Source organism: Euprymna scolopes, chromosome 23 (genome assembly GCF_053919585.1).
Source record: "Euprymna scolopes isolate OS-2025 chromosome 23, ASM5391958v1, whole genome shotgun sequence".
Taxonomy (NCBI): domain Eukaryota; kingdom Metazoa; phylum Mollusca; class Cephalopoda; order Sepiida; family Sepiolidae; genus Euprymna; species Euprymna scolopes.
Genome location: NC_136504.1, coordinates 57552843 through 57697021, shown reverse-complemented (window position 1 = coordinate 57697021; position 144179 = coordinate 57552843). Strand labels below are relative to the sequence as shown.

Genomic DNA, 144179 nt, shown 5'->3' with positions numbered 1-144179 from the left:
GCTGTTCACTACCCTGTGGAGTTTTTAAACTCTTTGGAGATATCTGGAATGCCTCCACACATTTTAAATCTCAAAATTGGATCGCCAATCATGATTCTTCGATCCTTGGAACCGCCAAAAATAACAAACGGAACCAGATGTGTTATCACCAGATTGCACACCAATGTACTTGAGGCCACCATTTCCTGTGGTCCCTACAAAGGCGAAACCGTTCTACTGCCAAGGATCCCCTTAGTTCCATCGGACTCAGTACTTCCATTTAAATTCCGGAGACTCCAATTTCCTGTGAAGGTGTGTTTTGCAATGAGCATAAACAAAAGTCAAGGTCAGACATTTAACACCATTGGCGTAGACTTGACATCAGACTGCTTCAGTCACGGTATGTTCTACGTCTCCATCAGCCGGACAGGAAGTTCAGAAAAACTCTACATTCTGGCTCCAAATCAAAGCAGCAGAAATGTAGTTTACCCTGAGGCTCTTTAGTGAAAAGTTCGAGAAATGGATATGAGGAAAAACTGACATGATCTGATTGTGGTAAGTTTTTAGTATTGAATGTGCAAGATAAAATTTAAGCAAGAGTTGAAAATGACTTCAATGAAAAATTTACTATGTAACATCAAGTAACCTTCCTTTTTGATGAAAATGTTTTGTGAAGTTCCTGATTGAATTTCAGTCACTACAAGAGGTAGTTAAAATGTTAATCACCCTATGCAATCGTTGCTCTTACAACATCAACTTACTGGAAAGGTACCCACAGATTTTGGTACCCGAGTGCGCAACAAAGCTCCGTGCGAAGCACGGGTATCTTTGCTAGTATATATATATATATATATATATATATATATATACACACATTTAATTATAAACAAATATATACTTTTAATGTATATTTTCAGTAAATTTTTTTCCAAACTGACACAATTAATTAAGCTCAATAAAAATGAATTTACATTTCCAGAGCATATATATATCAGAAGTAATCATACCAAACCAATAATGCTTTTAAATCACACCTATGTTATTTTATTAGTAATATAATTCATCTTACATGTGTTTCATTGAATGGTACACACACACACACACACACACACACACACACACACACACACACATGTATATATACAGAGAGAGAGAGAGAGAGAGAGAGAGAGAGAGAGAGAGAGAGAGAGAGAGAGAAAGACGTTGTTCCAGGGAATCATTAAAAAAGGATGGTGTTGCAAGTTTGTTTTTACTTGGTTGTTGATATTTTGTTTGGAAAATTTGCAAACTTATATTGAATTGGTGGTGTGGTCTTTGGCTTTAGTAAAGCCAGTATCAATGACAATAACGCCTTTTTGCATAGCCAGCAACAGTTGATATGAATTAGGTATTAGAGAAGGGAGAAATGAAAGGTATATATACGGCCATGATAATAAAATGAAAATAAACGAAATATTGATAGAATAGTAGGGTCATCAGTTAACAAGTGCTAACTAAGACACACTCACACGCGCAGACACGCACACACATACACAGTTTTGTAAATAAAAAGTTGAGAAAAACGAAACTGATTTTTATATCTAAAATTTTATAAGAATATAAAAATTATTTTCTTATTCACTTATACTCGCTAACTCGTCATTGGATAAAGAAAATCGAGTAAATAGTCACAAGTCAAAACGTTCATAGTGTTAATAATATGTGCATGCAAGTGATATACATATGTGAGTATTTGGCAGCGTGGCACTGTGTATGCGTGTTGGTTTACCTTGTCCTGTTAGTGTGTGCGAGTTTCTATTCACCTGACTCTCACTAGTGTGTAAGAATGTGTGTTTGAGATGACGACGGCTTGTATGTGACTCATTGAAGATTTCTTTATAAATTGTCTCTCCAGGCAAACAGCATGGAGGACTGGGTCTTTAGCAGACGTTCCATGCTGCTGGCTGGTGAAGTCTCTCTAGTTTGCTGCTTGTTTTATAGGAGTTTTTCAGTTAGCATCAGTTTATTGCATAGACCTTCACATAGACTTGTTAAATTGGGGGTTTGAAAATAATTTGAGTTAACACATTCCTGTGAAAACTTACTTGCTTTTGGGAATGACAAAGAGATTAAACCCAAACAAAGAGGAGAAATAAAGAGGGTAAGCTATTTGAGCCATTTGCTTTTTGGTGTCCATTTGAATCACTTCACAATTCAGTCACTTCAAAAATACAAGGCGATGTGCGCTGTGTATTCTTTTTGTAGCAAAATAATTATTAAGGTTCCAGTGCATGGATGTTGTGACGAGATTTGAGGTCCGAGTTTTATTGATTTGTGTTTCAGTGCGAACTTATGGCGTATATTTTTTATCCTTGTTTTCAATGTGTTCCCAGAGTTGCCTAGCCGTGAATCAATTTTTGTCAATCTTGGCTATAAGTTGAATAGAAAACATGGCCGACCAATGCTGACGTCACTTGGAAACATAAAATTGCAAAATCCGGATTTTTTAAACCGAATAAAAGATATCAGAGTAAAGATGTTTTGTAGCTTCGCAACACAAATAGCATCCTTTTTTTCTTTTTTTTTTTTTTCTTTTTGAAAGCTGATTTGAAAAGATTCAATCTGTGTGCGTCAAAGAAAAATGTTGTCTTATTTAGTTGTTGTTGTCGTTGGTGGTCAGTGTTTCACAGATTATTTTGTTGTTCTCAAACATCTCTTAACGCCTATAATTACGTATCCAATATATTACAAATGTTGAATTTGGAATACGAGGGCCCTCAGTAAGTTTCCAGACATTTTTCACATGCGCACTTATATTGCTAGTACACATATGAAACTCTAGTTCCTTTCAAAGTAATCACCTCCAGCTGCAATGCACTTGTTTTACCATTCTAACAACTTCTAAAAGTTCTCTTGTGCGAGCATGTCAATGACTCTCGTCACAGCCTCTTTCATCTCCTCATAATGACAGCCTCTAAGGTTTTCTTTGAGCTTAGAGCATAACCAAAAGCCACATGGAGCAAGTATCTGGACTGTAGGGAGGATGAGGAACTGTCTTGATGCCTATTTTAGTTAAATAGTCTGTCATAAGGATGGAGTTGTGGACTGCATCCTTGGAACAAACTTTGCGCACATCTTTCACATCTTTAGTTCCTTGCAAATAATTGTGTACACAGTTCCCACACTGACATCAAACTGTGCACTTATCATCTCTATAGACACACGACCGTCCTTATCCATGATATTCTTTATTTGGACAATCTACTTTTGTGTTCTTACTTACTTACTCCTCCAACACTTCTCATCATTCCTCACAGACTCCTTGCCTTCCTTAAATCTCTTATGCCACCCAAAAACTGACGCTCAATTCATGCAAGATGGTCCAAAAGCAGTCTGAAGCATTCCATACATATACTGTAGCATTTATTCCAAGTTTAAAACAGAAATTTATTGCATATCTTTCTTCTAAAGTGTCCTCACGTCCAGATTGTATTTTTGAAATTCACCAGCTGTGACAATCAGGCTTTAGTAGGGTGCATTCCAATTCCTGCTGTAGCTGTTCATTTGAACCTGAAATCATAAAAAATTAGTCAGTCATCCAATAAGATGTATAACAATAACATATTAAATTTTCAAGTGTCTATGACAATTTTGAATGCCTGTACAAAAAAGTCTGGAAACTTATTGAAGGCACGTTGCATATTGGTTTTATATTGTCAGTTTGAAGTGGGAGATTTCTTTTTTTTTTTCAATGGGTTGTTTGGTGGCAATCCGTACCTCTCTCTCCCCTCAAGAGTAAAAAAAAAAAAAATAAAAATAAATCTTTATAGTGTCCATACCCATGATGGAAAGAATATATTCTATGCCGAAAATCACATAAATTGATCAGGTAGTTTTATTTAACAACAACCAAAATAAATAAATAAATAAATAAATAAATAAATAAATAAAATTTTATGGATAATCAACGATCTTTTGATGCCATTTAAGAAATAGCTTGAAGGACAAGGAAGATCATCCATCCATCCAGCGTAGCCACAGCCGGGATTGAATTCACTACACGAGTTTGTAGTGTAATTCAAATCTTGCCCGTAGCTGAATACTTGATGCTTCGCGAGGGTTATCAAGTGTATTTTTTATTGTAACGCCCTCACTAGATAGGGTGCCTACCATAGCTTAAGAGAGTCCCACCTACCCTCGAGAGAAGGATAGACCGCACCAGTTTCTCAACCTAGTATTTTACCTTGCGGTATATACAGCGCCTCGCCTTCCCAAATGGTCACCCATCTGGTACTGGCCAGACTCAACATTGCTTAACTTCGGTTATCTGGCGAGAACTGATGTGCCAATATGATTGTGCCATATATAAGGGAGTTGTTCAATATAATTTAAACTTTTGTGAGATTTTAGAAAGCCATTCTTAACATGGGGAGGTTATAATGTAGACCCAACACGTTGTAGCAGAATATGTCACAAAGAATAAAAGACAAGTAATAACGTGACTCCTTTATTTATAACATTTATTTCCTCATTCTCCCAACATACATGACTTCTCAAATGTCATCGATGTCTCTATTATGATCGTCTTCTTTAACATGCTCTCTCTCCTTTTTATAGTCGTTATTTTCCTTACTGTGGCATCATTTTGCACACATCTCAGTCTCTGTATCTGCACATTTGCGCTCTGTGACATGACTTCCTATGCTTAAAAAAAATTCTTTACGTGAATTTAATAAAACCTGCTCTGAGGTAAATAAAAAACAAGAAAAGAAAAAAACTAAAAAATCTACATAAAAACATCAGTACATATAAAATGTCCCAGCGCATAGTCCGTTCAACCCTTTCACCTTACAGTTTTTTCCTTTGCTCTGTCAGAAACTTTTTCCTTTATTCCTTATTTTTCATTTGTAAATGAAAGGAGATTCCAACATATTTCTCCAAGCATTCAAAGACCACGTTTTGCATTGAAGGGGGGGGGGGGGCTCAGTTACATGTTTCAATAGTGAGAATGAATTTTTAAAAAAATTACCTGAATCAGTGCTGAAAAATTTCAACATTGTTGTCCAAAATTAAAGTTGTAAATGTTAACATTATGTTACAAAGTCAGGCAAATCAAGGCAAGACTAAATTCACTGCCATTGAATAGTATTTGATGTTTGCTGGTATTACGTCTTTAAATGAAACCAGATATTTTTATTTTAGCAATAAAGTCAGTTTATTTATTCAGACAGTTTTAATGACAGACATGTTACACTGTTCATTGTACACCCAGATTCGCTAGTTACTTTTTAATTTTCCGTCGTATGAGGTTTTTTTTTCATTTTCTTCTACAATTTTCCTCTATCTATCATACGAGTCATATTAATATTTCTCTCCTTGGGCTCGATAAAAATTACCATGCTGACTGCCGAAATGAGTTTTTGTTTTTTATTTTTTTAACTTCCTCTCCAAATTTTTTTAACTAAACTAGTTAGCATAACCTCTTGCCTAGTTCTACAAAATTGCTCAGCTCAATATAGCAAGATTATTCGAGACAATATCTAACTTTTTGTTTTAGTCTATGGTCCCTTCTCGTCTCTTTATTGTTCAGCCACTTTTGACGAGATTATATGAGACAATTTAGGTTGATATCTGATCCAACGTGCCAAAAGCATTATCCGTGCCTTCGACTTAATCGGATTTCAATGCAACAATTATTTCAGTTTCTCCTTTTTGTTACAATATGATTTGACCTTATCATTTTTATCTTCAGCAGCCCTTCTATCTAACATGAGTACTGTTTATTTATTCATTTATTACATCCAATTTATGCTATTTTCAAAGTTACTTTTGTTCGTAAACCAAGCCATCAAAGAAAGGTCCAGTCACTAACTTCTGATAGCTAAGTTAAATTTGATTTCTAATCCGAATTTTGTCAGCAACTTTTGGACTGTCTACAGACAAATTCTTTATAATCTATATCCTCCATTTCTTAATCAGGAGATTGTAAGTACTTTAAATACTTAGTGGACACTTATCTTTCCTCCACAGCAATAATGCAACTTTAGCTTAAAATGAAAACAATGAAAGAAGTCTTATTCTAACATTTAAAAGCAACTTTATTGGTTATCTTCGTTAGAGAAACGGGTTAGTAGCTGAAAGTGTTCTTGCGTGGAAACAGAGTTTGAATATTATACAGGCTTGTTGAAGGAGAACAGTGTTCATGCGCGCTTGTATCTATAGTAGTCATGGAAAAAGTTTCTGATGTGGAGACGTTGATTAGACAGGCCTGTTTAATAAGAAAGAAAGAAAAAATGTTCAGTGGTTACGTGTTGAAGTTGTTAATAAAAGCGTGCATCTGTGTATTGACGGGGCAAAAGATTAGAGAGTCCCATGGTAAAAAGAGAATACGTTTGTGTACCGCACATGGAAGTAAGTCGGTGTTTGAAGATAGCCATGTTGGCTTCTTGTTTTTACGTCATAGTCAAAATCAGGGCCCATAAGATGGGTAAGTTCTTGTGTGTGTCCCAATAGCGAAGTTTGGGTGGGGGTGACATGTTCTTTCCAGTTGGAGTTGTTGTCAGCCAAGATTTGGGAAGAGAGAGAGAGAGAGAGAGAGAGAGAGAGAGAGAGAGAGAGAGAGAGAGAGAGAGAGAGAGAGAGAGAGAGAGAGAGAGAGAGTCTGTTACTGGTTAAACTTTTATACACTCGGTCACATTTCTGAGAACTGGCTTCTGATTGGATAAGCCAGGAAAAAGGTGGATTCAAAATCTCCAACTGTGCGAATTCATTTCTGCTATTGTACTTGTTGCAATTTTCGTCTTCTACACGACTGTTGTCTTATTTTTCTCATAAAGAACTTTAGTTTTAAGATCGATGGATAATATTCCGTTTATGTCAATGTTTTACTTGACTGCCAAGCAATTTCGCTTGCCATTAATTTAAAAATGACTTTAAATATACCAAGTGTATGTTCGGTATTAGATTTATAAGAATCCAAGTAACAAAATACCGAAAAATTAAAGTACCAGATAGAGTTTAGAAACTTACAATTTAAAAAAGAAAAACAATTATTTAAGTTACTCAGCATAGCTCTTGGCTAAGAATCGGGAGTATTTTTGTTCATTTTAAAACTTTAGTAACTGTAAAATAAAATTGGAGACATTTAATATTCTCAGCCGACAATCGATCCTTGAACAGCTCGAATCCCAATTTACAAAAATAAAATGTGTTCATTGGGGACTGCCAAAATTCACCACAAAATTACCCCACCCTATATGTAACACGATGTAACTTTATTATAAATTAATATTATCAGTATAACTTTTGTACAATTTAAAAGAGCGGCAAAATAAACCAGTAAAGAATTAAAAAAATTTTTTCATCGAACGAAAATAATGAAATTGCGAGACGAAAATCGTGTTTACATAATTGGCGCATTAAAATAACCTTCCCATGTAGTAGACATTCCGAACGTGAAAACATACCCGTATTTAATAAATCTAGCAAAAATAAACTAATGGTCAGATTTTCGTGAAATTTTCGATACTTATCCATTTTAGAATGAAATTACATATAAAATGCAGTTTCCGTAAAATATACGAGGAGAAATATTTTTTAGTGCGTGTTCCCCCTCCATATTTAATTTTTCGAAATTCGAACAAAATATATTTAAATCTATCGAAATTTCTATTTATTATGAAACATAAGAGTTCAAATAAGTAAAAAATATTTATTTTTTAAAAATTTAAATACACATATTAAACAAAAATTTACCTTGAAGTTGCAATTAAAAAATTGATATAAACTTAATATTATTATGTTTTGTTTTTTTCAAATAGCGTTTTTTTCGAATTAATATATACTATAATCAGTTGAATTGCCAAGAAAAAGAAACATCGTAAGCATTAATTAATTTTTAAAAGATTAAACCGATTAAAATTCGATTATTTCAAAATGTTCCGTCACTACATAGATTTTTAATTAATTGTGTTTAATTTTTTTTTTAAATATTAAGTTTTAATATAAATATGACTCTTGTCAGATATTTTATCGCCAGATTAAAACCAATTTGAAAATATTATTGCACAAATATTAAACATGTTGTAGCCCCCCCCTCATATTTTGTTTGTCTCTTTTTACCGAACAAAATATGGAACCTCGTAGGTAACCAAATGAACATTCAGCAAAACCGTATTTCATATTTAATATGCAAATTTTTATAATATTATTAATCGTTAAACTGTGTAATTCTTAAAACCTAACAAAATTATAACGAAGATTAATTATTAATTGCAGTTTGAAGAAGATAAACAAAGGTTTTAAAAAATCATTAAGTCGCTTCTGCTTTTCATAGTTCGTATAGTTAACACAAATCTGACATCACGGGAGCATGCGGTCCATTTTACACAATCGTTTGGCAGACCCTAGTGTTCATTTCTCATGTTTAATTCTAATTTCTTACTTAAAAGCTATTAAGCCACTTGCTTCGTTAACTGGGCATGAAACTTTGTCTTCTATGATATTAGATATAATCAAGTCATAATGCTAGAACTATTTTAGCATTTTAGAAGTATTTTAATGGTGAATGCTCTGACGAACTGCAGACACTTGTGCCCCCACGACGTAGACACCCTCGCCAAACACGACAAGCAGCGAAATCCCACCCCCACGCAGTAGAGATTCCTAGATGTAAAAGATCTTTCTATTCCAGTAGTTTCTTCCCCAGAACCGCTAGACTCTGGAATTCCATTCCAGGTCCCTGCTTTCCCAACTGTACTGAGATGCAGAAGTTCAAGTGTAACGTGAACCGACATCTTGCTGCCCCAATCCCTACATAGTGCCCCAGTAGTTGCTGCCTCTGATAGTAGCTCCCTACACCAAAGTGGCAATGTGCCTTGTTTGGGGTGAAAATGTAATAAAACAAATGTAATAAACTATTGTCTAACATTAAAGATAATATTAACGTTGACCTAAGTTCCTCACAAAACACACCTTAATAGTATTTAAAGAGGCGGCCAGAATCTTAAAAATGATATCCCGGTTGGAATGTCCAGCTTTCAGTAGGATGCCTCATCCCCAGATAAAAACAAAATGATAATAAAAGTGAAAATAAAAAAAAGAAATTTTAAATCGGCAAAAAATTTCGCACCGACTTGCTAATAGATTTGCAGGAATGACGTTGTTAATTTATTTAAGTGTGTTAATTTGTCAACAAGTAGTTGAAGAGCGTTTCTATGTAGATGTTTATATAAGTATTAAGCTATTAAATAACTGTTTACATTCAAATAAGTTTTGCTACAGACGATAATAACCATAAATTGGTGGACGGAGTGTTCTACATGGGTACATGGTTGTATCTGAAACAGCAAAGTGGTCACTGCTACATATATCGTTTCGAGGTTATTTCGTTATTGAAAACGGACTTTCTGATAAGAACGCTTTATGGACTTTTACTTTGCCCTTCTTTATTTCTTTTTTCTTTTTTTTCTGTCAACAATTAATAACATTTTAGAAATGTGTTTGTAGTTTACTGTTTTGGAGGTTTGCCCTTGGAAATGACATTTTTGTAAACATTAAGATTATTGAAAAGTGATAAGTGCAAACAACACCAACAAATATGCAGTCATGTGTTATATATATATATATATATATATATATATATATATATATATATATATATATATATATATATCAAATATATATATATATGTGTGTGTGTGTGTGTGTGTGTGTGTGTGTGTTTTGGTGTCTTTTAAATTTAATAGAAATCCTCCTAAATTTGCTGATGAGGAGAACGTGCTTACCAAAAAAAACTATGTATAATTGTTCTACGTGACTTCATGTATACCACAAATAAAAAGCACGGATTTCCGAAACGATCGTACAGATAATTGACTTTGCTGTTGTTCCTTCTTATGAAACTGATTTTTAATTTAATTAAACTTTGATTTTTAAATTTTAAATATTTTTTTTAAATTTTTAAATTATAAATCACATTACTTAATATATATATATATATATATATATATATATCAGTATATATATATATATATATCAGTATATATATATATATCAGTATATATATATCAGTATATATATATATATATCAGTATATATATATATATATCAGTATATATATATATATATCAGTATATATATATATATATCAGTATATATATATATATATCAGTGTATATATATATATCAGTATATATATATATATATCAGTATATATATATATATATATCAGTATATATATATATCAGTATATATATATATCAGTATATATATATATATCAGTATATATATATATCAGTATATATATATATATATCAGTATATATCTATATATATCAGTATATATATATATATCAGTATATATATATATATCAGTATATATATATATCAGTATATATATATATATATATCAATATATATAAATATAAATATATATATATACATAAATCAATATATAAAGATATCAATATATATATATATAAATAATTATATAAAGATATCAATATATATATATATCAGTATATATATATCTATATATATATATACATAAATCAATATATAAAGATATCAATATATATATATATATATCAGTATATCTATCTATATATCTATCTATATATATATCAGTATATATATATATGTCAGTATATATATATCAGTATATATATCAATATATATATCTATATATATAAGTATATATATAGATATATATATATATATTGATATATATATATATAGATAGATATACATATTGATATATATATACTATATATAAGTATATATATATATATATATCAATATATATATAAGAGTATATATATATCAATATATATATGTATATACATATCAGTATATATATATATCAATATATACATATATATGTATATATATATCAGTATATATATATATCAGTATATATATCAATATATATATATATCTATATATATATATATATATCAATATATATATATATCAATATATATATGTCTATATATATATCAATATATATATATATCAATATATATATATATATATCAATATATATATATATCAATATATATATATATATCAATATATATATATATATCAATATATATATATATATTTCAATATATATATATATATTTCAATATATATATATATATATATATATATATATATATATATATATATATATATATATACATAAATCAATATATAAAGCCATTTAAATAAGGTCGGGAAGACTTTAGGGCCCCTTTAATCAACAAGCTCATTAGGAGTTAATCGTTGAATTTCTATCAAGTGTAAAAAAATGTCATGCAAGAGCGAAGACTTAAGTGGGGATTACTTATAAAATTATGACGAATGGATGAAATGAAGAAAAAAAATTTATGTATATATATATATATATATATATATATATATATATATATAAGTAAATTATACGTTGTAAAATATATACAATTGTATAAAATATATGTACAAAATTGGATATCTGGGGAGGTTAAAATTTAAAATATCCCCAAATAAGTATAAAGATTTTACGAATTCCTTCTGTCGACAGAGAGAGGGCCTGCGTGCAAGGATAGAGACTTACTCCAGAATCCTCAGGTGATTCGAAGAGTCAGCCTGGTGTAAAATCCTAAACCAGTCCATTTTATATGTATTGGCACATGCTGAATTTTCAGGGAGGCGCTGACCAATAGCAGATTCCAAGGTGAACGAGGGGTGACGAGGATTACCTAGTCTGATGCTTGCTGGAACATGTTGGTTTATTCTTGTCTGCAAACTTAAACAGTTTCGACCTACATAGACAGCAGCACACTGACAGTTGAATTGATAAATCACATTACTATAATGTACTATAAACCATCATTCGCAACTAAAGGAAATGCAGACTTAACACGATATACCAAGCGAAGAGCAACAGATGGGAAACAATTTGATACAGATTTGATAACAAGTCTACCCAAACACTGACCAGGGTCACCAATCCAAGGGATTTTTAAATAAACAGGACACTTGGAGGGACCAAAAACTGTAGGAGAATTGTGAGCTTTAACTTTATTATAAATAATATTATCAACCAATTTCTCCGGATAAGCATTGTGAAGAAAAATGTCTTTAATCTTCTTTAATTCACAATCCAGTTTACTAGAAGAACAGATTCTAAGAGCTCTATACACTAATGTCTGAATGAGCCCTATTTTTCTTGAAGTAGGGACGAATGAACGCCAATTTGTGTAGAGGCCGGTAAATGTTAGCTTACAATAAACAGTCGTAAGAAAAGAGTTCTTACCATGTTCAATTAAAACGTCAAGAAAGGGCAAGCAACCGTCATTCTTATCCTCCATAGTAAATGTTAATAATTTATGGAGGGAATTAAGTTTATCGAAGAAAGCTAATGCCTCGTTTTCTGATGCAAAAGCTGCAATGGTTTTGATATACTGTTAAATAGTGTAGACTTATAATATCCCACAAAAATGGCAGCTAATGCCGAGCCCAGGGGACTTTCCATCTGAACCCAATCAATCTGACTATACATAATGTTATCGAAGCCGAATTCTACAGCTTTAGTAGAGATTAATAGGAGTTCAACAAATATTTCTCTAGGGAAGGGTGGGGGGGATTAAATCACTGCTGTAAAGGGAGTCAGCACAAATATCTATAGTCTCTTGTAGCGAGACATTGGTAAATAAACTGAATACGTCGAAAGAACACATAAAGCTCTTTTCAACACCGGGTTGCAATTCGTGTAAGTAATCAACTAATTTAAATGAGTCACTAATACAATATTTAGTGTATAGAGCCTGAGCCGGTTCTATAATGGTTAGAAGCCATTGGGCTAAAGAGTGCTGGGCAGACCCCGCCATAGACAAAATAGATCTAAGCGGAATACTTTCTTTGTGGATTTTAGGAAGGCCATACAGTCAAGGTCTCAGAGAGCCAGAAGGCCTTATTTTTTCATATATATATCTCCTTTTTTTTTTTTACTCGTAATCCCATTCGCCCTTCATTTAATTTTATATATATATACATATATATATACTTTTTTTTTTTACATTTCATCCATTCATTATAATTTTATAAGTAATCCCCACTTAAGTCTTCGCTCTTGCGTGACATTTATTTTAAACTTGATAGAAATTAAACGATTGACTCCTGATGAGCTTGTTGATGAAAGGGGCCCCTAGAGTCTTCCCGACCTTATTTAAAGTGCTTTATAAGTTTTGTACCGTAAAACACTTATTTAAAATCAATATATATACATTAATATATATATATATATATATATATATGCATAAATCAATGTATATACATCAATATATATATATACATATATAAATCAATTTATATACATCATTATATATACATATATAAATCAATTTATATATATCAGTATATATATACATATATAAATCAATATATATATATACATCAATATATATACATATATAAATCAATATATATACATCAATATATATATATTTATTTCAGCTGTTTTGAAAGCTTTCCAATCAGATTATATGCAACGTCACGCTGGACTTAATTTTTGGACTCCATTCTCTCTAACAAACTATTTTCGCATTTCGGGTCAACTTGAGAGAATTTTCATGCAAGCTGAATTATTATGCGTGGTTTGTTTTTATATCTTTTGACATATCCAATATTTTCACCCCTTTTCTTGGCAATTTATAACCATAATAGATTGCGCTTTCACTCAATGCCATAACTAACAAATTCTAGCATTGCTACAAATATAATTTACTGATTTCTTTATGTCCTTTGACGAGAAGAATAATAAGAATAGCATTCTTTGAAACTCTGCGGAATAAGGACATTGTAAATTGTTCTTTGGAGTATTCAGTCGAACAATAAATTTTGATTGTAAAGTTCAACTTACAGTTTTAATTTTCTTTCTTTATTAAGATAGAAAATGCAGTTTAAATTCCTAGGGATATGATTTCACTATACTGCAGACTTAGCATGTGCATAAGCTGACTTACTGCTAGAAAATCTATGATTACAAAAAGTGAATGCAACTTTACAACTGAAAGAAAAATCTTAAATTGCTAAATAGAAAATGCTGATTATCAGGTGTTTACCATGTAGCTGTTTCAGAGATTTAAAAACAAAGCGGTCGCTAAATACATTGCTCTCCAGTGGAAAATTCCACTTCCCCAAGAACAAACTGTAGACATAATCTAGCCTGACGAATCCTTACAAGGATGAAATGCGGCAAATTCTGTGTTGCCTAATTGTCATATGCATTTTCAAAACTTACTACTATATAAATACAGGGATCCAAGAAGTATATTAGAATTCTCTTAATGGAAACTTTTCGATATAATAAAAAGCTCGACATGCAGTTGGAGCTTAGATACTGATGAGAAGCATTAAACTTCGAAATGCCTGGCATAAAGAGCTCTCATAACCCCTACACACTGTATTGTATTCCCTTATTTCAATGGATCAATAAATTTATATATATATATATATATATATATATATATATATATATATATATATATATATTTTGATTGCAGAAATTTCCCTTTGGACCAAATTATCGTAGACTTGCACTGACAGATGCCATATACAATTTTCTAATGTCTAAACTGTTACTCAACATCTTCTGTAACTTTCGCATGCCAGTACAGACACATTTATTTGTTATAATAGAATATTACATTATATCCTATGAGCGCCATCATCATGACCGACAACATATTTAGATGAAGTGGTTCATATTTTCCCCTCTACTCCACAAGTAATCCCACTAACCCCAGTAAAGACCGGCTAAAAATATACACAATATAAATATATTGCCATGACACCCTGATTAACTGCATCATACACTGTAGACATACAACTACCTTTACACTTCCCTATTCGGAAATAATGATTTTTCCCCACTTATATTCCGGATATTTTGATTGGCTGGAAATGTAAAAATTTGTTATTCTGGTTTACACATTCATACTAAAAACGAACACTTTACATCTTCACCAACATGGCCTCTACCTCTACACGAATCAACATTTTCCTGAATATTAAACCAAATAAAAATATTCTAGACCTCTCATGATCATAACTTTTTGCAGTTACACTCTCAATTTTAGCTACACATACAATATCATCACGCATTTTTTGAAAAAATATACTTTCCTATCGTTGCATTTCCGAGAGGTTAACAACGACGACTGTTTACATTACCTTACCATAAAATTTACTTTTTCCTTAACAAAAAGTATTTGTAATAAAGCTTTATAAATAAGTTGACGAATATTCTTTCTTAAATATTTTCATCAATTGAAAATACTGTTCATTCATTAGTTTTAGTGTCTTGAGCATCCGAGATTATAAAATCGAATCTTAGTAAACGCGAAATGCATGCATATTCGTAATGCCATCATTCGGTCTCCACCTGGCAAATTTCATTTTTTTTTTAATTTTTGCACTTTTGTACCTATTTTCCCTGGCTAAAATACAAATATGCATGGGTTCGAATATCCTATATATGAAGTTTCATGTCTATAGACCAAAAACTGAAAGAGGAGTTTTGTAAGTAAAATTTTTTAAACAAATATATATATGTATATATAAATATATATATATATATATATATATATATATATATGTATATATATATATATATGTATATATATATATGCATATATATATATGCATATATATATATGCATATATATATACATATATATATATATATACATATATATATATATACATATATATATATATATATACATATATATATATATACATATATATATATATATATGCATATATATATATATATGCATATATATATACATATATATATGCATATATATATACATATATATATATATACATATATATATATGCATATATATATGCATATATATACATATATATATATATGCATATATATATACATATATACATATATATATGCATATATATATACATACATATATACATATATATATGCATATATATACATATATATATGCATATATATATATATATATATATATGCATATATATACATATATATATATGCATATATATATACATATATATATGCATATATATACATATATATATATATATGCATATATATACATATATATATATATGCATATATATACATATATATATATATGCATATATATATATGCATATATATATATATATGCATATATATATATATATATGCATATATATATATATGCATATATATATATATATGCATATAGTCATCCACATACAGTACTGTTTCGCTGTTTCACAGCTCATCAGTGCGGCTAGACAGGCAACTACCTCAAGCCAGGATTGAAACCCGACCGTTTATACGGCAGTCAAGACTTCTAACCATTACGCTATTGGCGGCTGCTTGAACGAGTAGTGAGTTTAACGATGTTTTGATATCGTCCGAAATACCTCCGCTCGATTAGTTTACACAAAGAGCGTCGCTTATATGCTAATGGTAATTCGTTTTTCACTTCTCAATATGCTCAACTCAAGGTGAGGAGCACTATAGTCATCCACATACAGTACTGTTTCGCTATGCATATATATATATATATATGCATATATATACATATATATATATATATACATATATATATATATATACATATATATATACATATATATATATATACATATATATATATACATATATATATATATACATATATATATATATATATATGCATATATATATATATATATATATGCATATATATATACATATATATATGCATATATATATATATATATATATATATATATATATATATGCATATATATATACATATATATATATATATATATATATATATATATATATATATATATGCCCTGCATATCTTTTGCCGTGTGTGCGACAAAGTCTACATCGTCAGCATACAGCAGCTCCCTTACAAGTGAGTGAAATGTTTTCGATCTGGCCCTGAAACGAGTAAGGTTGAATAACTTGCCCGTTGTCCGAAATCGAAAGAGCACTCCCGTTTCACAGTTTCTAAATGCGAACGCGAGTGTTGTTGCGAAATAGATTGAGAACAAGGTTGGAGCTAGAATATCTCCCTGTTTAACCCCGTTGTCGATGGCAATGCCCTCTGAAACTGTGCCGTTTAGCTCGAGTCGCGCTTTCATGTTTTCATGCAGTTGTCTGATCATATTTACGAAACCAGGTGGACATCCATGTTTCCCCAATATTATTCACAGGGCAGTTCGGTTTACAGATATGCAGGGCATCATGGACCGCTTCTCCAGGGCGTGCACTGCCTTTGGCCTCACAATTAGCCTGGAGAAAACCAAAGTAATGTTCACCCCAGCTCCAAACAGCCGCTACGAGGAACCGGTCATCTGTGTAAATGGAATGAAACTGGGCACCGTTGATGACTTTGTATATCTTGGCAGTATTATATTGAGCGACGGAACCCTCGATAAGGAAATCTTAGGAAGGATCAATAAGGCAAGTAAGGCCTTTGGTAATCTCGAAATACGAGTGTGGGCAGATAGAGCCCTGACCTTCAAAACAAAGATAAAGGTATACGAGACTTGTGTACTACCTGTCCTCCTATATGCCTCGGAAACATGGACGACATATCGCTGTCATATCAAGGCTCTGGAAAGATTCCACCAGACATGCCTATGCAGGATATTTAATGTCACCAAACAAGCTCTCTTGTCCGATGAAGAGGTGCTCAAGAAGGCGAGCACATTCAGCATAGAGGCTCGAGTCTTTCGAAACCAGACTCGATGGGCGGGTCACGTAGTGAGAATGGAGGATTATAGGATACCTAAGCAATTGTTCTATGGGGAGCTTGAATGTGGCAAACGACCCAATCACAAACCTCGGAAAAGGTACAAAGATGTAGTTAAGGGAAACCTGCGGGCACTTGGCATAGAAATAACAAGGTGGGAAGAGATAGCTGAAGACCGGGAAAGTTGGAGGCGCTACGTCTACGCGGGATGTGAGAATTTTGAGGTTTTGAGAGTTGAGCACGCCACTATAAAGCGAGCCTTACGAAAGCGAGAGGATACAGAGGACTTTGATCTCAACCCCGCGTACTCGTGCGGGATATGCGGCAGGGTGTGCCTGTCAAAGGCAGGCCTCAAGAGTCATGGAACTACGCACGCGGGACATGAACTGGGAGCACGGGAGGGAGAGGGGCGGTCACCAACAAGGTTATCCTGCAGAATATGCGGCAAACTGTGCAGGCCGGGTGGGGCTATGTGGAATCATATGCGGACTCACTCACACGCCATCGTATCGTGAGGGTTGGCCGTCTTCTGTAAAGAAGTGGCAGTCACCATATGTATATATATATATATATATATAGAGAGAGAGAGAGAGAGAGAGAGTTTTAAAGTTTTTTAGGCTAATATTATGCAAATATAAATGATGGAGAATATCTGCCTGAATATAATTGCATGTAATAGTTAAAGATGATTATCCCATAAAAAACCGGAAAACTAACACAGAATTAATTAAATTGAATGTTTAAAAGAATATGCAAATTAGCTAGATCTTTTGCAGATAAATGCAATTCCACAAATCATATATAACAAAGTTGCATTTCTTTTTTCAAATAAATAGAAAAAAGCTTTTTTAAATATGAATATCAATACAAAAAAAAAAAATTATATATATATATATATATATATAACTTACCGTGTGTGTTCCTCATAGAAAAAAGGTTATAAAATGTACATAAACTCTAAAAGTATATTTTTATGTAAAACTAGCCTGAGTGCCCAGCGTTCCCTGGGTGTTTGGAGTAGTGTGTTGAGAAAAAATAAAGTTGTAGTAGGTAGGTAGACTCAAACCCATACTGTGAAGGAGGAAAAAACGTGAAAAAAAAACAAAAAACGTGACGTCTTTGCTGTTACGCCCATCACCAAATCGGAAGTGACATAAGTTTAAATTAAGGCTAGACAATCGAAAAAAGGCGATGACTTTCGAAAATATTGGCAAAAAAGCGATCCCTCCCTGTAGAAAAGTGACCAGTTGAGGGTGAAGGAATTGTTTTTGACTAATTTTTCGATATTTTTCATCCGAAGGGTCGAACTTCAAAACGATATTGATCTCATGAAAATCCATCGCCTGTCGAAAGTTTTAGGCATACATACATACATACATACATACATACATACATACATACATACATACATTTAAACAGACAAGTGAGATTTATATTATAGATTAACCAAGGAAGACAAATTCTCGAATCTCTAATTGCAACGCTAACACTAAGGAGGCTATGAGCAGATTTTGTGAGAAGGATTGAGTTTTGCAGCCATAATTTGGAAAGAAAACATTACAGTTTCAATGTATTCCTTCCGTTCGATATTTTCTTTCAAAATTATTTCACGTTTCTGAAGTTTCTCTTTGAACTAGGGAGGGAGGTGGCAAGAAACTCGGAAAGGATGATCACAGTAATGCTCTGGAGGTATCCTTAATTTTATTTCGCCGGTTTCAGTAGAGCTATAAATATAATATTATAGTTTTACAGTAAAACGTATATATGCAATCACAAAGTACTCCTAGATAGAGCAGGTGTGCTGTTCGATAGAAAAAAAAAACTTCTCTTCTGTTAACTCGATGTTGCCCGGTAGCAATAATAGTAATTATGCAGTATTATATTTGGTAAGTGGTAATCAAAGTGCTCAATATCATAGATAGAGCAGGTCTGTTTATTGAACATCCACGAGTTCTCAATAACCTAGATAGTGTAATTCTACACAGAGCTGGTGTTTTTAAATGCTGCCTTGCTTGTGAGAAAGAGTTCCATTGTATTTTATTATACTATTTTATCAAAGAAAGATACTTTGTGTTGTCCAGAAGTCAGTGCTCAATATCCAAAATAGAGCAGATATGTGTAATCATACAATAGTACATTTCCTATGTGGTATACACTTGATGGAAAGAGGAAAACAAGAAACTCACTCTGGAATACACTAAGATAAATATAGGTTTCATTATATTATTGAGGTGAAGGGGGGGGGGAAGAAACTCAGTGTTACCCAGAAATAAATTAAAACCAATAATATTTTTGAGGAAGTCGGTTGAAAAAAAACAAACTTGGTGTTGCCCAGGAGCAATAACTTTAAAGCTGGAAGCTCAGATAAATGATTTTTTTTTTTTACATAGGCATCACCACTTATCAAGGCCCAGAGACCACTCGAGAATAAGGGTTAAGAATGTACATTAGTCAATTGAACAATATAGTAATCGTTAGTAATGGAAATTCGGTAAATTTGTTAACTTACGTGGAACAGCTCATCAAGAACTTGTTTACTTTGGACTTGAAGACAATCAGATTGTAGTTAGCTGGAAAGCAGGAAAACAGAAGACAGTTCCACAGGCGTGCAGTTCTAAGAAAGAAGCTTTGTTCATGGAATCTACGTTTAGGTTTAGGCACAGATAAAGAGTGGGGGGAATTATTGATAGTGTTTTCTGCTAGACGAGTGTTTCTTGTGAACGTTTGGCAAGGGGGGACCATAGATTGAAGCTCAGTCGAGCACTTGCCATGAAAATAACGATAAAGCAGAGACAAACTCGCAACATCTCTTCTGTGAGATAGAGGTTGCAGGGAAGAGAAAAGGACATCTCCTACGAGGCTACGAAGTCTATTTTGAACTCTATCAAGGCAGGATAAGTCCTTTATAGCAGCTCCTGCCCAGATGTAGCAACAGTACTCCATCCTTGGACGTATCTGGCTCTTATATAGATAGAGAATTGCATCAGCAGTGAGATACCTACTGGATCGATAGAAGGATCCCACCATTTTTCCAACAACCTTGGCAACAGATTTGATGTACGTGTTCCATTTCAGATCAGGAGTAAAGGTCAGACCCAGAAGCTTGCCAAAACATGAGACCTCCCCAAGATGAGAACCATTCATTTCAATTGATTTCAGATGGAGATCAGAGCGTTGATGATGTAAAGATAAAAGCTTGGTTTTAGATGCATTAAAAGTAACCAGCCACTCCGTTCCCCATTGTACCACGTGCTCAAGATCAGAGGAGAGAGAATCGGAGAGAACTTGGTCATTTACTGACTTAGATGTGTTACCATAGATGAGAGTGTCATCAGCATAAATATCTACGAATGATGTAAGGATGTGATTTGGGAGATTATTAATGTAGATCAGGAAAAGAGTTGGGTCCAGGATGGACCCCTGAGGGACTCCAGCATTAATACTGTGAGCTTCTGATTTTTGCCTATCAACTACTACTCTTATGAACCTATCAGAGAGAAATGATTTTATAATTGAGAAGGCATTTCCAGCTATACCATAACTGAAGATCTTGTGAAGTAGACCTTTATGCTATACCTTATCAAAGGCCTTTGATATGTCAAGAGCAATTGCCCTAGAAAGGTTGCCTCAGTCAAGAGATTCGCTAATCCTATGAGATACAATTGTAAGCACATCTGCTGTAGATCTAGCAGAACAAAAATCATATAGCGTGTCACTAAGAAGGTTATTTTTGCTGACATTGTTGAGTACTTCTCTATTTAACACAGATTCCAGCAACTTACTCATGACGCACAGGAGACTTATTGGCCTGTACTGAGAGGAAGATGAGCGATCACCTGAACTCTTAAATACAGGGCATACTGATGAGATTTTCCAGGGTGATGGGAAGCAATTCTCCTTAAGACAACGTTTAAACAGTTTTGTAAGTATGGGCGCTAGTTCTGGTTGAAGTTTTTGGAGTATTATAATTGGAATCCTATCAGGGCCGGTTGCTTTACTGGAATCAAGGTTTTTGATTAGCTTGGCAACATCACATACAGATATTTGTATATCACATAGCGTGTTTTCTGATACAGGAGGAAATATTGGGGGTTGGCGGCCTTGGTCGCAAAGGGTAGAATTAGCTGCAAAGTTCTTGGAAAAGATAAATGATTTACGTTGTTATTTTCAATACATGAAAACAAGAGAATAGGTTGGATGAAGATAAAAGAAGAATGAGGAAGAAGGATGTGGAAAACGAGGAAGGAGGAAAATAAAGATACGGATTGAAAGCCTCTTCTCATTTGTTTTTCTATGACCCCAGGCTAGTATATTTTATGGGACTTATGTATTTTTGGTATCATGCTGAAATAATAACGGTATTATTTCGAAAAGCCATTCTCAACATGGAGATGGGGGGGGGGTGTTTTCTAACTATTATGTGCTTCCATCTCACAATTTGATAAAAAAGATATAGCGAAACTTGAATTTAACCTGAAAAAAAAAAAAAAAACTATTTAAAAATAGCGCGGTCCCAAAAATGCATATATGATTATAATTATTGAAATGTGGAAGAGTGTATGAGATATAAAGAAGTGAAATTGATAAGATCCAGCAGTTAGAAGTACTGATTGTTGTCTAGGTGGTCGAGTTTCAGTCCTGGCTTGAGGTAGTTGCTAGCCTAGCTGCACTGAGGAGCTGTGACACAGTGAAACACTGTCTATGGATGACTAATATATATATATATATATATATATATATAACTTGCTGAAAACCTGTTTCGCTGTATAACAGCTCTTTAGTGAGGCTAGATAAACAAGTGCCTCACACATATAAATGAAATGCATGAAATGCAAAAAGTCAAAATGTCTTTATATAGACGAAAGATGGTTCAAAATAATTCCGATCCAGACAAAGTATTATCTGGAAAGAATAAAATCAGATTAGATTTTCTTCTTAATAACATTCTTAAACAATATACAAAAAAAATCTGACAAACCAGAATCATATATATATATATATATATATATATATATATATATATATATATATATGATTCTGGTTTGTCAGTTTATATATATATATATATATATATATATATATATATATATATATATATATATATATATATATATATTTGAAATACTTGGAAAGGATGATCACAGTAATGCTCTGAAGTGCTATATATATGATTCTGGTTTGTCAGTTTATATATATATATCTTGTGGTCTGTGACGTTGTTTGGCTGTGGAATTTATTATATACAATCTCTCACATTCTGAAAATCCTATTATAAGTTGCTCGCTTGGTTAGCATTGCTGGATGGCATCGTCCTTTCGAGTTAAAACTCCTACTTGTGAGACATCGGCTTGGGGTTATTAGCTGGTTGGATGACCGCGTCCCTTGTTGAGACGAAGTAGGTTCATTTCGCAGTCGGATTTCAGTGCAGTTTACTTGATCTGTGTTGGTTATGGAAATTCTTGTGTGCAGGGCGTTTGCTCAGTTGGTAGAGTGCTTGCCTTGCATGCAAGAGGCTCGGGTTTCGAATCCTGAGTTCGGATGTGTCTAACTGATGAGCCCAAATGAGAGCAAAACTCGAGTCTTGGACTTCTGGTTCTTTGACTGTCATGGCTCTTGTGGGCTGTGACGTTGTTTGGCTGTGAAATTTATTATATACAATCTCTCACATTCTGAAAATCATATATATATATATATATATATATATATATATGTGATTCTGGTTTGTCAGTTTATATATATATATGTATGCATATGTTTATGGGGAAAATATGCCTTTTTCACCCTTTATTTATATCAATCTATTATTTATGAAGCTCAATGTATGTTAAATTTAATTACAGAGTACAAATAGATGACAAAACAGCTATATTCCAAATTCCAAGATTTATTCATCTCCAAATTTATTTATTTCAACACGTCAAAACGTCCGCTTTTTGACAGCACCTGTTTCATAGTGCAGAAGCAATCATATTATTATTATGCCAATGTTTAATATTTACCGCATTAACTCATCAGAAAAAATAGAAACTTTTAACTTAAAAAATTTTCTTTTTTCAATGGACATGATCACATAAATCCAAATGTAAAAAAAAAAATAGTGTCTCGGTGGGGCACAGGCCGATCATACATTTCTCTGGTAAGGGCACTTTTAAAGCAGCTGTAAAAGAGGCAGGTGCTTGGGCACCCCTAGCACTCCCCTCTGCACATCTCTGTATATAGAATGCTCTCGAATCTTCTTCATATGTATCATTCATTAACTGTAATGTTTTTCTCACATTTAGATGCGGGTTATTTGTTGATCTTCCTATATACTTGGATCCTATGAATTACTTATTTTGAGGTTACATTTCCAATTTAAAAATACTCACAAGTCGTTTATTCTTACCAATCGCTTTCTAATACATTCATGCAATTGATTATTGTATACCTTGCAAGATATGACTACCAACACCAAGATGAAGGAGTACAGAAAGTGGAATTGAAGAAAAAGCACTTTGGACTGCAAATAATGCTTGGTCACTCTTGTTGGCATTCCCTGGTAGGGGCACTTTAGGCGATTAGCAATAAACTAACCGCTTCTCAAAGAGAGAAGGTAAAGCTTGGGAGGATGGACCTCCGAGAACTTGGGCTAAACCTGGGAACTACCTGGCAGGGCCACGTCTCAGACAAAAGCATCAGGCAGACATCTCAAGTATGTTCGTTCTACTAACCCAAACTTGATTCTGGCGTCTTAACCATATCAGACGAATAGCCAATCGTAGAATCTCAATTCTATTCAGCAAGCTTTCTACTGGTTCAGACTAAGAAGAAGACCTGTCCTATGCTACAAGGATGTCTGCAAGTGAAACATGAGGGCAGGTGACATCGATCCGTTAGGCTGAAGATGACGGTTGTTGGAGAAGTGCTGTAAAGGCATGCTCCAAGAGGAGTTAGAAGAGGAGAGGAGAGTGGAGGAATAGAAGAGAGCAGACAGCAGAGGGCTGCAATAGAGCTTTCAGAACCAGACTTCACTTACATGTGTGGCATCTGCAACAGAGACTATTGATTCAGAATAGGCCTGCACAGTGGCAGTAGATGCTGCAATTCGGCATGGAACTAATCTTAGGCACAGAATTCCATTGTCTCCTGAGAGAAATGGATGTCAACAGCAACAGCAACAATCTTGTGCGTAAAACCACAATACTGTAAATTGTTAAAACATTTTCGGAATATCATCGCTTATCATAAAAGGTCGAGCATGTAATCTTTTGAGGACATGATTGATAAACCGCACAAATTTTTTTGTAAAGTGCACAATGTTTCAACCTTGTTGTCTTTATAAACACGACTTCTAAATCCTCCAACTCCATCTCTGATCAAGCAACGTTGATTAGAACTCCGATAAGTTTTCTATATCTTCACCGTAAGATTATTTTGTCGCATAAATATTATTGGCATAATAATCATGTTGAATACCAGGTGCTGTATGTAGGAAGAAAGTGATATCTTCCTCCAAAAATCTACTACACTGAAGATGCCCCTAGCAAGTGCTTCAGTAAAATTCTAAAATCACAGTTTCTGAAAAATCTATTATAGCCGGATGAACAATGGAAAATCAACAATTCTTTCTCTATCCAATCACCATGGAGTCATAATGGATAAGGTTGAACTACTTGCCTAAAACTCCACCTCAGGCGCCACAATACGGTTCATCAACAATTTTTCACTGCAGACGAAACCACATTAGATGATCTTATCATCACCTTTTCTCATGTCCTATCTACACCCACAAAACATGCAGATCAGATCTTATTCTTGCTATAATTATAAATGCTCAGCTGAGCTGGCCCCTATCCTCTTTCTATAATAAACTAGCCTAGAGGTGTGTATTGAGTAAAAAAAAAAAAGAGGTGTGTATTGAGTAAAAAAAAAAAAAAAAAAAAAACTGGTAGTAGGCAGGCAGGCAGGCTCAAACCCATACCATGAAAGGGTAAAAAAACGCAAAATAAAAAAAAAACAAAAAAACGTGGCGTCTTTGCCATTGCGCCCAACACCAAAGCGGAAGTGGTGAAGGTTACAGTTAAGGCTAGTCAATCGAAAAGAGGGGATGACTTTCGAAAATATTGGTGAAAAAAGGCGACCCTCCTTGTAGAAAAGTGCCCAGTTGAGAGTGATGGAATTAATGTTTTTAGCCAATTTTTCGATATTTGTCGTCCAAAGGGTTGAGCTTTAAAACCATACAGATCTCGTATAAATCCGTTGCCTTTGTCAAAAGTTTTAGGCATACATACATACATACATTTAAATAGACAGGTGAAATTTATAATATAGATGTCTTGATGAATCTTGCTTCTCTGAAAGCCAAAAAATTGCTTCTGTGGTACCAATCTTCAAGAATTCTGGAGATTAAACTAGTTTGCAAAATTATCACTCCATAAGTTTCCTCTCATCATAATCACATTAATACACCGGTTCCCATCAGATCACCAAAGTTAAGCAACGTTGAGCCTGGTCAATACTAAAATGGATGATTATTTGGGAATTCCAGGTGCTGTATGTGCTCTCCGCTTGTCTTAGCATTGTTTCCAGTTTTCTAGCACTTCTTTCTCCTTGCAGTGTTGATTTAGGAGAGGTGGAGTTGGAGATTGCGCAACTCTTGCCTCACAATTTCACATGCAGCTGCCCTTACAGAGGGTATCCACTGTCTCTTGAGATTGAACAGAGACATTGAAATCTCCTCCCATTCTTTGCTAAAGTTTCTGAATCCTTAATGAATCTAGTATCACTTAGGAAATACTAAATTTCTATCTAAACAACTGCATGAAGATAGGCCATCCCATTCTACTGCTAATATTTGAACAGTCATATCTGAATATATATACCACGCATTGGATAAGCCAGGTGAAGCTCGAGCAGTAATATCAGATAGTTCCAAGGCATTTGACAAAGTCTGTCATGGAGGTCCTTTCAAGAAAATTAACTTGTACGATATTACTGTGAGAATATTTATTATAATCAGATTTTTCTTAGCTAAAAGGACAATACAGGTTATTCTCGATCTAAAACAATTTCTATCTCTAATCTCTACAATTATATAAATGCAACGTTGTGTGTGTGTATGTGTGTATGTGTGTGTGTGAGTGAGAGAGAGAGAGAGTTCCTTATAGACTCCGAAATGACTGAACAGATTTTTAAAAAAATTTACAGAACTTTAGTGCATAAGTCTGGGAGTGATCTTAGTTAAGTTTTGTCCCAGAATACCCTCAATAATTACCGATAATCGATAACTGAAACCGTCATTTTAATTTATCTATCAATCTGTAAAGCCATTTTTTCCATGTGATCGCTTAGCAACAAATGATAGAACAACAGGCCATGAAAATTCTACTGTGGGGAAGTTGATAAATTTTTTTGCATGACGTGATCTGAAGGTTCAAACTTCGCACGTAAACTTCTTAATTTTTTTTTTCATTGACTGCAAAGAATTTTATAAGACTTGAAAATTTACGTTTTTTTTTTTGTTTTTTTTTTTTGAAGGACGTGGTCTGTAGGTTCAAACCTTGCATGTAAATTAACTGGAAAAAAAAATAACACTGGGCTGCATTTGGAAAAAAAAAATTTGCAACAGAAATGTTATTAACATTTTTCATTGCAGTTTCGCATAGTAAACGCATAAAGCATACCCATTTTTTTAAGGAGGTTCTCATTTTTTTGTAACAGTTGACACAATATTTATCAGATTCATTGTAAAGAATGCATCCAATTTGAAGTTAGAAAGCAGCTATTCCCCTTGAAATGCACGCTTTCGCGACATTCTCTTGTGTGCTGGCCTTGCAGGAGATGTTGTCCAGCTTCTTTGAAGAGACCAGCAGAAATCAGCCATCATGGTCACACTCCAATTGCCTTGATAGCGGCGCTCCATATCGGATATATCCTGATGGAACCTCTCTCCCTGTTCCTCACTGTATTCACCCAAATTAGCAGGAAAGTAGTCAAGGTGACTGTGCAGGAAATGTATTTTGATGCTCATGCGTGTGCCAACAGTCTTGTATGCTTGAAGCATATTCTCAACCCGTTCCTTGTAGTCATCAGATTTTCTGTTTCCTAAAAACCCTGTCACAACTAACTTAAAACATTCCCAAGCTCTTCTTTCACGAGGTGTCGGTGCTTCATTAAATTCGGTATCAGACATAAGTTCACGAATCTGTGGTCCAACAAATATGCCAGCTTGTACTTTAGCATCACTGACAAGAGGGAATTTATTGGAAAGGTATTTAAACCCTTCTCCATCTTTCGCAAGTGATTTCACAAAATTTTTCATCAACCCCAGCTTTATGTGAAGAGGAGGCAGAAGCACCTTCTCTGGTGGTACAAGTGGTAGTGTTTTGACGTTATGGTGGCCAGGAACAAATTCCGTCCGTTGTGGCCATTCCCTTTGTCGGTAATGTACGGAATCTGCACGGCTGTCCCACAAGCACAAAAAGCATGGGTATTTTGTGTAGCCTCCCTGCATTCCTAACAAAATGGTCAGAACTTTTAGGTCACCACAGAGAAACCAGTTGCGATCTTGATATTGTATGTTGTTAAGAAGAAGTGACATGGTATCATAGGTTTCTTTCAGGGTAACAGAATGAGCAATGGGCAATGATGCTACGTTTTTACCATTAAAACGTAGCACAGCTTTTAGACTTCTGGTGGAGGAATCTATAAAGAGCCTCCATTCTTCACGATGGTATTCTTTACCCATGTGTTCTACAAGACCTGAAACATCGTGGCAATATACCATGCCATCGGACTTGGTAAAGTACTGCACAAATTCCTGCTCTCGATGCCGATACTGTGCAAAGTGTGTATTACGTGCCAAAAGATTTTTCTCTTTTAACCTTGAACCTAACAACTGTGCAGATTCTTTTGACAGACCAAGATCTCGTACAAGGTCATCTAGCTCACTCTGTTCAAATAACTGAGGGCTTTTCTCAGAGGCCCCACTGATATCTTCATAAACATCCTGATTTTCACTGTCATCACATGTAGAGTCACTTGCACTGGTACGTTCTAGAATCTCAGGAGGTCTTGGCACAGGAACAACATCACTATGTGGTACTGGTTGCATAACTGACGGAATGTTTGGGTATTTAATGTATTTCAAACTTATACCATTCCTTCCCAGTGATTTCACCATACAAAAATAGCAGTCATCATGGTGGTTCGTAGGTTCCCGTCAAACCACTGGTATTTCGAATGACATTGATTTTTGGTTTCCTTTATTCCAGTGGCATAAACCAGCGAAACACTTCACACAAGCAATGTATGGCGCCCATGGTTTATCCTGATGTCCAAGTTCGATGCCAAAGTAGGCACGATAGAGTTGTTTCACTGTAGAAGTGATTTTGCGCTTCTGTCTTGAAAGTGTGTAATTTCCGCAGATGTAGCAAAATGAGTTGGGGTGGTTTTTGCAAGTCCGTGCCATTCTTTAATTGATCTGCAACAAAAAGGTATATTAATATACGACGCAGTATATGACGCTGTAACACATAAACTAGAACCTTACGAGCAAAATGACTACTACCATCGTGATCAGCACGAAAAATTGGTCTAGAAGAGGATATTGTCATGGATGTTGCATTTTTGATGCAGCCCAGTGTAATTTAATAAAAGAAACAGTAGGTTCTCTAGAATGCAATGTAGAATAACATATACTTTGGACTAAGTTACTGCATGGGAGCATGTGAAGTTTCCTCCCAGGCGATTTCACAGATTTCGATGACAATAAAAATATAAGAGTGTGAAATATTTGTTGGTTATCATTCAATCCCGGGCAATGTCGGGTCACCCTGCTAGTATTATATAAAACGAACTTTGTGTGTGTGTGTGTGTGTGTGTGTGTGTATGTGTGTGTCTGTGTGTTTTTTCCGTATGGACTTGAAAACGGTTGGGCCGATTTTTATGAAATTTCACAGATACTTTATGTGGTTGGCAGTGTTCTTACATAGGTTTTGTTATATCGGAAGATCTTTGATAGTATCAATAATAGATAATCGAAATAGTACAACGAAAGAAGGAACAAGTGATTTTGATCAATGTTAACACCTTACACAGCCTAACATTACAAGTGCATTTGAGAAGTTTTACTACCACACAAGCAAAAAGGTCTGACATATAAAATCAACAGTAGGTTCTTGGATATGACCGGGGTGTGTTCAAAATGAATGTTTCTGCCTAGAGAACAAGTGAAGCATGATACTTGACGTTTGCATTTTAAACTTTAATCCAAGCTTAATATAAACAATAATTTTTATAAAATCAACAGTAGGTTCTCTACAGTGCAATGTAGACTACAACATATTGTGGACTGTCACTGTGAGAGACATATGAAGCTTCTTCCTGGTGCACCATAATGGGTCCTCAACTAGAGCAAGCAATCGATTGATTTGATTTAAAAATGGTAAATTTCACTGATTTCGATGACAATAAAATATGAGGGTGTGAAACATTTGTTGATCATCATTCAATCCCGGGTGACGTCGGGTATCCCTGCTAGTATCTCATAAACGTTAGTGTGCCCCAGGGGTCGATACTTGGCTCTATATTGTTTCTGATTTTTATAAACAACCTATCCAACACAATTGTGCCTGAGATGGATTTATTTGCTGATGACACCACATTCTAATCCCAGCATCAGTAACTTATCCACTTTTGTAAAACATTTTGTCTGGTGTTATACATGTGGGAATAAAAGTCATATGCATGTAGCAGTTCTAATTATAATGTTGTTGGTGATTTGTTGCTCCCTTGTAATTGTTGGCGATGCTGATGATTGGGTCTTACTTAGCATGGCACAGTATTGCCATAGTATTTTTATTGCTGTCGTTATTAAAAAGGAAAAAGTGAGTGAAATTGGTTATTTTCATAGTTGGCAAATATTTTTGTAAGATGAAAGAAAAGGTTGATGTAGGTGAAGTGTGTTGCGTATTCGTATGGCACTATAAATATCTTTTCTTTCAAGGCTGGTGCTTTTATGGACAACTTTGTAAATTGTTTCAGATGTTTCTGGTGTCAACTACTAGTCTCTCCCTCTTGGACAGGGTGCAGAAAAGTCTCTAACCTAATAAGTCCTGCACTGTTTACCAAGCTCCTGTCTCTGTTCCATCACTGCAATGTTGTATTCCATGCTTGCTTTACAAGTACTTCAATGGAATGTGCTCTGAGGAACTTACTGCACTTGTGCTTCTCTCCACTGATGTAAACACCCTTAATCAATTTGTCAAGTGGCAAAATTCCACCCCTTCATTGTAGAGATCTCCAGATACAGAAAGATCTCTACCCTAAGAGCTGGTTTCCTGGGATCATGTCTTTGGAATTCCTCCTCCCTGTTTCCCCAACATGCAGAAATGTAACGCAAACAAAGATCTTGCTGCATGACTCCTTTCTTAGAATGCTCCCTAAAAAGCTGTGCACTGTTGTTTTGCAAAGAAACAAAGGAAAGAAATTTTACTTAAGTTTTTTAAGTCGAAAGAAAAGGCATTTATTACTTGTCCAGACAAACCTGACATGTATTTCCCAAGCCCATGACCACAATATTGTAGCATCCTTGCTTTCCCTTTCGGAATCAATTAACAATTCCCCAGTCCGCAGTTACAATCAGCTGCTATGTCTGCAGTTCGCCCCACGGCACACAGTTGATAACCCATTTCATTCACTGTTTTCTTTTTAATAATAACAACAGCAATGAAAATACTATGGCAATACTTAGCCATACAAGGCAAGATCCAATCATCAGCATCACCAACAACTACAAGAGAGAAACAAATTATTTTATTTTTTTGTTTTTTTAACTTTTACAATTGATTTTTTTCCAAGCACTCTAAACCACTGTCCACAAAACTTCGAAAAATCAATTGTAAAAGTGATATTCTCCTGAAGATTGAAGGTTCGATCCTCAGTGTGGGTGACCAAAAAAATACACTTGTGAATTACTTAAACCCTCTATTCAGTCATGGCTGATGGAACAAGAGCATGCTACCCCCATGAAGTAAATAAAGGATTCTGTTCAAAATTCTGTCCAAATTCTCGAGTTCGACAGAAACATTCCCAAGTTCGACAAGACACACCTGAAGATGGTTGGAGGTTACATCGATTGAAATGTTGTGAAAATGGAACTCAAGATGAAAACAGTAGTCCGAAGAATCTAAATAATATAAATAACCAATTCTCACCTCAAAAATTCAGAAACGTAATACCAGCATATATTTTATTTTACTTGCATTTAAAGAGAGGTTGTTAGCTTGGAATGTCATAGTTTCAAACTTCATATTTACTTGTTTCCCTACAGAGACAATGTTAGATATGGAAGACTTTCATAATCATAGCTCTTCTAAAAGAAGACTATGTTCTTCTTTTCTTAATTCAAGCAGAACACTGAAGTAATAGAGCATACTCTGGTAGGGATAGGTTTATCATGGGGTATCCTGGTTGGGGAGTTGGTAGCAAAATGTTTGTTTACATTGCGTTTAAATTTCTTCATGTGGGTATTGTTGAGGAAACTGGGAGCAGGAAGGGAACTCCAAGGGTGAGCAGGCTGAGGAAATCGAGTAGAAAATCTTCTGGCATCTTTTTTTTTTTTTTTTTAAACTTGGAAGGTCACCATTTATCAAGGCATGGAAGCGACTCTAGGATAAGGGTTAAGTGCTAGGCAGATGGTGAAACAACAAGATCAGTAACGGAGGAACTTGGTAGGGCTTGATTATCTAAGAGGACGGCTCAATAGAAATTTATTTACATTAGGCTTGAAGACTGCCATGTTATAATCAGCCAGGAAACAAACATGCAGTATTGTGTTGTGTTCCACGGACGAACGGTTCTAGGAAAGAAACTCTGGTCATGGAATTTTTGTTTAGTTTTTGTGTACAGATAGAGAGTGAGGGAAGTAGTTAGTACTTGTTACAGCTAGGCAAGTATTTGTTGTGAACGTTTTACAGTTTCAAATTGTAGTGAGCATGTAATGCCATACAGAGCATAATCATGGTGACACATCAAATTTCATTAGATCACTGAAGTTAAGCAATTTCTAGCTTGGTGAATACTAGATGGGTGACCAGTTGAGAATACCAGACACTATGTGGAAGGACAGTGACATTTCTTGAACAAAATTGCAATAACTAACATCATCAAACTTTACCAGAATATTAGAGTGACTAAACACTGTTTGTGAATTAAATATTCTTTTCGAATGAAGCCAGTGTAGTCCACTCAAACTAAAAAAAACAAAAAAACATCAGGAGAAGTAGAATGTACAAAGAACCAGATGTTCAGCCTGTGACAGCTAAATAAAAAGGGTTTTAAAATGGTTTGTATTCAGGTAGCAGCATTTTCGATTAAATCAATGAATACAAAATGTTTATTTTTAACCCAATCAAAATTATGTCTGCTTAAATACAAAGCTGTGCATTTTGGGCGAGCCTATGAGATTTTGCTAAGAATATAAAAGTGACAAAATCTCAAAATCAAATTGGAAGAAATTGTTCTTTACATTTACATCAAAGCACTCGCACCTTTGCCTAGTCACCCAACAACCCAGGTGTCACTCTTCAGAGAACATTTACGAGGTGCCTTAAATAGATTTCCAGACTTTTTTCATACACGCATTTAAAATTGTCGTAGACTCGTGAAAATTCAGTATGTTATTGCTACACATCTTATGAAATGACTGACCAATTTTTATGATTTCAGGTTTAAATGAAAAGCTACAGCAGGAATTGGAATACACCCTACTAAAGCCTGATTGTCACAGCTGGCAAATTTTAAAAAATGCAATCTGGACGTGAGGATACTTTAGAAAAACGATATACAATGAAATTCTGTTTTAAACTTGAAAATAAATGCCTCAGAAACGTATGGAATACTTCAGACTGCTTTTGGACCATTTTGCATGAATCGAACATCAGTTATTGAGTGGTATAAGAGATTCAAGGAATGCAGGAAGTCTGAGGAATGAGGAGATGTGTAAGAGGAGTAAGGAAGTCAGAATACCAGAGTTGATTGACCAAATAAAGGATTTCATGGATAAAGATCATCATGTGTCTATAGAGACAATAAGTGAACAATTTAATGTCAATGTGGGAACTGTACACACAATTATTCACAAAGAACTGAAGATGCAGAAGATTTGTGCAAAGTTTGTCCCAAGAGTGCTCAGCTAGCTACAGACTATTTGACTAAGATGGGCATCAAGACAATTTCTCACTCTCCCTGTAGTCCAGACTTTGCTCTTGTGGTTATTTTTGGTTATTCCCTAAGCTCAAGGGAAACCTTTGAGGTTATCGTTATGAGACAATTGAGGAGATGAAAGAAGCTATGACAAGGGTCATTGACACAAGAGGACTTCTATGGGGCCTTCCAGAAGTTGTAGGAGTTATATAACAAGTGCATTCAGCCGGAGGAGATTACTTTGAAGGAGACTAGAGTTTCATGTCCATATTATCAATAAAAGTGCCCATACAGAAAAAGTCTGGAAACTTACTGAAGACACCTTGTAGATATACTTTTCTTCATCCTCTCTTTTGATCAAACTTTATGTTGGACTATTCTCACTGTGAACCATTAAGCTTTCCATAAAAAGAACTTTTCTGAAAGAAACTGGAAAATGAGAGAGAGAGAGAGAGAGAGAGAGAGAGAGAGAGAGAGAGAGAGAGAGAGAGGAAAAAAACAGCCAGAAAGATAGACTAAATAGCCACATTGTGTGGACTGCTTCCATTGGGGATAACAGTCAGATGTATTTTCTTTTTATATTAGGTACAAAATTTTTTTTTTTTTTTTGAATAAGAAAAATGTGAGGTGTATATTTTCTGCCTTTCTGATTGTCAGAAAGAAGACGTTATTAAGATCGTATTCAAATTGAGTATCAACATGTTAAAACATTTGTTGTTTACTTTTTCTATGAATCTTCTGTTTTCTTATTGTACAATAATATAATAATAACTATTTTTTTGTGAGCATTAATAGCCTGCAAAAGAAATCGCCATGATCGTGTTAAAATCTGCACTGGAATGAATTGATAAAGGATCGCTATCTTTAAATGTTAATTATAAAGTAATATTTTAAAACTGTGACGAAATTCCACTGTTACAAGAACTAGGACAACATGAACTTTAACCTTCTTGAACTATTTTTACAAGTTTTTGTAACCAGCTCTTTATCTCTACAACAGAAATATAGACAACATTCATTAGCAATTCAATGCTTAAGTAGTCAGTGAGGATCATGACCTTATTTGTAAGTCATTAATTCATCAATTAAAATTCAAATGACTCAAAAGTTATGCAAACAATGTTCTTGCAATCTTAGCATGAAACGAAACGTTTTCAATATGCAAAGATTTGTTTTGATTTGAATTAGAGTTCAAAGGTTAATAGATAATGTTGTTTTAAAAAATAAGATGACACTTGGCATTTGGTTCACTAGCAGTGTCAGAAACCGATCTTAAGAATGCGTGAAAAAAAAAATTAGATAATTCGACCTCCTATCTTTACAAGCTTATAACTACTTGAAAAATGTAATTCAAACCCTAATTATTTTTTCAATTAAAGGAACAAAGACCAAATTTAAAAAAAATAAATAACAGGTTTAATAGCAAATTACGCAATATTTGTTTTTTTAAAATCGGTTTTCTTTAAAAAAGATTTGAAGAAAATCAACAAAATTCTACTTACTTCGGTTATAAAAAATCGATATAAATTAAAAAAAATCACTTACCTATAAAAAATACTATTGAATGATTAATTCCATTTCTTCATTGTTCAGAATTTATCCATATTTATATTTTAAATTCCATTTATTTTTAAGTAAAAGAATTTTTTAAATGACTGTTTGAAAAAGCGCGATTACACAAGCATTTTTACGTCTTTATCGAAAAAAAGGAAGTAGCGGCTTGTCCTTGTTTAGAACTACGGATGGACAGAAGGCAGTAAAAACCACACGTTCACATAAGCCATCTAGCCTTGTGCCTGAAGAAATATGTGATCCCATAGTTTAAAAATAGTCAAATTTTACTCATAAGGTTTTGCCTTTAAAAAAAAAAAGAAACACTCGGGGAATTTTTTTTCTTTTCTCAAAGAAATACATCAATATTTGATTTATTATATTTTCATTCTTCTTAACGAGTGAAATTTTTTTTTTAATATCTAAAAAAAGAAAACATTGAATGAAATAGAAAAACTGTCGTCAGCGTCCATTACTTACTAGACAACATAGGCTAAAAATAAAAAAATCATAAAAAAATCATAAAAATATCCACCAAATAGACTTAACACTTCCCATCCACCAAATGGACTTAAAACTGACCCCACCATATTAACCTTTAACCAATCTCATTGGAGACACACAGTCTCACATCCATATATCTTTCAAAAGCATGCTCATGCTAGCCAAACTAAAATGATCTCCAAAAGGGTATTCCATAAACCTTTCACCCAAAAAACAGACTTAACTAAAAAATATCTGAAGAGAGCTAAATAAGGCTCGAAACACATTATGAAAATATTAAAAAATATAAAAAATAATAAGACTTATAAATCAACAAATGCTGTTGGCTATATTCTTTTAAATATACATTTTTTTCTATTATTGGAATCACGCAAACATTACTTATATATGATTTTGATCTCACTACTATATATTAGGTTCAATATAATAATCGATAGAGAATTGTTTTTATTTATATGTAATCTGCATAAATTAAAATATCATATTTAAGCATATCTTACCACCGGGCAACCTGCTAATTATATATATATATATATATATATATATATATATACTAGCAAAAGTACCCATCGTTGACGGAGTTCAAAAACAGCCAACAGAAAATGGACTCTGATTTATGAAAGTATGATAGGTTATGAAAAAGAAAGGTTGTAAAGAGATAGCTTCGAATTTGGGGTATCAAAACCAAAGCAAAATATGATGAAAGTAAAAATAAAATAAATAAACCCCATAATTTATTATACCAAACCTGTTCACACTGAAACATTTATCACAATATTCTGTGGATCTATATTAAAAAACCTTGTTAAACTTTGTGACATATTTCCATTCTATGGAAGTCAGGCGCGAACGAACATCCCATAATTTTATTATACCATATTTCTTCAAACTGAAACATAATTATCAAAACATACTTATGCAGATAGATATGAAAAGTCTTTATTAAAGTTTGTGCCTATTTCCATTCTATGGAGGCCAGGCGTGAACGCAGACCCCACAATTTTATTATACCATCCCTATTTAAGTTAAAACATACTTATCAAAGTATTCTTATGTACATCTATATCAAAAACACTTGTAAACGTTTTTTTTTTTAATTTTTAAATTTTTTATTTCCATACTGTGTGGACCAGGCGCGAACGCAGACCCTACAATTTTAATGAACCACCGTTCTGCCAGATCAAATATACCCATTCCTATGTCTCGATACATCTTCTACCATTATATGTAATCAGTTTTTTAAAATAGTCAACCATATAGGAGTCTATTTGTGACCAGACACACACACACACACACACACAGCTTATATATATATATATATATTCAATCCCCAAAACAGTGTTTCATGGTAAACAACTGATGAACCCTGAATACTTAGGGCTATTGTGAGTTCGAAAGAGCAAGTTTTTTTTAGCAATTGCAAGAGATTAAATAACTTACTGAGAAAATAATTTTCCAATGAAGGACTAAAAATTTAATTTTTATAAATTTTTTTAAAAAGGTTTTCACGGTTATAAAGGGTTCAAAAACTATATATATATATATATATATATATATATATATATATATAGTATGTTTATTTATATAAATATAATTGGCTTGTTTGTATAGATAAATATGCTGTAGAAACATGTATGCACATATGTAGCCAATAATGTATGTATAAATAAGCATACTATATATAAAAATAATTTATAATGGTAAAAACATGTTTACTCAATATTAGTGTTGGGACGATTAGTCGGCATCAGAATCGGAATCAGAAAAATCAGCATCATAATCGGAAAAAATTTACTCTAATTTCCGATTCCAAAAATGATTCTTTAAAACCATGTTGAACTTAATTTTACATTTTTGGTTCTAAAGATAAAATGATTAATATTTATTGTTATTAAGCTACCAGTGATATTAAAATATATACACCATAATAACATGAAAATAAAACAATGTAAATTTATTTTACTTGTGATAAAGAAGAAAAAAAAAGAAAAATGTCAGCTTTTGCCGGTGTATTAGCTTTGACAAATCTGAAAAAACTTCAATGAATTAGTGGACTGAGATTTTTCACACTCTTATGCAAGACACATTTTGACGTCAGCATTTGAATCACCTGTTAAGTAGTGTTTACTTATCATAAAAGCAAGTTCTCAAAGATGAAAGCTCAAATCAAGTAAAAAAAAAAAAGAGAGAAAAGAAAATGGTTATAATTGAAGCAATTTTGTCAGTTAGGTTTATATCCTCCCTCCACTTGATAGACCAAATACACAGATGAAGACTGAAAATATGTCTGCCAACAAAAATGTTAAAATATTTTCAAGAAATTTAAAATATATTTTACTGTTTTTCTTGTATTTCGTTTTATATTTAAACAGATTTTCATATTAATATATAAGTTAGGGGGATTATTTTACTATATAAAAAAAGATTATTGGTGTAATAATAGTATGTGAAAGTTTTCAATAAATCCCTCTAATCAAAAGTGAGATTCTAGTTTTTTTCAGTAATTTTTTTTTTGTTTTTGGGGCATACACGCCAGCACGTCAGATTCTAATCTGCCAGTTTGGTTCGCCCAAAAGTATGCCAGTGCATCAAATTTCATTCTATCATAAAAACAAATTTCTACAAAAAAAAAAAAAAACGCTCATTTGTACATTTCTATCTAGTGAATAAACATAAAATTACATAAAAAAAAAAAACGTTTATTATTTTTTAAAATCCAACATCGGAGCTGAAGTCAATGTTTTGCTTCTAAAACAAAATTGATAAATTTTTGTGTGCCGTACCAAGAAAATATTTTTTATAAAGAATGAAAATGAATAAAGTTTATTTTTACAAGAATCTTTAGTTAATAAATGTAAAATTACATATGAAAAACTATGTTTATTATTTTTAAAAATCCAACTTATGCAACGAAGCTGAAGTTGATGTTGTCACACATGGACAATTTAGTTCATGCGAGCAAAAGGAATAAACAATTCTCTTCTGAAACTTTTACTTTCCCTTAGATATATTTATTCACAGTTTTCTTCATCAAATATGCGTGGAATAACAATTGCCACAGTCATGAAAGATTTCCAGCCATTACTTTTGTAGTCATTTTGTCTTCAACTTGACACATTTTGACTCATTCCGATAAGCATTTTCCTTCAATTCTTTCACAATTTGTCCATCATTTTCACTTCAGAAATCACCACAATACCACATTTACTCTATGAACTATCCCGCTTAAAATATCCAAAATGCTGTTAATTGAATTAAATTTCATGGCCACAGGAGATCACAAGTAATAAAAAACATAATCAAAATCCCACTTATATATATATATATATATATATATATATATATATATATAAAGCTATTTTGGTTAAATAAAAATTATTATTTTAATATACAAACATTGTGTCTGAGTTGATTGCTATTTACTATTGTCGTTATATTGCTATATTTTTTATTATAGGAAGGTTTCTACCTATAGTCTGGTCACTTGCCTCGCCTATTAATTGGCGACCCTATGATAGCTCATGGGTGACCTTTTCTCCTATAAATGTAATTAGGAAAAAACACAACTTTTTGCTGGACTTCTACTTTGCTAATGCTCTTGCAAAAAACAAGTTAAAAATAATCCAAGTAGATTTTCATGTGTAATTTTATGTTTATTTGCTAGATGAATGTACAAAGATTCTTGTAAAAATAAATTTTATTCATTTTTATTCTTTAGAAAAAATATTTTCCCGGTATGCTACACAGAGATTTATCAAAAAAATTAGTTTTGTTTTAGAATGTTTAGAAAACATTGACTTCAGCTTCGTTGTTGGATTTTTAAAAATAATAAACATGGTTTTCCATATGTAATTTAATGTTTACACACTAGATAAAAATGTACAAATATGTTTTTTTATCTGTAGAAATTTGTTTTTATGATGGAATGAAATTTGGGGTAGTTTTTGGCGAACCAAAAAAAAAATGGAAGATTTAAATCTGGCGTGCCAAAAAAGAATTACCTGTTCTTTAGAGGTGATATTTATGGAAGGGATTTATTATTTTTAATAATGTTTGCTCAAATGAAAAAATGCTGCCTAAATACACACTAATATATATATTTTTTATTTATATTTAAATAAATATGTTTCAATATCGCTACACAATCATGACCATGTTTCGACCAGTTATGAATAACTAAAGACTTTATCAGGCAATACTAGACTCTTCTTTTAAAAACATTAAATCTTCAAACCTTTAAAAGAAGGGTCTAGTATCGTCTGCCAAGGTCTTTAGATCTGCATAACTAATTGACTGAAACATTGTAATGATTAGGGCTATGACAACAGCATATTCTTTTCATTGTTTTGACTCTTGAGTATATATCCGACACAGTTGGACAACCAAGAACCACATCACTCTATATAAAAGCATATAAGATATCAACGGATACCAAGACTCGAGAGTCAAAACAATGAAAAGAATATGCTGTTGTCCTAGCCCTAGTAATGATTGTGAAGTGATATTAAAAAAATGTTTAAATATAAATAAAAAGTATATTTTGTTCTATTTATTATTGAGCACTATTATATAAACCTTGTTAAATCCATTAGTTTTTATCTTTGAATATTCTTAATCTGCAATTTATTATATATATATATATATATATATATATATACATATATATATACACACACACACACACACACACACACACACAAGGAGCCTTCAATAAGTTTCCAGACGTTTTTCGTATAGGCACTTTTATTGATAGAACACACATGAAACTCTAGTCCCTTTCGAAGTAATCTCCTCTGGCTGCAATGCACTTGTACCGTTCCAACAACTTCTGGAAGGCCCATGGAAGTTCTCTTGTGTGAGTATGTCAATGACCCTCTTTCACCTCCTTAATTGTTTTATAACGACAGCCTCTAATGTCTTCCTTTAACTTAGGGAATAACCAAGTCACACAGAGCAATGTCTGGACTACAGGGAGGGTAAGGAACTGTCTTGATGTCCATCTTGGTCATGATGTCTTTCTGCTCTTTTCTAAGCACCTTTGGAATAAACTTTGCATAAGTCTTCCGCATCTTCAGTTTCTCACAAATAATTGTGTGTACAGTTCCCACACTGACATCAAACTGTGCACTTATGGTCCCCAGCTAAAAATTTACTTATTTAGCCAATTAACTCTGGTATTCTGACTTACTTATTCCTCCCATACCCTTCATCCCTCACAGACTCCCTGCCATCCTTGAATCTCTTATGCCACTCAAAAACTAATGCTCGATCCATGCAGAATGATCCAAAAGCAGTCTGAAGCATTCCATACGTTTCTGTGTCATTTTTTTCAAGTTTAAAACAGAATTTTATTGTATATCGTTCTTCTAAAGTGTCCTCACATCCAGATTACATTTTTGAAATTCACTACCTGTAACAATCAGGCTTTTGTAGGATGTATTCCAATTGCTGTTGTAGCTGTTCATTTAAACCTGAAATTATTCAAAATGGTCAGTCATCTCATAAGATGTATAGCAATAACACTAAAATTTCAGGAGTTTACAACAATTTTATATGCCTGTACAGAAAAAGTCTGGAAACTTATTGAAGGCATCTTGTATATATATATGTATATGTATGTGAAAGTGTGTGTGTGTGTCTGTGTACATTTCCCTATGCAATAACTGTCAATCTTCAGTCTATAGACTCAAAATTTGATATATAGTGTAGTATGATTTGGGAAAATCTTTGTAATTCGTTTTTGACCAAAAATTTTGCTGTTAAGGGGTCAAAGTTCAAAGATTTAACCTTTGACAACTCTACCAAACTCCTTCGCCAATTTGGGATCTAAACAATTGAAATTTTAGATAAAGGTTCCTTGCACATAGATCTAACTTAATAACTTGATTTAAGCCCAAAGCAATAAATGTTAAGGGGTCATAATAGGGATCAAAGTTAAAAAAATTGACCCCCTTTTTTTTTTTTTTTTGCTCAACATACACCTCCAAACACCCGGGCGACGTTGGGCCGAAATGCTAGTATATATATATATATATATATATATATATATATATATATATATAAGGTAAATTGTTTACTTTAAATGTGCTCTGTTTGTATACACCAATCATAGTGGATTAAAATCTCTTTCTCATAAACAAAGTTTTTTTTATAGTGAAAAAAATTTTTTTTTCATATATAAATTTTGTAAATTTAGAAAAAAGATCAAAGTTCAATGAATGCCTTTTTATTGGGTTCCAGAACAAATATAGTGTAATAAAATAATTCTCCAAGTTCAAAATATCCAGTTTTCTCAGCCATGATTGCCATAAATTTTACAAATTTAAAAGCCAAGCCAAAAACATCTAAAATTGCTTTAATTCTTTTTTTCCTTCCATAAATCAAGCGTTCAGTGATTAGTTATCATATTCTTACAGCCGTTTCATCAGCACAGCAAAGTCGCGTCAATAGACACAACTGGTTCTTTATGTTTTAGGCGTGAACATCTGTTGGTATAGAGTGGTCCAAAATCATCTTGATCATAGATCGTACAGTTCAAATACCAGATGATCGGTCAAAATCATTTGTCACCTTACGGCATCAACTAATGAAATCAGTTCCTGCCACCTATTTGAAGGAGTAAAACAATTTCTGTATCTCTGTTGCCATCCAACACATGCCAGCATATAAAACAGATTTTAAGATGATGATGATGATCATCATCATGGTAATGGTGATAATGAGGATATAAAAAAAAAAACCCAAAACTTTTTGGCACTTCTTTATACAAATGAAAAATATATTGAATTCTGATTAAAACAAGGTAACTACATAATTGTCAGGTCTCAAATAGTAACAAATCCAAAAATTATGAAAAACGATAAGGTAGAAAAATAATTATTAATGAAAAAAGAAATTTGTGTAAGGAAGTGAAATCACTATATTACGCTTACTAAAAAAAAAAAGATACAAGTCGACAGGGTAGATAATTAAGTTCTATTGCTTATGTCATGTGACGTATGCAATTCAAAATGTTGGACAAAATTTATTCACCATATAAACTTTATCAAAGTTTTTCATGAATTATTATTTTTCTACCTTATTGTTTCCCATAACTGTTGGATCTGTTACTATTTGCGACGTGACAATTATGTAGGTACCATTTGTTTTACTTGAAATTCAATATTTTTTCGTTTGTATATTTATAGATGTACCTACTTTTCTCCTTTTCTATCATTCGTAGCTACAGTCATCACTTTGTTGTGTTTATTGGTTGCTTTAAAAAATTGAGAAAAGATCTCGCCTTTTTCTTATAAATTTATTTTGGTCATCCGACCCAATTGTGTATTTTCATACAAAGGCATTTCAGGAAAAAACATTATGTACGTTAGTGTCATATCAAAAGTAGTGTAAATTCCAAAAATTACAGAAAAATGACCCAGTAGATGTGCTAGAGCTGATTTTTGGAAAAAAAGCGTGCTGTAGATCGAGAACAAGCAAGATGACTGATCTGAAAGATAATGTCATTGGATTTTGCTCAAAGCAACTTAAACGATAGAATGCAGTTATCTCCCCCTGATTTCGAACTTCTAAAGAAGTTACAGTGAAAACTCGCAACTTTTTTTTTTTTTTTTTTTTTTACAAAGGTATCACCACATTATCAAGGCCAAGAGGCCACTCAAGGATAAGGGTTAAAGAGTGTACAGTAGAAATTGGTCAATATAGTAATCATTAGTAATGAAAATTTGGTAAATTTAATAACTTATATGGAACGGCTCATCAAGAACTTATTTACTTTAGACTTGAACACAACCATATTGTAGTCAGCCGGAAAGCAGGAAAACGGAAGACAATTCCATAGGCGTGCAGTTCTAAGAAAGAAGCTTTGTTCATGGAATCTACGTTTAGGTTTAGGCACAGATAAAGAGTGGGGGAAATTAACTTGGAAAAATTTCGTTTTTACTTATAATTATTTTTCTACGAGACTTTTTTTTGTAATTTATACTAATTTCAGCATGACGTGTAAGTATGTCATAATGTTTTTATCTGAAATGCATTTTTCCAAAGGCACACTATAGTGAAGTTGCACCTTTATTTTTACGGATACAGTGATTTGTACTTTTGTATTTTTTGAAAGTGTATGCATTCACAACAATATGTATATACAGAAAATATAAAAATAATATGAAAAGGTTTTCACTTCATTATTTACATGTTAAGATGAATATTATTATTTACAATATTATTATTTAAAACTAAAAATGAGAATACATATAAATCAAAATGTTAACCCTACCAGACCTGAGTTACTGAACCTAATTTGTCCCCTGTGCTTGGCCTCCTATGCAAAATTGTAAAATCCAGATCTGGAGCTAAAAAATTGCGACTCCATCCCTCATCAACCACATCAGAATCTCCCCTATCACCTGGTTGAATAACACACCCTCTACTTTGAATACTCGATTTTGATCTACGCCCGTTTGCATCATCAGAATTATCATCACTTTCTCCTTCATCGATATATTCATCATCTTGATTTAGAAACATACTCCTGATCAAATTTGCCTTCGTCTGAATCAGAAGTTGTTGCTTTATCCAACACTTGTTGCACCGTGAAACCCCTTGGTTTCACTCTTTTACCTGTCGAAGTGCTTGGTTCATCACTAGTTCGCTTCATGGCTACTTTAGTCTACAAAACAACTCATAACTCTGAAAAAAAAAAAAAAAAAAAAAAAAAGAAAAAAAAAAAAGGAAGCCATTTGCAGAATGTTATGCTTGCGCTAAATTGAGGCTCAGCAGTGATTGGGTAGCTATTTTTACCTCTCTGACAACACAAAAACAATTAACAGTATATTGGTAACTTGGTCTGGTAGGGTTAAGAGCATTTCGGCCTAAAAGCAAAAAATGTAAAATGACAAGTTAATGGCCTGACAAAATTTGCAGTTGAAACATGACTGCATTTGTGCGGCAATTCAAAATTCTGTTTATTATTATTGCTAAAGAGCTCTACTTTTTATTGAGCAGTTCTGAAATAAATATTAAGAAATCTAGCCAAAAATTGTCAAAAGTAGAAACAGAAATTCGATAGAATTATTAAGTTTTAACTGTTATAGATCAAATTCCAGCTACTTATGCAGAATACAGACCGTGCTATATTTTGTAGATAGGATTTTCAAGTTAAATTCAATTTTTACGGTATCTCCCCTCCCCATTTAAAGAATTGATTTCTAAATAAATTTATTATTTCAACACGGTCCATATTCTGCATAAGTATCCAATTCTGAAATAAATAACATTTAAGCTGACAAATAAAACATGTTATCCTATATGTATGTTTTAAGTTCTACTCCAATTATATTTTCCTGCTGGCAAACCAATTTTCATTTGTTATTGTTGTCTTGTGCTATTGGCAATTTTTTTTTTTTTTACAAGGTAGTCAACACTTATCAAGGCCCAGAAGCCACTCAGGGATAAGGGTTATTGTGTGTACAGTATGTTAGTGTTAGAGATTTGATAAAGTGTCTTACTTTAGGAGGCGGTTCATCAGGAATTTGTTTACATTGGCCTTGAAGACATTCAGGTTGTAGTCAGGTGGGAAACAGGCAACCGGAACAGAGTTCCACAGGCGTGCAGTTCTAAGAAAGGAGCTTTGTTCATGGAATCTACGTTTTGATTTTGGCACAGATAAGGAGTGGGGAAAATTTTTGACAGTGGTTTCAGCTAGGCGGGTGTTTATTGTGAAAGATTGGCGGGGGGGGGGGGACCAGTGATTGGAGTTCAGACGAGCACCTGCCATGATAGTAACGATAAAACAAAGACAGGCTCGCAATGTCTTTCCTGTGGGAGAGAGGTTGCAACGAAGAAAAAAGGGCATCACCCACTAGGCTATGAAGCCTATTTTGTACTCTGTCAAGGCAGGATAAGCTATTTTTAGCAGCTCCTGCCCAGATGTGGCAGCAGTATTCCATCCTTAGACGTACTTGGCTTTTATACAGATAGAGAATTGCATAAGGGGTGAGATATCTTCTGGAGCAGTAGAAGGATCCAACCATTTTTCCAGCAACCTTGGCAACTGACTTGATGTACGCATTCCATTTCAGATCAGGGGTAAAGGTCAAGCCCAAAAGCTTATCAAAACATGGAGGTTCCCCTAGACGAGAGCCACCCATTTCAATTGATGCCAGATGGGGATCAGAGCGTTGATGATATAAAGATAGGAGCTTGGTTTTAGATGCATTAAAAGTAACCAGCCACCTCCTCCACTACTGTACCACGCGCTCAAGATTAGAGAAGAGAGAATCTGAGAGAACTTTATCATTTACGGCCTTTGATGTGTTGCCATAGATGGTTGTGTCATCAATAACATACTTTGCTACAATTTATTAAAAAAATTACTCTGTTCATTCCGGATGACTGCTAATATGAAACATTTTCAAATAATCACCTAAAAATAAAAATATGTATTAAATTGAAGAATATAATAAAAGCTGTTTACCTTAAGCTTAAAAATGTACAGACAAAAATTAAAATCCTGTACAATGGTGGATAGGTACATCTAGCAATGGTTATCTAGCCTTAATAGAGTTCAAAACCGGCTTCAAAACTTAGGTTATACTCTTTTCTCTTCCCTGCAACATCTTTCCCATAGAAAAGATGTTGCGAGCCTGTCTCTGCTCTATCGTTATTTTCATGGCAAATGCTCGACTGAACTCCAATATATGGTTCCCCCTTGTAAACTTTTCATGAAAAACACTCGGCTACCTGAAACCACTATCAATTTTCCCCATTCTTTATCTGTGCCTAAACCTAAACATGGATTCCATGAACAAAGCTTCTTTCTTAGAACTGCATGAATGTGGAACTCTTTCGATTGCCTGCTTTCCAACTGGTTACAATATAGTTGATTTCAAGTCCAACGTAAACAAGTTCTTGATGAGCCGTCTCCTTTATTCAATTTACCAAATTTCAACTACTAACAATTACTACGATATTGTACCATTGACTACTGTACACTCATTAACCCTTATCCTCGAGTGGCCCCTGGTCCTTGATAAGTGGTAACTCCTTCATAAAAAAACATGTACTACTAGAGAATCCTGTGTAAAAATGGACGTCTTAAAAATCTATTAGAGTTGTGAAATGTCTAGAAAGAGGAAAATTGAGAACAATGTAAAGGCGTTAAAAGCCTCAGATAAAATGACTGCCAAAAATTCACACAGGTTTCACCATCTAATCTAAGACACAAAAGTGTAAAAGTATTAGTTAGTAACATGTTATCTAATTGCATAACACATCACTTTAGAGGTGAGATCCGGTTTCCATTAAAAGCAAGACCGGATTACTGTCTGAGCTAGTATGATGCTGAAAAAAAAAAAAAATATCAAGCAATAACGTAAACATATCACTAAGGAACTCAAAACGTTTTCAAGATGTAATAGGAGTTTGGTCATGTTTTTGCAAGCATTATTTCATAAAGTTAATTTGAACATTTTAGAAAACCAAATAATATTATAAAAAATATTATATCAGCAAAATGAATAAAAAAACAACAATCTTCTTTGAAAAAGGTGTCTTACATTGAAAATCTTGGAGAAAAAAAAATGATTTTAATTATTTGGTTTTCTAAAGTTTTCAAATTTTCAAGATATATTTTTGTAATTGGATAAAAATCAACCAAAACAATGCAAATTAAACTGGCATTTAAATGATATCATAAAAAAATATAAACAACTAAAAAATAAATAAAAACACTGAAATTTCATGAAAATATGCTCATCTTTTTTTCAAGGCATTTTTAGTTGTATTATTAAAATGGGAAAAAAAATCCTACAATCACATGTCCATTTGAAAATGATTTTATGTATTTTTAAAAAAGTTTTTTTTTGTTTGTTTGCATAACAAGGTGCATAATGTTTCTTTAACCCATATTCTGAAAAGCAAGAGAGAAAAAAAATAAAACGAATAAAAAATTGGGATCTTTAATTTTCTCTTGCAACAAGAAAATGAGAACCACTCCTGTTGTTGACTTTTCTCTTGCATCCCTGCATTCAGCAAATAACACCCAAATGGAAGAATAAGGTCATAAATCCTCCCCTGCTGCCTCCAAGACGTTACCACTATATGCCAAATCCCAATAGAATTCAACTCCATATTTACGAAATTGCTCTCGTGCAAAGCTTTCTGTAGGGCATGCCTTGAACTTCATCTCACCAAATGCACGTGTCTTCATAGTTCCCTGAAATATGAAAATTCTTGGCATTATTCATCTATATATAAAGTTTGGTATGTAATATATATATATATATATATATATATATATATATATGCATGCATGTATGTATATAGTAATCTCCTAAACTAATAACTGGATCATTATAAATTTCCGAATATTTATTCTAAGTAACACAGTAAGTAGCATGAACACATTATTATTTTTGTAAATGTTAACATTTAGGGAGTGCATATATAAAGTTTTTATATAAACTGATCATTATGAATTTTTGAATATACATTCTTGATAAGACGGTGACTTGACATTTTTGTAAATTTTACCATTTAGGTGGTGGACCCATCCAAACTCGTCCCAAGCCCAAAAACTTTTAAAATAAGATCCAAAAATTTAATAGAGAAAAGAATTGCTGTACATCAAATTTTGTGTTATCTATACTATTAATAAAATTCTAAATGTTTGTTTATTTATTTATGTGTGTGTGTATGTATATATATATATATATATATATATATATATATATATATACACCAATAAAACTTTCGAATGGATGCACTGAAATTCTTTTTTTTCCCTGAAAGGTGCGAGTCCTTAGATTGTCCTTATCTATATATGGTTTGTAATGAACAATGCTGAGTCACGCAAAAAGCCCAAAATAAGGGTTTTGGGGTCGTTCGTGCAATTGTCGAAAAAGTTACCTGCCCATGTCAACAGAATTTAGCACTCTCTGTATATCTCGACATATGGACAGGACTTGTGGCGCAATGGATAACGTGTCTGACTACGGATCAGAAGATTCTAGGTTCCAATCCTGGCAAGTTCATAATAATTTTAACCATCATTTTATCCAACGTTTACTCATTATCCTTAAACTTACTTTAGGTATTTTTGTTTTTTCAGTGATTTTGTTTTGTGCATATGGGAATTTCCCCTACTCCAAGTTCACAAGGTAAGCATTGATGGTAAGACGATGTGGAGTATACTTGATTTTGGGTTTGACTCAGCGGTGCAGCTGCTAGTATTAAATAATACATTTTAAAAAAATTGATGCTGATGTGTCAATAATATGTATGTGCCTGGTAAAATCCTAAACTATTGAACATTATGAATTATGGAATATGTATTTTAGGCAACACAGTGAGTAATGTGTGCACATTATTTTTTTATTATATACTTTTTTTTTTATTAGATTTATACCATTTAGAAAATATGCCCACCAAACCAGTACCATCCACTCCAAAGAACTTTAAAAAAAAAAAAAAAAAAAAAAAAAAAAAAGATTAAAAAAAAAATTAATGCTATATTTATTGCAATATATCTGTCCTAGCATGAGTAATTTTCTAGCATATATATATATATATATATATATATATACACACGTTTCAAGGTTCAAAATTTATATATACATTTAAATAAAATAGGCAGAAATATGTCTTTTGGATCTCATTCAGCTAACATCTTATCAGGAGAAAATTGTTGGTGCCAAAAACATAATTGCAAAGAGAGTAAAAATGGTAAATATGAAGTGTTGGTGAAAATTTTTCAAAAATGTTTAAAATAAATTTGTTGTAATAATTAGAAACTTGTTGAATCTTCAAGTTTGGTTCTGAGGTTTTACTGCATTTTTTTCTCTGCTTTTTTCTTTTGTGTGTGGTCGACAGACTTTTGAAATCATTGATATCTAATTTTAGATATTCGTATTTCAAGTTGATTTGATTTTTTTTTATCCTGTAATGTGGTGTGACTATCACTGTATTTTCAAGTTTGTTAAGGAAAAGAGAAAGGACTAATAACAAACAAACAAACAAATTAAGCACACACAAACTTCAATATTCAACAAAGCTCTTTAGATATAGAAGCACTCCAAACAAACAGATTCACACGATAAACTACTTAAAGATCATCATCATGTTTGGTTTAACATCTGTTTTACATGCTAATTGACTTCCAAGCTAACTTATCTCTGACTAGGCATTTATTTATCCTTCTTTCTCTCAAGTCCATTCTTCTCATTTTGTGGCATGTTTTCTGTGACTTCCTTCCTGTGAACTAAACCTGCTACCTCAACCATTTTACATCCACTAATCCAAGAACTTTTATTCATTCTTTTAATGTTGCCATATATCTTCTGCACACATCTCCCTATACTGTCCAGATTTAATCTCCCTCTGAGCACATCAGAACTAAGTGTTTTTAAGATTCACATTACATATTCTTTGTATCATTCTTGTATCATGTCTCTCCACGTCACGTAATGTCCTCAATCCTGATTGGCCAGGTTGCACTACCATGCATCATCACACTGCATATATGTGCTTGGTAGACTTTTCTCTTAGTTGGCACTCTGCTGGTTAGTAATGGCAGAATTGAAAAAAGTACTAAGTGAATTCTCTAAAATGTGAAATAAGCATAATCAAGGGGGAGATAATTTGTTTGTTTTATTTATATTTGAAAATGAACCAACAATTTCATTAATCATCCCAATAAGGTGTCATGTATGATATGAAAAGAAACTGGAATCTTATGAAGATATCAATAATACCAGTTATTATAAGTGCCACTGGGCTTATGAAGAAGAACTTTAAGTCCTATCTAATTAATATACCTTGTGAGCCAAGCGCAAAAGAGATTCAGACAATTGTCCTTAAGGGAACAATGAGAATACTAAAAAGAGCTCTCAGCTGGTTTCAATAAAAAGCAAAGCAATGTTGGCAGCTAGTTTGGCTGCCTCATACCCAGCATTACAATCTTCAAAGAAAGAAAATGAAAAAAAAAATTGAAAGAATGGATAGTTCTTGGGTCAACAGATGTAGATTCAGGAAAAAACCAGGGAAAATATAACAAATGTTAAGGATGCACTTGAGAGGAAGAAGGATAAAGATCTGGTTAGAAATAGGCTAGGAAGCAAGGTTATCCGGTGTCGCCCGGCTTCGTTACATCTTACCTAATTATTTTTGAGAGAACATAAAAACAGCTGAATCCGATTCCACAAAGGCCACGTGTCTTTTCAATAGGAGTCACTTATCGCCCAGAGGCCGTCGACACTGATCGCTTTGTACATCGGAATTTCATTCGTATCCTCGCCACCCACGGGCTCAGCGAGCGGCGCCGGGCTGTCATAGCCAATTTAACGTTATCACGTTCTCCCGCCATAAGCTATGATCTTATCTTCTTTTCTGTCGTCTTTACTTTTTCTTCCTTTCGTCGTTTACAACTGCCTTTTTTCCCTTTCTTTTTCCACGCCCGTTGTTCGGGCTCACCGCTACTCTTGGCCTTTTGGTCAGATCAAAGTGCAGCATCTGTTCTTCGGATGCTGCATTTCCATTTCTTGTTCTCTTTCGGTGGAGGAGAAATCCTTCACGACTGGGACAATTTTTATTTTTGTACCTTTGAGCGTCTCTCATTCCAGTTTTACAGCAACCCTTTCCAAGTTATTTAGTGCCGAATCCAGTTATTTTGAAGAAAAATTTTTTAATAGGATATATATATATTTTTTTTTCAAGTCGGTTTCTAACTATTGACATAGTTGGTTGGTTGGTTGGTTGTTTTTGTTTTACGGCATATCAACCTTTTTCATGTTATTTAATGCCGAATCTAGTGATTTCGAGGAACGATTTTTAATGGAGTCTATTTAACCCATAGTTGGGATCCTAACAGGTACTACCACTCTGGGTCAGAGTGGACCTGGGAGCAATGGCAATTAAAGAGTGGCCCCACACTCCCCAAATCCTGCAAGTTGCTTGGTTGGTTGTTTTTGTTTTATGGCATATCAACCCTTTTCAGGTTATTTAATGCCGAATCCAGTGATTTAGAAGAAAATTTTTCAATAGAATATATTTTTTTTTTTTTTTCAAGTCGGTTTCTATTTAACCCATAGTTAGGACCCTAACGGGTATTACCACTCCGGGTCAGAGTGGACCTGGGAGCAATGGCAATTAAAGGGTAGCTCCACACTCCCCAAAGCCTGCAAGCTGGGGCCTCACCATCGGATATAGTTGAGGGTCATATTCAGGACCATGGAAGTTGGAAATCAATTTCTTAAAGATTGACAATGCATAGTGGTATGTAAAATGGATGTTAAGCTACTGCTGCTGCTGATGATGATGATGATGACTACATTTCATAAGAAGAAGAAGAAGAAGAAAAAGAAATAATAATTTGATTTCGTTACCTCCCATACAAGTGAACATTTGTTGGGCTTTATTGCTTCTGCTTCAGAGTCACTGTCATCTAAAAATTAAATAAATAAATAAACCAAAAACATGTGGTGTTAATAAAAATAAATAATAAAAAGTTCTTGATTATATTACTAAATTTTTGAGTATTACTTTCTACTAAGTGATACCTTAAAAAAACAAACTATTTTTTTATCTGCACCTTCAGGGTATTATTCCTTTGTAGTCACAGATAGGTATATAAGACATTTTGTCTTTGAAATCAAGTAAAAGTGACCAAAAATGTTAATTTTTAATAAAATAATTACTTTATATTAACATTCAATAAAAACTTTTTTTTAAACAAAATCTTTAAAAATCTAAATTCATCAAAATTTTCTGCTGAACTATCCCAACGTTTTTTCTGCTTTGTATGTCTGAATTTTCCCCTGAAATATTATGTTATACGGAATTCTTACCAAACCACAACAATGACAGTAATTAAGATTTTAATAAAAAAAAAAATTACATCAATAAAAGACGGAAACTACAAATCTCATTCCATCATTATATGTTTATTTTGCTTCATTTCACGTTTACTTGGTACACACATGCATTGTATTGCTATAAATTATCTTTATATACACACTAAACAATGTTTCAAGCAAACTACATTAGCCTATTATTAGTATTTATTTTCTGCCCCACGAAAGCAAAATGTGACACAAGGTTGTTTTTAATGTGGGGTTAAACCAGCTCCCCAAAAAGAAGGCCAAAGGGGCACTCTGGTTGGGACAAAAAATAATAATTGTCTTAGTACAGAGGGTATCCCCTCCATTGACAGAGACAAATTACCTTAAGAGTAGTCTTGGAACAGATACTACACTTTGATCATGGCTCTTTATTCAATTATTAAGTCTTTAAGGTTACCTTAAATATCAATTCTGAGAAAAGTAGCTGTTTATTCAGTTTGCATCATCTTAATCCACATTTATACAAATTCAGTTAAACATATATTTTAGAATGTATCCAAAACAATTTATTGATGACACTGAGTGATGGGTGGCACTTTTAATTAGCAATTTCCTTGCACACAGAGAACAGAAACACTGACAATAGAATTCAGTAGGATTTTCTGTAAATGTTGAAAAAAAAAAGAAAAAGAAAAGAACTTTTCAGTGCACAGACACACATCTGCGGAAAGTTTCTGCTTCATACAAATTATATTGACGTTCTGTACACAAACTGATCAATTGTTACGTTGCAACTGTGTAATTCTCTCTTTTTGATGCCTTGTTTATGCTTGGTGGTTCCCTTAAACCATAACAATATTCAACAGCTTGCAATCTTCCTTGATCACCAAACACAACGGGGGATAACGATACAAACCATGCAGATTCCCAACCAGATGCAAAAACGAACCAGTAACCAAGGTTTATTTAGGTGAAAAGGTGCTCATATATGTAATTAGTTTAGATTCATTATTTTAAAATATTGTACAAATTAATATTTATCAAAAAAGCAGTTGAAGTACATGAAAAAAAAAAAAAGAAAGTGAATGTGTACACAAGTAAAAAAAAAAAAAAAAAAAAAAAAATCTTGATACCATCTTTTGTGTGTTGTTGAGATTCTGACCATTTTATTCGATGTAACATCAGTCGTTTGAACTTCTTTTGTTGCTTGGGACCTAAAAAGAAAACAAGAAAAATATATAACATAATGACGTACAATGTCAATAATGACAACAATTTTTCATGAAGAATTTGAACATTTAAAATAAAAAAAAATTATTATTTTATCTGCAAAAACATATGATGTTTGAATCTTAGATAATATAATTTTCCCCACAAGCAATAAACATTGCTTTAAGTCTATATTATTATTGGGTAATTTTGTATGATAGTCAGTTATAGATTTTAGAATTGTATCAAATTTTGCATGAAATGTAGGGCGTATTGTAGAAGGGTAAAAATATACGCATCTCAAAAGGTAAAAGTTACTCAGTAGTCATGACAAAACTAAAAACACCTGATTCCACTTCCATCAAGGAATGAAAGAGTCATTTTTCGGGTTCAAATTCCTCCAAATATGGCATAAATCATTGTTGATATCAAATGTATATCATAATAGACTAAAACACATCCTCCTCCTCTCTCTACTCCTACTATTAAATTATTGATTAAAATTCTCTACAAAACCTAGACTAGTTGTTATTATTAATATGATTGTGATATGTATTAAAAGATTGAAATTGATAAAAATATTAATCATAATCACTCCTCTTCCTCATCCTGGAAACGTTCATAAAATTCACATATCTTTCTACAATCCAACCATATTTGATACAAATAAACTTCAGTCTATCCTTGATTTGACTATCAAGTTTCAGTTATGAATGTCCAACAGTTTTTTTGTTTTATAGTCATTCAATGACAACGACAACTTGTATATGATGTGAAAAATTGTCAGTAACTTAGACAACTGTCCTCTTAACACTGTCCTAGTTTTGACTGAGATAGCCCCCTTCAGTTCGAGAATGGTCTAGGGATAGTTGTGGTAGACATTCTTTCAGATGACCCCACAGATAAAAATCAGGTGTGTACATGTTAAGGTCTGGTGAGCTAATTTAGGATCATACCTCCTACTGATGAGTCAATCAGCAAAATGTCCCTCCATGTCATTGAATATTGCCATTCAATACTGCTGAACATTCATGATTGAAATTTTTTTTTGGGAGGAAGTGGGGGGGGGGAGGATGAAGTCACTCTATATGAGAGAAGTTCTTGCATATAATTTATGTCTTATCGCAAATTGTACATCTGAAAGAATGAATTAATCGCAATGCACCGATTAAAAACGTGTTTTTGAAAAATCCTTGAATTATCAAAGTAATGCTTACCTCCTTCCACGACAACAACATTACAATCTTTAAACAAGACAACAAGTCCAGTCATGAACAGCTGCTTAGCATTCGTTTCTATCTTGAATTTTCGGGCAGGATTATTTAAATCTCGAATTCTGAAAAAAAAAACACATAAGATAAGAAAGGAAGAAATATACAAAACAACTTATACTAACATGTTATCCCCAAAGATGGAGAATTGGGAAACGTTTTACATAGTTGGATACTTTTTTTAAAACTAGAGTCAAGAGCAATTCCTTATGGTTATCTGAAAGTTGACTGAAAAACTGACACGTGACTCAATTTTGAAGAAAAAAATTCAAATTCAGAAAGAACAAAATGACCGAACAGTTCTCTTTTGCTTTTTATGCAAACATTTTATCTTTAAGTGAATGCTGTAGTTTGTTTCAAGAATTGTATATAGTGTATAGATAGATTTGATGTTTAGAAGGCTGTGACAATGTGATGTAAGGTTATTTGTACGAGATGAATCGAATGAATGCTTGGGTTGGAAAGTTCAGTGCTTCAAGTTCAAATTAAAACTTTATCAAAACATCGAAAAAAAACACAAAAATAACTAACGTAAGGCAAATGAATGATGTTAAATGTAAAAATCGAAAAAACAAAAAATGTAAAAAATTGAAAAAAAAAAGAAAGAAAAATGGCTTAAATAAGCCTGTTTCGATATTAAAATTTAAAAACTCGGTGGGTACCCGGGTGTTTTTGGGTGTGTGGTCGGGGGTGGATAAGCGAAGTAAAAAAAACAAAAACAGAAAAACGAACGTTACGTGAAAAATGGCTTAAATAACACTGGTTCAATATTTAAATTTAAAAAATCAAAAAACAAAAACAAAAGACATCTCACACCACGATTCGAACCCAAAACGTTTAGATAATGAACCAACGCACTAACCAACTGACCTAACACGACGTACATGAAATTTAGTCAGTTTTTCAACTATTTAAAGTAAATCAGGTCATGACGTCATCTAATGCATGCATAGAACCGGTCGTTGTCACGAGAGGAGCGTTTTTGTTTAAAAAAAAAAAAAATGTTGGCTGGGTGTTTGGAGGTGTAAAAGAAAAAAAAAAACGTTTTAGTAGGAAAGTAGGCTTGAACCCCGAACCTTTGACGTGGAGGTAGAAGCAAAATGGAAAAAACCCTGGGACCTAACCATCTCGGTCACAAGAGAAGAGGAATGAAAAGCATCTTAATTTAACGTTTATAAAATGAAATTGACAGGTGCGAAAAACCTAAGTCGCGTGATGTTTGACCTTGAAACATGATGTGGCTGCAAGCCAGTTTTCACTTGTTTTATACTGAAAAGCGAAAGAAACATGCGGCGATCGAAATATCTGAAAAAAAAAGAAAAAAAGTAGCGCATGAAAGTCGGGCAAATTAAGTACACACACAACCCCCGTTCTTAAGTGGTAGATATTATCATTTAGACGGGATATAAAAAGTTTTACGAAGAAGCGAGCCGAGCTAGAAGGCCAACAAAAAAAGCCTTTTGCAGACACACAAAAAGCTAACATACATACATACATTTTCGCTTTTATATATATATATATATATATATATATATATATATAGACTAGCGGGGGTAGCAATATATATATATATATATATATAGACTAGGGGGGAGGCAATAAAAAAAAATTTAACAATTGTAACATTTTGTCATTTGTTAATAATGTTTATTAACTGTGTTTCTGAATTTACAAAATAAAGATTGTCTGCAAGGACTTGTGGCATAATGGATAAAGTACTAGTGAAAGACAGCAGGTTGTCTTCAACAAGGAAAACCTTGAAGAGGTCAATCGATTTAAATACGTTGGCTCCATCATCACTACAACAGGCCAAGGGGAAGGATGTTTTGATGAATAAAATTACAAAAAAAAAATATTTTTATTCTTATCCGCAAAAATGTTTTCTGTAAAAGAGACATCTGTTTCTAAGAATCATGTTTGTCCATGTATAACTGTCTTCAAACACGTTGCATACATGTATTAAAAAATAAAGAAAAGTAAATAAAAATTATGATACTTGTGTTACATGATAAAAGGGCTGTCCCCTTTTCATGTAAGTAGAAAATTAGGGAATTAGTTAAATGTAAATATGAAATAGGATAGTCAAGGATTCGAACTTGCGAAGCTAGATTTGGAATTGAAAATTCCAATCATAAGTTAAAATAAATACAGAATGGTATTGAAATAAGGAATTGCAATTGTTTAGCTTACATATCTGTATATGGAAAAGGAATGTAATAATGAAATTTGTTTCTGTTAAGGAATTTAATCGTCAATTGAAATTGTAAACATATTTTGTAAAAATGTTATTTGAAAAATAGGTTACTGAACTCGGGGTCAAGTCAAGTTTGGCAACGTGACGCATGTCAGCCAACGTGCTTTATAAGCACATGTTTAATCATGCGATGACGTGATGAGTTTTCAATATAGGTAGAGTTTTTAGATGCAGCCTGAGAGTTTGAGAGAAGAGTCGGAGAGAAGCAGAGAGGTTCAGACCGATTCTCCGTTAGAAACAAGACACCCTCTAGAAGTGAGAGGGTTTTAGAAATAACCATGTAAAGAAACTTTGAATTCCTCAAGCGAAATCATGGAATGGTCATGAAATAAAGGACGTCATCATCTTTGTGTATCTGCTTCGTCGTGTTGTGATTCAACAGAAAAGGTATTGTCCATTTATGTTATAAGAACTTTGTGAAAATCATCATCTCAAAAATAGGTAAGAAATATATGTATTAATATTTATAGAAACACTCCCGTTCATACAGAACTGTCTCTCTCTTTATGTATACCTGTTTATGTCTCCAATATGCTATCTCTTACAACATGAACATCTTAAGACATATGAACACTCAACACATGAACACGCCTAAGACTGTCTATCACTCTAAGACTAAAATCTCTCACTAAGACTCTCACAAATATGAACAACAATTTTATGCATTATAACTGGACCCCCCCAAAAGCATTTTAAGTAAAAACACTATTACGTATTACATAGAAATTAGTAGAAATTTAAACAATGAAAAATGATTGAGTAGAAGATCTGTAAGAACTATATTTTACAAAAAAACAAACAAAACATTATTGTATATTCTTTCCATCATTTTCTAATTTGAAATAGAAGAAACTAAGTGAAAACAAGGGAGATAACTCGGTTTATCATGTTAGATACTGGTAGCTGACCCCGAGAAGAAAAAACTTTCCAAGTGGATTCAATATAAAGAATGCAGAACTTTTCACCATTGTCTTACGGAATGCATAATTTGACCCAGAAATATGTGGAAGGATATGGGTCAAAGGTTGAAACAATAGACAAAGGAAATATTAAACATTCCAATAGGAAAAGAATGTTTTTATAAATAAAATCATCAAAGAAAAAATCAATTAGTTGGTCAGAGAAAACTAAGCTTGTCAACCATTTCTTCACTGCCCGACAATTGCCTAACCCTGCACCACCCCATGCGTCTTTCAGAAACATCAAAATACTAGTAATAATTTATAATCAAAAGCTGATTTGTTGGTGTGAAATAAAAGTAATATATTTTTAATAGATCACCTGTGTTGTGATTTTACTTGATTGTCAGTGTGTGTGTGTGTATATATATATATTATATGGTACCAGAAAAATACAGTTTAACATTTATATAGACTGGACTGGACATTTTAAAATGGTCACAGCAAATTCATAACAGTCGTACAGAATTGACTACAATAGAAGAGACTGATAAAATTGCAATATCAAAAAAAAGAGAAAAAAAAATTTTTTCTTGCAAATAATCAATCATTTTTTCATAACTTTTGAAATTTTTACTAATTTCAACATGACACATAATTATATAAGTGTTTTTACTTAAATGCATTTTTTTAGTATACACTCATATATAAAAACACAAGCACTAAATTTCCATGCCATTACGCTGAACAACTCACCTGTAAACTGAAATATTTACACCTAAGCTGGTGTCCTCTTTGATTTTTCGAATCTTTTTATCTCGTCTCTGTTCAGGGGTTAATTTACGAGCAGCATTTGCTTCTTCATGGGCCCTGGAAATTGGAAAGGATTTTATTTCCATCATTAAAGTAGACACAAATATTGTTTGAATTATTCAAATTGGAAAGGATTTTATTTCCATCATTAAAGTAGACACAAATATTGTTTGAATTATTCAAATTGGAAAGGATTTTATTTCCATCATTAAAGTAGACACAAATATTGTTTGAATTATTCAAATTGGAAAGGATTTTATTTCCATCATTAAAGTAGACACAAATATTGTTTGAATTATTCAAATTGGAAAGGATTTTATTTCCATCATTAAAGTAGACACAAATATTGTTTGAATTATTCAAATTGGAAAGGATTTTATTTCCATCATTAAAGTAGACACAAATATTGTTTGAATTATTCAAATTGGAAAGGATTTTATTTCCATCATTAAAGTAGACACAAATATTGTTTGAATTATTCAAATTGGAAAGGATTTTATTTCCATCATTAAAGTAGACACAAATATTGTTTGAATTATTCAAATTGGAAAGGATTTTATTTCCATCATTAAAGTAGACACAAATATTGTTTGAATTATTCAAATGAGTTTTGAGCATTCATATTTTATCAATTAGATAGCATAAGTTCTGCTGATCATAAATAACACATTAATCCCTTTAAAAAATATTTCATTCAATTTCCTGGAAAGAAAACAAAAAACAAAATTTTGCAGTGCTATTTTTACATTAAATTTACATAGCAAACTGAACAACTTGTAAAATTTGTAAACAGTAAGGTTTACAAACAGTATTTGAATAATCTGAGAATTTGGTGTCCAATCAATAATACAAAAGTAAAAAAAAGTTTTTAAATTACAAAAGTTGTGTAAAATTTCTCAGGTTTGGTTTAGTTTACGGCATATCAACCTTTTTTAGGTTATTCAATACCGAATCCAATAAATTAAGAAAAAGATTTTATTTCAAATTGTTTATATCTTCAAATATTTATTTATAGTGTTTGGTTTAATTGCTTGGAGGAAAATTGTTGTTTTTGTTTTTGACTTTGTAGAACATGGTGGAGTTTTGCAAAGGGAAAGGAAAAAAACAATAACATCAATATATATTATTCCTTAATTGGAATTCATTTTGGAGATGAGCATTATATACATTAATTTTATTTTTTTTATTTCGGACTATTATTCTCATCTTTATTAGTTGTTGTTTTCATCTTTATTGGTTGATGTTTTTCATGACGTTTCGGCCAACTATTCCTCTGGCTTTCGTCAGGTGGTAACCGCGACGGATAGGAACTTCGAATCTCCTAACTGCATTCTCAGCAATCACTGCCATCCGTAGTTGTTGTCGTCTCACCACGTTTTGGCCAAGTAAACATCTGGCCGGCTTTGGGTAGGATTGAAACTGCTATCTTCAGACAATGTCCATCTGGAACTGTAGAGATTCAACGTCTCTATCAACTGCGCCACGGGCCCCGAAGGGCGATCAAGGTTGGATTCTTTTATCTTATAAATCTACGTTTATTTATTATCTGATCTTCAATAGTTGGGTCCGTACCGATTATATATTATTCCTTAATTGGAATTCATTTTTGAGATGAGCATTATATATATTAATTTATTTTTATTTCGGACTATTAGTCTCATCTTTATTAGTTGTTTTTCATCTTTATTGGTTGTTTTTCATGTTTCGGCCAACTATTCCTCTGACCTTTGTTTGGTGCATTTTAGATCAGAAAGCTAGTATGTTCAGAAATTCTTCAGCAATTATCAACTCTATAGGTAATCATCTCACTTTCAAATGAGCTGCTTAAGCTATAATTATTCAAAGAGTTTTGAAAAGTTTAGAGAGAAGGGAGAGAAAATGAAGAAAGAATGAAAGTGAGATTGAGAGAGAGGGAAATAGAGCGGAGAGAGAGAGAGAAGGTAGATGTAAAGAGAGGGAGATGAGGAGAGATTAAAGAATGGAGTTTCATTTTATGTATGTAAGCTATGTTTTATGGAAGTAATAAAATAAAAAGTGAGTCTTGAATATTTACCGTTGTCTTTTGACCATCTGTGCTCGTACATGAGCTTCAACCTTCGTTGGATCTTGTACAGCTTCTGTTCCAAGCACTCGCATCAAGTTGGCCATTCTGACTAGAAACGATCATTAGAAATAGAAAAGGTTAATAAACAAATCAAGTTGCTTTCTTTCATTAAGTTTTATTTTTCAATACTTTCTGATTAAGTAAAACAAAAAAAAAAAAATCTATTAAACAAGAAATGTTTGGGATTTTTTTTCAATGCGGACTGATAATTTGGATTATTCAAACTACTGTTCTCATCTTGGATGTTACTCTCAACAAGTTTTGGCTAATGTAAGCTCCAACCTTCTTCAGGTGTCTCAGGTTGAACTTGAGAATCTTTCTTTTGAATTTGTTTTGAAAAAAGTGACAATTTACAAAAATCTCTGAAAATATGTTGTATTGATATTAAAGTAGTAATTATGTGAAACTACTAAATATTTAGCCCCCCCCTCCATCTTCCCCAAAATCAATCTATCTCGGTATTCACACGACAATTTCTCTTTTCTAAGTTCCACAATACAACTGTCTGTATTATTGCAAATTCTCTACCATGTTTGTTTACATGACTGTATCAGCCAACCTGTTATCTACTCGTTTAATGTGAAAACAAGTAAAGCTAAGATCCAAACTGTCACTCATACTTAAGCAACCTTTTGCATTGAGCAATTATTCTACGCTTACCTTTCAAAACATTGACAAAAACTGTGTAACAATCAGATTACAAAATATTAAGTCAGTGCAAAAGATTTTTCCTGATTGTAGACGGGGCATTTTAAACCATTATATTTTATGCATATTCTTATTATATAAACCTATCACCGCAATGAATCTATAACGTTTTCTTTCAGATTACCAAAGCATCATTCATATTTTTCTGTAATATTCTCACCCATGTTGACTTGAAAACGACCTTCGTCAAGAGAGGGAGTAATATGTCATCATGATAATGCTTATCCTCACACAGCGACTGACCAAAGATCTAGAAGAATTTGGTTGGGAAATTTTGTCCAATCCTGAATATTCTCCTCACCTAACTTCCCTTGGATTATCACTTATTTCGAGGATTACAAAACCATTTAGATGGCCTTAGGCTAACATCACAAAAGAAGATCGAACACGAGTTGGATTCATATTTCATATAGAAATTTTTACAAGCAATGCATTTATAAATTCATTGACAAATGGAATCAAGTTATAGAGAGCAAAGGTCATTATTAATGTGATACAGATTTTCAAAAACACAGTTCTTCATTTTCAAGATGAAATTTTAAGTCATCAAAAACTTTGCACTGACCTAATAGTTAAACTCAAATAAGAAATATAAAAAACAAACCTTTAGGTTCAGGAGGAGGTACAAGCCCGAGCCGGATTTTTTCTTGTAATTCTTTCTGTGCTTCTGTTTGGTTTTGCCCGCGTAATTTTTTTCGTTCCTTTTTGGTTAGATAAACAGGAATGGCTATTTCGGTTTCAGGTTCAGCTGATGAAACGAGAAAAAAAAAAAAAAAAATTCAGAATAAACACATTTGTGGAATGAAGCGTGTATTTGCTATTTGAATGCAGAAATGTCAGTTTGTGGGAGAAACAACAAACAATTGAGTAAAATCATATTAAAAAATAAACACAATGTCACTCACTACATCAGCTCTGATTGACTTGATTACAATAGAGGAGACAAAGTTGTTCGTCAATCCATCCAATCAATGCTGCTATGAAGAATTTGTATTTCAAGCCAAACAATACAAGTCCAATTTATAAACAACTAGCAGACTATCTGGCATTTACCAATCATAAAATACGCTTAAATATGATATTTTAATTTATGCAGATATCATATTTACTATTACTATAGAGCAATTGTCTACTGATATTATATCGTACCCAATATATAGCAGTGGCCGCCTGGCATGGCTCGGTCATAAAAAATGCTTACATATATTTTAATTCATGCAGATTTTCTATTTATTATTATAGAGCCAATACTATCGTCTATTATATTGTAACCAATATGTAGTAGTGATTTTAAAACTTAAAATAAAAGGTCAATTTTTACAAGTTGCCCCAGCGTCCTTTAACCCCTAGAAAAACTGAAGATCTACTTTTTAAATTTTTTATTTGCACCCCCCCCACCCCGTAAAAAAAAAAAAAAAAATTAAAAAATCCAGTGTCGTTTAACCCCTAACAAAAAAAAAAAAAAAAAAAAAAAAAAAAAAAGAAAAATGAACATCTACTTAAATGGCCTTTATGAATAATAAGTAAAGAGAATTTTGGTATTATTTCCCCCTCCCTCCATGAAAGTTAAATTTATTGTGTTATTTTATGTTTTACACTACTAAAATGTTGATTAAATATATTGTTATTCTATGTTTCAGATGTAATTCTCTCCCTCCCCGCAAAATTGTCATGTGTGCTGCCCTTCCACACCCTCCTCGTGCTCGCAAAACTTGAAATAATGCCAAGGTGACATGTCTCGTTGAACTCTAAGTGGCCAAGAACTGGGTGATCACTTTATGTTAAATTTATATGGGGAAATGATCCCCACTCTAAAATGCTATTTTTTTTTTCTTTTTCAAAATTTCCCATTTCATATTATTCATAAGGGCCTTTTAAACGTATTAGGCAAAAAAAAAAAAAAAAAAAAAAAAAAAAAAAAAAAAAAAAAAGATCTTGATTTTTTTTAGGGGTTAAATGACGCTGGGGCAGCTTGTAAAAACTGACCAAAAAAAATATGACTTGAGTGCCATCAGTTAGAATCGAAATCAAAACATAGCTTTCCAGCCTTATTCATTACTGTCTGACCAGAATCCATATGCTTACAAAACTGTAAAAAAAATAATGTTGTTAAAAATATGTGTATTTGTGCATGCACAGAAATAACGTTTAGTCGACTTACGCCTGCCAAGTTCCAATTTTTTCTTCAATTTTGACCCCTTAGTAGCTATTTTTATCGGCTACCTTGCATTGTATGGTCCTTCTTTCCACATCTGCAGATGGTTGGGTCAGTTTTATAGCCCCATCGGGTCATAGCAGCTTTTGATTATGCTATTCCCATTCTCAGGCATTTTTTCCATTAGAGTTAGGATGCTTCTGAACCAGGAAAGGGGAGTGCCTCAGAAGGGGAGATTCCCATGTCAGTAGGAGTGAGACAATTCTTTAGCTGTTTGAGCTGTAATCTGGACCTTTCCCAAGATATTGTTACGGGTTTGATATGGCTGAGGAAGCTTCTCCTTGACTTCAATTGTTGGACTGTTAGTTCATATCCATGAAGAAGATGGCGTTCATCACTGATATCTTTTGTCAAAATGTTAAAATGCATAGCACAAAGCTATCATGGCGGTGACTTGAACCATAAAATCTCAAATCAGAGCAGCTCGTAGAGCTGATATAATGCAAAACATTCCAGAAATCAGCAATAACTACAATGCATCACTGCTCAACCTTGATAGTTTTGAGAGAATGCATGAACTTTTTATTTGTTTAACTATGATGTGCTAAGTATCAGGTACATTATATTATGTGACCTTGAGAAAATGAAATTATAATATTTGGGTGATGTTTTACATCTAGATATCAAACACTGCCCAAATATCGTCTCCAAACCAATTAAAGATTACACGAATATGACTGACAGTCCATTAAAAACATCACGGCCCCGTTTTGAAATAATGCTGAAAACTGCAAACATGTCAAAAGGACAACACCGAGTTCAACAGGTTGATAGTTTTTCCCAGACTTGTATCTGGAACGAAGATGGTGAAGGAATGGAGTGAGGGGTGCCTTTTGACCAACAGCCTTTATTTTCTTTATTTAGTGAGAAAAAGTCAATTTGTAACTCACAGAGAGATGCATGCCTACACTGATAACTTCATAGACGTAATTCATACGTTAATGTCTGGTTGGAATGAGACTTTGAAAATAAATCATATTTTTTTAAAGACAAAAATGTTATTTCCATCTAGCTATTCTCATCCAGTTGGTTGACTCACCTATTCCTTAGCCCAAAGTAAAGACAACATTTTCTCTAACACTGCAGAGAAATGATGAACAAACTCTTAATCATATTATTTAATTGGAATTCATTATTGAGATGAGTATTATTTATCAATTTATAGCAGATAGCATATATATTTATTGCGGACTATTATCCTCATCTTTCTTAGATGTTGTTTCATGACGTTTCGACCAACTATTCCTCTGGCCTTTATCAGGTGGTAACCGCAACAGGATAGGAACTCTGAATCTCCTAACCTTATCCTCAGCAATTACTGCCTTCCATAGTTGTGAAACAACAACTAAGAAAGATGAGGATAATAGTTCGCAATAAATAAAATTAATTAATAATACTCATCTCAATAATGAATTCCAATTAATTAAATAATATGTATACCATTCGGACCCAACCATGGAAGATGAGATAATAAATAAACGTGGATTTATAAGACTAAAAAATTCAACCTTGATCGCCCTTCAGGGCCCGTGGCGCAGTGGATAGAGACGTTGAATCTCTATGGTTCCAGGTGAGAATTGTCTGAAGATAGCAGTTTCAATCCTACCCAAAGCCGGCAAGAGGTTTACTTGGCCAAAATGTGATAAAACGACAACAACTATGGAAGGCAGTAATTGCTGAGAATGCAGTTAGGAGATTTGGAGTTTCTATCCCATCATGGTTACCACCTGACGAAGGCCAGAGGAATAGTTGACAGAAACATTGTGAAAAAACAACTAAAGAGGATGAGGATAATAGTCCGCAATAAATAAATTAATAAACTTTTAATCCTTGTTCAGACTAGATTTTTGTGGATCTAATTTCACAGCATGGACACAGAACTATCTATAAAACTCTGCAAATGGAACTGGTTTACCCTGTACATGCGTTACACGACCCCCCCTCCCAAATCTTGTGGTGTCACGCCAGGATGATAGTGCCACATTAGTGTCTTAGGAGCTAGGATCTAACCCAAAGCATCCACAAATGAAACTTAGCAGAATAATATCACATAATAGTAACAATATGGATTATCTAGAAATTAACAAATATTATTTACCTGGCGGTTTCATTGTCGTTGGATGTTCAACTAGAGTTGTGATGCCATCAAAATGATCTTTCCAATTTTCAGACAGATTATCCACAGTGTCAGTGATGCTGTCATAACTAGAAAAAAAAAAGATAAGATTAAAGTTTTATGCAGTTCATAAAAATATTCAGTTTGAGTATTTTGTTTTACGGCTATTCAACCTTTAAGGTCATTTAATACCAATGAGCAGGTATTTAATAACTAAGAATTCATATGTTGAAGAAAAAATGCAAACATCGAAAATATTGTAGACATTTAAGGTATAAATATTAAGAATGGTGGAAGATTGCAGATTTACATTTTTTATAAATTTAATATTAAAAGAAGAGGTTATCCCAAAAAACAAGAAACATAGTTCAGTTATGAATTGTTCCAAAGGGAAAAGGTTAGCACTAGATAAAGGTAATTACAGAAGCTTAAAGTTAATAGATAAAGTTAATAGATAAAGTTAATAGATAACGTCCTGAAAATGATTGCTAGAATAAATTGCAACAAATAAAAAGTCAAATAACCACAGATAACATGCAGTTTGTTTTATGGCTGAAATACAAATGATGTTATATTTATCCGAAGACAAATACAAGAGAAACATCTTGGCAAGAAAAAGAACCTGTATTTTACTTTTGTGCATTTGTGTAACGTTACACACAGGACCCACATGTTGTATGCAGTCTACGTCACAAGGAACATAGGACAAGTAATAACTTGACCCCTTTTTTTGTAACATTTCCTCATCCTCTTGCTGTGCGTGACTTCTCATTAGAGGCTGTGATGTTTCTCACGTGATCGTCCCTCTAACGTGCTCTCTCTTCTTTTTATAGTCTTTTTCTTTACAGTGATCGCATTTCGTATACATCTGCATTTGTGCGTCAGTGCTCTGTTATATTCGGAGAAACCTTTTGACAGTGCCAAAACACGCTGTCAGATGGGCTTTGCATAAACTAGGGGTAAGCTGGTAGTTGGTGAAGGCACCCACATGTATGCAGTCTACGTCATAAGGAACATAGGACAAGTAATAATTTGACTCCTTTTTTTAATGACATTTCCTCATTCTCCCGCCGTGCGTGACTTTTTGTTAGAGGCTGTGATGTTTCATATTATCGTCCCTCTAACGTGCTCTCTCTCCTTTTTATAGTCTTTTTCTTTACAGTGATCGCATTTCGTATCTCATATACATCTGCGTTACTTTTGACAGTGCCAAAACACGCTGTCAGATGAGCTTTGCGTAAACTAGGGGCAAGCTGGTGGTTGGTGAAGGTTGTTGAAGCAATGTACAGAAATTTTTAAACTCACGTTAGAATTGGCAGCAAATTTAGTACAGGGTTCTGTATGGAGTTTGTTGCTTTTCATTTGTAGTAGCATTGTCCAAGGATTTTCACACGAGTCGTTCAAAAGACTGTATGTTGATAATTCATTACTTGTCTGTCTAATCGGTGATGTCCTTCTCTCTTCCCTGCAACCTCTTTCCCACAGAAGTGACGTTGCGAGCCTGTCTATCATTATTTTTAAAATATTAAGTTTATTCTAAAATACTTTCAGCAATCCTGTTCTGCATCACACTAGCTGCTGCTATGCTTAACACATAAGAGACTTGCCAAAGTGGTTTTTCTATAGGTGGACAAATCCTCTCCAATCTCTTCTGCTGATGACATCGCTCTTGTTTATGCACACATAAACTTCAAGTTTTTGTCAATGTATGAGCAAAGAACACAGAGGAGATAAACCCAGAGAAAATAGAACGTATGTCTCCAGCTAAATCAGTTTAACCTAAATATCATTATTCGCAGCAAACCGATCAAACAGGTCACGCAATTCATTTATTTAGTGCATAAACTGACTTTCTCCAGTGATCACAAGACAACATTGAAACACAAAATCGGGCTGGGTTGGGTGGCTTTCCAAAAATACAGCACCATTCTAAAATCAAAAAGGGTGCTGATAACTGTTAAAGTAAAAGTTTATTTAAACTTACGTCCTCCCAATAGTTTTTTATGGCCTTGATTGTATCACATAGACTAAACAACTCGCCAATCGCATTGACGTGTTTCAAAATCACGTAATGTGTTTCATTATGGGACATCACCTGATCGAAAAAACAAAAAACAAAACAATACCCCCCCCCCCAAACTTTTTGGCCATGTCAAATGATCAACTACTGGCCTGTCAAAGTTATGCTTTGGAGGTATGTTAGAAAGCAAAAGACGACAAGGAAAGCCAAAGAGAAGGTGGAGAGAAAATGTTTTTGATTGGACATCTCTCAACAGTTGGGTGTCCATCAACCAATTTGCCCTGGGTCGGAAGGAATGGTGAAAAATAAGTCACGTAGGTTCGCAATCCGCACCAAGTGGAAGATGTGAGGCATGACGACTTAATAAAAATTATCTTTATCGAGAAAATTAATTTCATTCATTAAAACTGTAGAGCAGATAGTTATAGTAAAAGTTGAAAGCAAAAACAGGAAAGACAAAGTGACGTGACGTTCACATTTGAAAATACTTACCTATCAGATAAGATATACTCATCCCACCATTCAATTTCGGGTATCTCGCCTTCTCTCTACAAACATAGAAAATAATGCTATTCAAAAAGTGTATGAACTTAGACGGATTTAGCTTTTCACTACACAAGATCTATTTTAATGATATAATTGACATTCAGTCTTTAATCAGTAATTTTTCTATTCATCAAATTGATAATCATTTTATATTTCTTCAAATCTACTAGTGAATAGTTAGAATAATTAATAGATAAGACAAACTAATTTATGATAGAAAATAAAACTATGCGAAACTAAAATGTTATCAATTTTAATGTTTCTACCATTTGTGTATTAATGGTTTTACAAAAACGGATACATTGATTTCAGAACATAACTAGATAGTATACTTAATCTGATATGTAAAGTTAGTTGGTTTCTCAAATTTTTGTAATTAATATTTTTTTTAAATAAAAGGTATAAAAGTATGGGTTTCATCTGATTATGTTCTTAAAATATATACAGGGTGAGCCAAAAGTAGGTAAACATGGCACGTTCACCAGACTTGACCATGATGAATTTTTTCTTTTGGGGAGTATGTGATCTCTAAATAAATGTTTTTTTTACTCTCCACTTACTTTTGACTCATCCAGCATTTTTTTAAATTTAATCCTACTGATATTTTATTTGGAATTAGTGAAATGGGTTGGAACAAAAAATGACGTGGCGGCCAACTGAAAACCTGGCCCAGGATGGTAATACAGGATACTGAACTGATCCTGAACCCTTGCCTCTATAGGGTTGGCCACTGGCACTGATTAGCTAACATTCATATCTGTTACTGTGGTGGACACTAAATTATCGGTGGATATATATATTGGTAGACACTGTAAATTCTCTGGGTTAAGTCAGCCCAACCACTCCAGGGTGAATACCAAAATAAGTACAAGTGTTATTATATAGAAGAGGTGAGGGGGGTCACTCTCATAGTGTGAACTACTTTTCCTGTCACTTATAAAGAACCGAAAGAAAATTTGGGAAGAGACATATTTTTTAGATTCACCATTTTTATTTTTTCATTCCACTGTAAAATAATATCAGAATAAATTTTGCATTTGAAAATAGTAAAAAAACCCAACTTATTTTAATATACTATAATAATTATATATATTATATTTTGGAAACAATAAATTACAATATTCAAGTTAGAAAAAAAAAAAAAAATCAATTTAATATACCACATCGACTTTAGCATAGTCTGTGATGGCATCCATTAGAGCAATTAGATCTTAAAGAAAGACACCCAAAATAAAATATAAAGATTAAAATTTGTTTTAATACATTTTTACAACTTCCACTTTATTTATAAACAAAATGAACTGAACAGCATGTTTTATATTTGATGGAAATGTTAAACATAAAAAAGTGAAAATAAATAGTTTTATCTACAAAACTTCTTACTTAATTAGAATTTTTATGAACACATCAAAGTCACAAATATTTTAGATAAATAAAAGTCAATGTACAACTTATAGTTAGGGTCAACTCACAAATTAACAGATTAGAACTCAATGCATGATTCTTGATTTATAAATAATTGACACATACACAGATGTATACAAAATTTATGTGCAAATTTGAATTATGTTCATCAGTTTCACATCTATTCTGATAATAACATTTTCAATCAACAGTTACATGCAGTTTTTATATTGTTAAGAACATGTACCAACATTGTACAAAAATACTTAGCAAACCAGAATCACACATTTATTTAGTAAAATGAAAGCTATCGATCATCAAAATAGACAAACCGACTTTACTTATTATATAGAAGAGGAAGACAAAAAGATGAAGAGGGAGAAGAAATAAGATTGATGACAATTTTGTCATGAATCTTATTTTGCCTGTATACAGACTTTATTTGTTGGATTCATAAAATAATGGGAGTAGCTCTTGCGCTGAACTTAATAAATCTCTGAAAATCTTTTTGCTTGGTTTTTAAGTAAACAAAAAATGAATGCGATGAAGCAAAAGTAAATTTTTTTTTTAGTCTATAATTTTGAAATACTTCTGCAAAAGATCCAAATAGTCATGCATCCCCGCTTCCTTCTGACATAAATAACTAAAAGTTGTTTGTTTTATTTCGATTAATCAGACAATTTTTTTCATTTGTGTGCTATCAGCATGTTTCAATCAATGTAACCGTCGACCTTCTTCAGATGTTAAAGTCGCCATGTTTTGGCAGAAAAAAAAAAAAAAAAAAAAAGAGAGAGGGTCTCTGCAATCCGAGGTTTCAAATTTTTGGATCTAGTTGGAAGTAAGTTTACATGAGTCATAAAGACAATTAAATTATCAGGAAACCCTAAAGGGGGTATTATTTCTAACTTATTACATTTTAATCATAAGTTAAAAATAATACCGCTAGGGTTTCCTGATAATTTAATTATCTTTATAATTCATGTAAACTTACTTGCAACTAAGATCCAAAAGTTCGAAATCTGGTAGTGCAGAACTAACCCCCTTTCTTTTTTTTTTTTCTGCCCCCAAAAATGGCAACCTTAACACCTGACAAAGGTCAAAGGTTACATCAACCAAAAGGTTGTGTAGATAACACTCAAGATAAGAACAACTGTCTGATTAATTGAAATACAAACATTCAAACCTCATCTCCCAAATTCAGAACTGTAATAAAAGTTGTTTTACTAAATATAAGTGAAACAAGAAAAAAAGTAAAAGAAAAACAGCTTTGAATAAAATATGCAAAAAAATGATACTCACAATCTCTTTCTTTGGGGCAATGGTTGCAAGACGAGCAGCAGAAGCAATACCAGTTTTCTTTGCTGCCTGAGCAATTTCATTTTGTAACTTTTCTAACTGAGCCTAAGAAAAAGAAAAAAAAAAGAAGAGAATTATATATGTCTGTCTCCATTGTATCTTTGTAAAATCGGAAATACTCCATTGAACTTAAACATTAACAAGAAAAGTTTAAAAAATATGTAATTAAAAGAAATTGCAAAATGAAAAGATTAAAAATAGTTTCATCATTTCGAAAAAATTGTATTATAACTTCCAAGTTCAGATTCTTTCTGTTTCAACCCAGTGTTGCCCAATAGTGTATTTACTTACAATTTGTTTTGTTTTGCCTTTGAAATTATGCCATTTTTTATTTTCCTTTTCCTGAAGTTTTTATTTTTCTCTTTCAAATGAAAAGAAGTAGGTCTATAATGGATTAATAATGATATTCACCTTTTTAAATGATTGCTACACAAAAAATAAATCTGACCTGATAAATTATTTTCTGGAAGAAATTAACTTGAATTACATTTTATTTTTATTAACAACATTGACCAATGTTCAAATATGAAAATGGCTAGTCAGAATGAAACATTGATTTTCTATCTGGGAAGGAACATATTGATGACAAAAATCAATAATTCAACTGGCGTTACTGATATATAATATATATATATATATATATATATGCAATCAATTCTTTAAAATCATGAAATTGGTCAAATTTATTATTTTGAGGTGTAATATCAGAACAGATACTACATTTTGTTTCTAGCCAGAAGACCAATGAGCATCAGGTTGAGTTAGAGTTATGTGTGCAGGAAGAATGAAGAGCACAGTAAAGTTTTTCTCATCAGCCTGTTAGCTGATTATGTTCGGATATTCTTTTGAATAACTCTGCCTTCGCTCAGTTATCTAAGGAGCAAGCGAGGTAGAACTCATGTAACTCATAAAAGAATAAAACATCCAAAAACATGACATCATTGAGCAAAAGACACTTTGTTGTTTTTTTGTGTTATCTATTATTATTCAGAAAAAGACAAAGACGGCTGCTATCATGACAAACCAGAGAAGAGGAAAACAGACGATTCTGTTTCTACTGTTGAAACAACATGGGGATAACAGTTACATCATTCCATCACTACTGCAAGAGACATCATTTTCTATTAAGTTGGTGCAAAAATAATGTCGATTTTCCTCTATAAATTTAATGTATGAAAACAACATTATTTTTGCACCAACCTAATACTAAACATCTTAGAACCTCTGTTATTTGGATTATTCAGACTACTGTTCTCATCCTGGATTTTTTTCAGATGTGTCTTGTTGAACTCATTGTGAGATTAAAACCCAAGATGAAAACAGTAGTGCTAATAAATCAGATTAGCCATCTTCGTCTCTTGAATTAATAAGCCATTTTAGTTTCAGAAGAGGAATGTTGTTCCAAAGAAAATGGCAATATCAATCCAGAAAAACTTTGAATTGTAAAAGCTTACAGACAAAGATGAAGAATACAGTTTCCAGTAAGTAGTCAATCTGAAGCAGTCTTGAGATGAAGAACAGAGTTCCTGCTCGTATGAAGACGAAAAGTTATGTGCAAGAATTTTGAAGAGATTCAGAATATTTTATGGAATGATTTTGATTTTTGATTGGTGGATAGCAGAGCATGGTTCCTTCTAATTGGTCACTTCTTTATCACGCCTATTTATAAATAAAACCTTCTAATATTTTGTAATCATACACTCATAAGAATATCAAAAATATTGCAAAACATTTTAAAAACTCAACAAAACCAAACTTCATAGTTCTAAACTTAGATTTTGTATTTTAGCCAACTGTGACGGAGTGTCTAGGAATATTTTTGTTTCATACAAATTGTATTGATATAATGTAAAAGGAGCATTCCAAAAGTAATGCTTCACATTTTTCTTATTCTGTCTGAATGGATCAGAGGGAGATTGAAAATGACTGAACATATATTCAGGACCTGAAAATTTCATCCCTGTTGCAGATATTGATGGTGTAAGACTAAGAAAGTAATCCTTATCATGGACGTGCGTCAGAAACAGATACATCATTGAATTCCTGGCATTGAGAATGGTGGTAACTAAGTAGAAAAATAAATCTGGAGCACAAAAGGTTGTTTTAATGGTAGCACTCCAGTCTTTGCAGCTCTTTAACTTTTAAAGTTGAAAAAAAAAAAAAAAAAAAAAAGGAGGCTTTACTTTTGGAATGACACTCGTATATAAATTGGATTGATTGTTATGCTACAATAGTGTTGGCACTTTTGTTTTGATACCTTGGTTGTGCCAAGCAGCCAATTTTAGCCAAATTATTGTTCAATGATCAAAGAACACAATGTGGGATGCATTTATGAAACCAGTATGAAGACACAAAGATGAACAATAGAAGAGAAACCAGCCTTTGAAGGCCTAAAATGCCTAGATTGTACCGTAAATAAATTAAAATAAAAACTTACTTTCGTCCTTAGCCTCTGAGCTAACTGTTCAAATTTTCCACGTTCATGGAACTTAAATCCTCTCCGTGGCCTTTGGGCAAGTTTGGTTCTACAAAATAAAAATTAAAAGAAAATTTAAATATGATGAATAATTGTGTCATATAAAAATATTTTTAATTACCAACTAATTTCATTCTCAAGATAAATTTACATCTAATTTTATTGATATTTTTAGACCTTTTGATCTGAGTTTCACAAAAAAATGTATCTTAGTGTTTTTTTTTTAACTTTTACAAAGTGTTTTAGCATAAAACACAACCAATTTAGAAGCTAATAATTTTGCCAATCTTAATATGATTTTGTACTTTTCAAGGTTGATGGAATAAAAGAATGTTTCAAAATTAGTCAAGCGTAGTCAACGGCATAGATTGTCTCCAGTATAATTAATTCACTGATGAACGCCATTTCTCTATCATATCATACCACAGCAACTGCACAAATTTGTGTTCTGACTAAAAAAACGTTCCTCAGAGGCATAAGTCGTTATTTCAAACCATAAGATAATTAAACTATTTTAGTTTGAGAATGATACTAGGGAGACAGTGACAGTCAATAAAAAAAAATTTACGTTTTGTTGCTTAAATTTAAATCCTGGCGGGCACTTGGTGTTTATCATCGCAATCGTTGAGAGGAGAAATGGTTTCAATAAACCTGAGCAATTCTCCTACATGACTAACAAATAATCATAAATATATATATATATATATATATATATATATATATATATATTACATAGTAACATATTCATACTAGAATTATCCACAAGGACCACTCGCATAATGGCTACAAGTGCTAAGTAATAACCAGTTTTAAATCAAAATCTTCTGGAGGTTGAAAATTCAGTGCAGGCAATAATAAATCTGTAATTAGGAATTACTGAAGATTTCTACATGGTCATGGGTTTCATTCAAAATTCCGTAGAGATTTCCAAAGTTCAACAAGATCCACCCGAAGAAGGTCGGAGGTGAAATCAACATCCAAGATAAGAATAATAGTCTGAATAAACCAAAATCATCATCTCAAAAATTCCAAAACCAAGCACATCTTCAAATCCAAGTGAAGAGCGATTCCTACACAAAGATAACTGTTGGAAAATCTTTCTGAGATTTGCAATCGATTTAAGGACAAGATTTAAGTTAGAGAAAAACATTAGATTTCTATATTTTTAAAGTTGGGCCATTTATCACACTGATAGTGAGATTAAAATGCCAGATTCATATTAACAATAGAAGACCAATAGCTTTCTGATATACTGATCATGCATACGTGATTGACATCATAAGATTAGCTAATTTGCATATTGACATTTCGTTAGTTTATTATTTGCATCTTAAATCTGATTTCAAAGGCATTTTGTATGTTTATTCAAATTTCTTAAAGATGCTTTCAAGAACTATTTAACAAATTTTAATATACTACAGCATCCACGTACCTAAAAAATCTTCATATAAAGAGATAATCTCCATCTCAACATCAACAACAATATGAGGCAAAGAAATTTCAAAAGAAAGAAGTAAAGGTAAAAATTAATATTTGAAACTCTCTGATAGATATTTGCTATTCAAAATCTTTAATAATAAAAAAGTAAGGGTTTTTTTTTAAGTAACATCTGTTGATTTTTAATAAATATGTATATCTTAAACTTGGTTCAAGGTATTTTCTTTGTTTATCAAAATTTCAAACACCTGTTGTTTTTTTTTCTTTTTTTTTTTTTTTTTTTCCCCAAATTTAATGAATGTTTTCATTTTACTATAACACAAAGTAATATTTACAAATATTTTTATATTATAGCATTTTGGGTGAAAAAAAGTCTTTTTGGTCCTTTCCAGTCAATTTACTTTTGGGGGTTGCAATTCTCGGTCTTAATTTTCTAGGTAGTGCCAGGATACATGTCATGCTAAGATATAAAAAATAATAATAATATGAAAAAAAAAAAAAACAGGTCTTACCCAACCCTGGCATCAAAGAATCTACTCTCACTTATTTCTTCGGGAGGTTTCTCTATAAGGCCCTTGAACTGCTCTCGTCGCTTGGCTCGGATGTTAGCCTAAAACAAAATGGACAACAAATTTAATATGATACTAAGACAGCAATTGAGGTGAAATATGGAGTTTTTGTTGATAAAGAATTAAACACAAGACAGCTTTATAAAAAATAAATGTCTTTCTTTATTCTTTGTATTTTGGAACAAGGCTATACCTATGGCAGCTTCTGCTAAAAAAAAAAACAAAAAAAAAAACATTTTGAATGATAAATTTAAATCCTGTGACTAAGAAAATTATTACGTGAGAATGTATTTCTAGTGTCTCACAGTGACGATAGTGACTGACTGATGACCTAGGTGGACCAAACTTAATTTGCATCCAGTCATTCTATAACATCACTTTTATTTATTAGCAACCTTCATGTGACCCTTGTTGTAAGTACTTGCTTCTAGAAACAACCAAAGAAACACCAACAACAGAATCAGATCAGTCAAAATAGTGGTACCATGCTGACTCAACATATTAAGTAATAAATATTAAAGAAAATTTGTATTAAGTAGTATTTTCTTCAGACTTAAGGTGAAATCTTTTCTTTTGTGGTTTCTATTTCAGACAAAAAATTAAATTAAGTATATTTTTAGTTAGCATGTACTAAGAAAAAAAAAGAAGAAAGAAAAACACCTTTTAGATTAAATTAAAAAAAAAATATTTTATGCCTTAAAGTTGAATGAAAAAAAAAAAAGAAGCCATACAAACATTTTAGAGACATTAAAAACATACAAATATTTAAAGTAAAGGGTTTTGAAACCTATCAGCATAGATAACATTCCCTTTTGAAATATTTTTCCAAAGCATACAAGCAAAATGAAGAACAAAATACAAAATAAACATCTTAAAATAAAGATTTTTTCTTAAAGTCTGAAGAAAAAAATAAAAATTTTCATTTTTAATAAATTAAAATAAATGAAAAAGAAATTGAATGCATGTTTAAATAGATGAAAAAGTAAATGAACGAATTAACATAATTAAAGAAATATGAATTTTTCAGATTAAGTAAAAGACATAAAAGAAAATAATTTTGCAGGGTTTTCAAATGATCTAATACTGTTTACTTCTGATAAATTTTAAAACCATAAGTTGTTTGGATTGGTGAATAGATTAACTTGCAAGAATTTTTAATTAATAATGCTGACATGATGATGTATTGTTGCCACATCTGGACTGGTGCACTCATTAGTCTCATACTCTTAGACCGGGTCTAAAATTAAGAACCGTTACTTTAATAGGTGCCACATTGTCTACCAAACTTCAGCCCCTGTCTCATCATTGCAATGTGCCCCCTCCTCTTGCTTATTTTAGAAGTATTTCAGGATAATGTGTTCCAACAAATTTGCTGATCTTGTGCCCCCTCAACCTAAATACCCCTCCCCCCTCATTAATCAAATAATCAACTAAATTTCACCCCTTCACAGGTTTCCAGATACCAAAAGACTTTCTATTATAATGGTTTCTTTCCTTGAAATGCTAGCCTTTCAAATTCCCTCCTGCTCCCTGTTTCCATGACTGTATCAACATGCAGAAATTTAAATAGGTGAATAAATACCTCACTGCACGACTCTCCACTTAACATGCCCTTATAAATATGATCTCGAATTCATAGTAGCTATTTAAGTCGCAGTAGCAATGTGCTTTGTTTGAGGCAAATAAAAACAAAAACTAAAATAAATAAATCACATACCAGTGATGGGCTTTAAAGCAATCAGTTCAGATCAAATGCTAAATTTAAAATTGTTTGTTTATTTTTCCTCAAGGTTTTTTTGGAATCATCCCATTAAGTAAAGACATCTTTTGAACAGATTTCTCTTATATTTCACTTTAGCTAAAATAAATGTCTTAAAAGCAAAAAACAAAACAAAACAAAACAAAAAACAAAACAAAAAAAATACAAACAAACTTAATAATTTCAACTATACATCTACTTGTAGCTATTATTAGCTAGAAATTATTGTTACGAAAATGTTTCAAACAAGGGATCATGAAAGAGTCAAGGGATCAACCTTGTTGAGGTGTGAAAATCAGAAACCATTGAAGCGGATGGAGATGATGTCAGAAATGACCAATAAAAGAGAATGTACAAAATTTCAAACTGAACTTGTTATTCCATGAAGGTAGATTGTTTTCATTCCATCAGCCGTGTCCGAGTAGAAGTATTTAGTTATGTTATTCTTAGTTATCATTGTCTATAGTAAGGATTGAACCTTCAACCACCAGAAGAAGGTCACTTAGAGCTGATTGTTAACCAATGCTTTTAACCATTATGCCATGGATTCCATGTGGACAATTCTAGTATGAATTTTGGGAGCTTTAAACCATATGTTGTCTAACTGTATTACTACTTAAAGAATTACTATTATTTACGTTTTTAAACACTTGTACTCTGTTATGGCTGATGGAATGGAAATATTATACCTTATGGATTAAATAAAGAGTTCAGTTTAAAATTCTGTACAGGGTTGCCAAGTTTGACCCAAAGGTTCTCAGGTTCATAAAGATATACCTGAAGAATGTCAGAGGTTACATCAGCTGAATTGTTGTGAATATATCAATTTAAATGAGAATAGTAATCTGAATAATCTAAATTATCAATCTAAAAAAAAAATACCGAAATCTAAGGAAAACTATCAAAGAATGAAATGTCGAAATACTCACTTTGAGAGTTGGTGTGTGGTGTTGCAGTTGGATGGTTTGACCAGTTTTGGCATCTATCGTTCGTCCCTCTTCATCCAAAATCAGTGGAGTAGGTCTTTAAAAACAGAAAATCATATATATATATATATATATATATATATATATATATATATATAGAATAGTAAATAAGTATATATAAGGAAATTTGTGTGTGTGTGTGTGTGTGTGAGTGAGAGAATTCATTCCCTATGGATTCCTAAATAGCTGGGTTGATTTAAAAAAAAAAAAAAAAAATTACACAAATGTACCTTATAAACCTGGGAGTATTCTTAGACAGGTTTTGTATTGGAATGTCCTAGATAAGTATCTATAATCAAAAAAATTTGATGAAAGAAGGAACAGGCGATTTTGACTGAAGCCTAACATCACAAGTGCATTTGAGAAGTTTTATTACTGCACAAGCAAAAAGGCCCGGATATAAAAATCAACTGTAGATTGTTTGATATAACAGGGGTGCATTTGAAATTAATATTTTTGTTTAGAGCACAATTGAATCATGATACTTGGCTTTTGCATTTTAAACTTTAATTAAAGCCATTATAAAAAAGTAATTCTATAAAATCAACAGTAAGTTCTCTACAGTGCAATGTAAGCTACAATGTATTGTGGACTAAGTCACCTGCAGGGAGGTATGTGAAGCTTTTTCCCAGTGCACCGTGGTGAGTCCCCAACTAGAGCAGACAATTGATTTGGTCGAAAAACGTGCGATTTCACCAATTTCGATGATAATAAAAATATGGGAGGCTGAAACATTCATTCGTCCCTATTTAATCCTGGGCAATGTCAGGTTTCCCTGCTAGTATTTTTATATATATATATATATATATATATATATATATATATACACACACACATTTTGATAATTTCATAGAAACAAGGTGTTAAACTTGCCTTAACTTTTAACTAGCTCTACCTACCTCTCATTGGCCAAGATGCAGTAAAATCATTTTAGTTTTTAATTTTTATTTGTTGTCTCATAAGCTAGAGAACTTCCATTACATTCTTCAATCTAAAATATGAGCTATCCACTTGTTAATTTTTATTTTTAGGTGACTATTCAAAAATTTTCATTTTGGTAGTCATCAGTCATTTTTAAATATAAATTGCAGTGTATTATATTGCCAATAACATGGTACAACATTAACAAATACAACCTGTTTACTTAGAAGCAATTTAATTTATCAGCTTAAATACTTTTTGGGTTTGATTTTGAAAATCAGAAATTTAACAGTTTCATAACATTCCTTAAATTCAAACCTCACCACTGGATGTATAATTTGGAGATTAAACTGACTGAGGATCAAAAATGTACTTACTTAGAAGGATGTATAGTTTTCCTGTAAAAAAAGAATAAGTCATAGGTTATATAGGATAAAGAAAAGTAGCATGAAAATATCTAATTGATAATTTTCAATAATTTAAACAAAAACTAAAAAACAGTCATCTACTTTCACATGTGGATTGTCAATATCATCTTCAAATAAAGATCCTATAATATTCTAAAAAAAAAAAAAAAAAAAAAATGTATAAATTTTGTTAAAAGGATTTGTTGCTTTAAAAGTATAGGATGGAGGAGAGAAACAAGTTTAATAATAATATCATGATGGTTACAAGCCTTCTTAAGAAATGATGTCCATCTCCATTTGGGAAGAAAAGAAAGATTAGCTGCTCTTTTTGGTTTGACACATGGGTTAGGATAGACACATATTTTGAAGATTAGAGCGACACATTTGAGACACATAATGAGCATTAAGTAGTTTTTAACGATTCTTTTTATATATAAAAAAAAAGGGTAAAATAAACTTGTATTCGAAAAATAAGTTGTTTTATATTTTTATATTTATATGTACACTCATACATCAGGCATGTGAGTGGGTCAATGGTAGAAAAAAGAAAATCTGAAATCGTGATGATTTTCATAATGTAGAAGACTATAGCCTTTCACTAATAATTGTCTAAAAAAAAAAAATAAATAAATAAATAAATAAATAGAATCTCATTTTTTGGGGGGAAGGGGAAAGTTCTACACTCTTGTAATTTAGAAAAGGCAATTTTTAATATAAGAAAAAAACAAACCGCTAGAGATTCACATTCTTATTTTCCCTCCTCATTTAGCTAGATTGTATTTCTCTCTTTTTTTTTTTTCCCTCTCTCTTGCTTTATCTTTCTTTCTGTTTTCCATTTTCTTCTCTCTTCATCTCTCCATCACATTTTGTCTCCTACCCTCCTTCTAAAAATGTTAAATGTTCCTTCAAACAATTGATGGGTTAGAGGAGATGACTTGTTTCATCTGTAAATATCTCCCTGTCTCCTTTAAAAACATATCAATCGAAATATCTAGCATGAAAAACAAAAACGAGATTGCAGACTTTCCTCGAAAGAATCGATAAGAGTTCTTGAGTTAGTAAATGTAGAACATCCTGGCTAGCAGGATCAGTTTTACAAGAGAAAACAAGGAAAACATAACAGAAAGTGATAAAAATGGATTTAAAGGGAAGGAGAGATAAATAAATATCTCAGAGATAAATTAATTCAGAAATCAATTTCTTCAAACTGTCCATCGCATGCCAGCAGGTGAAACTGACGTTAAACCGAACATGAGGATGAAAGACTTTAAAATGAGGAGTCAGCCAGATATCTTAGAATTCTTAGAGTCGAATATTTTTGGAATCCAAAGAGTCAAAATGTGATCCTATATTTGTATAGATTTTATAACCATGGTACCAACATACTAAAAATGGTTTGTTTAAAAAAAAATAAATAAATAAAAAGGTAGTTTGTCCATGGCGATTTATTTTTTAAAAGAAGATTGGTTGAGAGCACAGCTTACTGTGTCGTTGGCAGAGTGACTCCGACTGTACCAGTGGATAAACCAGTTATCTGTGCTTGGATTCGAGCTTGTAACTCGGCTGCTCGTTTCGCTTTTTCGACAGCATCAGTCATCAATTGTTGAGTCTGAGAGGGTGATGGCTGAAAAGGTAGAGCAAAAAAAAAAAAAAATTTTTTTTTTAGGCTGATATTTTTTTTTTTATAAAAGACAAATTTACATAAAAATAGCCAAAAAAAAGTCTCCAAATTGTTTTTTTTTTTATTAGGTTGGTGCAAAAACTATTGTTTTCTCACATGTTACTTTTATATATGATTTCTGAATTAATTCATTGAGATATATAGTCATGTTATATACCATTTTGAAGCGCGTTTTTTGCTCTATCGAATTGTGTTATTCGTTATCATTCTTAATCTCTTCATTCATTTTTTTGCCGGTTTTTCGACAGCATGGACAAAATTCAAATCTGCACGATTTTCTTGTTTCAATTCAAACTAGACCGAAAAGTTGCTGAGACAGCTTGTGATATCAATGCGTTTTGCTCAGGAACCACTAACAAATGTGTGGTACAATGGTGATTCAAGAAATTTTGCAATGGTGATGAGAGCCTTGAAGATGAAGACCGTCAGTTTTAATTGAAGCTGATCTTTGCAAAACCACACAAGAAGTTGCTGTTGAACTCAAGGTTGGCCACTCAACAGTTGTTCGCCATTTAAAGCAAGTTAGGAAATAAAAAAAAAAAATTGGATAAATGGGTGCCGTATAAATTGAACGATAATAAAAAAAATTGTCATTTTAAGGTGTCTTCTACACTCCTTCTGCGCAACAAAAACAACCCATTTCTCGAGCAAATTGTGACGTGTAATGAGAAGTGGATCCTCTGTGACAACCGGCGAGGTTCAGCACAGTGGTTGGATGCCAGAGAAGCTCCACAATGCTTCCCAAAGCCGAAATTGCACCAAAAAAGGTTATGGTGACTGTTTGATGGTCTGTGGCGGGTTTCATCCATCATAGTTCTTGAATCCGGGTGAAACAATTACGGCAAAGAAATACTGCTGACAAATTGACAAAATGCACCAGAAGCTCCAACGTGTGTGCCAGAGATTGGTCAATATGAAGGGACCAATTCTCCATGACAATGCTCACCTGCATGTTGCTCAACTGACCCTGCAGAAGCAGAATGAGACTGCCTCATCCACCACATTCACCAAACCTCTCGCCCACCGACTATCACTTTTTCAAGCATCTCAACAACTTCCTGTGCGAAAAATGCTTCAAAAGCCGAGGTGATGCTGAATCGGCCTTCAATGACTTCATCGCTTCCAGAACTCCGGATTTCTGTGCTGATGGGATAAATAAACTTGTTTCTTGTTGGCAAAAACATGTCAATTACAATGGTTTTTATTTTCATTAATAAAGTTTATTATGAAAGGAGTTATGATCTTTTGAAGTTGAACGTAAAAAAACAACATTATTTTTGCACCAACCTAATAAATAGAACAAAACTGTCTTTTGTTCGACTTTTTTCTACTTTTAATCTATTTTTGCAAAAGTGCATCTTTAATTTAGACAAAGGAAAAATAAATCTATCATTTAGTTGAATGAGGTTTATTTATTATTATTATTATTTGAATCGTTTCACTTTTGCAATTATGCATGACATAATCACGTTGATACTAATTCTTATTAGATCACTGAAATTAAGCAATGGTAAGCCTAGTCAGTATCAGACGGGTGACAATTTGAAAATACTCGGCACCATATTTGAGAGGGCAACAGCCCTTTCCTGCAAAAACTAATGTTAAAATCATCTTGTTTGAGCTTTATCAGAAACAACGCTTATGGAATGTAAAGACTAAAAGGACAAAATAAGGAAAGCAAGAGTTATGAAACTGTCAAAAATAAACCCAAGATCCACTTTCTACCCTCCTACTTTAGTCCATATTGATAACCAACCACTAGGCCATTTCTCCTCTTTCCCAAAGATTATATCTAATAAAAATCAGTATTTCATTAGGTGAAAAAAACACAAAGTTTATTTTAGTGATTAAACAGCCTCAGTGCTGGGTGATTTTTTAAACCAATGCAATTCAGGTGAAAACATTATTATGTACTAAAGTGTCATGTTGATTTTAGTATGATTTCCAAAAACTACGAAAAATAATCCAGTAGAAGATGTGCTAGATGTATTTTTAACAAAATCTCATCCACAATTAAGTTCTGAGTGTTTGTGTTTAAAAAGGTAGCCCTTAATTTAAGTCAAGGGAGATAAGTCCATTTGTCATATTTAATTGGTCACACAACTTTTCCACATTGAAACATACAATAAAAATCGATAATTTGATGAATTTTATTTTTAATTGTAATTATTTTTCTATTGAATCATTTTTCCTAATTTTTGGAATCTATACAAATTTTGACATGACATGTAAGCACGTAAAAATGTTTTCACCTGAAATGCATTAGTTTAAAAGCTTTTTTGGAATATAAAAATAAATATAAACATCAGTGAAAGTTAGAATTGGTATTAATATTCTCAGACCAAACAACCAATTTAACTATTTATTTTTGTGGCAATTTAGAAGTAGTTATGTTAAAAACGAAGATTTCTATGCAAGATTGATTAAATATTCAAAGGCTAAATTAGAGATGTGTACCAGAAAATTGTGCCATGGGAGGAAGTATGTGACTAAGAAGCGAGATCGATTTTGAGACACCCCCCCCCTCCTCCTGCTCAAAACATTACAGGGGATAGCAATTATCTGGATAGACTTTGTTATAAAGGAATCAACAAATCTACAAGAAAATAATTTCCACACAGAGCAAATAATGGAGTTGCTGTTTTTGCTGCTTCAATTTTAATAACAACAAAGAAAGTGAAACTTGTTCTTCTAACGCTACATCTTCATTATTATAGCCATCACCGACACTACTGCAGAGACATCACTACCCACTGAGTCACTTACAGTGTGCCAACAAAAAGACGACAGCTGTTTCTGTTAATGAGATAATGTTAGGAAATCGTTTGGAAGTGAAAGTATTCCCTATCTAACATTATTAATGATTTATTGATACTCCATAATGTTACATTTTTACCAGAGATAGCAATTTTTTGCAGGAGTTGAGAGTCAGATCTTTCTTTAAATGCACTCTGGAATCAGATTTTTTTAACTGACTTCTCAGTCATCAATTTTCATAGGAACTTGCAAATTGATGTTAGGATTTTAAAAACCAACTCTTGAATTGTGAATCAGATTATTTCCTGCACCCCCCCTCCTGACTAACCTGTCAAACAGCATAATCTCATCTCTTTAGTTTTGGATTGTTAGACTTTGGAATTCCCTCCCTGACTGTACTAACATGCAGAAGATTAAATGTAATGCAAACAAACATCTTGCTGCTCAACTCCCAACATAGTCCCTGGTAGACATGATCTCAAATAGTAGCCCCTTATGTGAAAGTGGTAACATGGCTTGTTTGGAATGAATAAGAGTAAAAATAAATTTGATCTTTACAAATTAAGAATCCTTCTGCTGTCTCGAGAGACAATGGATACTTCCTGAAATAGTCGAGTGAGAAAGCAAAATTTTGAGATAGGTAGATAGAAGAAATGGTGCTATTTTAGAGTTTTACTTCTAGACTTGTTGTCTTACCAAAACCTACAAATCCAATCTACCCTAATATTTCACCCATAGTTACACAAAGTAAAAATGGATTAATACCTTTCTCAAAGGATATTAGAGAAAGTGATGTTATTGTATGAATAGAATTTGAACATGGCATGCTAAATTCACATATCAAGAATTAGTAAATTATGAATTTATTTTTCCATAGTCTAAAATTACATTTGGAATCTTTGGAAAATAAAGATAAAAGTAGAAAAAAGAACAAAAGAAAAAAGTAATGTAACAAAAAAAAGCAATGTAACAAAAAAAAGCAATGTAACAAAAAAAAAGTAATGTAACAAAAAAAAAGTAATGTAACAAAAAAAAGTAATGTAACAAAAAAAAAGTAATGTAAAAAAAAAAAAAAGTAATGTAACAAAAAAAAAAAGTAATGTAACAAAAAAAAAGTAATGTAACAAAAGTAAAAGTAATGTAACAAAAAAAAGTAATGTAACAAAAAAAGTAATGTAACAAAAAAAGTAATGTAACAAAAAAAAGTAATGTAACAAATAAAAGTAATGTAACAACAAAAAAAAGTAATGTAACAAAAAAAGTAATGTAACAAAAAAAAGTAATGTAACAAAAAAAGTAATGTAACAAAAAAAAGTAATGTAACAAAAAAAGTAATGTAACAAAAAAAAGTAATGTAACAAAAAAAAGTAATGTAACAAAAAAATGTAATGTAACAAAAAAAAAAGTAATGTAACAAAAAAAGCAATGTAACAAAAAAAAGCAATGTAACAAAAAAAAAGTAATGTAACAAAAAAAAGTAATGTAACAAAAAAAAGTAATGTAACAAAAAAAAGTAATGTAACAAAAAAAAAGTAATGTAACAAAAAAAAGTAATGTAACAAAAAAAAGTAATGTAACAAAAAAAAGTAATGTAACAAAAAAAAAGTAATGTAACAAAAAAAAAGTAATGTAACAAAAAAAAAAGTAATGTAACAAAAGGAAAAAGTAAAGATGAAATAAAGGAATAAAATGGAAGACCAAAAGAGAAATAAAGAAAAAAGAGACAAAGAAAAAAAAAGAGAAAAAAGATAGAATGGTTACTACTTACCAAACTTCCTAAAGAGCCAGACGATACGGTTGGAGAGTGAATACTAAGTTGTGCTTTGCGTTCTTGAATCATTCTTTGAGCATTTGCCATCATTTCTTTAATCTATACATAAAAAAAAACCATGAGTCAAAGTAAATATGTTATTCAATAGGATGAAAACTCAATTTTGCAAAATACAAGAATACGTGATATAAAAAATTGCAATATAATTATAAAAATAATAGGTCAAAATAGTTTGCTTAAAGCATTGATTAATGTGTATATAAGAAGAAATTTAAGTTTATAGAAGGCAGAACAATGCAAATGTGCAACAGATAGACTCAAACTGACACAACTTAAGATGCAATGGTTGAACCAGCTATGCAGTTCCGCTTTTATTGATTCAATTTATGTGTGTATATATATATATATATATATATATATATATATATATATATATATATAAGCAAACAGTTAATAAGATATGTTAAAAAACACTTTGAAATGAGTTAAAAACATATTTAGTCTGAAAAGGAAACACTAGATAAATGGATAGTCCTTAATCCGCGGAGTTTCGAAGAAATACTTTCCTTCTCATCAGAAGGTAGGAATTAGCAAAATGCGGGATCGGATTTTGCATGCAGAAGTATTTGATAAAACAACAAGTAAGTCAAAGATCTTACTTGAAAACAAAATAAGTTAAGCAGAGGGAATATGGTAAAGAAAAAGGTGATTACACATTAATGGATAGTCTGGTGGAAGATAAAAAATCCAGTGACGGTAAAATCCATATGTAAAACTTCAAGAAAGTTAAAAGAATTTCCATTTGTACAAGTAAAATCCAAGGAAATCCCGTAATTGGAAGAAGATGATTCATAATAATCCAAAGGCAGAAATCCATGGAATAATTACCAAAAATGTGTACAAGGGAAGAAAAAAAAAAAAAAAAAAAAAAGATTCCAATAATAATAAAAGAAAAATAAGCTGTGCTTTTCACTCTACTTCCGAGACATAAATATATATATATATATATATATATATATATATATATATATATATACAGTGATGATCATATTTATTGGCACGGTAAAATAAAAGTTAAATTTTGTCTAATAAATTCTAAAAAAGGGATTAAATTAAAGAAAATAACAAAGTATATTATGTATTTTTAACTGGCCTTTCTGATGCAGCAATCGGATTTTAGAAAAAATAAACAACAAAGGAACAACAAACATAATTGCAAAAAACCCTTGTTCAAAATTATTGGCACGGCTTTGTTTTTCTTTTAGTATCAGTATAATATCAATCAATTTCCGGTTTACGTGCTTTCTGAACTTTTTTATAGCCGTATTATGCTTGTTTAACGCTAATTCAGTGAATAATTTTTTTCAGATAATTTTTAGATAGTGATTTATTTAAACTATTATAAGTGACTAAATTATAATTTTCAATCGCCATGGTTAAAACTAAGGAACACAGCGAAGACGTCAGGAAGCTTGTTGTAGCATGCCATACCAATGGGGAGGGCTATGATAAGATTTCAAAGAAGCTAAACCTTCCCAAATCCACTGTTAGAGCCATAATAAACAAGTTCAAATCGCAAGGCCATGTTATGAGTTTAGAGGGTAGAGGGAGAAAAAGGATTCTTTCCCCAAGAGATGAACGGAAAATTGTTCGACAAGTAAAACAAAACCCAAGGATCTCTGTTGGGGAGATTGTTGATGAACAGAGCACCTCTGGAGTGAATGTATCTCGACATACAGTTGGTAGAGTTTTGAAGAGAGCTGGTTTAAAAGCATGTCGTCCGAGAAAGACTCCCTTATTGAAGCCTATGCACCTGAAAGCAAGGCTAGCCTTTGCAAAACGTCATATTGATAAAGATGTTGCATTCTGGAAACGTGTTCTATGGACTGACGAAACGAAAATAGAGTTATTTGGCCATAATAAAGTGTCTTATATTTACAGAAAATCTGGCGAAGCTTTCCTGCCTAAGAACACCATACCCACAGTGAAGCACGGTGGAGGCAGTTTGATGTTTTGGGGATCCTTTGCTGCCTCTGGACCAGGGCGACTTGTTAAGGTCACAGGTAGCATAAAAAAGGAAGATTATGTTAAAATATTGGATGAAAACCTGAAAGACTCTGCTAAAGAGCTCTCACTTGGTCGTCGTTGGTGGTTCATGCAAGATAATGACCCAAAGCATTCGGCTAAACTGACTAAGAAATGGCTTGAGGACAATCATATTAATGTTTTGGAGTGGCCATCACAAAGCCCAGACCTTAATCCAATTGAAAATTTATGGAGAACATTAAAATTGAGGGTAATGCAAAGGAAGCCTAAGAATCTTATTCAATTGGAGGATTATTGTCAGGAAGAGTGGGCTAAAATTACTACTGAAGAGTGCAACAACTTGGTTGTAAACTATGAAAAGCGACTGAGGAAGGTAATCAAGGCCAAAGGCTATACAATTGATTATTAAATAAATCGTGCCAATAATTTTGAACAAGGGTTTTTTGCAATTATGTTTGTTGTTCCTTTGTTATTTATTTTTTCTAAAATCCGATTGCTGCATCGGAAAGGCCAGTTAAAAATACATAATATACTTTGTTATTTTCTTTAATTTAATCCCTTTTTTAGAATTTATTAGACAAAATTTAACTTTTATTTTACCGTGCCAATAAATATGATCATCACTGTATATACACACACATATATATATATATATATATATATATATATATATATATATATATATATATATATATATATATATATATACACACATACACACACTTTTTTATATACAATACCTTACATGTAGGATGTTTTTACTTGTGTCAGATGGTCAAGTGGTGTGTTTGTGATGCTATATTTCAGGATGTCTTAAACTGCATAGCTGGTTCACCATTATAGCTTAAGTTGGGTCAGTTTGGGTCTATCCATCCCATTTTTGCATTGTTCAGCCTTCCATAAATTTCTTATTTATAAAAATAATTTGGTTCTTCTTCATTATTGTGGCGAAATTCAAAAGTTGAAATAGAATTTTAAGTGAAACCAACCGTATCTATTGAATTGCCATGTCACAATAATGAACATATCCAAAAATTATGCAAAACAATCAGGTAGAAAATTAATTATTAATGAAAATAGTTTTCAAAGACAATTTGCAAAAATTAAGTTTTGCAAAAAAGGAATCAGACAATTGTAACAAAAAGGAAGGTAAATATTTTCTGAAAACTGAAAAATCTTTGGCCAATTTAGCAAAATTTAATTTTTGCTACTTGTCTTCGAAAACTGTTTTCATTAATAATTAATTTTCTACCCTATTGTTTTTTTTTTGTAATTCTTGGATATTTTTATTACCAATAATTTTAGCATAAAAATAATCTTTGCATCACTTGAAAGCAATAAGATTGAAGAAAACTCCTGTTTTATTTTCACTTATGATAAAACTCAAGAAAATGTCTTTGAAGTAATATTTACACTAAATTTAATGTTAAAAACAAAAACAAATAATTATTCTTACAAAATTAAAATAAAAATTTTATGGCAGAAGTATGATTTTAAAAAATTAAATCTAAAACTAGGTAATCATTCAATTTTAATCAATATTTCACTACTTATTAACTTTTTAAAATAAATTTAAAAACTAAATTTTTAATCATTTGTAAAAAAAATCTTGATGGATCCATTTAATCATTAAAAAAAATGTGTAAAGAGAGGTAAAGCTAAAATTATTAAAATATACAAATAAATTTTAAAATATACGAATAAATTTTAAAATGCAAAAAGCATTTTAAATATTGAAAAGAATAAAAAATGATTTTTATCAAGCATATGAAAATCTTTCTTTTTTTAAAACTTATTAAACAAGATTTTTGCAATATATTATTTTTGCAATAAAAATACATTAATTTTAACACGAATATTAAAATGAAAGCAAAGTACATTAAAAATATACATTATTAAAATGAAAGCAAAGTACATTAAAAATATTGGATATTAAAATAAAAAATTATATAAGGATTGTTGGTGTTTTTTTAGAAATACACTTCATTAAAAAAACAAAAATACAGAAAAATCTTCATGATGTACACATCAACCACAGAACAAAGATGTCATATTTCAAAATTCACATAATAAAAAAAAATAACTACTTGATCAATTTAAGAAAATCAAATTTTACAATTTTTATTGATTAAAAAGTTTTAATTAGTTTGAAAACAAACAAAATCTCTGAAGTCAAATCGAATTGTCATCCTTGAATTTTGGCAAAATTTAATACAATATGGTTGCTTCGAGCTTCCTTATTATAAAATTTGATTTTCTTCAAAAAATACTACTTGATCAAGTTACATAATTTTTGGAATATGATATCTTCATTCTGTGATGAGTACATGCACCCACCTCCCAGGTTATTTAATGCAGAATAACAATACCTAATTACTTAAACAAAAGTTGGTACTTAACTAATAATTAGGGAGCTGCGAGTTTAAGCAATTCCTAGTGGTATCAGTGCAGGAACGAATATTGTAGATCTAATAGGAATTGATCTTGGGATAGCAAATTCAATAGTCTATTATGCTGACCCTTTCTTCCCCAACACATAAATGGATAAAATTAAATACACATACCTTGTCTGCTGTGAGTTGTCCTGGACTGGGATTTCCTGGTCCAGGAATATTCACGTTTTCATCATCAACAAATCGCCTTCGTTTTCGACTTGACGTTTCCGTTTGATTCTCTTCTTTTTCAACCTCCTAAAAACAAGAAAAATATGATGAAACAAAAACAGATTAAACCACTTAACAAATAATCAAAAGGAAATAAATCTTCAAAACAAATGGGTTCTTCTTTATTATTGTAGTGAAATTTGAAAATTGAAATACTGAATTTCAAGTGAAACCAATGGTATCATCTATTTAATTGTCCTGTCACAGTAATAAACATATAAAAAAAAAAATTGCAAAAAATGATAAGGTAGAAATGAAAATAGGTTTCGAAGACAATTAGCAAAAATTAAGTTTTGCAAAAAAAAAAAAAAAAAAATTAATAAATAAATAAAATAAGAGTTTGAATCACAACAAAAGGAAGGTAAATATTTTCTGAAAATCTTGGGTCAATTTAGCAAAACTTCATTTTTGCTAATTGTCTTCAAAAACTGTTTTCATTAATAATTACTTTTCTAGCATATCGTTTTTCGTAATTTTTTAAATATTTTCATTGCTGCGACATAATAATTTAGTAGATATCACTGGTTTCACTTGAAATTTAATATTTCAAATTTCGCTACAATAACGAAGAACTAACAAATTGAGTAGTTATTTCCCTTAACTAGTTTCACCTTTTTCCTTTTTTTTTCTTCATTTTTTTACTAGGGAGTCACTATTTATTAGAGCGATCTGACATTTTCTTCTATTCATTTAATATCATTTTTCCTTTGTTTAGGGGTCAAATGTTTTCTGACATTAGGCAAGCTCACTCTCTAGACTTCACAGTTCAGCCGGTCAACCGTCCCCAATAGTCTATTTAAATGTCATTATCAAAAGTATTCGCTTGAATGAAAAGATACTAATATTTTTACTTCTTGCTTGTCAGTTTTTGTTGTCTAGACGAGGGAGGTCATTGTCATCATATCCATTTTATCATCTTATTTCCTTCTGTCAGGAGTTCAAATGTTTTTTTTTTTGCCACCTGCCATCCTAATTCCAAAGCTGGGTGGTTTGAAAAACTGCTTATTCAAATGTCATCATCGAAGATTCTTGCCCTGCATGCAAGTTTTGTTTTCTTGAGTTGCCTCACTTTCGTCTGGTCTTCCACCTCAAGATCTCTGAACATTTTTCTTCCAAAAATCAATACTCTCACTGAATCTAACTGACCGTCAAGGTTTGGTTTATTCAACCTCATCAACATCAGCATTTTAGTGTTTTTCATGCTGGCATATGTTGAATGTCTTTTAGAAATTGACTTACCAACTAACCTATCTCTGACCAAGTATTTATTTATCCCTCTTTCTCTCGATTTCATCTTTATCACTTTCTCCTATATTTTCCTTAACCATCTCAATTGTTCTACATCTACTATCGCAAGGATTCTCATTCATTCTTTCAAAGTGACTGCATCTCTCTATACTGTCTGGATGTAATTTTCATCTCTGGTCATCAGATCCAAATTTATCATCAAGACTCACATTACACATCCATCATACCATTCTTGTATGATTTTTCTCCATGTAACGCTTGTCCTCAACCCTCACTGACAGGATTTCACTTCCATGCATCATTATACTGGTAACACTCTAGTCTGATTGGTAATTGCAGAAATTCCTGGAATTTACTCCATCTACTCCTAACAGACCAGCACCAACTCCTCCCTGTGCTCCAGTCAAGTTGAAGCATACACATATTCACTGCTTATTCATGCAGACATTTAAACTATTCAATCTCTCGCTACTAGTGAAATAGAAAGAATATCTCTAAAGAAACATTCTGTCCAACAAGGAGGATCATATCGAAAGACATATTTGATTGTAGTGAAATTCAAAGACTACCTCTACAATTTCTTGAAACTTGTTTATGTTAAATGAATGCCGAAAGTTTAATTTTTGTATAAAAACTTTTGTTTTTTTTGTGTGTAATAAACATTTATATAATAAAAACAAACAAACCCAATTCTATTTATGCTAATTTTATTGATTTTGTAGCAGGTCTTGGTATTTTTTGTAAAAATAGAAATTTTTTGGCAAAAGTAATTTATACATTTAAACATATGTCTAAAACATTTTTTGTCAGAAAAAACAAACAAACAAAAAAATGCATAAAATTCACTTACTTTAATGCAAAAATTAACCAACTCGGCTGGGAAGGAAGGTTTTTTGGTGTTAGAGTTGTCTGAAATTTCCTGCAGAGAGAAAAGAGGGTAAAAGTTATTTCTTTGTATTGTTGTATAATGGAGTCCTACGTATACAGACTGACAGTTTCAGCTAATACATTAGAAATAGATTTGAGTAATGGGGGGAACGTTGTTAGCTAGAAGTTATTTGGATAAGATCATGGTGTTATGTCAGGAGGTAAAAGGATACAAATCTGTGCCCGGCTCAACTCGTGGGAATGTGACTCAGCAAAATTCACATTTGAAGAATGAGATTCGAAAAAGAGTTTGTTCTAGTTTAGCAATGAAAGCAGACAGCTTGTGAGCGACGATAAGAAAGGGGAATTGTTTATAGAAGTGAGGAACGCACATGATAGTTGAAATGTATCAAGAACCCAAGTTACCCAGCACTTTAAGACAAGAAACTAACAAGAATTGGTGACGCATCTCCAACCCAATGAATACTGAAATAAACTCACTTTATCAAAAGAAAGCACAAGAGATTTGCAACTATTTATTACTGTATTACGAAACGCATTTATTTAGAGGCCAAAGAACAATGGTGTAGATGCAGGCGACTCGAGGACACGCGGCCATGAGAGAAAAAGGTATGTGTATAATCTTATAATGAACATATTTTGATAAGAGTGTGTAATGTTATGTTAGTGCCAGAATCAGTTTTAGCAAGATTATATTAATTATGAGTTGTTGGTTTATAATATGTTAAAAGTGATAATCTTATATAGTAGTTGTAGCTAGTTGAGTACTTTTCTTTTGGTGATCTTTACCAACTGATGACTATTTTGCAGCAATTTCTACCGCTTGTCAAAGTTTATGCCTGCTGTTTAAGAGTCTACTATTGGAACAGATATCTTTCTTAGAGTAATCAGCAAGTTCTCAATTGGATTTAAGTCACGACTATTGGCAAATCCCGTACCCATTTCTTTTTTGTAATTATGTTTTGGTGAACTTTTAAGTGTGACTTGGTGTGTTTCCGTGCATAAATATCAACGATTTGATAGTGATAGTGTGATTAACAGAAATGATTGTGAATTTTACCAGTGTGGGAAACTTTTTTCTTGTAGTGAGTGCGTTTAGGTAGGATGGAAAAAAATTGGCCTATAATAATGAGTTTTAGAAATGAGTATACATTTATAAAAAATAAAGTTACATTTTTTTCAACATTAATCACATATTTAATAATGCTACACAGTTAATAGGTGAAAATAGAAAAAAGAGCTGCTAACAATGAAACAAATAAACAGAGAGTACAAATGTAAGCATACTATATTTGAACCGATACATACCTTGCGTTTTTTGGTTTTTGATTGTTTACTGGTATTTTTATAATCATCCCAGGCTTCAAACATTTTCTCAGTGAAACTGGATGCTTGATCATCAAGAATAGTCGATAACTTATCTGTAAAAACAAATGTTTTGTTGTTTTAATATAAAGATTTTTGTAAAAATATAACTAAAAAAATGCTTCTAGGTGTAAGGATGGATAATATGGGCTATAATTTGATTTAGCTTTATGCAAAGAATGGAAATGGAAGTACTTTGTATACTTATTTTGTAAAATTTTAACAATAAGAATTGAACATAAGTCCCAAATTTTCAATTTCTTTGGGGTATTTTAAAAGGGGTTTAGGACATAATATGAGCATAACCTCACATTTTAAAATCTAAATATTTCAGATTTTAATTGAATTTGATCCATAATCATCAGACACTACTTGAAGATTCCCTAAATTTCAATTTCTTATTAAGACCCCTTAAGCATAAGCCTTAGACTTTAAGACATTTTCTAGAAACAAAATCATGTAATGAATTCTGAACAAAATGAAAATAAGGATTCTAGATACAAGGTTTAGTATCATATTTTGATTTTAATCTTTGTAAGAGCATATAAAAGTAATACAAAGATGTTCTGCCTAAAGAATTAATTTTGCCCATCCTGGGGCGGATATTCTTCTAGTTCTATTATATATTAATAATATTGCGTGACCACTTTTTTGTGTCTGTGTATGAGTTTCTCAACTTTATGTGACTTACAAATTTTGAAATATATTTATTATTAAAGAATTATTTATTGAACAAAAAAAAAAAAAAAAAAAATGCAATCATGTATAGTACCAAAAATAACTCATAAAAAATCCTATTCAACAATAATTGGGCAAGGAAATTAAATGCAAAGTAGTCCATTTTTTAAATTTTTGTAAATAAGTAAATGTTTTATTAATAATTGAGAAAAAAAATGAAAAGGAATATATTTTGAAGGATCTCTTTATCATTGGTTACTATGCCAAGATAAAAGAGAGGACACCACTGCTCTCCAGGATTCCTCCATTTATGCTTAATCTTAACCGTATATGCTGAGTATTTAAGCATGGGAGCATCACATACCATTTTCTTAATCATTGGCATGGTTCTACCGACAATTGATCTCTGATCTCCTGGATCATAAACAGACACTTACCATTATATCTATATATTAATATGATAGCGTGTGTTATTTTGTGTGTCATGCTGACATAATTTTTCTTTCAAGTGACGGTCGTTTAATTGTTATGACTTTCCACTTCTTGTAATAAACAATTTTACCAAGAATTCTTCATAAGTTTTGGTTTTGGTTATAGCTGAAGGAACGCAAGTTATATATATATATATATATAAAATGGGTTAAGAAATTCCAACGAAAGAAAGATGTATATTTAAATAAGGGAGTAGTCACCAAAAATATTTTCTGACGAGGACACTTCACAGAACGTCTGAAACGCGCTTAAAAACGATTTCAATGACTTAAAAACATTATTACAATGATCCAAACATAATTCTCAATGAAAAACCAAGACACGGAATAATAAAATAATGTTAAAATATACACATTGTTGGTGACTACTCCCTTATTTAAATATATATATATATATATATATATATATACACACACACACACACACACATCTATCTATCTATATATATATATATTCCTTCACATATTTTGGTTTTGATTCAAGCTGCTGCACCCAAGTGATATGGATATATTTTTGAAATCACAACTTTATAATATATAAAAATCGATAGAAAATGTACCCTACAATGATATATACGAAATTTACATAGATTAAAATATTATATTTAAGCATATTCTATGACCGGGCTAAGCTGAGCACCCCTGCTAGATTAGATAAATACTTTTTGCAGTTTTAACAAAAGAGCTACAATAATATCAGGCGTCTCATTTTGCGGAACATCCACAGAATGCCAACATCAATATATTACATATGAAGGAGTCCGCTGTGGAATTTCCACAGATTCCGCTAGTATTATATTAATATTATAGTAGAGGGATAAATAAAGATATGTCCAGAGATAGATTAGTTTCAAAGTCAATTTCTAAAAGCTGTTCAAAACATGTCAACATGTAAAATCGACGTTAAGCTGAATATGATAATGATCATTATAAAAATTCAATTTTTAAAAATCTATTAAAAAAAAAAAAAAAAAAAAAAAAAAATTCAATTTAGATGGTACTGATGGCTTCCAGCGATATTGGCATGACTCAAACATGCCCCTTGAAATTTTTTCCACACATCATAGTGGTGGAGGGTCCGTAATGGTATGGGGTGCCTTTTCTTACAAAGGGATGATGGAGCTCCAAGTGGTGCAGGGTCGTCAGACAGCAGCTGGTTATATTAGCATGCTGCGAAAAGCATCTTTGATGATTGAGAGTCATCGTTTGTGTGGGGATCGATAATTATTCCAACAGGATAATGCTGCAATCCACACTGCAAGATGGACCTTGAGCTTTCTACAAGAAAATGGAGTCCATCTCTTGGGACATCCTGCATGCTCACCGGACTTGAACCCAATTGAAAATGTTTCCATAACAAAAAGCTATATTCCAAAGATTTATTTTTAAAATTTATATTTTTATTAAAGTGGGCTTTTTACACATGATCAAAATTATAAGACCAGAGACAAAAATTCTATTAAATTGTACGAAAAGTGTATGAAAACATTCAACAATCAAACGAGTTCTACCTCCACTGCTTTTGATGACTTCAAAAATTCTTTGGGGCATTCTAAAAATAAGGGTTTCCATTAAGGTGCGAGAGATCCTGCTCCAGTTTCTGAAGATGGCTTCACGAAGTTCATTTTTTGTTGAATATTGTTTGCCATTTCAATAAACCTCTCTTATCATCCATCCCCAAACATTTTCAATTGGGTTCAAGTCCGGTGAGCATGCAGGATGTCCCAAGAGATGGACTCCATTTTCTTGCAGAAAGCTCAAGCTCCATCTTGCAGTGTGGATTGCACCAATATCACTGGAAGCCATGAGGACCATCTAAATTGAATTTTTTCTCATCAGAAAACAGGACTTTCTTCCACTTCTCAATGTCCCAGGTTTGGTATTCACAACCAAATCTTAAGCGGTCCACTTTGTGACGTGAAAGCAATCGAGGAATTTGTTTACACTTTTTATTTACCATGCCTTTTTGTTGTAAGTGTCGTCTGATGGTTATTGGACGCCAATCAGCATCTGTAACCGCCTTAATTTGAATAGAAGAAAGTCCTCTGTCATTCATAACAACCCATCTCATTCTCTTACTCAATGCAGGAAAAATTTTTTTTTGGGGGGGGGGGCTACCAAAGGATTTTGCTTTTCCATAATTCTCAGTGTTCTTTAGAAAGTTGTAAATAACATTTTTACTGCAATTTACCTTAGCTGCTATCGCTCGCTGTGACAAACCTTGCTTATGGAACCCATGAATTCAAGAGCGCTCAATTTCGGTTAGTTTTCTTACTTTAGGCATCGTAACATTCAGACACAGGGGAAACTTTCAATTGTTTTGCTGAAAATTTGGCTTACAAGGGATCAAAGTTCAAAAGATTTGATCTTTGCGGTCTCTAGCAAACTATTAAGCCAATTTTGGGTTTAAATATTTGAAATTTTACATAAAGGGTATTCAGACATACAGCAAGCTTTTTAATCAGTTTTTTGGTGAAAATTTGGCTGGCAAGAGGTCAAAGTTTACAGAGTTGCAGATTCTAAGTATTTATCTAAGCTAGCAGGGTCGCCCGGCATAGCTTGGTCATAAATTACGTTTAAATACTAGCAGTTCAGCCTGGCTTTTCTTGAGCCCTATGTATTTAAACATAATTTATGACCAAGCTATGCCGGGGCGACCCTGCTAGCTTAGATAAATACTTTTGCAGTTTTAACAAAAGAGCTACAATAATATCAGGTGTCTCTATTTACGCTGAACATCCACAGAATGCTAACACCAATATGTTATATATGAAAGAGTCCGCCGTGGAATAGATTAAAAGAAAAGAAAAAAAATTGGGGAAAAGAAGTAGGCTGAATTTAAATAACAAAATGAATATAAAAATAGTGAAAAAGATGATGTAGAGAGAGAGAGAGAGAGAGAGAGAGAGAGAGAGAGAGAGAGAGAGAGAGAATCTATTCTGAATTATTTTTTTTCTCTAGTCCCTCCACCTGGGCAACAAAATTAACTCTTTTTGATACTGAATCATTTGATAGATAAAAGGTTTATTGATAGATAAAAGGTTTATAGGTGGAGAGTCAGAGTTGAAGGAGTTAACAATTTTTGCAGGAATTGGAGTTATCTTTTAAAAAAAAAAAACCCTCAAAACAACTCCATTGTTAGAAGTTGGATGTTTTTCAGTGGACTTCCTACTTATGAATATACCATTAGTTATTCATACATTAATAAAGGGTATTCTTGTCTAGCTAAAAAAAAACAAACAAAAAAAAAACCATTTAAACCGAGAAACATATCTTATAATAATATAGATTAAACAAAACTATATCACTACTCACACCACAATCCTCTTCTGTGTTAATTTTAATCTCTTATTTCAAATTTAATATTTTTTAATTTATTTTTTCTTTTTGTTCCTTTCTGAGAGTCAGATGTACAAATAAAAAAATAAAGAAAAGGAAAAAGAAAGAAACAGGAATGAGTTTTTGGTATGTTTTTGAAACATACACGCACGCACACACACACACACACCTTTCTTAAATATTTTATTGTATTCATTTTGGTACTTAATCAACAGTAATCTGATGATATTTAAAAAGAAAAAATGAATGACAAAAATTGAAGAGAATCCACTTACCCATAGTTTTCCGCTTGTCATAGCCTTTATTTATGCAATTTAGAGCTGCAGTAACCACTGCAGGCTCACTGAAGCCAAGGAACCGTTGTACGGTTTTATCCAAGATGCCTTTCATGTCTTCAACCTCCTTGCGAGACAGCGCCATTTTGAAAAGTTACTGAAATTAAAATAATTAATAAAATAAATGGATTGACTGTAGTTAAGAGTAATATAAAGGCTCTTTTTTCTAGTAGTTACTACACCAAGATGTAAGGTAGGGTACCGCTTCTTTACCAAGATTGCTCTACTTACTCTTGATCCTTACCATATAATGCTGCAGGTTTAAGCATGAGGGTATCAAGTAGTATTTTGTGAATCTTTGGTGTGACTAAAGGATTGAAGTCCAGTCTCCCAAGCCCATTAAAAAACATTCTAACCATTATACTTATATGAGGTGCCTTAAATAAGTTTCCAAACTTGTTTTGTACAAACATTTAAAATTGTTGTAGGCTCTTGAAAATTCAGTATGTTATTGGTACACATCTTATGTGATGACTGACCAATTTTTATGAGTTTAGGTTCAAATGAACAGCTACAGCAGGGAATGGAATACACCCTACTAAAGTTTTATTGTTACAGCTGGTAAATTTCAAAAATGCAATCCGAACGTGAAAATACTTTAGAAGAACGATATGCAATAAAATTCTGTTTTAAACTTGGAAAAAATGCCACAGAAACGTACAGAAAGCTTCAAACTGCTTTTGGACTATCTTGTATAAATCGAGCATGAATTTTTGAGTGGTATAAGAGATTCAATGAAGGCAGGGAGTTTGTAAGGGATGATGAGAGATGTGGGAGGAGTAAGGAAGTTAGAATACCAGAGTAATGAGTAAATAAAGCATAATAAATTGATTTTAATTATTTTCCCAACTGTATTTCGTTTAAAATAATTTATGTCGGTAATAGTAATGATTATCCCAATTGCATAGATGTCTTCCATTTTAGATGTGGATTGAAAGTCAAAACAATTTGGAAATTTACTCAAGGAGATCAATTCGTTCAAATTGGAGCAAAACAAGGATCTGAGCATTGTTGGTGAAAGGAGAGGTTTTGTTTTAAAGGCGTTAAATGTAACACATGCTTCAGATCAGAAGAGGGAGAACCAGTAAAATTTTAAATAGCAATGCTCTTCAAAGTGCTACCATAGATGCTTACGTAGTTTGCACAGATATCAACAGATAATCATTCAATGAAATTTGCCTCCGAGATGGGTATATATGCTGATGACACCACACTCTATAGCAGGCACGACAGGAAAACAAATGAACATATATCTAAAGTAATGGCAAAAACACTAGAGGATGACCTCCAATCAGTAGTGGAATGGGGACAAAAATGGATGGTTACGTTCAATGCCGCCAAGACTAAACTAGTTTCATTCAATAATTACAAGAAACCTTCTCTACCACCTATAGCAATCGCTAACGACTCTTTATCTGAGAGTACCTCTTTCAAGCTCCTTGGCCTAACGTTCACAGGAAACATGAGGTGGAACAATTACATTGAGGGCATTTCCGGGGCCGCTGCAAGGAAGGTGGACTCTCTACCGTGCTAGAAAACTACTAACACCCGAAAGTATCCTGTACCTCTATAAGGCAACCATTCGCCCATGTATGGAGTATTGCTGTCATATTTGGGCTGGTGCATCGGCTACTAGTCTCTCGCTCCTTGACAAGGTTTAAAAGAGAGTCGCAAATCTTATAGGCCCTAAACTGGCATCTAAGCTTCAGCCTCTGTCCTATCGACAAAACGTTGCATCCCTCTGCCTGTTCTACAAGTATTTTAATGGTGAATGCTCTGATGAACTACAAGCACTTGTGCCCCCACGACGTGAACACCCTCGACAGACCCGACAAGCTGCAAAATCCCACCCCCACACTGTAGAGATCCCTAGATGTAAAAGATCTTTCTACTCCAGTAGTTTCTTCCTCAGAACCGCTAGACTTTGGAATTCCATTCCAGGTCACTGCTTCCCCAACTGCAGAAGTTCAAGTAGCAATACACATGAAAAAATTGAAATAGCTTGAAATATTTCAATATTGGTATGCATAGAAAGAGCTTGATGAGCTAAGAAAGAATCTTTTTAAATTTTTAAAATCCGATTAAAATTAAGGAAGTTATGGCTATTTTTATGCCTCACACGTTTGGATATTTTCCCCTCTTTAAGACCATATGCGTTTCGTCACATTTTTTACACTACTTTTTCAGTAAAAATGTCATATCTTTGTTAAAACACAAGACTAAAAAATGAAATTTACTGTATAAGTGTATTTTTGTACAAGGAATCAGAATATGCAACTGAAAATCTCCCAAAGTTTATGGTTTCCAAATAATCTGCAGTAAATGTGCATAAATATGCAGCAATTCCTTAAAAATGCCATGTATCCATAAATAGAAAATCAAAATTGAATTGTAATGTGCTTTATGTACAAAAAACTTAAATCTAAACATAAGACCACTTAAAAATGAATATATTGCAATATTTCTTTGGTATTATTGTAGATTAACACCTTCTGTTTAACCCCACTCAACTCCTTCTGACCACCTCTCCAAAATGTGATTCTACCTTTTTAGGAAATTATGTATAACATGCCATGAAAAACTTTAATGAAAGATAAACAAATTATTTTAGAATTGAATGTAAAATAATTTCCTATTACAGATCATTCTAGCATTTTAGGGCAGTTAACTGTTTTTTTTTTCTATGGGAAAATATGCATGCTTTTTTTTTTTTTTTTTAAGATGATTATGTGTAGTTTTAAGAGGGTTTCTATGCAATGAGAATATGTGGAGGGTTGCCATTCGGACTTTGAATTAATTGTAGGGCTAAGGAAAATTATGTGTGAACATACTGAAAACTTGACAGAGACAAAGCTAACAAAAACAATATTAGAGGGGGGAGCGGTTAGTTTCACAAAAATTTAATGTAAAATAATTCACCATTTCCTGGCCATTCTAGCATTTTAGGACAGTTAACCAATTTATTTTTATGCATATTTTCTTTAAGGAAGGATCTATTTTTTGTTTGTTTGTTTTAGATGCTTGTATGTGGCTTACAGAGGTATTTTGTTGGAGGGGGAGGGGGGCTTGCCACTCGAACTTAGTGTTATTGTTAGGGTTAAAGAGTGTTTTAGGAGGAGGCTTGCCACACATAATTTGGATTAGAGGTGAAGTTAAGTGAGCTTTTTTTCAAAGAGAGCGTTCATCACTCATATTTACTGTTAGCGGTTCATAATTATTGGCTTTATATTATATATTTAGTTTTAATTTAATAAGAAACTGCGTTGCGAAATTTCAAAGAAAATTCCATAAATTTGTTGATTTCTATTTGCGAGGTTGAAGATGTTAATTCCATAGGCCGTTTATACTACGCTGGAGCAGGTTGTAAAAATATCTTTCGCTTAATAAGTAGAAAAAAAAATTAACGAAATAAAAAGCTTCCTAATTGTAGTTTGATGTGTTTTCTAACTGCTTTTAAAATTTCAAGAATATTGATATAGATTTTGAGGGTTTGTATTACTATACACATAGATTCGAAAAAGTTGTCAAAAAAAAACAAATATATAACAAATAAATGTTATCAAAAGCAAGTTACTTTTCTACCAAACTGGATAATTTTTTAGTGTTTTTATTTAATGTAACATGTTTATTCAGCTTGAAAACAGTGTTTACCGATGTTTTGGAAAATTTTAAATGGCGCCCGCCGCCCGACTCTCTTGAAACGGTAAGTTTGGGGAAAAGAGTTAAAAATAAAAAAGTAGAGAAAATACTGCTAGAAACTCGCTCAATATATGTTACCGTGACATAGGCTGACATATATTCGGTGAGTTTTTAACAGTATTTTGTATAGTTTTTTTTTTTTTTAATTTTTAACTCCTTTTCTCAAACTTACCGTGTCAAAGAGAGTCGGGCCGGGCGCCATTTTTAATTTTCCAATACATCGGTAAACACTGTACGTTTTTCGAGCTGAATAAACATGTTACATTAAATAAAAACACTAGAAAATTATCCAGTTAGGTAGAAAAGTAACTTATCTTGCCTTTGATAACATTTATTTGTTATATATTTGTTTTTTGACAACTTTTTCGAATCTATGTATAAACGAGATTTTGATACTTATTTTGATTTTGAAAAAAAACATTTGTGGCTGTTCGCAGTAAAATATTGTTTTAATTCGCTGTTCAAAACTAATGCAATGAATAAAAATGCATGCAAGCTATATATCTACAAAAGTTTATTTTTTTTTTTTTTAACCATGTTTTTAAATTTGACAAAAAATGTGAGAGATTGCAACAGATTCATAACGCCGAATTGGTTGGGATTGTTGTTATTATACATTCTGAAAACCGAATAGTTCTAAACTAATGTTATTCTGATAACAAAATAGCTCTAATTAAACATAAGAACATTTATATTCATATTTCATTATGTTTCATTTTGTTTTTCTTAATTCGTTCTTGAATAAAAATTAAAGAACGCGTGTTTGTTTATGCACTGTGCTATGGCTGATTCTACAGGCTGTAGCTGCTGCTGCTGCTTCTAGTAATATTAACTTCATTTTACCAAATTCGAGAAATAGAAACAATTTTTTTTTTTCGGGTAGGTCCTTTTAAATTATCAATTACCGCGGTCCTACTCAACATAAAATAATACTTTTAATTGATAAAGATAGTAAAAAGATTGATTTACTTACTACTGGGTGTCCGAAGAATTTTTTTTTCAAAATGTTCGATACTCGGCATATTAAAGTCTTATTTTTAACACGACAAAAAAAGAAATGGTCAAAAATATTTCGGACACTTGACAGTATTAAGATTAACACCTCTTCTTATTGATTCCCAAATTTCATGACGAAATTCTTCATACAATCACGGTACGGACCTTTAGAAAACAGGGGGGGGGGTCATTACAAAACCTTACCGAAAACGCCATTTTATGACGTTCACATTTTTATCACTTTATTTGCTCAAAACTCTTAAAATATATAATGTACATTCATATTTATTAATTAATTTGAAAGTATATTCATTTCCGAACAAAACAGTAGTAATTTGAAGACTTGAAGTGCTTTGGTTTAAAAAATATGGCTATTTTAGTAGAACTACCTTGAAATCTCTGATTATCCAAAGCGTTTTTTCGTCCGTGTGTATTACTAGTTCAAGTGCAACGTGGACCGACATCTTGCTGCCCAAATCCCTACATAGTACCCCAGTAGTTGTTTCCCCTGATAGTAGCCCCCTACACCAAAGTGGCAATGTGCCTTGTTTGTGGTAAACATGTAATTAAAAAAAAAAGAAAAAAAAAAGTTTTGAGAGATACCCTCTGTTAGAATAGCTGAAAATGTAATTATGAGGCAAGGGTTGTGCACACCACAGTCACACCTCTCCTGAATTGACACTGCTCGAGTCCAGTGGCAAGGAGAAGTCCAAGACAACTGGAAACAATGTTGAATTAAGCAGAGAGCACATAAAGCATCTGATATTCGCAAATAGATGCCCATTTTAACACTGGCTAGGCTTAACGTTGCTTAACTTTGGTGGAATCTAATGAGAATCAGTGTGTCAACGTGATTATGATGCATATATTATAAGAACCAAATGGTTGACACCCAAAGATGTAAGATCTAATTTCAAATAAGAATTCAAGAGTGGACATAATAAAAGCATTGAGCTATAAATAACATCAACAAAGCAACTAGAGAAAACAATACTACACTATAAATTGTTTACCGTTAGTTCATTAAACTCAAATCTGGCAATTGATAATCACGCCAAAGAATGATCCTAATCTCATTACCATTGGTTTTACTTTATTCATGTGCAAGTTGACAGGCACCATCCACACTGGCAGTTCCCTGTCCATATAGCTGGCTAGCTACATGCAAGAAACTATCATGATGATCAACTGCAGAGAGTTTCCACACTATGTGTTATATATATATATATATATATATATATATATTAAAATGTTCTTGATTCATAATAAAGCTATGACCGCAAGAATTTGGACGATCTCATTTATACCTACGCATTATAAAAATATCAAATTTTGGATTCAAGTCAGTCCGCTGTCAGTTTCCATCTTGACACGATTGAACCACTGTTGATCCGGATTACATTGATTCTTCAATCTAATGACGCCATCTTTGTTCTAAATTCTTGATTCTTTGTTGATTTGATTTACTACCACCATCTTTGTTTGACATAATGGTTCAACGTTTAACAGGTTACGGGACCAGCCATTGACTTATCTTTGATGGATCGGAATCTAAATTTGAATTGTGGCAGGTGAAATTTCTAGGATATTTAAGGATATGAAAACTACACAAAGCTATTCAATCTCCACCAGAGAATCATAACGACCCGGAATTTATCGAAAAGAATGCGACTGTTTTTGCAGAACTTATTCATCAAAGGTCGAACCATATTGATATCAAATATCACTTCGTAAGAAAATAAGTCAGTAAAAAATCTATTACTCTTAATTATGTAGAATCTGAAAATAATATAGCAGACATTTTTCTAAATCAATAACAAAGATAAAATTAAAACATTTTATCGCTGAACTTTTTGGAATTTAATCTTGAATAAATCTATTTTCAGAAATCCAAAATGAGAAGTCAAAACCACACACAAAAAAAAAAAAAAAAAAAAAAAAAAAATTGTCCTGGGTATGATGATAAACTACGACCATTTCTTTTTTCTTGTCTTCCTAACCAAATTAACAAACTAAAAAAATCTAACAGAATGTTTCAAGTTTTTGTTCAATAATAATATAATGATTTTTTTCTTCTTCAGAAAACTCTTTAAAAGAACAAAAAAACCCAAAAAATCTTAAACAATTGATTGAAAAGTGTCATAGCTTCCTCTTATAACGTATACATTCTGTATATCTGCATGTATTTTACATATATTTAAAAAGTATGTATATCTATGTATTTTCATATGTATTTAAAAAAGCAAATAAAAACATCTTAAATAATTGGATTAAAAATGGATTCTTTTTACACACACATACCAATAAATTTATATATATATATATTTTGTCTGACAAATGAAAATTAAGATAAATTCCAAAAATAAAACATAAAAAGAAAAAAAAAAAGAAGAAATTTTTTTATTTTTACACTATTAAATCAAATTGAGTCTGAATGGCCTTTTTCATTATATCAAAAAAGACGGGGTGGTGGTGTGGGGTGGGGGATGTTAAAATGTTTTTGATACATAATGAAGGTATGATCACAAGAATTTGGATGATCTTATTTATAACTACACATTAGGCCAATCAACCAATGAGAAGCCTCCCACCACATTATAAAAATATTGAATTTTGGATTCAAGTAAATTTGCTATCATTCTCTGTCTTGACAAAACTGAATCACTGCTGATCTAAACTACATTGATTCTTTGCTGATCTAATACTGCCATCTTTGTTCTAAAGAATTAATTAACACTCTAGATTGTGAGTGCATTGATTCTTTGCCAATTTGATTTACTACCGCCATCTTTGGTCAACATAATGGCTCAACACTTGACAATATATATTTTTTTTTATTCACTTTCACCCCCAAACAAGGCATATTGCCACTTGAACAAAAAAGTACTATTTGGGACTTTGCTTAGGGAAGATGAACAAGATGTTGGTTTATGTTAGATTAAAACTTCTGCATATCAGTACAGTCAAGGAAGCAGGTACCAGGAAAAGAACTCCAAAGTTTATATATATTGGTACTCTATACTAGTAAATAGAGATTATGTTAACTTGCATGAATTTTGTGAGTGTTACATAATGTACATACCAGGACAACCTGGCAGCAAACGGAAATAAACCCAGTGCACCTAGCGCAAGTAAGGCACAAGGGGTCAAGTGTTAGCCCCCTAGACAAAACATGCAAGAAACAGGTTTCAATGATATTACATAAGAACATCAAATGTTCAGGACAGGAAGAGTTTCAAGGCAGTTTGAGGTGAGGAAGCAGCCAGACCACACATGTCAACATTGTAGAAATCGAAGAGAAATTTCCTTGAGATCTGTCCATTCATCAACCATCTTTAAAGTTTAGAAAATTCAGTAAGAAGGTATTAATTTTAGCCTCTCATTTATAAGGAATTAATTTTTGGTCTCTCCCCTCCATGAATGAAATCCCCCCAATAAAACCTTTGAAACCTCAACAAGTCTTCATCGCGTTTCCATACATCCTCTTACTTAAACAGCTCATCAACTACTAGACAATGCAACTGTACAGTCCAACCCCTACACATATGGAAGAACGACAATTAAAGAATTAAGACCAGACCACATGTATGTAAAAAAGATTTATTTAATAGCTCACTAGTAATAACGCACATGTGCACAAGAATGCGTTTGCGTAAAAAGACCATATGCTTCCCTTTGTTTAACATGTTATTTTTTTTTTTTATGAAATGCTACACTATCTCTCTGCAACAGTTCAATGAGTTTGTAATCTCCATGAAGTAGTTAGAGTACTATTTTCAGTGATTTATTTTTTTTAATGTTGATGTGTTTTAACCTAATGTGCACAATATTGTGCGTCTCTATGCAGATAAAAATAAGGCGCTGGTTTACAATTAGACTAAAGCAGAAATCTTTTAAATATGTCCTTTTAAGCAAAAACAATATTATTTACATAATTATCATCTCAAAAGTAACAATATATTAAAAAATTACGTAATTTGATCAAATAGATCATCTTTTATGAGTAAAATTTATTTTTATGAAAAGCTGTATAATTCGTTGTTGTCTTCATGCTCAGTCCGAATAGTACTGAAAACAGAAATTGAATTATCTCCCTTGTTTTTCATAGCTCACATACCGTTAATGCTGATCATCGATTCTTATCATAATATCTATGCATTTTTTTTTTTAAATAATAACAGATGTTCTACTTGATTGAATTTTGTAATGTTTGGAGATATTGCTATTTTCGAGATGATAGTTACATAAATGATATTGGTTTTGTTTAAAAAACGAACAAATTTAAAATTTTTAAAATTTAACCCAGCTGTAAACAAGCACCGAAAAATAGCCGCAATCTTAAAGAAAAGGAGTCATTCATCAATATGATGGACTTAATATAAGGTTTTCAGTTTGAAGCAAAACTTTTATGGAGGATGCATTTCCTTCTCTAATGCTTTTTAAATGCATCATCAACCGAGATCAACAACCTGCACTAAACTGAAGATCATTCTCCTATCTGCCACCCAACACTTAATGGATGGAAATAGTTCTAATGTGCACGTAGAGGTGTATTGTTCATACTGGTAGACCCCCATTCAGGTAGCTGGCTGACTGTACAAAAAAGTTTGTTTGGATCAAAAGTTTTACAAATAATGCCTTTCCTTGCTTAATGCTCTTTTGTGATGGACATTAAGTGTGCCACCAACCCAGGTCAATATCTCACGTTCACCAACCAAGAGAGTCAGTCAGCTGACATCTGCCAAGTCTAAACTTTACATCGGGCATCTATATGCATTTCATAGAGATATACCTGACTAGAGAATATCCCAGACTCATCTGCTGAGTAGACCACCATTTGGTGCAGAACTGCTTATTGGGTATTCACAGCTAACTTCTGTAAAGAGAGATACAAACACTTAAAGGAATGGTTAAAATCTTAAAAACATTTCTTGCTTGGAATGTATGAGATGGTGGGTGAATGTCTGGTATCCGGATGCCCTATCACTAGCTAGAACAAAATGATGAGAAAAGCAAAAAAAAAAAAAAAAAAGCTCATACCCCTATCTGGCACCTAGTGATGTTTTGTGATAATCATGAATTATCGAAAAAAAAGAAAAAAAAAAAATGCTCATACCCCTATCTGGCACCTAGTGATGTTTTGTGATAATCATGAATTATCGAAAAAAAAGAAAAAAAAAAAAGCTCATACCCCTATCTGGCACCTAGTGATGTTTTGTGATAATCATGAATTATCGAAAAAAAAGAAAAAAAAAAAATGACAAGAATTTACAAACACTGATTCAAGAATTGCTTCAAATGAACTTCAATTAGGTATCACAAACCAGCTTAGAGTTTGACGTGCAAAAGTTGGTGAATATAGTGAAATCTTTTTAAATTTGGTATTAGTGCAGAGAGTGATCCAGACGTAACTCAGCCACTGCTTGGCTGTAACCGGAACACTGATGTCAACAGCTGGAGTAAGCCGAGCGTCGCCGTAACAAAGCTGAGCCACTGAAAATGAGGCGTGATGTTTTTCAACGTGGCGCGCGTTGCAAATTCAAAGCAGCAGATGACAATTTAGAAGAGGAAGAAAAGAAAAAAGAAAAAGTAAAAAAAAAACAAAAAAAAAACACACACCAGTTCCTACATTAACGGAAAAGACACACAAGTTATTAAATTCAGGGCAGGAAAAAAAAAAGTGTAAAAAAAAAAAAAAAAAAAATATGAATCTCACATCTTTATGTGACCAACTCAAAACCCCAGCCAGAGTACTGGATTGTTGTCCAACAAAAAGAATTACTGGCAAGGTCGAAAACGTGTTCATGCAGACACAGCTATCAGCTTATGAGAAGAGCAAAAGTCAGCGATGGCTATGCCTGGAGGTGTCAGGCTAGCAATTGCCGAACATATAATTCACTAAGGATTGACACATCTTTCGCCAAGTCCAGGCTTACAATAGCAACAATTATCAAAATCATCTACCTGTGGGCCTACCAGCGAGCCACAAAAAAAGATCTCCAACGCGAATGCGGTTTAAGGTCATCACACACCATCGCCGATTGGAAAAATTTCTGGAGAGACATCTGTGGAGAATATTTTCTCAGAAATCTCCGGCAGATAGGGTTCCGGGCCATACGGTGGAAATAGACAAGGCAGTATTCAATCGCCGAAAACATAACATAGGCCGACTAATCACACCGGTCTGGGTCTTCGGTGGATACGACCCTGCCGAAAAGGAGAGTTTCTTTGTGAGTGTACCAAACCGGAATGCAGAAACCCTCCTTCCCTTAATAAAACAGTATATTCTTCCGGGGACCACGGTCATATCAGACTGTTGGAAGGCATACAACAAAGTGGGGGAGAGGGGTATGGCCATTTGAAGGTGAACCACAGCCTTCATTTTGTAGATCCCGAAACGAAGACTATGACGAATCATGTGGAACAAATGTTTCACTTTTTATGTTTCCAAAAAAAAAAAATAAATAAATAAAAATAAAAACAAAAAAGTAAAACAGAAAAACAAAAGCAAAAAAGACTTCTCCCCCACCAAAAAAAGTTTGGTTTGTTTTTTTTTTTGTAAAAAAAAAAAAAAAAAAAAAAAAAATGTTTCAATGTTACACGTTTTTCTATGAAAAAACAAAAACAAAAAAGACCCCCCTCCCCCCCAAAAAAAACAGTTTTGTTTCTATTTTTCTTGTAACAAGAAAAAAAAAATCTTTGAAAGTATTGTTTTGGACTTACCAGTGAACCTTTTATTGAACTAACAAATGTTTAACATTATTTTTTCATAAAAAAAATATTTATATATATATAGATATATATATATATGTATATATATATGTATATATATATATATATATATATAAATGGTATACCATTTTCCTTTATCGCTAATAAAACTTTAAAGTTCCCAGGTAAGTTTTCCTTTTCTTGTAATGCTATGCGACGCTCGGCTTACTCCGGCTGTTGACGTCAGTGTTCCGGTGACAGCCGAGCAGTGGCGTAATTACGTCTAGATCACTCTCTGCACTAGTACCATGTTTTGTGATAATCATGAATTATCAAACATGAAAAAAAAAAAAAAAAAAGCTCATACCCCTAACTGGCACCTAGTGATGTTTTGTGATAATCATGAATTATCGAAAAAAAAAAAAAACTTACAAGAATTTACAAACACTGGTTCAAGAATTGCTTCAGATGAACTTCAATTAGGTATCATAAACAAGCTTAGAGTTTGACGTGCAAAAGTTGGTGAATATAGTGAAATCTTTTTAAATTTAAACTTGTGGAAACTTGTTTATTCTGGGGTTATTTTCATAAAATTTGGATTTTTTTTTTTTTTTTTTTTTACACAGTGATCACTACTTATCAAGGCCCGGAAGCCACTCAGGGATAAAGGTTATTGCAAGTACATTACGTTAGTGTGGAGATTTGATGAAGTGTTTACTTAAGGGGGCGGTTCATTAGAAATTTGTTAACGTTGGACTTGAAGACATTCAAGTTGTAGTCCGGTGGGAAGCAGGCAGACGGAACAGAGTTCCACAGGCATGCAGTTCTAAGAAAGAAGCTTTGTTCATGGAATCCGCGTTGGATGTAAAACATTATCCTTTTCTCTTTATAAATGTACAATTCTTCCTCTTGTGTCCATAATAATTTTTTTTGTAGGTTAATTCGAGTTAGATTATCATTTCCAGGCTGTCTAAAGATATCAGCTTCTTGATCTAAAATACACCAAGCATTGATGATGTTTTTCCTTTTCCTTTTCCAAACTCAATCATATTTTGCAAAGGCAAAAGCAAAAACAACAAATTTAACACCATGAAAGATATAAAGAACTTGAAAGAAAGACTTTTACCAAAATGTTCAGTTTTGGTATTAAATAACATAAAAAGGGTTGATATGTCATAAAACAAAACAGCCAAACCAAACCTTTACAGGGATTTATTTTTTAGTGTTGATGTTTTTCTACATAATGCGCATAACTTATAATGCAATCAATTAAACCCAAATTTCAATGTTGGACTTTCATTTTATGATGGTTATATGGATCGGTCCTCATGGTTGACAATATTGGCTCAGTAAAATGTGGTAATGAGTTACAACAGTAGCAGAAAGTTTCTTGGCTAGGAACTAAGTGTAGTATCTGTTATGATGTTTCATTTCGTCTATTCTGTCCTTGGTTCATGAAGGAGAAGTCCTTTTAGACTGAGGCATGTTTTTATTTTTATTCCTATGTTCCAATCCAGAATGCTCCTTTTTGAGGAGCTGAATTTTTTCCACATTAAAAACTGACTTTGAATTTAACTCTGCTCTCATAGGGTAAGAATAGCAGCAAGAATAAACAAAAAAATTATTATTATATATATATATATTCATGTATTAAAACAATTAATCAGGAACCGGAAAAAAATGAAACTGTTCGGAGTACTGAATTCGGAAAAATATAAGTATAATTTTTCGATTCCAAAACAATTCCTTAAAAAACATGTTGAACTTAATTTTACGTTATTGGTTCTAAAGATAAAATGATCAATATTTATTGTTATTAATCTACCAGTGAAATTAAAATCTATACATCATAATAACATAAATAATAATGTTAATTTATTTGTATTAAAAAAGAAAAAATTTTGGCTTTTGCCCAGTCCATCAGCATGGACAAACCTGACAAAAAACTTCAATAAGTTAGTGGACTTTTAGATTTTTCACACTTTTACGCTACACATATATTGGCATCAGCGTTTCTTTGATTTCAAAATTTCCTGTCTGTTTAGTAGTGTTTACTGGTCGTAAAAGCAAGTTATCAATATACAGATAAAAGGCCATCAACTGAAAGCAATAAACGATTCATGATTATTAATTGAAGCAATCTTGTCAGTTCTCTTGATGTTGTTGCCCAACCATCCAACTTCCTCAGGTTAAGAATGGCTTTTGGAATGGACACACCTAACCTCCCTCTTCAACTGATAAGACGCAAATACATAGATAAAGATTGAAAATTTATCTGCCAACAAAAATGTAAGTATGCATTTAAAAAAAAATATGTGACAGAAATTAAAATATATTTTACTAAGATGTTTTTCTTATATTTCGTTTCATATTTAAATTTATATTTTCATGTAAATATAGAAGTATATTAACTATATAACTATACTAGCAGGACACATTAACTGGCGTTGCCCGGTGGTTGCATGCCCTCCCCTCCCCCAGGTATAAATATTAAAGTATGACTTGTTGTTGTTGCCCAACCATCCAACCTCCTCGTGTTAAGAACGGCTTTTGGAATGGAGACACTCAACCTCCCTATGTTAAGAACAGCTTTCGGAATAGACACCCCATTTTGTGAGTGGAAGCAAGGTTGTAAAAAGTTCACTTGAAATGTAACTGATCATCACTGTCAGTAATCAAACGTGCAAATACTATGAACCAGCAAAAAAATTTGGTGGTTGCAGTGTCAGTTGGCCTGTGCATACTAATCTGGTAGGCATGGTATGGTATTTTTGTTAGCAATACTGGAGTTTAGGTGGCAAAATACTCTCAAACCCTTTATCACTTAAAAAGAACTAAATTCCTGTAGTCTCTTGTATGTAAATACGTAAACAGTATTTAAGACAGTGACAGTTTTAAATAAGTAAAAAAAAACAAAAAAAAAACAAAAAAAAAACAAAACAAACAATATGGAAATTTAAAACAATTTTAATTTTAGACAACAGAAACAGAATTTTTTTTTATAATTTTGAAAGAAATATTGATCACAAACATTTTTCAATATATATACATAAAAGAAAAGAAAATTGGGGAAATCAGGCAAAAACAATTTATTTTTCTTTGTGAGCTATTTGTGTTTAAAAATAAAAACAAAATATTTAATATTAGTTATCTGGGAAATAGGGAGAGAGATCTAGCTCTCTATAGCTATGTCCGTGTAGGCAGGGTGACCCCCAAAAAAACAAAAGCTAAATGGAGGCCATCTAGAACATATGCTGTAGAACAGAGAAAAAATGGCCAAAGACCCTAGTGTTTTGATGTGATGCTTTGAATATAATAAACTAGTTATGACCAAAGTTTCATTTCATTCAAACAAAACACTAAGAAACAGGGCCTAATTAGAGTTGAGGCCCGTTTTTTTGGTCACCTTGTATTATTGTCCGTACTGTCGCGCTCGCTTGCTCTTATCAGAAACCTCCAATTTTCTGGGTGCATTTGTTTATCTATGCAGAAAGCATAAATTGTAGTAAACAGTAAAATAAGTAAATGAAGCATTGTATTCATATAAATAAAAAAAAAAAAATGGTTTGTTTTCGGTTATAACGATTGTAGTGTGTAGAGAGAGCGGATATATATGTATAGGTCTAACATGTTTGTTTATTTAATAAGAATGTGTAATCCTAAATAAGTGATTTGTCAGAGAGTAGCCAATGAAATGGCTGGAACTTGTAGAGGGAGAAATTATTATTTTTGAACTATTGAAAGGAAAGATAAGGGTTTGTCTAGGAGTTCATAACCCAGTTATGAAGAGAGACAGGGCAGTATATGTATAATGAGTATATTTATATCCGATGTAGATTTGTGGCAGTGAGGGGACTTTAGAATTAGAGGGAAAAATAGTAACTATTTCCTCTAAATGAAAAATGTGATTGTGATGATGGTGTTCCTAGGATAAAATGTAGGCTTGTATTATAATGACTAAATATGTATAAAATGTCGTTCTAAAGTTAAATACGGCAGCAGCTAATAGTGTAGACATAATACATTTGTACGTGGCCTCTGCTGTTGCAAACATACGGTACTTTGGTGCAGAGGAATTTCTGCAATCAAAATATTATATATGAAGATAATACTATATAAAAATTATCATTGTTGTAGTTGTATGTAGTATTCAGCAAATCCCTCTAAACAAAAATGAGATTTTAGTTTTTGCAGGCGATTATGTATGAACACCCTGAAACATTTGTCAGAAAAGAAAATATGAATATTTTTAGAATTCAGAGTTTCACACATAAGGTTAACGTAAAAGGAGACCCAAATTTCTGAGCATTTGTTTGGGAGTGTGTGCTATATTAACTTTTTTTTTAAATGACTGAGTCTGGTTTTCATGAACATGCCAGTTAAATGTTGTGTTAGTGGTGAAAAATTAAATTTATGTAAGAAACTTATCCCCCAGTTCAAATTCTAAAATAATCCATTTTGTTTTTTTTCCTTTTTTCTGTCAAGTTGTTCAGAATGTTAAGTGACACATAATCGCCTAAAAAGTAGAATCTCATTCTAATGGGAAATGATTTAGTTTAGGATATTATTAATTATGTGTCATTTTATTTACTTATCTTCCTACTGAGGCAAATTTAGACACAAGATTCGTTTATAAGGTACAGAATCCAGTTCTCCAAGAAAAGGCATTCTAAATTGGGATAAAAATAAAAATTACCTCAGTCTTGAAGGATGTCTTTTTCACTGACTGAGAACAGAAAAGATAAAGTGTAGTATCAAAAAAGGTACTACACTTTGAATTACTTATTTACTAGCAAAGATACCCACATAGGTTTGGTCATGATCATTCCAGTGATGTAGCTGTAGGAGACTAATATATATATATATATATATATATATATATAGACAATGACCATGACCTTTGACTTTTACCTTTGAAAATAGTGTGTACCATCCCTAGGTAGGGGACCATCATCATGCCAGCTTTGGTCATGATTGTTCCATGTGGACTGTAGGAGAGTTGTATACACACACACACGAACACTACTACTTTATATATATATAAAGCTTAAAAAAATATAACATAAAAAGGTCATCAAAGATATGGGGAAAATGAGGAGTGTCGGTTATCGACTATCTTACACTATCTTACTCTTAACTAGAATCATTTCACACACTACAATACCACATTTACTCTTATTGAAAATAGTGTCAATATGTTGAGTATAATATTTTTCAATAAAAATTAATGTTTCTGATGAAAATATTTTTCATAAGATAGCTTAAAATATCAATAAATTATTTGCCAATAATAAATTTATTCAGTGTTAGAAATCTAATCAATAAAAGTTCATACAAAAATATCTGCCTGTCTCCCTCCTTCCATCCAAAACAATCCTTAGGGTTTAAGAAAAAAAAACTTATTGGTTTTAGGTCAAATTTATCTGGGGACACTTATAATCTATATAATTATAAAACTCAAATGACCTTGTAATGAGTGATGCAACCCACTTTCCGGTTTATGACATCCGGTTGCGCATGCACGCATAAACATTAATCCATAACAACATAAACAAATAAACACAAATCGCTTCTTTTGCAGATTTTGACCTGTGCACTGAAATATTAATGTTATTATTTCAAAATTATTATTTAACATGGGAAGAGTGGGGGTGTTTTGCAACTATTCTTTATTACAACTATACTGTCGCTATTTTCTTACAACTAAACAACTTTAACCCGTTGACAAACATAAGAACAATTGTAGTAAAGCCAAGACTACTACTCTCTATCCGTCCCTTTTCCTTCCTTCCTTTTTTTTATTTTTTGTTTACATTTCTAAATACAAAATAGTTGTGTGAGAACGGTGAATTTGTTGACAGCTTTACTAATCTGTTTCAATATTAGCTTTATTTTATTTAGGTTTTATTTTTTTTGCTTCAGGTTTTATTAATTATTTTTTTTTTAGATTTTAAGCTTCTATAACTTGGTTGAAGGATTCCAATATGGGGTTTTCATTCTTATAGTTCTCATTGGTCGGTTCATGTGCATTTTTGCTGCTAAATGACTTTCGTCGGCGTTCAATTTGTAGGAAAATATGTTTAATTTTCGATTTTTGAGCGATTATTCTGAAAAATAGATAACTTTACACGGATAGTTTTTTTTTGTTTTTCATGTTTGAATGATCCGTCTGTGATTTTTCCTTTTAATATACTTTCATAGAAATGTTTCTGTTATGTCAAAAAAACAAAAAAACTATTTTCTTTATGTCACAAGTGTCACGCTCATACATGAATTCCATAGTTAATATAACATACTGACTCAACGGGTCACAGGTAGTCTAGTATTGTTATAAATGTATAAGTTTCTATCACATGAACAGAATTTGTGATTTATGTACAAGTTTTCCAATGTGTATTTTGTACATAAATTATCGGTGAGATACAAATAAAAAATGAATATATCCGTTATTTTAAGATTTTGTTCCACTGCAAAATTATTAAATAGAAAGACAAAAAAAAAAACCGACATAAATTGTAAGTTGATTTTTAAAAAAATAATTTTGGTATATTTATATCTTAAACTCATTGATCTCTTTGCGATAAGCGAAGCTCAAAATATCGAAACATTTCTCCATAAACTTAAATTAATGCCATTTGATGAACACTTTCAATAGGGGCAGCTGGGGCCTATATTACTTGTATGCTGTGGTTGTGTTTTTTTGTGTGCTTTTGTTATTGAAATCAAAAATTTAGAAGAGAATCGGGAAAAATTTTAGAATCATTCTATCACTAATTACATACATACATACATGATAGCAGAAACTCGTTCTAGAGTATTGGCATTACTTAATATATCTCTGGCTCAAATGATGCAAACATGAGCGCAACTAGCAGCACGTGCCAGACAGTCACCTCTATGAACCTTCTATAGTCCAGCATATCCACAGATGACCAGGTCGAAGCTGTCGTGCCCTGAACACCTACTAGGCCAGACGCTGGAAGTTCCAGAGCCTTTATTGTCATTTACGCCGATATCTGCATCAGTCCTCATTGAATGTCCATTTGCTGTTTCAGGCTACAGCCAGCCTTTTTGTTATCGAGATTCACACTGATTACAAAGTGTGTATTTCATTGCATATCAAGTAATGCCTGTGCTTGAAGCTTTTTATAGTGAGGAAAGACTTTGCACTGAGATAATCCCACTCTTTAAACAACGGCCACATTGAACCAAAGAGAAGACCAAGTCAACATCATTGGAAGCAGCAGTCACCGGAGGTTTTTATATCAGGGTTTTCCTTCTCCTAGAGAGGTTGCCTTCACCATAGCTTACAGGAGCCCTCTCCACTCACAATGCCATTTGATCCATGACTGGGACTTAGGTTGCTGGGCATCAGAGCATATTCCACATGCTGGTGGGTAATGTATGCCGCAGCTGACAGGGCCTAAGTTCCTCTGGAGGTTTCTGTCAGGGTTACTTCACCCTTAGCCTTTGGTTAAATAACCTTGGCCCACAAGGCAGTGGAGATCCAGTTATACGGCGCAGGACACTCGCTGTTAATCAGAGCTCCATCTGCATGGCAGTGGTCACGACGTGCACGTGGGGTTGATTTGTCTGGGAGAAGCACAGTATGACGCTAAGACATCTGTGTGCTTTTAACACACGTCCACACCAGACCTTGACTATATACATACATACTAGCAAACCGGCCGATCATAAAATAAGTTTAAGTATGATATTTTAATTTATGCAGATTTTGTATTTATTATTATAAAATCAATTCTCTATCAATTATTATATTGTACCCCATATAGAGTAGTAATTTCGAAAAGGAAAATAAAAAAAAAAAAAAAAGGGGGGGAAAAAAAAGGAAAAAAAAAAAAAGGAAAAAAAAAAAAAAAAAAATCCAAGATGGCATAAATGTCATAAACACAATTACAACTAATCTTCTGATTTTTATTGGATTTATGTAATCATGCCCATATTCCTTTTATTTTCTTTTAAAGTTAACGAGTTCTTCTGATGAGTCAAGCCAGAAAATATAAATAAAAATTGACATAATTATATGATTGTTTCTGCACTACAAAACAAGTGCTACCAAGAACTGAACATTTTAACATGCTGAAAGAAATAAACGGTAAGATAAACAACATCTTAGAATTTGGAATATAGAATTTGGGTCATTTAATAGGGCTCCTCAACATTGCCTGGGGCCATTAAAGTAAGTAAAAAAAAAGTGTTTATTTGTAAATGAAGCAATTGAATAATATGGTAAAGGACCATTCCATGATAACATTTATTTAAAATCACCCTTATAATACTTTACTCTCGTTTTGACTTGTTTAGTCTTAAGGCATTACTCTTTCATGCAGTACATAAAAAATACATATCTATGGTCTTGTTTCTAGCGTCACGTGCATTACATTCAGATGGGAAGGATATTTTAAGCATTGTTAAACAACGTATAAACTCTGTGAATTGTGCCTTTATTTTTTTATAAAAATGTGTTTTCCTAAATTTTTACGGAATCTTTTAATTATTACAATAGTCTTTTAGTAAATTTTTTTATTCACTGAACCCCTGAGTATTAAGGTATTTGTTGTCACGTGTGTTACACTACACCATAACGTCACGTTCGTTACCGATGCAAAATATCATTGATTTCCAAAGTTCCGTGAAGTGGTAAAATACTCAAATTTGGCAACCAATCAGAATAAAGTATTTTCTTAATCTTAGTTTTTGTCCTAAGTGAATTGGTCATTTAGTTTGGACCGTACCATCCCTAAAAGTTCAGGCTTTATAGCATAAACAATTTTCATTGAAAAGATTTCAAACATGAACAGGTTAGTGTAAAAACCTTTATTTTTTTTCATGCATGTGTCATAAAAATATATCAAGTAGTTTTTTTTTTAAAACTCTTTGAATGCACACATATATATAAGAATTTTGGAGTAGAAATTTTTCGGAGAGCGTTCATTTTTCAAGCAGCAATAATCCACATTGGTGACTTAGGGTATAAAAAAAAAAAAAAAAAAAAAAAAAAATATCGATAAGGCCAGCTTAGTTTTCCATACAGTGTATTTTCTCAAGTCAGATGATTATTATGAGAGGATTGAAAATAATGAAAGGCCAGTTTTTATTGCCATTGGATTTGAAGGTGATTATGTAGCCCATAAGGAAAGAATCTTGAGGCAATATATTTCACAGATGAGAATTTACCGTTATTCTTAATCATTAAGTTAATGGTTTCGACATAGTTTGTTATAGCTTTTATGTATAGCTCTACAAAATTCAAGGAATGGTTCCAATTCACCTCACGGTCAGAAGCATATTTTCTATTTTGGGTTCAGAAGTGAAGGGAGATGAGAGTATAATGTACATAAAAATGAAACAATGAATGTAAATAGTCGTTTGCTAATCAAGACAATTCCTACTACATGAATATCTTTCCATCTCGCCAGCAACTTCACAGCAAATCTTTAGCACAGCTTAGAGGCAAGGAGACTCACAAATCCCAACTTTGAGGCACTCTTGTTAAGTCATTGAGGTTAGAAGCCGAGGAACTGAGCAGCAATAGCCAAAGAGCTTTTTTCAGCGTTAACTACAAAACTATTAGTGAAATTCAAAATGTCCTTTTGAGGACAACTTACAAACTACCTGAATGCGACACACCAACTCCACTATCTGCTACTGTCTGCCCTCTGAGGCTCCTTTGCAGCTAACAACTCCTGCAGCTTCCAGCAGATCCAGCTTCCTGAGGTTCCAGCCACCCGCTCCAGTGCTCACTAATGTCTAGCTAGCCATTTCAATGCTCACTGACATCCAACCACCAGTTCCAGTACCTGTTGATGTCCAAGCACTCTATCAATGTCAGACTACCAGTTTCTAGTATCAGACCCCCATCTACACGGCCTGGACCAACCTGAGGCATGTCATCCTACCTTAGGGATGCATAAATTTCAACCCCATGAAATGCCTGTGCTCGCTCCAAATGACCTTGATTCACAATCTCCACTGCCATATGATTTACCGTTTTCTTTGGATAAATAAAACGTCTTTAACAGATCATCTGTGTTTGTCATTTCTTTGCTATCACTGTTACCTCTTTGCCCTGTGTCTGCTAAGTTGTACGGTTGATTGGCAGCCTTACCTTTCGAACCCCTGCAACAACTTTTTTACATTAGCCAACAAAGCAAAAAAGGGGTGAAAAAAAAAAAATAAAAAAAATAAGTATGCAACAAATAAATGTTACCAAAGGCAAGATAAGTTACTCTGTTGCCTACCTGGATAATTATTGTGTTTTAACTTATTTTAAAGCGTTTATTTACTTTGAAACAAAAGTAGTCTCACGTCTATTGAGTTACAACGAAAAAAGCGGTTTCGTTACAGCCATTTGAAGTCTTGATAATCGCTCAAAATCGAAAATTAAACAAAATACTGGCAGAAACTTATCCAATAAATGCCACCAAACGTGCAAAAATGTAATGTATTTTTTTTTTAGCCCATTTTGTTTTGCTGACTATTGTAAAGAAAAGAAAAATAAATAATGCCATAAGATCTGAGTAAATGAAAAATAAATTTATTATACATTTTGGAGGTGAATTGGCAAATTGCCAATTGGTCTATCATTTTCTGGTACTAGTGCAGAGAGTGATCCGGACGTAAATAATAACGTTATTATTTAAAAAGCCATTCTTAACATGGGGAGGGGATGGTGTTTTGTACTTATTCTGTACTTCAACCTTACAATTGAATAAAAAAAACATATCATAAAACTTTAATTAAACTTGGAAATACGATTTAAAAAATAGCGCGGCCGCGGCAGCGCGCCGCGGCAGCGCGGCACTCTCTGAGCACCCATGGTAAAAAAGGATTCTCTAGCAGCAAACGGCGTTCGATCAGATCCAGTCCCTGATATCATCTGTAATATAACTTCCGACGAAAGCGTCAGTTTCCCAAATTTATTAATTAATTTGTCAGATGAAAGTACAGGATAGTTACCGAATTCCTACCGCTCCATGCCACGGATGGCTTTCTAAATAATAACATTATTTCAGCACGGCCAGTAAACTAAACTAGATTATTTAGAAAGCCATCCTTAACATGAGAAGGATCGGGATTTGTGACGTATTTTGTACTTTCACCTAACAGTGTAATTAATAAAAATGAATACAAAACCTGGCAATCCAGAAGAGTAAGTAACCCAAAACATGTAGTCTTAACAAAATTTCACCAAACACCGTTTGCTACTGACAATCGGGTACGCTTTTAGTTTGTCGATTCTCTTTATAAACTGGACATTTTGGCCAAATAAAACGAGAGTAACTCTAGTCACTTCAGTTTGATGTACATTGTACGAATAATAAAATTTGAAGTGTATTTTTTAAAGATTAACCCTTGTATATTTTTAATTTACTGATTTACATCACAAGACATTATAATTATAAATTAAAAAAGTAAAAAACTCTAACGAATATACACATTTTCCTGAAGTAAAATAAATTTAATCGGTTTTAATGCGATTTTAAAAAACATAAATGAATGAGAAATAATAATAAATGCAAAGAGCTTCGATACATGTGGCAAGTTGAATTCATAAAGTGCATGCTGATTAGAATGTGTTCATTAATAAACAGTTCACTTCCAAATGTCTACAAAGCAGGGTTTTTTTTTAATTTATAAATAAAAACATCTTAAAAATTGAACTAAAAAAAAAAAAAATTAAATACATACCAAGTTATTTCCTATTTAGAGTTTTGTTGATGTTAAACGTAAAAAAACATTTCGGGTTATTGAAGTCTGTTTGATTATTTCATTCTGTTAGATTCAATTGGATTGGTTGAAAATCGGTTGTCGACCAATCAAAATTGGTGTTACAAAAAATTAAGCCGCGTTAACAATATTATAGCCGGCGCCTCGCACGTTGAAAACATTACAGCATTAGTTTTCATTCAAGTCAGAATTAATATATTTTCGTTCATTCTTAAAATAAAAAAAAAAGTTTTTAAGTATTTAACCGCATATTTTAAGACTAAATTCCTTCACGAGACAACTCGCTTGCCTTTTTTTTTATACGAAAATCAGAGAGCTGAACCTATATATAGAGAGCACATGTGCAAATGAAGTCAACACAACAGAATTAAACCGATTATCTTTTCTCACCAGCTCATTTTTCAACAGCATCTGAAAATAAGAATTAGAATAAAGAATGTGAATCTCTTAACGCTAAACATTTGGCGTAAAAGTGCGTAACAGATTTTGCAACTATGTCGAATGTTAGATAATTTAGACGCTCTTCTAGGACTCAATACTGGTGTAAGGGAGATAACTCCATCTTACTAAGAAATTCATTCACTTTTTTACACGCGAATTTAGGACGCTAAATTCGTAACTTCGAGAAATTATGAGAAAAAAAGATGCGATTACTTAAAAAAACAAAAAAACAAAAACAAAGAATGGCGGGTTTGTATTACTGTACACATAGATTCGAAAAAGTTGTCAAAAAACAAATGTTATTAAAGGCAAGATAAGTTACTTCTCTACCAAACTGGATAGAATTTCCGTGTTTTTATTCAATGTAACATGTTTATTCAGCTCGAAAAGCATACAGTGTTTACAGATGTAATGGAAAATAGAAAATGGGTCCCGACTCTCTCTTTAACACGGTAAGTTCGGGAAAAGGTGTTATAAATAATAAACTAGACAAAATACTGTTAGAAATTCGCTCAATATATGTTACCGTGACATAGGTTGACATATATTCGGTGCTTTTAATAGTATTTTGTCTAGTTTATTATTTATAACGTCTTTGCCCAAAGTTACCGTGTTCAAGAGAGAGAGAGAGAGAGTCGGGCGCCATTTTGAATTTTCCAATACATCGGTAAACACTGCATGTTTTTCGAGCTGAATAAACATGTTACATTGAATAAAAACAAAAAAAATATATCCAGTTTGGTAGAAAAGTAACTTATCTTGCCTTAGATAATATTTATTTGTTATATATTTGTTTTTTTGACAACTTTTTCGAATCTATGTGTACAGTAATACAAACTCAAAATGGCTTTCGTCAAGATTGGCACTTCTTTGTTTACAAAGCCATTTGACGGAAGTGATGTGAGACAAATTTTAAGGTACGGATGAGTGACCGACACACACTAGCTTTTTTTTTTATTTTTTTTTTAATTATTTTAACAAATATAAAATAGAAGTTTTATTCAAAAAGACGTTATTTGAACTTTTATAATAAAATTATAATCTTTATAAGAAATATGCTTTGCTTTTTTTTTTTTATCAAACATCAGATGTTGGTATTTTTTTTCCGCATCAAGCATAAAAATAGAACTGTGATAAAAAATTTATGACCTGTTATATATTTTTTTTCCAATCATATATTTATGCACTGTTTTTTTAATCAAACAAAAACAGTTCATGAATATATTTAAAAAAAGCAGTTCATAAATATTTTTTTTATGACTTCTATTTTTATATGTAAAAAAAAAGTCAACCACTCTGATGTTTGATTAAACAAAAACCAGTTCATAAACATATTTTTATTATAAATGTTGTTATAAAAGTTCAAATAAAGATTGAATCAAACTACTATTTTTATATTTGTTTAAAAAAAAGAAGCTACATTAGGATAACAAGTTGATTTTTTTTCTTTTTAGATAATTGTTATTTTATCAACTTGCATGAAAATTTTTTATTTATCCTCACGACGTTTCGGCCAACTATTCCTCTGGCCTTCGTCAGATGGTAACCGCAACGGTTAGGAACTCTGAATCTCCTGACTGCATTCACTGCAATTACTGCCTTCCATAGTTGTTGTCGTCTCGCCATGTTTTTGGCCAATATAATATACACAATCTACACAAGTAGAGATGGACTTCTATGTTTATATAGGCTGTAACATTTCAGCCATATCCCATCAAATTTAACCCCGCGTATATGTATCCAAAACGTAACGTATAAAATGTAAACATTGAAAAAACGATTTCCCTTTTTGTTGTCGTCATTTTTTACCATTTTTTCATTTTTAACTTGAAGCATAAAAACGTTTAACGCATAAAAGAAAAATAAATTAACATAATTGGAATGCGTGTTTTATTCTCTTTCCATCAATTTAATTCTTTTAAAAATTGACGAACAAATAAAAAAGATATGACTTGTTGAAGCACTCTAGGTATGTAATATTGCCTATGTCCACGAAAATACAGCATATGCTTGTAATGCTAATTAAATACATACAGTGTTGGTGATCTGTACCATAAAATTTGTCCGACGGCTGCCAAATGACTTTATAAGCAAAGACTTGCCAATCTTAACGAAAGCCCCCCTAAATGAAAACATTAGAAAATAAAATAAAATTTTTATTAAAGAAAACTGCAATTACTTTTTGTTGATTAGACAATGAGGTTGCCATTTCCAAACAAATATGACTAATTTTTGAGCTGCTAAAGACTAGTTTGATTTTTTTTACTGCCCCCCCCCCAATATACCCCTCCTCTTTTTTTTTGTTATTTTCAAGTTGCTCATGCCTTTTTTTAGTTCCGGTTTCTGCTGAGCATATAGAATGTAGTCATTGGTTTTTAGGGATGTTCACACTGGAGGTTTTGCTTTAAGATGTTTTGTAATGATAGAAGTATAAGGTTGACAATTTATAACTTTTAAATTCAAATGAACATATCTCGAGCTAAACAAAAATTTATTGGTTGAAATCAATCAACACACTTGACCCAAACAAAAATTTATTGATTGAAATCAGAATCAACACACTTTTGCTAATGCAAAACAAATGTATTCATGCCAGTAATGTAAAAATCTTGTGTTCTGGTGGAAATGCAGTCGCTGCAGACGTTTTTAATATTGCTTATGTTTTGGATGCATTTCTTATGCAGAAAGTTGTTGGAATACTTGAAAAAGTGGTAGTAGGTAAAAGATCTGGAGAGTATGGTAGATGAGGCAGAGTTTTGTAGCCCAATTTGTTCAACTTCTGCAGGGTTGGTTTAGCAATGCACAGTCGGGCAATGTTGTCGAGGAGAATTGGGCCTTTTCTGCTGACTAATGCTGGGTGTTGTTGAAGTTTTTGATGCATTTTATCCATTTGTTGACAATTCTTCACCAACTTAATGGTTTCACCTACATTCAAAGAACTGTAATGCATGAGACCAGTCGCAGACCACCAAACAGTCAGCATGACCTTCTTTTGGTACAACTCTGGCCTGAGGAAGTGTTGTAGAGCTTCGTCAGTGTCTAACAACTGAGCTAAGCGTAACCAGTTGTTGTAAAGAACCCACTTTTCATCACAAGTCACAACCCAGTCGAGAAATGGATCGTTCCTGTTGCGTAAAAGAAAGATGACACTTCATAATGGTGTTTCTTTTTGGTTGTTGTTCAATTCATGAGACATCCATTTATCAAGTTTTTTTGTTTTTCCAATCTCTCAAATGGTTAGAAATTGTATACATTACGTCTAATTTAGAAGCAAGTTCTCAAACAGTTGTGCATGGATTGGCTTCGACTAAGGCTCTTAATTGATCATTCTCAACATCCAGTAACCGACCACTATGCTTATCATCTTCAAGACTCTTGTTGCTGCCACACCTACAAAATTTCTTTAACCACTACTGTGCTGTGCATTCAGTAGTGGTTCCTGGGCCAAACGCTTCGTTGATATCACAAGCTGTTTCAGTGACTTTTCAGCCTAGCTTGAATTGAAATAAGAAAATTGTGAAAATTTGCCTTTTTTTCCATCTTATATTCAATGTCTGAAAAGAAGACATAATTGTTTTAAAACGATTATAATTTAAACAATTAGATAGAGCGAAAAACGCTCTTTAAAATTATGTATAAAGTAAATGTATTATCACAGAAAACTTATTTGAAAATACATCATTTAAAATAAAAATTAAAATTCTGCAAGAACTTTCTTATCAATCTAATATTTTGTTGGAACTGAATTCAGAGAAATATTTTCAGTGAAAAAGTTTCCAGTGTTTATAATCAATTGTGAGAATAACAATAGACATTGTCATACGATAAAGAAAACAAAATAATGAGTTAAGAAAGCATATAGTCACAAAAGAGATAATTTTAAAATGGAAGATTTACAGAAATGGGAAAGCAGAATATTTGTGAATATTTTTAGAATTTTGGTAAAAACAAGAGAGTTCATTAGCTGAAACATAAGAAGAAGTTTTGAAGATCTCAAAACAAGGGGAGACAATTCAATTACAAAACAGAAAGACAATTCAAGAAGTCTCTAAACTTTTTCAAAATGAACATGTATACAATGAATGTGAATACATTGGATATGCGCAATATCATTTTTTTTTTAACTTTGGACCAGAAAAAAATCTATTGGCATTTTTGTATTCAGACATGCTGCAAGCTTTTTGATCAGTTTCTGGGCGAACATTTGGCTGCCAAGAGGTCAAAGTTGAAAAAGTTGAACTTTGCAGACTTTACCAAACTCCTCTGCCAATTTTGGGTCTAAACACTTGAAATTTTAGATGTACGTTTCCTGACATGAGTCAAACATTTTAATATATATACATATGCACATACACTTTATGTACATATGTACATAAAGTTATGAATAGTACATAGGGCCCCAGCAAAGCTCGGCTGGCTGAGTTTTTTGAAATTTCACACACATGTACCTTATGTTCTTAGATAGTTTTTTTGAAATTTCACACACATGTACCTTATGTTCTTAGATAGTTTTTTTGAAATTTCACACACATGTACCTTATGTTCTTAGATAGTTTTTTTGAAATTTCACACACATGTACCTTATGTTCTTAGATAGTTTTTTTGAAATTTCACACACATGTACCTTATGTTCTTAGATAGTTTTTTTGAAATTTCACACACATGTACCTTATGTTCTTAGATAGTTTTTTTGAAATTTCACACACATGTACCTTATGTTCTTAGATAGTTTTTTTGAAATTTCACACACATGTACCTTATGTTCTTAGATAGTTTTTTTGAAATTTCACACACATGTACCTTATGTTCTTAGATAGTTTTTTTGAAATTTCACACACATGTACCTTATGTTCTTAGATAGTTTTTTTGAAATTTCACACACATGTACCTTATGTTCTTAGATAGTTTTTTTGAAATTTCACACACATGTACCTTATGTTCTTAGATAGTTTTTTTGAAATTTCACACACATGTACCTTATGTTCTTAGATAGTTTTTTTGAAATTTCACACACATGTACCTTATGTTCTTAGATAGTTTTTTTGAAATTTCACACACATGTACCTTATGTTCTTAGATAGTTTTTTTGAAATTTCACACACATGTACCTTATGTTCTTAGATAGTTTTTTTGAAATTTCACACACATGTACCTTATGTTCTTAGATAGTTTTTTTGAAATTTCACACACATGTACCTTATGTTCTTAGATAGTTTTTTTGAAATTTCACACACATGTACCTTATGTTCTTAGATAGTTTTTTTGAAATTTCACACACATGTACCTTATGTTCTTAGATAGTTTTTTTGAAATTTCACACACATGTACCTTATGTTCTTAGATAGTTTTTTTGAAATTTCACACACATGTACCTTATGTTCTTAGATAGTTTTTGTATCGGAATACTTCCGATAATTGAAGAAATCCCATTAAAGAATGAACAGTCAGATTTTGATTAAAGTTAACACTTTCCTAACATTACAAGTGTATGTGAGATGTTTTATCATTTCACAGAAAGAAGAGCTCGGTGTGTGAAATCAACAATAGGTTCAATAAGACAAGATAAGACAGGTTTGATAAGACAAGGGCATGTTCGAAATGAGTGTTTCTGTTAGAGCACAATTGGACCATTGTAGTTAACTTTTGCATTTTAAACTTTAAATTTCAAGCCATTATATGAAAATAATTCAATAAAGTCAACAGAAAGTTCTCTACAGTGCAATGTAAACTACACTATATAGTGCACTGAGTCACTGCAGGGAGGCACGTGAAGCTTCTTTCTGGTACATCATGGTGGGTTCCTGACTAGAGCAGGCAATCAATTGATTTGGTTGAAAAAATGAGCAATTTGACAAATTTTGGTGACAATAAAAGTATTGGAAATGTAAAACAGTCATTGATCCTTATTCAATCCCGGGCATCATCAGTCTACCTGCTAGTGTATATTATCGCCTATGAAACACTATTTAACCCTTCAAACCACTTATTTACCACCAATTGTTGCGATGTTGAGCAACCTAAAGAAAAAGTAAAGCTCTCTGTCTCAGATTATGGAAACGAAGTTATGGTACTTGTAAGCATTGCACACACCAAAAGTGCCGTGTAATTTCAAGCAGCTGCGAGAGATGATAATCAGTTTATGGGTAAAATCTGTAAGACAATTGCAAGAATTAGGAGTTAGGGTTAGGGTTAGGGTTAGAATTAGGAGTTAGGGTTAGTTCAGAGAATATCTGTCATTACTAATCAACTTGTTGGATATGGAACCAGAGTGACACTGATGGAAGCAGAGATGTGCACAAACGAACACTCCAGATGGATTTTTGATCTACATTCTCGTGTCCCATAAAAATGACCGGAATTGTAATTATCACAAAAATAAAGAAATGTTTACATTCCAGGTCGGGAGGTTATGAATTGCGCAACGCAAAATAAAAAAGAAGAATGTAATATCTTAACATTTATATTCTAAAAATGTGGATTCATGTTTATATGAGAAAGAACATAAACAACTGATGAAGAGAGAGAGAGAGAGAGAGAGAGAGAGAGAGAGAGAGAGAGAGAGAGAGAGAAAACAAAAGATGGACAGCTGTCGAGCGTAATTGACATTTTCTCAGCCGTCGTGCTACACACAAACCAACCCCTACAACTAACGTCTCTCTCTTTGTTGATGGAGAGAAATGATATGAGCATGATACGATGGATGTGCAATGAGCCTTAAATGCAGGCTTAGATCTGATGACATCAGAGGATAGTTACCTATTGTGATTAGGCAAAAGTTTTATTACTTTGAGCATAGTGCATGAGCATAGGGAAGAACTGGTACTTGTGTGATAACAAGAGTTACTGCTGCAGCATCAACATAGTTATAACATATCTTATTCATATTAAAACTAGCAGGGAGACCCAACCTTGGCCGGAATTGAATGATGATTAACGAATGTTTCACACTCTCATATTTTTATTGCCATCAAAATCAGTGAAATCGCCCATTTTTCAATTAAATCGATCAATTGCCTGCTCTAGTTGGGGACCCATCGCGGTGCATCTGGAGGAAGCTTTACATACTGCTCACAGTGACTTTATCTACAATATATTGCAATCTACATTGTATTCTAGAGAGCCTACTGTTGATTTTATAAAATTATTTTATATATAATGGCTTAAATTAAAGTTTAAAATATAAAAGTCAAGTATCATGCTTCAATTGTGCTCTGAGCAGAAACATTCATTCCAAACGCGCCTCTGTCATATCAAAGAACATACTGTTGATTGTATATGCCTGGCCTATGCTTGTGCGGGGATAATTGCTTGAATTCAAGTTTAACATAAAAAAAAGTAAAATATTATGCTTCAATTTTGCTTTAAACAGAAACATTAATTTTGAACGTACTCCTGTCATATCGAAGAACATACTGTTGATTTTATATGTTGAGACTTTCAGCTTGTGTGGTAATAAAACTTCTCAAATGCACTTGTGACGTTACACTATGTAAGATGTTAACTTTGATCATAATCGCCTGTTCCTTCTTTCATTGGATTATTTTGATTATCGATTATCGATACTTTATTGAAGATATTCCGATAATAAAACCTATCTAAGAACACCGCAAGGCACATAAATTACCTTCATATGAAATTTCATAAAAATCGGCGCCACCGTATTCGAGTCCACAGTGAACAAATTCACATACAGACACACACAGACACAGACACACACAGACACAGACACACACAGACACACACACACACACACACAGACACACACAGACATAGACACACAGACAGACAGACAGACACACACACAGACACACACACAGACAGACACACAGACACACAGACACAGACACACACACAGACAGACAGACACACACACAGACACACACACAGACACACACAGACACAGACACACACACAGACACAGACACACACACACAGACACACACACAGACCCACACACAGACACAGACAGACACAGACACAGACACAGACAGGCATACACACACACACACACAGACACACACACACACACACACACACACACACACACACACACACACACACACACACACACACACACACACACACTGTTCCTATTACATGATAGTAGAGAGATTTGAAATTTTAGGAAGACAAAACGAAATATGCTTTTTTTCTTTTAAAAGAAATATTTATTTACCTTTAAAGATATGAACAAGCTCTCGTGTTGATCGCCGCCTTTTCAAGCGATTTCTTTTTGTTAATCATTTTTTCCACCTTTTGGAGATATAAGAATCTATCTGAGTAATGGTCCGTTGGGATGTTTAAGTTAGACAGTTTGTAGTTGGTTGTTTTTGTTTTATGGCATATCAACCCTTTCCAGGTTATTTCATGCCAAATCCAGTTATTTTAAAGACATTTTTTTTTTAAGTCTATTTATTTTCAAGTTTCTATTTAACCCATAGTTGGGACCCAAACAGGTACTACCACTCCGAGTCAGAGTGAACCTGGGAGCAATGGCAATTAAAGGGTTGCAAGCTGGGGCCTCACCATCGGATATATTTTAAGGTCATATCCAGGACCAGACAGTTTGTAAGTTACTTCAAGTGCAAGCATGTGGATCACGTGATGTTGTTATTAAAAATAAAATGGCATTTTATTTTTTTTAAATATATCGTTATGAAATGTGAAGAAATTCCACACATTGATTTTGCCCCTGGCAGAATGAAAGAAAACCAATCAGAATTATAACAGGCTCAACTTTTAAACTTCCACGTAAATTTTATTAAAGAAAAAAGATCCAAGTTGCAATCGATATGAAATGAATATTTTTAGCTTTCTGAGATTTCAAATTTTAATATTTATTTCATAACGATAGTAAAAATGTGACATTTTATTTTTTTTTTAAATTTCTTTGTTATTTATAGTTTTTTTTTTTAATTGTGATTTAATCATTTTTATTTTTACTACTGAGCCTTGGCTGAAATGTGCGCCCTATTGAGTGCTGTACTAGTTTACCTGATTTTATGTTTGTGACTATTTTTCTGAAAAAAGAAAGAAAATATTCACTCAAAAAAAAAACCAAACAAACAAACAAAAAAAAACAAAAACAAAACAACAAAAACAAACAAACAAACAAACAAACAAACAAAGAAGGATAACATTGACTCCCAAATGAAGAAGTAATACGCAGTTGTTTAGGGAGTTGAGTTAGTGCTTTTCGGGCACTCCCTAATAAAATAAATAATTCGACACAAGCTACTGAATAAACGAACAAACAACTTCGTAAAACTTAACAAGAAAAAGGTTTATTGAAGCAAATCAGAGTAAGATGCCAAAAAGATATAACTAGGATAAAACTTGTCTGCCTTTGCCTGGTAGTTATTCCCAAGTGGGAATCGTTGATACCGGTGTAGGCAGAGAGGGAGAATGAGGAAACAGGTCCGCTCTCTGTGGCATCTGGCTGGAAAAGGAGGAGTTTTTCTCGTCCGGAACGGAAGCAGCTAGAGTTCCTTAGGAGGTAAGGAAGGTCCCTGATTGGTCAGTATGTGCCATGTCGCACTGACGCACAAGAAAAAGAGTTCTATTTGTTTCTGCTACAGGTGTAATACTTTTTGAATTGATGGCATTGTATAGAAAATGCGTAAGAAATTTGAGGGTTAATTTCTTGGAAATGTTATTTTAAATACAAAAATGGCTATCAACTTTAAAATGCATTAGCGAAGTTTACTTGATTTTTGGTATGTGACTATTTTATCAAATGGATGCATGTCATTTTTATGGACAATGAAAGAAAATATTCACTTAAACAATAAACAATGAACGAAAACATTGATTCCCAAATGAAGAAGTAATACGCATTTGTAATACTTGTTGAATTGATGGCGTTATATAGAAAATTGCGTAACAGTTTGGAAGGTTAATTCTTTGAAGTGTTTTTCCAAAATGGCTGTTATCTTGTTGGTTCCTATCTATCTCTGCCTTTACTATTATATAAAATAAACTTTGTCTGCGTGTCTGTGAGTTCTTTCCTGATAAACTCGAAAACGGCTGGGTCGATTTTTATGAAATTTCATATATACTTTATGTGCCTGGCAGTGTTCTTAGATAGGTTTTGTGTCGGAATATCTTCGATAAGTATCGATAATCGATAATCAAAATAATCAGATGAAAGAAGGAATAGACGAATTTTACCAACGTTAACACCTTACACAACCTAACATTACAAGTGCATTTGAGAAGTTTTATTACCATACAAGCCGAAAGGCCCAACATATAAACTCAATAATTAGGCTCTTGGATATAACAGGGGCACGTTCGAAATGATGTTTCTGCTTAAAGCACAATTTTATAATGATACTTGACTCCCTGATTTTGAACTTAAATGCAAGCCATTATCACCGCCTAAGCATTGATGCTAGACAACAGTACGTTCTTTGATATGACAAGAGCGCGTTCGAAATGAATGTTTTTGTTTAGAGCACAACTGAAGTATGATACTTGACTTTTGCATATTTAATTTTAATACAAGCCATTATATATAAAAATAATGTTATAAGATCAAAGGTAAATTCTCTACAGTGCAATGTAGACTACAATATATTGCGAACTTAGTCACTGCGAGAGGCATGTGAAGCTTCTTTCAGGTGTATCACAATGGGTCCTCACTTAGAGCAGGGAACCAGTCGATTTGATTGAAAAATCGTCTACTTCATTGATTTCGATGACAAGAAAAAAATGGGAGTGTGAAATATTTGTTGATCATCATTTAATCCCGGGTAACATCGGATCGCCCTGCTAGCTCTTATACTTGATAACTAGTAAGGAAATAGTAGACCAAATCTCTATCTCATTTGATGGTTCTTGATAAAATGCACAAACATATCTGAAATTTTTTCCTTCTCTGCAGCCCTTTTCTCACAGACGTGATGTTGTTGGTCTCAGTTTTTTTTCTACAAATACTATTATGGCATGTATTCTTCAGAATTGTCTGATCTATTCCCTGCTTTCTTTGTTCCATCTCGTTTGACTTATTAGTCAAGTGGTCTCCATCAATTCGCTTCATACCTCATTGTAATACAGCTTCCCATTCGAGTGGATTATTTCCAATTTCCAAAAACTAGAAGCTTGTGGAACTCTCCAGCGGTGGTGTTTTTTCACACTTTGTTTAAAATCATTTCTGAACATTTCAGCTTCAAAAATATGAGGGTCGTTCCAAAAATAAGGCCTCCTATATTTTTTTTTAACTCAAAAAGTTGAAGAGCTACAAATATGGGAGTGCTATCAATTAAACAAACGACCTGTTGTACTCCGGAATTTATTTTTCTACATAGCCACGACCATTCTCAATACACATCTCATGAGGGTCATTCCAAACATATGAGGGTCATTCCAAACATTCAAACAAATGTCTCCGAATAGCAATTAAAATTTTCCATCAAAACAAAAAGTATATTTTTCTTATTTCTTTTATTCACCAACAATGAAATATATATCAATTAGACCATTTAAAATTTTTTTTTTGGTATGGTGATAAATACATGTGTTCTTTAGAATTGTCTGATCTATTCCCTGCTTCTTTTGTACAAGCTCGTTTGACTTGTTGGTCTAGTGGTCTTCATTAATTCGCTGTTTTGATACTTCATTGGAACACAGTTTCCTATTCCAGCAGCTTCTTTCCCCAAACCGCGGCTTGTAGAACTCTCTTTCTGCGAACTGTTTTCTTCCAGCCTGTGTCTTGGTCTTTTCAAGACTAAGGTCAATAATGTTGGAATTTTTTTTGTACCAATAATGGTGCATCCCCCCCTGTTTATATTTATTATTTTTTATCTGGTTCTTGTATTTGATTTTTTGTATTTTGTATCTTTTTTGATTCTTAGTTTCATACATTTTGGGTTTGTATGAAACTCCCTTTAATTTGGAGAAAAGGGAAATGCTAGCTCCGTGATGACGTCACGAACCCAGCGCCAATTTCAGCCTCTTTTGAAATTCCACCGACGTGGAGATTGGGCATTTGTTTCATTGCCCGGCACTGAAAATGGAATTTTGACGAGCCTCCTTCAAAGAACAATATCCCGGGTATGTGACGAGACATACTTCTGAAAACTAACTACGTGACTACAGTTTTTCACATATTTTAGAAGGAGTGAAATTAATTTAAAAAAAAAAATTTATTTTACATGACAAGGAATTTTGGAACCTCCTACAAAGAAGAAAACCCGGCAAAGAAAACCCCGGGCAAGCGACGCGGCCATACTTCTGAAATCCATCTGCATGTCTATGGTTTGCACGCAAACATGGAGGGAGAGAAAATTCTAAAAGGACTTTAAACGAGAAAAAAAAAGAAAAAGGCACGTGCCTGACGGGCTTTCAATTTGTGAGTACGCCCCTAAAATTTACTACATAAGAGAGCGTGATTAGACACTATTATTTTGAATCTTATTATTGTATTCGTTCATGGATACGACATTTTCATTATAAGAGCCAGTGTTATTTTTTTCATTACATGTTACTTTGGCGTTTCATAAGTTTAATGCCTGCAAAGGGAAAAATTTGCAACTAAATTTATTGTGAATATAATCTCTTCTTCGTTTCAAAGCAAGACCTTTATATTTTATTCTTTAACCCCCTTTTTTTTATTCCATGCTGTCATTTTTTTTTCAAGTTAGTCACTTTAGCGTCGAATTTATCTGGAAGCAAGATAAAATTCCGACAATAAGCATCTGCTGTCTTTACGTTTTTTTCAATAATCTTTTTTCGTTCTTACTAGCTTCTCACATCAAGTGGCCTCATACCTTGTCTGGAACGTTTCCATAAAAAAATACTGTTTTCCTTTGTAAGTTGATAACTTCAATTTTTACTAACGAGGTTTGATGAAGATAATTGCTCTCTCTAGTTCTCTTCTGGTTTATTTTGCGTTGAGGTTATTCTTATGCGAATAGTACTTTCAAAATAATGCATATTATGTTTTTGGAGAAGGAAAGAGAACATTGACTCCAAAATAGGTAAGTAATACCAAGTGTAATACTCTTTGAATTGGCGACGTTGTATAGAAAAAAAAACGTAATATATTTGAAGTTTAATTCTTTGGAAATGTTGCTTTACAAAAATGGCCGTCAGCTTGGAAATGCATTTGCGAGGATCGAAATGCCATGAGTAAAAAGGCCAATCGTCACGGCATTTGATTTGAGAGAAAAGAGGAAAATAAATGTGTTTCCTGAAAAAAACATTCATCACTAAGCTTCCCGTCTTTTAAGAAACCAATTCTTTAGTGAAAGAGCGCACGTTGTCACAATTTGAAAGTTAGGGAGACTATATAAATCCAGGTTGAATTCACTTCTCGCAGGAATCTGACGTCAGTAATGATGAAGATTTTTATAGTTTCGCTGCTGTTTCTCGGTACTGTGGTTAGTCTAACCCAGGCACGACGTAAGTAATCGTTTACGTTTATTATTGAAATATACTCTTAACTAAATATAAATCTATCAAGTAATATATATGAAATATTGATAAACTTTCAATGTTTATTAGAAAAACAAAACAAAAGGTGGTTCGTTGGGTCTCTCATTGATCTTAGCTGAAATTGTTTAAATCAGAAAAAAGTGGGGTTTCAAAGCCATTTGAATAAGCACAACGAAACAACAAAATCTAAAATTAGTCTCATTCTGTTCACTCGACATCTCTCTCTCTCTCTCTCTCTCTCTCTCTCTCTCTCTCTCTCTGTGTGTGTGTGTGTGTGTGTGAGAGAGAGAGAGAGAGAGAGAGAGAGAGGTGTAACCAATTAAAGGTTAAATACTATTACTGCTTGTGATGATAGTCCGTTTTGTTTATAATTGACTATTTCAATCCTTTCTTTATTACCTTAGACTGTTAATAAATACACATAACATGCAGGGGTAGAGGGTGAAAGTAATAAAAAGAAAGTAAGAGATTAGTTAGTTGATCAGTTAATTATAAATTACAGGTAATTAAAATGGAACTTTTTTGAAATATAACTCAATTCCGAAACTGATGAATATCTGAATATGCATTTTGTGTGATTAAGATATATTGGGAAAATACACTTGGAAAAATAAAAGCATTGATTAACTTATATAATATATATATATATATATATATATATATATATATATGGTAAAACTGGTAATTAGTAAAAACTTGAATAGAGTGCTCAATACTATTGCAGAGCAAATATGCGTTTAATTAGTAGCCAAACAGATAAAACGGTAATAAAAAAATAAAAAAACACACACCCATATATATATATATATATATATATATATATATATATATATATATATATATATATATATATATATATGTCAGCCCCTTTAAGAATTCGTTTCTTCTTGTTAAACACTTTAAAGTTGAAATGAAAGTCGGTTACTTAAACTCACATGTGCAGATCAGGATGGTATAATTATTAGATGACAATGGATGTACGTCTCGCCATTTAAAAATAAATGTTTAAATTTCAACGATATTTCTCATGGTTCAGGTTGAACATGAGGTATATTTCTTGCTAATGGAGTCAGAGATGGCTTCGTGGACAGGTTCGAATCTCCCAGTCGGCAGTCATCGTGTTACCCTCCACTGATGATTAAAGGATTAAACACTAATGTCTGTAGGTATTTAAAAATATTATTATAGTAATAATTATATATATATATACTAGCATTTCAGCCCAGCGTTGCTCGGGTGTTTAGAGGTGTATGTCGAGCAAAAAAAAAAAAAAAATAAAAAAGCGGTCAACTTTTTTAATTTTGACCCCTATTATGACCCCATAACATTTATTGTTTGAGGCTCAAATCAAGTTATTAAGTTAGATCCATGTCCAAGGAATCTATATCTAAAATTTCAAGTTTTTAGCCCCAAAATTGTCGGAGGAGTTTGGCAGAATTCTCAAAGGTCAAATCGTTGAACTTTGACCCCTTAACAGCCAGATTTCTGGCCGAAAACGGATCAGAAAGATTTTCCCAAATCTCAGTACCCTGTATATCAAATTTCGAGTCTGTAGACTAAAAATTGACAGAGTTATTGCGTAGGGAAATGTACACACACACACAGACACACACACAGACACACAGACACGTTCACTTATATATATATATATATATATATATATATATATATATATATATATATATATATATATATAGAGAGAGAGAGAGAGAGAGAGATAGATAGATAGATAGCTATACACATAGACTCACCCTGTTCTCCTCTGCAGGTTGTACTTCTTATCACAGCAACTCCTCTCATATACGAATTATATTTTGAAACCACCGAAGCGTTTACAAATTCAATAAATTCTTTCTTTAAATAAATACTGCAGTTGAAAATTGTTACATTAGGTACGGAAACCTTCCTTCCGGCCATTTCCACCTCCTTTCAGATAGGGAAGGGTTTGCAATCTGTAAAAATGTTGCAAATTTTCATTTTTCCCAGCACGTATTCCTATCTACTGTTGAAAGTGCTTGCTTGATTATTTGGATTCTTCAAACTACTGTTCTCATCTTTAGTGTTATTTTCACACAATGTTTCAGTTGATGTAAGCTCTCACCTTCATCAGGTATATCTTGTTGAATTAGGGGATTTTTCTGTCAAACTCCAGAATCTGTACAGAATTGCGACTGAAATCCTTTATTTAATCCACAAGAGTTACATGGTTTCATTCCGTCAGTCATGATTGGCTAGAAGTTCTAATTAATTAGCAATTGTATTTGTTGTGATGTTAGTGGTTGAATTAATGACGAGAAAGACACAGTAACAATTAAATAAATATGTATTAACAAAATACATAAAAAATGGAAATTGAACAATATCTTTGCTCATGGAAGGACTAGTTATCATATGAAGTTTCGTATTAAGACTGAGAGGGTTAGACCACGGCCACCGAGAGTAAGAAGAAGGTCTGTTAACTAAAAATGCCAGCAGGCAGTGTAGGTAAGATTTGTCAGACTGTCAGTACTATATGAGGGCCATTTGAAAAAGAGCAATAAAACAATTTTAAAAAGAAAAAGGAACGCAGTTCGATTAATACTGGAACTGAACTTTATTCAATATAAAATATGAATATTATCTATGTAAAATTAAGTAATTTTAAAGCAATATACAATTTAATACGGTTAAAACTGAATTATGAATTTAGGAAACAAAGAATTAAATAACATATTAAACACCGACGATGAATAATTTTAAAAGTGAAAGCAAACGATAAATAATTTTAAGAATGAAAACAAACGATAAAATACAAAAAATTAAAATCAAACAAATAATTTAAATACAAACAAACAATAAAAGTTACTAGCGCAGAAATATTTTTTAATTTAATTTAGAAAAAAATCACATGGGTTAAATGTTATTTTTTGGAACTTTAGAGATTATTCGGACTAATGTTCTCATTTTGCGTGTTTATTTCACAACGTTTTATCATCGAATCTTGACTTCTCCTTTATTACATCCTTAGGCCAAAAATGATGTTCACATACCTAAAAACATAATTAAAGAAAACATTCATACCATAATGTAAACTATTGTTAAAATATAAGAAAAAACAGTAAACAAACATTTACAATAATAATAATACTCACAGTGTAGTATCTGTTCTGATGCTACACTTCATTTGTTCTGTCCTCGGTCAGTGGAGGAGAAATCCTTCATGACTGACACAATTTTAATTTTATTTTTGTTCCTATCCAAAGTGACCCTTTTTGGGGAGCTAGATTTTCCCACATTAAAAACCGACTTTGTGTCTAACTGTGCCCTCGTGGGGAGGCAAGTAAATAAATTTAAAAAACAATATTCTCATGTAAAAATTATTTGTTTATAATTTTAAAAAGAAACAATCAATTTTGATATATAACGCTCAGTCATTGGTAATTTCATTAATAGTCGCATGGTGAATAATTTTCAAACCGACTTTAGAAAAAATATAGAACTTCAAAATAATTTGGAAATACTCAATGAAAGGTTTTATTTATTACTAGCAGGGGTTACCCGGCGTTGCCTGGGTGATCGGCCCCCTTCCCACTCCGAGGGGTAACAAAAAAAGTCACCCCTCTGGATTTACATGCTTGGTGCCGGCCCCCCTTCAGGGAGAGATAATCCCCCCCCCAAGGAAAAAAGTCACCTCCTCCTGGCCTCTTCGCCCCCCACCCTTGGGGGGACACCGGCTCCCTCCTTTGGGGGAGAAACTGCCAAGCTCCCCCCTTTCGGGTGAGAAAATGCCAGGCTTCCTCTTTTGGTGGGGGGATGGTGGCCAGCTCCCCCTGCTTTCCCGTAGGTGGGTGGAGGATCGGACGCCCTTTCGTTAGGAACCCACCCTTGGGGGGAGGTGGAAGGAAAGGGTATAGCCCCTCCCCGCTTCGGATAGGATTTAATAAACAAATAGAATTAAAAAAAAAAGTAGAATCGATCAGGATCGAACACGCAAACTAACGGTTAACAGTTTAGTATGCATACCCGAATTACTCTCTTACATTTAATAAATAAAAAAATAAATAAAACATGTTATTTTTTAAAAAGTTAATGGTATACTGTGTGTCTAGGACGGTAGTGAACGTGTGTGTGTGTGCGTGTGTGCGCGTGTGCTGGGAATAGTAGTAGTACTAATAGTCTGTCCTTTGGAGGACAGCATTTGTTTTCGTGTTGTGTGTACGTGTGTGCGGCTAGCGCCAGAGTGTGCGTGTTTGTGCGCGTGTGCTGGGAATAGTAGTAGTACTAATAGTCTGTCCTTTGGAGGACAGTGTTTGTTTTCGTGTTGTGTGTACGTGTGTGCGGCTGGTTGTAATGGCGGACGTGGTGTCGGAGGTTGGAGTGCGATGGCTGGTGTAAGTTTCGTAATTTTGTAATTTGTAAATGGCAAGTTTGGGAAAAAATAGACCCTCCCAAGATGGACAATAAATAAGGGCATAATATTTTATGGTAAAGTTAAGAACATAGGAACCATAGTTTTTTAGGAGATGTGATTATTGGATTAACCAATCAGAAACCGTCTGTGGCACACACATCTCTGTTTTTATAGATATATAGATAGATTAAAAAGACATTTTGACAATTATTCTCACGTAAAAATTATTTGTTCATAATTTTCAAAACTAAAACAAAATTAAATTCAATTTTCAACCTTCCTGATAGACTTTTTAGCCTTATAAGAAAATAAACAGTTAAAAATATCAATAGAATATTTGATGTATTAGCAATAAATAGTATTGTTTCTTTAATTTCTTTAATTTATATTAACAATGTTATCAAACGTTATGAAAATACTTGAATACAGTTCTAATTAAATACACATTTAATTATTAACAAATAACATTACTTACTTTATTATATTTGGTTGAAATAAATGGTACGTATCCAAATTGAGAAAATTTAGAAAAAGAAAATGTATGTACTTTGGGGCCTTTTGGATAATTTCCCTGGTAATTTGGAACAACGCAAGTATACACCATGTTAGCAAACTGAAAACTAGATGAAACTGCTGCTTATAGCCTAGACCATATAACTACAAGTGAATCTGATTATGACGTCACGCTGTCATGTGCATCGGTCTTCTTTACTCTCGGTAGCCACGGTTAGACTCTCTTCATCTGATTTTACTGAAAGGTGGGTGTCTGTTGCACATGCTTGTTGGGTGAATGGAGCAAAGCTTGATCGGTACTTCGACATGCCTTAGGCAAAAGAATATTGGGTAACTAAAACGAACGTCAGCCTTGACACGTTTTTAGTCAATAGCAGGTCACTTTTAAGTCTAGAGTAAGGATCAGTTTTTTAGGCAGTTATGTTCATAACCTAGCTAGTGTGTAATAGTGATCATTGGGCCCCGTTTTTTAGTTTGTCCCCCTTTTGGTTTTTTACCCTCATTCCCCTCCCCAATTGGGTGACAGATTGCTTGATTTGCCAGAAGTGCGGGTTCCCTTTCAAAATTTTCGTAAGAGATGTTTAGGATAAAGCGTTTGTGCCTGCAACACCGCAATGCCGACGGGGATACTCAGGTAATTGTTTTCGAGACAATAATGCCCGTCCTTTAGGGGAGCTTGCCTATATCCCACTTTCTTGACCTTGTGTCACACATTGCTCTGGCGGAGAGCAATCAAATACCCCCCCCCCATTATGAGTAAAAAATACTGCAACACCAATTTCACTTTAAACAAACTTCAATCAAGTGTTATCCATCATGCCGAGAATGATCAGATTGCCTTCATCATTCCAACAACAAAATATTAATATTGAATCAAGACTAAAATGTCATTTTAAATTAAATAAAATCAAGATAATACAAGGCGAATCTTAACAATTTTACCCGTGGCATCGTTAATAAAATTCATAATCCTTTCAGAAATTTAATCTAGATACAAATTGTTGCAATATTTTTGGTATAATGGGCACAAATATTTCAACGATCATATTCATAACCATGGTTGATAAGAACGAAAAAATCAGGTACCAAATTCGGTGTGTGCAATATAGTGAATTTCTTTTAATTTTTGAGTCATAGCTTTTCATCTTGACACAAGAAGTGAACTATGCTCTGCTAATCCTGACTGGATTGATGTCAATTTTTGCTTGCCACAACTGCATTTAATATTTGCAATTGAATAATTTTCATTTCTTTACAGTCATTTCTTTTGCCACCTCTTTTATTTTCTCTGTGACAGTTCTTTATTTTTTTTTAGATCATTGCTCTATTACTAAAACGGCTTTCTACTCAAGATAAATAAACTGAAGTCTATGCCTGACTTGTCACCCAAGTTTAAATAATGAATACACAACAGTATTTATATCCCTTTTTTTCCAATAGAATAATATATGATTTTGATTAGATTTCTTTTCTAATAAAATAATATGTGATTTTGAATATATTTCTTATATTACAATAGTTCTAATGTAAATCAAATTAAAAATAAACTGGACAAATTCAGGAAAATACAATTTTACACCGACATATTTTAGGAACTATCCGATAAAATACTTATAGAATTTTATCTGTCCTTAAAGATTTTTGAAAAACTTGAAATGAGACTATTGATTAAAACAAGAGATGGTTATAAATGGTTTTAAGCAGTAAATAAATGTGATAGATGCGTTTATAACAGGGAATATATATTTCAAGTTCAATGGACGAGTTCACGAAAATACAATTTTTACACGGGCATATTTTAGGAACTATCAGATAAAACACTTATAGAATTTTATCTGTTCTTTAAGATTTTTTGAAAAAGTTGAAATAAGACTGTTCTTTAAAATAAGAGATCGCCATAAAATAGTTTCAAGCAGTAAATACATGTAATGCATATGTTTTTGGGCTGGTGCATCTGCTGCTAGTCTCTCGCTCCTAGACAAGGTTCAAAAGAGAGTCGCCAATCTGATAGGCCCTGATCTGGCATCTAAGCTTCAGCCTCTGTCCCATCGACGAAACGTTGCATCCCTCTGCCTGTTCTACAAGTATTTTAATGGTGAATGCTCTGACGAACTGCAGACACTTGTGCCCCATGACGTAGACACCCTCGACAAACCTGACAGGCAGCTAAATCCCACCGCCATACAGTAGAGATCCCTAGATGTAAAAGATCCTTCTACTCCAGTAGTTTCTTCCCCAGAACCGCTAGACTCTGGAATTCCATTCCAGGTCCCTGCTTCCCTAACTGTACTGACATGCAGAAGTTCAAGTGTAACGTGAATCGACATTTTGCTGGCCAAATTTCAACATAGTGCCCCAGTAGTTGCTACCTCTGATAGTAGCCCCCTACACCAAAGTGGCAAATGTGCCTTGTTTGGGGTGAAAATGTAATATATATATATATATATATATATATATATATATATATATATATATATATATATATATATATATGTTGGCAAAATATGTTTTTCAATTATATTTCACTCATTGTGTATACCAATTCCCTTTGTTTAGAAGTTCAATGAATGTTAAATATAACAACAGAATATATAAGAATAACAATATAGTTACATTCCAAGATCCAAATTTTTATTTTTCATGCAAAACAGCTCCTTCCACATGGTAAATTATTGGTACATTATTTACAGATCCGTTTTGTTATGTAGAAATAATCAG

The 144179-nt window shown here is 32.6% G+C and overlaps 1 protein-coding gene and 1 non-coding gene across 2 annotated transcripts; one reads left to right on the top strand and one right to left on the bottom strand.

The window, feature by feature from the left end:
* Window positions 1–47691: 47691 nt before the first annotated feature.
* LOC145245922 (U4/U6 small nuclear ribonucleoprotein Prp3-like) lies at window positions 47692–123223 on the bottom strand. The gene is made up of 21 exons (XM_080107662.1): window positions 122642–123223; window positions 99464–99620; window positions 94624–94736; window positions 93278–93346; window positions 91081–91206; window positions 86468–86569; window positions 81746–81885; window positions 80232–80252; window positions 78877–78970; window positions 76132–76229; window positions 74144–74231; window positions 71650–71751; window positions 68893–68948; window positions 66363–66469; window positions 62654–62797; window positions 61291–61390; window positions 59181–59294; window positions 55218–55336; window positions 53925–54005; window positions 52336–52394; window positions 47692–48170 (listed from the first exon to the last, which is right to left on the bottom strand). The coding sequence occupies exons 2-21, from the start codon at window positions 99606–99608 to the stop codon at window positions 48015–48017; spliced, it is 2034 nt and encodes a 677-aa protein (XP_079963788.1). The 5' UTR covers window positions 99609–99620; window positions 122642–123223; the 3' UTR covers window positions 47692–48014.
* Window positions 48915–48987, top strand: Trnar-acg (transfer RNA arginine (anticodon ACG)). Its single transcript has one exon. It is a non-coding gene; the product is annotated as a tRNA-Arg (tRNA).
* Window positions 123224–144179: the final 20956 nt, after the last annotated feature.

Excerpts from the sequence above, each read along its gene's own strand:
- LOC145245922 (XM_080107662.1), bottom strand. The coding sequence starts at position 99,608 with ATGGCGCTGTCTCGCAAGGAGGTTGAAGACATGAAAGGCATCTTGGAT. Across the intron at positions 62,798-66,362 it reads AACGACAATGAAACCGCCAG|CTGAACCTGAAACCGAAATA; the intron begins GTAAATAATATT and ends TCGTTTCATCAG. Across the intron at positions 54,006-55,217 it reads TGTTGTTGTCGTGGAAGGAG|GTCCCAAGCAACAAAAGAAG; the intron begins GTAAGCATTACT and ends TTTTCTTTTTAG.